The sequence below is a fragment of the Myotis yumanensis genome, unplaced genomic scaffold (assembly GCF_028538775.1).
Source record: "Myotis yumanensis isolate MYYU_CA2020_CCGP unplaced genomic scaffold, mMyoYum1.0.hap1 SCAF_9, whole genome shotgun sequence".
Classification (NCBI taxonomy): Eukaryota; Metazoa; Chordata; class Mammalia; order Chiroptera; family Vespertilionidae; genus Myotis; species Myotis yumanensis.
In genome coordinates this window covers 8742311-8886489 of record NW_027223760.1, presented here as the reverse complement: position 1 = coordinate 8886489, position 144179 = coordinate 8742311, and the positions used below count along the sequence as shown (strand labels likewise).

The window sequence follows — 144179 nt, the reverse complement described above, 5'->3', positions numbered from 1 at the left end:
ATAATAGATACAAGGATGCTAAAACATCCTAATGAGAATTACATGCTACTCAATGAGAATTATAAGGGTATGAATGAGAAATATACCAACACGAATAAGAATCAAGAGAAAAATAAAGAATAACATTGATGCAATAAAAAACATAATGAAAGGTTTCAACAGTAGACTAGAAGCTAACAACCAAATCAGTGAGTTAGAAGACAATGCAGAAAAAAACACCCAATAAGAGCAGCAAATGGAAAATAAACTTAAAAGTAAGAGGAGAGTCTAAGGGAGTTTTGGTAAAACATGAAATGTAACAACATTCACATCACAGGGGTACCAGAATGAGAAGAATCCAAGCAAGGAATGGAGAACATATTAGGAGAAATAATTGCAGAAAATTACCCTAATCTGGTGAAGGAAAAAGTCACTCAAGTTCACTCTTCCAAAAAAGTAAATAAGAGGAAATACTTCTTGACACATTCACAAAGCCAATATATTCCTGATACCCAAGCCTGGCAAAGATAACACAAAAAAAGAAAACTACAAACCAATATGCCTGATGAATACAGATGCAAAAATCCTAAACAAAATACTAGCAAATCGAAAAAACAGTACATCCAAAAAAATAATACATCACGATCAAGTGGGATTCATTCCAGGGGCACAAGGATGGTTCAACATTTGCAAATCAATCAACATAATTCACAATATTAACAAAAGAAAGAGTAAAACAAAGTTGTTGGTTAATTTGCATATTCAGGCACAGAGCGAAGACTGAAGACTGAAGACTGAAGGCTGAAGAGGCTTGGCTTCTCCGCTGAATGGGTCTCGGGTGCTGGAGGAAAACCGGTGCCGACAGCCAGCGGAAGGAAGGCCTATTGTGGGAATCTTCGTGCAACAGGCTTCTAGTATATGATAAACCAATAGCTAATATACTCAATGGTAAAAAACTGAAATTTTTTCCTCTAAGATCAGGAACTAGACAAAATGTCCACTCTCACCACTCTTATTCAACATGGTGTTGGAAGTTCTAGCCAGAACAATAAGGCAAGAGAAAGAAATAAAAGGCATACATCCAGGGAAAGAAAAAAGTCAAACTGTCACTTTTTGTGGATGACATGACTCTGTTTGTAGGAAACCCTAACTACTCTACCAAAAAATCTATCCATAATAATAAAAGAATAATATGCTAATTAGACTGGATGTTCTGGATGAAGCTGGGTCTGCAAGGGAAGCCCAGATGCCTGGTGCCTGTCAGCAGCCAGAGGGAAGCCTGGATCCTGGGTGCCAGAGGGAAGCCGGTGCCAGCAGCCGGGGGAAAGAAGGCCTACTCATGCATGAATTTCATGCATCAGGCTTCTAGTTAAAAACAATAAACAAGTCAAATTGCAAGATACAAAATCAATGTGCAAAAATCCATTGCCTTCCAGTATACTAACAATAAAACTTCAGAAAAAAGAAATGTAAAAAATAATTCCTTTTATAATTGCAACCAAAAGAACCCAATACCTAGGAATAAACTTAACAAAGAATGTGAAAGACCTATATACAAAGCATTATTAAATTATACTGAAAAAATATACAACAAAATGGAAAAATATCCTGTGTTCATGGATTGGAATAATCAACAGAATTAAAATGGTCATATTTCTCAAAGCAATACACAGATTTAATGCAATCCCTATCAAAATCCCACTGGCATTTTTTAAAGAAATAGAATGATAAATCATAAGATTTTTAAAGAATCACAAAAGACCCCAAATAACAACAGCAATCCTGAGGAAAAGGAATGAAGCTGGAAGTATCATACTACCTGACTTCAAATTATACTAAAAGCCATACAATAATCAAAAGAGCATGGTATTGGCAAAGAAACAGACATGCAGACCAAGGGAACAGAATAGAGAGCCCAGCTATAAAACCACATGTATACGGACAGATAATTTTTGACAATAGAGCCAGAACACACACATTGGAGTAAAGATAAGTTTATTCAAAAAATGGTGCTGGGAAAACTGAAAAGCCACATTGAAAAACAGGATACTTCATTATAGTTTATCCCCATGTACACAAATTAATTCAAAATGGATTAAAGACCTAATCATAAGATCTGAAACAATATATATATATATATCCTTTCTAATAAAAGAGAAACATGCAAATTGACCATACCCCCGAACGCTTCCCATTGGCTAATCAGCAGGATATGCAAATTAACTGCCAACCAAGATGGCGGCCGGCATCAGGCAGCTGAAGCGAACAGGAGGCTTGCTTGCTCCAGTGATGGAGAAAGCCAAGGTTCCCTGCCTGCCGCTGCCGGCCTCTGAGCTTGCACTCTAAGCAACTATGTTGCAATTATAGAATCTAAACAAAACCCAGAAACTGCTTTCAGCCGGCAGAGCTGGAGCGAGCAGGACCGAAACAGTGTTGCAATTATAGAACCTAAACAAACCCTAGATTCCTGATTTCAGCAGTCGAGACCTCAAGCTGGAGCTGGCCTCAGAGCTAAAGCTGGCTCTCAGCTCCAGTGACAGCCATAGAAGGTAAATAAATCCCAGAATAAAAGAAAAAAAGAAAAAAAGGAGAGGTTGGGAGCTTCAGTCGCCTGCCAGCCTGAAAATGGCCCTCAGCCCCTCACCCAGACTGGCCAGGCACCCCAGTGGGGACCCCCACCCTGAAGAAACAAGATAGCTGCTAATTTTCATACTGAAAGCGGGCGGCAGCGGGCAAGGCTGTCCACGGTCCGGGACCTGAATCTGTGACCCTGCTGGGCGGAGGGGCAGTGCTTAAGGCTGTCCGCTGTCCCGGGACCCGGATCTGTGACCCTGTCGGGCGGGGCAGTGCTTGAGGCTGTCCACGGTCTGGGACCGGATCCGTGACCTGGCAGATGGGAGCCAGCATGGGAGGCTGTCCGCTGGCCTGTGACCTGGACCTGTGACCCTGCTGGGCGGGGGGCAGCGCTTGAGGCTGTCTGCGGTCTGGGACCCGGATCCGTGACCTGGCGGGTGGGGGCTCTACAGAAGGCTGTCTGCGGTCCCAGGACCCAGATCCATGACCCTGTCAGGCGGGGGGCAGTGCTTGAGGCTGTCTGCGGTCTGGGACCCGGATCCGTGACCTGGAGGGGTGGGGGCTCTGCAGGAGGCTGTCCGCTGTCCCGGGACCCGGATCTATAACTCTGCTGGGCGGGGGGCAGAGCTTGAGACTGTTCGTGGTCCCGGGACCCGGATCCATGACCCTTCACGGCGGGGAGGTAGCTCGCACAGGAGCGGATCGGCCTGCGTTGGGCAGGGCAGGACGCCTGGCTTCTGCCCAGCCCCAGTCACTCTGGGCAGGTGAGCAGAGCAGAGAGCCTCTGGACAGGGGAGGCAGGCCGCCGGAGGGCGGCCTGTACTCTCACATGGCGGTGGTGACAGCTGTGAGCGCTCCAAGCAGAGCCTGCAAGCTGAGCTGAAGTAGACCCTGCAGGCCATTAGCACCCAGGAGTGGCTGTGCAAGATCCACCTCCTGGCCCAGAAGGTGCAGGATCGCAGGGACAGCCACCGTGGGTGCCTGTGAGATGACAGTGAGAGGGCGGAGTGGTGATGCCCTGTTCCCACAGAGGCCAGTGCAGCTACGAGATCACCTCTCAGGGGTTAATGCAGGTGCTGAGGCGGGAGCAGGTGCAGATAGACACACCTGGTGGGCACGGGCTGCCCTCTCTCAGGTGCCTTCAGTCAGCGTTCAAGATCAAGAACCCAGAGGCGAAGAGGAATTCCGTCCTCTCAGTGAAATAGTGGGATAGTCGGGGTGACTGTAGAGGAGGAATGTGCACTTTGGGTGCCAGCACCCATGAGCGAAGGCTGCCCTGACTGAGCCTTGCTTGCTTGGGGCCTAGCGCACTCCTGCCGGGCAGCAGGTGACAGGTCGTGCTTTTCCAAATTAATGAGAGAAAACGTTGATTCTCCTGCTGCCCACGAAGGTGAAAAGTGAAGTGGGGAGACATGTGGGGAGTGAGCAAGGTTCCCTGTCTGGGGGTTCCAAATCTGCTGTTGGTTTCTTTCACCGCTGACTAGAGATATACAGGGTGTCCCCCCAAAATGTATACACACTTTGAATACCTACTAATTTCAATGGTTTTAAGCATAAGAAAGAAACAACAATGGAGCTGTTATCTGTTAAAAGTGTGGGCACAAACAGGTAGTTGGACATTCCCTGAGGGGTCTCAGATTGGAGAGGGTGAAGGCCAGACTGAGGGGCCCCTTTCGCCCCCCCTACCCCAGTGCACAAATTTCGTGCACCGGGCTACTAGTATATATATAAAAGCCCAGCGACCGAATGGCAGAATGACCAGTTGACCAGTCGCTATGACGTGCACTGACTCTCAGGGGCAGACCCTCAATGCGGGAGCTGCGCCATGGTGGTCAGTGTGCTCCCATAGTGGGGCGCTGCTCAGCTGACTGGGATGAGCAGCACTCCCACAGTGGGCTAATCCCCACAGGCCACCCCCAACCAGTGCACAAATCCGTGCACTAGGTCTCTAGTAGATTACATAAAATAAAATATGGGTACCAAAATTATGGACCTTGGTCATAGAGAACATTTTATGAACGTGATCCCAAAGGCAAGGTAAGCAAAGGCAATAATAAATGAATGTGACAATATCAAACTAAAAATCTTCTGCACAATGAAAGAAACTGACAATAAAACAAAGAGGCAGCCAACCAGATGGGAGGTGATATTTGAAAACAATAACTCTGGCAAAGGTTTAATTTCCAAAATATATAAAGAACTTGTAAAAGTCAACACTAAACAAACAATCCAATGAAAAAGTGGGCAGAGGACCTAAAAATACGTATCTCCCAAGAATACAGGTGTACAGCCAATAGATATATGAAAAGATGTTCAACCTCACTGGCAATCAGGGAAATGCAAATCAAAACTACAATGAGATACCACCACACACTATTAAAGTAGCCATTATCAACAAGACAAGCAATGACAAGTGTTGGAGAGGTTGTGGAAAAAAAGGGACCCTCATTCACTGATGGTGAGAATTTAGACTGTTACAACCACTATGGAAAGCAGTCTGGCAATTCCTCAAAAAATTTACAATAGAGTTACCATATGACCCAGCAATCCCACTCCTGGGTATATACCTGAAAAAATGTATTCAAAAAGATATATGCATCCTATGTTCTTTGCAGCATTATTCATAGTAGCCAAAGTGAATAAACCAAAGTCCCCTGTGGTAGGGGATTGGATAAAGAAGATGTGGTACATATACGCAATGGAATACTACTCAGCCATAAGAAAGGATGAAATACTGCCATTTGCAACAACATGGATGGACCTTGAGAACATTTTGCTAAGTGAAATAAGTCAGTCAGAAAAAGCTAAGAACTATATGATTTTACTCATATGTGGGCTTATAACTGAAACTTATTAACACAGCAGTGTGGTGGTTGCCAGCTGGAAGGGGGTGGGGGAAGAAGAATGCCCTAATATAAGGTGGCAGAAGATTTGACTTTGGGTGGGCACAGGGTGCATTATACAGATCTTGTAACATTGAAACCCACGCAGGAAAGTTTTATGTTCATGTTGACCAATGTCACTGCAATCAATTTAATAAATAAAAAATGGATCTATATACCAATTTCTAATATCCCTGCCCCCCCCCCAAAAAAAAACTGTGATTATTGAATAGACATTGGATGAATGTTATATATTCACTTGGGTTGCGGGAAACGAGTTAAGTCGGCTCGCGTGAATTGCGCGTACTCGGCGGGAGCCGTCTTAACTCGGTTCATATAGATTTGCGGTGGAGTGCGGGAAACGTGTAAATTCGGGCCGATTGTAACTGCGTATTACCAAATATTTGTTTCAAAGATACCTACCTGCGTATGCGAACCGTTTCATACCCATTTCAATCGAACCCATACTTCAAAAGACATAGGAATTTTAAACTAACTCTGATTTTGCGCGGGAAACCTAAATAATTGCCTGCGCCAGCTTATATTGTGGCGGGAAATTCACCCGACACCAGAGTGTTAAAAGCACTGTTCAAACTATTTTCATATTAGATAGTTTGAATTGACTTCAGAATTTCTAAATGTCTGTCATTCAAGCTGCCTAAAATAGTACCAAAAGATATGTAGGCTTAAACTATACAAATTACTCATAGCCCTACACAACTTATAGTATGAGACCAAGGGTTGGTTTCTTCTGAGGCTTCTCTCCTTGGCTTGTAGATGGCCACCTTCTTGTTGAATTCTTACATGGACACCCCTTGGTCTGAGTATTTGTCCAAATTTCTTCTTCTTGCAAGGACACCAGTCACATTGGATTAGGGCATCCATAGGACTTCATTTTATATTAATCACTCCTTTCTATTTTTTTTCTTTGAAAAAAAAACAAACATTTATTTTTCTGTACAGTTTCTCAGGCTATTTTCTGCATTGAATGATCTTATTTTCCTGTCTCTTTCATGTCGTTAGTTTCTTATTGTTATTTTGGGGGGAATTTTGTTTGTTTTTATCAAGAAAGCATGTTATTCTTGCTTAGATATTTTTAATTAAATTTATTAGCGTGATATTAGTTAAAATTATATAGGTTTCAAATGTATAACTCTATAATACGTCATCTGTATATTGTATTGTGTGCCCACCACCCAAAGTTGAATCCCCTTTTCTCATCATATGTTTGATCCCCATTACCCTTTACTACCCCCACATCCCTTTTCTCTTTGGTAACCACCACAGAGTTGTCTGTATCTGTGAGTTTTTGTTTGCTTGTCATGTTTGTTCTTTGGTGCTTTCAGTTTTATATCCATACAAGAGGCCTGGTGCACAAATTCATGCACAGGTGGAGTCCCTCAGCCTGGCCAGCGAGTGGGGCCTATTTGGGCCGGCCGGGGAGGGACCACGGGATGTTGGCCAGCTGTGGGAGGTTGGCTGTGGGAGTGCACTGACCACCGGGGGGCAGCTCCTGCATTGGACATCTGCCCCCTAGTGGTCAGTGCATATCATAGCTACCGGCCAGTCGGCCAGTTGTCTGGTCATAATGGTCGCTTAGGCTTTTATATATATAGATATGAGTGAAATCATATGATTCCTCACTTTTCCCATCTGACTTTTTTTTCACTTCACAATATTCCCAAGATCTATCCATGCTGTCACAAATAGCAGTATTTCAACTTTCCTTATGGTTGAGTAGTATTCTATTATATATCTCACATCTCCTTTAGCCAATCATCCATTGAAGGATACTTTTGTGATCTCCATGTCTTGGCCACTGTGAATAATGCTGCAATAAGCATGTCTTTACAAATAAATGTGTGTGTGTTTTTTAATTTGGGAGTTAGATACCCAAAAGAGGGATTGCTGGGTCACATGGTAATTCTAGTCTAAATTGTTTAAGGAACTTCTATACTTTTTCCATAGTGGCTGAACCAGTTTATATTCCCACCACCAATTTATCAGGGTTCGTCCACTTCACTTCTCCAACATTTGTTATTACTTGTCTTGTTGATAATAGCCATTCAAACAGGTGTGAGTTGGTATCTCATTGTAGCTTTGAATTGCATTTTCCTATATAGCTAGTGAAGTTGAGTATCTTTTTATAGATCTGTTGGCCATTTGTATGTCTTCTTGGAAGAAGCATCTCTGTTTAGATCATCTGCCCACTTTTTAATTGGATTGTTTTTTTCTCATTGAGATTTATGAGTTCTTCACACATTTTGTATATTGATCCCTTATCAGAGAGTTGTTTGCAAATATCTTCTCCCATTTGGTTGGCTGGCTTTGTGTATTTTTAATCATCTTTTTTACTGTTCAGAAGATTTTTAGTTGGATATATAGTCCCATTCATTTATCCCTTGCCTTTGGAGTGAAACTCATAAATTCCTCTGCAAGACCAACATCCATAAGTATTTTACTTATGTTTTCTTCTATGTAATTTATTATTTCGGGTCTTATATTTAGGTGTTTGATCCATTTTGAGTTAATTTTAGTGTGTGGTAACAAATAGCAGTTTAGTTTTATACTTTTGTTTATGTCTTTCCAATTTTCCCAGCACCATTTACTGAAGTGGCTTTCTTTTATCCAATGGTTTTTTTTTGTTTTTTTTTTTGCTCCTTTGTTGAAAAATTTTAGCACATATACATGTAGGTTTATTTCTGGGCTCTCAATTTTGTTTCATTATTCTCTGTGTCTGTTATTCTGCCAATACCATGCTGTTTCAATTATTGTCACTTTGTAGTATAATTTGAAGTCAGGAAGTCTGATACTTCTGGCTTTGTTCTTCTTTCTCAAGATTGCTTTGGCTATTTGAAGTCTTTTATATTTCCATACAATCTGATTATTGATTTCTTTATTTAAAAATGCCATTGGGATTTTGATGGAGATTGAAATCTTTATATTGCTTTGGGTAATACAGCCATCTTAACTATGTTGCTTCTTTCAAACCATGAACACAGAGTATCTTTCCATTTCTTTGTTTCTTATTCAATTTATTTTAACAATGACTTGTAGTTTTCAATGTACAGTTCCTTCACATCTTTGTTAAGTTTATTTCTATATATTTCATTCTTTTTGTTCCCATTGTAAAATCATTTTTTATTTCTATTTCTGATATTTAATTGTGAGGATATAGAAATGCAATGGATTTTTGTTTATTGCTTTTGTATCCTGCAAGTTTACTGTATTCCTTTATTATTTCTAATAATTTTTGGTGGAGTTTTTCAGGTTTTCTATATAAAGAATTATGTCATCTGCAAAAAGTTACAATTTTACTTCTTCATTCCCAAACTGGATGCCTTTTATTTCTTTCTCTTGCCTTATTGCTCTGGCTAGGATTTCCAGCACTATGTTGAATAAAAGGGATTAGAGTAGGCATCCTTGTCTTATTCCTGATCTTAGACGAAAAGCTTTTAGTTTTTCACCATTGAGTATGATATTAGCTGAGGTTTTGCCACATATGGCCTTTATAAAGTTGAGGTACTTTCCTTCAATCCCATTTTTTTGAGTATTTTAGTCATAAACATCTTATTTCCTATCAAATTTTTTTCTGCATCTATCAATATGATCATATGATATTTATTCTTTATCTTGTTGATGTGGTGTATCACAATGATCAAATTGCATATATTGAGCTATCCCGTTATCTCTGGAATAACATTTTTAAAGACAATTCTCTAACATTAAGTTTCAGGATCTCTTTATTGTCTTAAGAATTATTGAAAACTCCAAAGATTTTTATTTATGTTGATTATAGCTGTCAATAGTTTCTATGTTAGACATTAAAACCAAGAATTTTTAAAATATTTTTTTATTTATTCATTCAATAAAGCTACCATAAACCCATAATAATAAACGCATAATATGCTAATTAGACCGGACAGCTGACGACCTTCTGGACCTCATTCCGGACATCCTCTGGACAAAGCTGCAGCAGCAGGGGCTGAGGCAGAGGCAGTTAGGGGTGAATAGGCAGGCAGGCGAGCAGTTAGGGGTGATCAGGCAGGCATGTGAGTGGTTAGGGGCATCAGGCAGGCAGGCAAAGTGGTTAGTGATGATCAGACAAGCAGACAAGTAGTTAGGGGCGATCAGGCAGGCAGGCGAGTAGTTAGGGGCAATTAGGCAGGCAGGCGAACTGTTAGGAGCCAGCAGTCCCGGATTGCGAGAGGGATGTCTAACTGCCAGTTTAGGCCCAATCTCGCAGGGATTCCTGTGGGATTGGGCCTAAACTGGCAGTCAGACATCCCCTGAGGGGTCCGGGATTGCGAAAGGATGCAGATCGAGCTGAGGGACACACACCCCGCCCCCCCCCCCCCCCCCCGTCCACGAATTTCGTGCACTGGGCCTCTAGTAATATATTAAAATAAGAAGCATGTTTTTGTGAAAAATAACATTTTTTAAGACAAAAGTATTCAGGAAGAAAAGTTTCATTATTTTACATTTTTGCAAATCTCTTGTATGTCTGGCTTAATAGAAAGTAACTAGAATCTAATTTCTGATTTTGTACTCAATCGGTTACAATGTGATGTTTTGGTTGATATATGGGAAGAAAATCCAGCTTCACATAGATATCTCAATGAGAGAAAAAGAGTATTATAATAGAACTAGAGGCCCGGAGCACAAAATTAGTGAACTCAGGAGGATGTTCAACTGATGGCTTATGCCTCTCCCCTCGGGGAGCCGGCCTAAGTCGTCAGCTGGACATCCTTAGAGCTGCCGCAGAGGCATGAGAGGCTCCTGCCACAGCCGCTGCTCTTGCTAGCCATAAGCACGGCTTCTGGCTGAGCGGTGCTCCCCCTATGGGAGCACACTGACCACCAGGGGGCAGCTCCTGCATTGAGCGCCTGACCACTGGTGGTCAGTGCATGCCATAGCGACCGGTCGTTCTGCCTTTCAGCCGATTTGTACATTAGCCTCTTATTATATAGGATTTTCAAATAATTATGGATTATTTTTTGATGATTCAACTACACAGATACGCACCAAATACCAGTAGTAGTTTCTTAAAGGTTAGTTGAAATGAGAAATCAGAAGCCATGTCAGTAAATTCTGTGCCCTGTTGCATCAAAACCCATATTGATCCCTCTGGCACGTATCACAGTCTTTTACTCAGACATGATTTTTTAACATTACTCATTAGCTTTTGAAAAACGTGGTTTCCTAAGTTTCACAGATCTTCCAAATGTTGACACATTTTATTATAAAATATTTTTTAAATCACATTCATTGCTATATTGGCCAATTTCATTTTAAAAACAAACAGATTTTGAGTATCGAATACAAGCTTTTAAAAACTTTAAAATCTACTTACAAGCTCAAATGTTATTATTGGCAACAAATACCAACAGCTGTGTTACTTGAAGTGATAGACTTACTTCATTCATTTTCAATATAATGCCTGCCAGATACTCAAATCTGAATAGTCATAGTTTGTCTATTAGTAATTCCTTCAAGTAACAAACGGTGCACCATGAAAAAAAGTGGCTTTTACAGCTCATAGCTCAATCGCACAGTGTTTTTCCTCAAAATAATCCTTTTATTGCGCCAGGTAGTATTCTAATTTTGTCAGTTTGTTTTATAATACCTGTACCTAAGGGTTGAGATTTAATACTATCAATAATTATTACTGCTTCATCAAAGAAATTCTCAAGTGAAAATGGTGCCACCTTGTCATTTACATGGGGTTCATTCCAGGCAACCACACTGTAGGCAGCATCACTCTCTGTTTATAGCATCAGCCTTCCAACTGTCTCCTTGCTTCTACTCATTTCTCACAATAGCAATAGTCATCAGAATGATCCTTTTAAAATGTAAATAAAACTTCCAAAGCATTGGCTACGCGAAGGCAAAATAGGAACGTTAAGTGGGAGAATGTGGCAGACACTACCATATCATCACCAATGAGGTCACATGTGAATATCATACATGCTCTGATATGACATGACAGGATGGCCACTTCACTTTTATGATATTACTTGCCAAAAATTGTATCTTCAGTCTAATCAAAAGCAAAACATCAGACGAACCTAGAATGGCTAACATTGTACAGGATAACCAGGCCACTACTTCTCAAGATTGTCAAGATTATGAAAGTAAGGAAGACAGAGAAACTGGGTAGAGAAGAGACTGGGTAGCTATGCCAACTCGAAGTGATGTGGGTCCTTGGACTAGGTCATTGAACACACTATTAAAAAAGAGTGTTAATGGAAAAACTGATGAAATCCAAATAAGTCTGGAATGTGCTTAATAGTAATGAAGCAGTGTTGGTTATTTACTTTTGACAAAGATACCATGTAAAAAGATATTTATAATGGGAAAAACTGAGTGAGGCCTATATGGGAACGCTCACTGCTATATCTAAAACATTTCAGTAAATTTAAAATTATTTCAAAGTAAGTGCTTATTGGGGAGGGCCGGGAGGGAGAGTAAGGTTGATCATTTTACTCTTTTGCTCAAAATTCTCCACTTTGCTACTCCTCTCACTTAAACATAAAGCCAAAGTGTTTAACAAATCCCCCATAATCTGGTAACCTATGAACTTTCTATCTTTTTGTACATAATCTCTCCCTAGCTCACTTTGATTCAGAAATTCAAGACTCTGTGCTATTTTTCTCACCCTTCTACATAAAATAATAACCATGTGTCCCACTCTGACATTATTCCATTTACTCCGCCTTATTTTTTATATGCTATAGCATCAACAGCTGATATATTTACTTATCCACTTGTTTATTATTCCCTCTCCCTGGAAGGCAATCTTTTTTATTGATTAATTGATTGATTTCAGAGAGGAAGGAGGAGGGAGAGAGAAATAAAAACATCAATGATGAGAGAGAATCATCGATCGGCTGCCTCCCATATGCCCTTCACTGGGGATAGAGCTCACAACCCAGACATGTGCCCCCAACCGGAATCAAACCAGGAACACCTTCAGTCCACATGCCAACACTCTATCCACTGAGCCAAACTGGCTAGGGCCCCTGGAAGGTAACTTTTATGGAAGTAGGACCTTGGTTTTGTTCACTGCTGTTCCTCAGCATCTAGAACAGAACCTAGCACACAGTTACTTGTTAGTCAAAATAAATAAATAGACATATTTAAGATACATTTTGAATAACAAGTCAGCAATGATGTGTTCATAGATTTACTTCCAAATAAAAAAATGCAAGTAAGATAGATAGATAGATAGATAGATAGATAGATAGATAGAAAGATATTTGTTTTGCCATAAAGCTGGCAATCATTATTTCCTGGGAAAACCTGTAACTTATTCTGACACTGTATCTTTGATTAATTTTGTACTAGTATGTTAAAATTTTTTATGATATTAACTAGTAGTTTTTTTTTAATGTGTTTTCTTAGCAAAACAAAATGGTCTAGAATCTTATGTTTGTTTTCAAAGCTGTTCCTGGAAATTTCACTGGTCTAAGAAATCCAAAAAAATTGATTTTAACTTCTACATAGTACAAGGTTCTAGAGAGGTTCAGGAAAAAATTTACTGCTAAATGTCAGTCTGGGACTACATTTCAATAGATATAAACATTAATTTAAATATTGCTGATGTGAAATAGCAAGTTGTATATATTGTAATTCTGGTAGCTCCTCTCAAGAATCAGGTTAAAAAAAAAACACCTTTCAATGAATCTCATCTTCTTCAAGGACATATTATTTTTATCTATCCATAAAATAGGAAATACAATCTAGATTTTTTTCCTAATACAATAATTTAGTTGAAATACGTATTTGTTATGTTTACCTAATTTTTCCCTATATGAATATGTAGGTCTGCTGTTTTAAATATATATATTTCTTATTTTAATTCACATTATCGCTAGATAAATGATAATATAAGTAAAAACTTCACAATATTAGAGAAAAAAGGTCCTTCAAGGTCTGATTGCATTGTCCTTTACTAATTGTGTCTAACAATTTATTCAAATATTGAATGTTTTTTTAAAAAAAAACTAAGCTTTACAACATTTATAAATAACAATAGAAAATGAAAAGCTATGTTATTGCATTTTGAATTACCATATTTCTTTTGTTTTTCATGCCTCCAAGCTTTTTTGTTTTCAATTACAGTTTACATTTAATATTATTTTGTACTAGTTTCAGGTGTAGAATATAGTGATTTGACAATCATATACTTTACAAAGTCTCCCCCTGATATTTCCAGGACCCACCTGGGACCATTCAGATTTATTACAATATTATTGACTACATCTCCTATGCTTTACTTTACATTCCCATGACTATTTTGTAACGACCATTCTATACTCTCATTCCCATCATCTTTTTCACCCAGTCCCCCAACCTCCCTCCCCTCTGTTTGTTCTCTGTATCTATGAGTCTATTTCTGTTTTGTTTGATCTTTTACATTGTTCTTTAGATTCAATGAGTAAAACCATATGGAATTTGTCTTTCTCTGATGTACTTTACTTAGCATAATATTCTCTAGGCACATCCGTGCTGTCACAAGTTGTAAGATTGTATTATTTCTTTATGACCGGGTAATAATCTATTGCAAATAAGGACCACCACTTTCTTTTATTAATCCTCACCCAAGAATATTGTTTTTATTGCTGTTAAGAGAGAGAAGAAGGGAGACAGAGTGTGAGAGAAAAACATTGATCGGTTGCCTCCCATATGTGACATGAACAGGGTTTGAACACACATACTAGGCATATGCCCTGAGCAGGAATCCAACCCACAACCTTTTGGTGTATGGGGAGATGTTCCAACCAATTGAGCCACCCAGCCAGAGCAGAACCACCATGTTCTTCTCCATTCCTCTACTGATGGGAACCTGGGGTGCTTCTATATCTCGGCTATAATAAATAATGCTGCAATGAACATGGGAATGCATATATTCTACAAACTAATGTTTTGTATTTCTTCAGATGTATACCCAGATGTGGAATGACTGGATCATACGCAGTTCCATTCTAAATTTTTTTGAGGACCTCCATGCTGTTTCAATAGTGGCTACATGAAACTGCATTCCCACCAGCAGTGCACGAGGGCTCCTATTTCTCCACATCCTTGCTGATACTTGTTGTTTGCTGGTTTATGCATGATAGCCATGCTGACAGGTGGGAGGTGATATCTCGCTGTGTTTTTGTCTAATCCTTCTTGTTGAAAGCATTACAGATGTCCCCTGTGTGTGTGTGTGTGTGTGTGTGTGTGTGTGTGTTTTCCCCATTGACCCCCTCCACCACATCCCCACTCCTCCCAGGCCTTCACCGCTCTGTTGTTTGTGTCCATGGGCTATGCATGTATGCCTATCAGTTTCCCTATTAATCACTACCCTCCCACTCTTCACCCCCACCTTCCCTCTGTGATTTGTCAGTCTGTTCCATGCTTCTATGTCTCTGGCTCTATTTTATTCATCAGTTTATTTTGTTCATTAAATTCCACATATGAGTGAGATCATGTGATACTTATCTTTCTCTGAATGGTTTATTTTGCTTAGCATAATACTCTCCAGGTCCATCCATGCTGTTGCAAATGCTAAGAGTTCTTTCTTTTTTTTACAGTGGCATGGTAGTCCATTGTGGAAATGCACCCAGCTTTTTATTCACTCATCTGCTGATGGGCACTCGGGCTGTTTCCAAATCTTAGCTATGGTGAATTGCGCTACTATGAACATAGGGGTGCATATATTCTTTCTGATTGGTGTTTCAGCTTTCTTAGGATATATTCCTAGAATAGGATCATAGAGTCAAATGGGAGTTCTATTTATAATTTTTTAAGGAAACTCCATATTGTTTCCCACAGTGGCTGCACCAGTCTGCATTCTCTTTTTTCCACATCCTCGCCAACACTTGTCTTTCGTTGATTTGTTGATGATAACCATTCTGATGGGTGTGAGGTGATACCTCATTGTTGTTTTAATTTGTATTTTTTTATGATTAGTGATTTTGAGCACTTTTTTATATGTCTCTTGGCCTTCTGTGTGTTCACTTTGGAGAAATGTTATTTAGGTCCTTTGCCCATTTTTAAATTGGATTGTTTATCTTCCTTTTTTTAAGTTGTATAAGTTCCATATATATTTTGGAAATTAACCCCTTTTCAGATGTATCACTGGCAAATACCTTCTCCCATGCAGTGGGCTCCCTTTTCATTTTGTTGATGGTTTCTTTTGCTGTGCAGAAGCTTTTATTTTGATGTAGTCCCATTTCTTTATTTTCTCCTTATTTCCTTTGTCCTAGGAGATGTATCGGTAAACACATTGCTACAAGAGATGTCTGAGATTTTGCTGCCTATGGTTTCTTCTAGGATTTTTATGGTTTCATGATTTACATTTAAGTCTTTTATCCATTTTGAGTTTATTCTTGTATATGGTGGGCATCAGCAGCAGGCGGCAGAACACAGAACATGGCAGGCATCAGCTGCAGTGGGATGGTGGAGCAAGTAAATGGGGGCACCAGACCAAGGCAGGGCGCAGGTTGCTGTCATCAGGATAAGCCTCTGGTGGTTACTGAAAATTATTTTCTCCTGCATGCCATGGTTTCACCTGGCATTCTCACCTGCTGGTGGCACTGGCCCCACTCGCACCCGCTGCCAGCACCAGAGCCGCCACTCACACTTGCTGCTGGCGCCTGGCGGTGGCCCCGATCACTCGATGTCATTAGTGGATGCGAACAGCAGCTGCTGGCCCCTATTGCCCCTCAGGGTTTCTCCACCTCCCCCTTCCCCTGAGGGGTAATCAGGGCCAGCAGCTGCCTCTCACACCCGTTGCTGGTGACAGCCCTACTCCTTCCCTCTGCCAGCTCTGGATCTGCTACTCATACCCACTGCTGGTGCCAGAGCAGCCCACAATTCCTTTGAAGGTGCACAAATTTGTGCACTGGGCACCTAGTAAATGACAAAAAGCCTTCACTGGATGCTGAGCTTTATTCAAATGTTATTTTTTGTTTTTAATTGTTTTATTTATAATCCACAGGTAGTTATGATTGAGCTAAAAGAATATAGTGTTCATCTTTATAGAACCCATACACTTAAAAACAAAGCATATTGATTTCCTATCATTCCTGTTTCCACTATCCCCACTTCTCAGAAAGTTGGATCTAGACCAGGGGTGGGCAAACTTTTTGACTCGAGGTCCACAATGGATTCTTAAACTGGACCAGAGGGCCGGAACAAAAGCATGGATGGAGTGTTTGTGTGAACTAATATAAATTCAAAGTAAACATCTACACTAATAAAAGAGAAACATGGTAATTAGCGTACGACCGCTACCCTTCCCATTGGCTAATCAGCATATCCTTATGCAAATTAACTGTAAGCCAAGATGGCGGCCAGCAGCCAGGCAGCTGGAAGCGAACATGAGGCTTGCTTGCTCCAGTGACTGCAGACTCCAACGTTCCCCGCCTGACTTGCAGGCCTCTGAGCTGGCAGTTTGAAACATTCTAACAAGTATAGGCCAGAGTCTCAGAGCTGGAGTTATACATTGTTTCGATTATAGAACCGAAACAAACCAGATACCTGCTCTCAGAGCTAGAGCCAGAGCTAAAGCTGGCCCAGAATAAAATTTAAAAAAGGAGCGGTTGGGAGCTTTAGTCAACAACCACCAGCCTGAAAGCAGCCCTCAGCCCCTCACCCAGACTGGCCAGGCACCCCAGTGGGGACCCTCACCCTGAAGGGTGTGTGACTAGCTGCAAACAGCCATCATTCCCTCATCCAGGCTGGCCAGGCACCCCAGTGGGAACCCCCACCCTGATCCAGGACACCCTTCAGGGCAAACCAGCCAGCCCCCAGGCCTCTATCCTATATAGTAAAAGGGTAATATGCCTCCCAGCACCGGGATCAGCAGAGCCGCAAGGCCTCCTGGCACCGGATCAGCGTGACAGGGGGCAGCGCCGAAACCCCCTGATCGCCCTGTGGCTCTGTGTGTGACAGGGTGCGGCGCCCCAGCGCCCCCCCCCCCCCTCCCCGCACACAGGCCCTGCTCTGTGTGTGACAGGGTAGAGCCATAACCTCCCCATCGGCCCTGCCCTGAGTGTGACAGTGGCGGCGCCCCAACCCCCTGATCGGCCCTGCTCTGTGGGTGATAGAGGGCGGTGCCCTAACTCCCCTATCGGCCCTACTCTATGCGTGACAGGGGGAGCTCCCCAACCCCCTGATGGGCCCTGCTCTGTGCATGACAGGGGGCAGCGCCCAACCCCCTGATTGGCCCTGCTCTGTGCATGACAGAGGGTGGCGCCGAAACCCCCCTGATGGGCCCTGCTCTGTGCGTGACAGGGTATGGAGCCCCAACCCCCCTGATGGTCCCTACTCTGTGCGTGACAGGGGGCAGCACCCCAACCCCCTGATTGGCCCTGCTCTGTGCGTGACAGGGGGTGGCGCCGCAACCTCCCCATCGACCCTGCCTTGAGTGTGACAGAGGGCGGTGCCCCAACCCCCCAATCGGTCCTACCCTGAGCGTGACTGAGGGTGGCATCGCAACCTCCCGATCTGCCCTGCTCTATGCATGACAGGGCGGCACCCCAACTCCCCAATCGGCCCTGCTCTGAGCCTGACCAGGGGCTGCACCTAGGGATTGGGCCTGCTGCCACCCGGGAGCAGGCCTAAGCCAGCAGGTCGTTATCTCCCGAGGGGTCCCAGACAGCGAGAGGGCACAGGCCGGGCTGGGGCACCACCCCCCCCCCCCCCCCGCACAAATTTTTGTGCACCGGGCTTCTAGTCATTACATAAAAGGGTACGGTCTTTTTTTTTTTTTTTTTTTTTTAGTTTTATTCATTTCAAACGGGCCAGATCTGGCCAGCGGGCCATAGTTTGCCCAGGGCTGATCTAGACTCTGAGTAATTGTGACTTGGTTGACCTGACAGTACTATTTTATATATGGAATGCATATGTGTTTTAAGGAAATCAAATTATTAGGGCATTGAAGAAAGTTCTGAGGTTGAAAAAACAATCAATAAATGCTCTCCTATAGAATAACTCCATTGATACAACTTAGCTCAAAACGAATCCTTAACTTTACATGTCAATGGATAAGCTTGTGAAAGAATTACATCATATCAATTTTATATGAATTTCCACAATTCTCTGTAAATTAACTTTTTTTTAAGTGGAAGTTTGCATCTTTTGACCACTTTCATCTCTTTTTGCCCAACCTCCTACCTCAGACCAATCTGTTCTCTGTATGTATGAGTTCAAGAGATATATATATATATATATATATATATATATATATATATATATTAAGACAGGATTTGTCTTTATCGCTCTGGCTTTTATGATTTAGCTTTTTGACCTCATGTCCATCCATATTGTCACAAATAGCAGGATTTCCTTCTTTGTAATGGCTGAATATCTCTCTCATGTGTGTGTGTATGTGTGTGTTCATTAATTTATCAATAAACACTTGGGTTGCTTCTATGTCTTGGTTATTATAAAAGGCCTGCAATCAACATTGGGGTGCAGATACTTTAGTGTTAGTGTTTTTATTTCCTAAGGTAGATACTCAAAAGTGGAATTGCTGGATCATATGGCAGTTTTATTATAATTATTATTTTGAGGAACTTTCATATTGTTTTTTACAGTGGCCACACTTATTTTTATTCTCACCAACAGTGCACTGGACTTGCTTGTTCTCCACTTATTTCCTGGTGTGTGTGTGTGTGTGTGTGTGTGTGTGTGTGTGTGTGTTTTATAATTGCTATTTTAACAGGTGTGAGATAACATCTCATTGTGGTTATGATTTGCAGTTCCCTGATGATGAGTGATGTTGAGCATCTTTTAAAGTACCTTTTGGCCACTTGTGTGTCTTCTTTGGAAAAATATCTATTCAGATCCTCTGCCTATTTTTCAATCAGTTTGGGGGTTTTGTATTTTTTTGTTTTGCTAATGACTTGTAAAAATTAACTTTTATACTGTTGTATTTGCCTCCAATCAATGTAGCATCTTAAATTTAACATTTTAGGTCTTCTTTTGCTCAAGACAAGCTAAGTGACTCTGCAGAATAGACCAGAACATAGAATGGTTATACAAAGTTGTATGTGAATCTGGGGCTGTGTGTTCATTTGGTTCCAGCTTTAGATCAAGATTGCGGGAAGTTCATTTACTGGGATGTAATTCATATTATATCATCCTCAGTTCTTAAAACAAAGGTCTGAGGTATTGTTTTCTATCCCCTGTCCCATGTCCCCACTGTTGTTTGAGAATAGAATAAAAATAGCTGATTTGAATCACTAAGGATTGTAGTTTAAATCATGACACATGACTTCAGAGCCATAAAGGAGGGAACTCAGATTTGAAGCCAAGCCAGAACCCAACCTAGATATATGCTCAGTGAATCAATCTGAAATATCTCCAATCAGGAGCAGCTATATATCAATATAAGACCTAATTATGAGAAGGTGGCTTTAGGAGACCAGGTGGAACAATTCAACAATTTCTAAACATTAGAAAGTGAGAATTGGAGTTGAGAGAGAAAAACAAATAGGCACTCAAGAGAGAGAGATAGAATAAGAATTAATAACACATGATAAAGACTGCTATTAAAAAAGATAGCCAATAAAATAAAAATGCAGAAAATGAGTTCCCATCAAAGAAAATAAAAATAATTAAACAAATTGACAATGACTTTAAATGTTTGGTTTACTCAATCATTACCCTGGGAAAATATTTAATTATTTGAGAAAAAAAATTTGTTCTACTTTAACTATTAAAGACCATTAATAGGAGATTGGTTAAATAATGTCCAAACCATGAAATTATTTAAAAGTGTTTGTTGGAAGACAATCCTCCATGGTATCGCTTATGTTTCTGCATGTCTTGCAGGAATGTTTGTGTAATGAATATCCTGGGAAGATAGAGGCAATATCTCCCTCTGGTGCATAGGCCATGTTTCCTTAGTCTTGGGTATATTAAACATGAAATATTCCTGAGCAAAAAAAAAACAACACAAAAAAAACAGGTGTGCTTACTAGTAAGTAAAAATGATTTGGGTTCTCTAAGCTTGGGACACTCAGCCTTCTGCATATGCAGCCATTTGCCTATTCTTTGTGTTACATATGGGGACAGAAACACAGGGAGTTGATATAAATGCTAATAGTATGGATATTGCTATTGCTGTTAGTTAGAAAATTATTTGTCTCTAACCCAGGAGTTACATATGTTCTACCAGCATCCATGACTTTGTGGTAGGCTAGCTTTTAACTTGCAAATAGAATAAAATCTCAATCCCTTCATAGTTGTGGACATTGTTAAAAAGTTAAAGTAAGTTTCTATGATATGAAATGGGAAGATCCCCAAGACATACTTCTAAGGAAAAATATGTATATATGAATACACACATGTATCTTACACAGTATAAACCCATATTTGAAAGAAAATTCTGGAAGGGCATACATCAAATAATGAAAAGTGAATATTTATCTATTGGAAGGGAAATATCATTGGGCATTGGAGTTAGAGGTGGGTGGAACAATGCGTAGGGTACTAAGGAGAAGAGTTCAAGCAGTTGGCTCATGATCTATTCAGTCTCCTTGGGGGTGAGTGAAAGAAATTACAGAAAAGTGAATTGATCTAATCTCCTTGTCACTGGACTTACATGTATAATAATATTGCTAGGAGAAAGAAAACTTATCCACAGAATTGTCTTGGCAGAATGTTTCTGAGAAAAAGGATTACTATAGTAAATAAATCCAGAATGTATAGATTTATAAGACATAAATCCTTGGGTAATGTGCCATAAATTATAGAACTCTCCTGGGTATAAAATTGATATGTTTCATAATTTAAATGCTACTGACTAGTCAGGTAACTCTTCAAAACCTTATTTGGAGGCCTCATACGTTATTTTGGGCCAGAGAGAGCATGTCAATGTGGAAGGAAGGGCCTAGGAAGCCATGTGGAAACCCCAGCCTTCTCTATTCAATCTGTGCTTTAAAGTTACTTGTAAAGCTCAATACTGGATGAGATATCTGATTTGTATGAGTCCATTTTGTTAATCAATACTTTACTCCTCAGTCTACTACTCTCCTCACCTCCTCTACCCAACCATTGTACTTTGATTATTTTGGCAAAAGTCACCAAAAATCCAATGAATTCTTTCCAGTGACCTCTCATATAATTGCCTAGTGAAAACTATCGCTTGCTTCTTTTCAAAGTTACTCCTTGGATTCAATTCGTTGGAATTATTCTACTTTTCTGATAACTCATCATTTTATAAGCATTGACTTTATCCAAGACACTTTGCATATATTTTCTATTTAATACTCATAACACCCATGTAATCTAAGTGTTGTCTACTTTATTATCTGTTTTGCAGAGCAGCAAAGTGAGGGTGAAAGAATGCAATAATCTGCTCAAATTCAAAGAGAGCCTAGATTGAACTCCAGTCTTTATGGTTACGATACTTGGGCATCTAACACTTCTTTCCCACCTTCTCCTCTCTGACCTTTAAATGTAGTTTTTTGAGTGGTTAGGGTCGATTTCTGGGTTCTCTATTCTATTTCATTGGTCTTTATGTTTGTTCTTGTGTCAGTACCAGGCAGCTTTGAGAACAGTGGCTTTGTAATACAGCTTGATATCTGGTATTGAGATTCCTCCTACTTTGTTCTTCTTTCTCAGGATTGCTGCAGCTATTCGGGGTCTTTTTCCACTATGCTCAATTAATATTTGACAAAGGAGGCAAGAACATACAATGGAGCCAAGACAGTCTCCTCAATAAATAGTTTTGGGAAAATTGGGCAGATACACGCAAAAAAAAAAAATGAAACTAGACCACCAACTTACACCATACACAAAAATAAACTCAAAATGGATAAAGGACTTAAACATAAGACAGGAAACCATAAAAATATAAGAAAAATCCACAGGCAGTAAAATCTCAGACATACTAGTATGCCAAAGCAATGTCTTCACTGATACAGCTCCCTAGGGCAATGGAAACTAAAGAGAAAATAAACAAATGGGACTACATCAAAATAAAAAAGCTTATGTAAAGCAAAAGAAACCATCAACAAAACAACAAGAAAGCCCACTACATGGGAGAACATATATGCCAATGTTATCACCAATAAAGGTTTAATCTCCAACATATACAGGGAACTCATACAACTTAACAAAAGGAAGATAAACAACCAAATCAAAAAATGGGCAATGGACCTAAATAGATACTTTTTGAAAGAGGACAAAAGGAAGGCCAAGAGACATATGAAAACATGCTCAAAGTCACTAATCATCCAAGAGATGCAAATCAAAATTACAATGCGGTACCACCTCACACCTGTCAGAATGGCTATCATCAACAAATCAACAAACGACAAGTGCTGGCTAGGATACGGAGAAAAAGGAACACTCGTGCACTGTTGGTGGGAGTGCAGACTGGTTCAGCCACTGCGGAGAACAGTATGAGTTTCCTCCAAAAACTAAAAATGGAACTCCCATTTGACCCTGTGATCCCACTTCTAGGAATATATCCCAAGAAACCAGAGACACCAATCAGAAAGGATATATGCACCCTATGTTCATAGCAGCACAATTCACCATAGCTAAGATCTGGAAACAGCCTAAGTGCCCATCAGCAGATGAGTGGATTAAAAAACTGTGGTACATCTACACAATGTAATACTACGCTGCAGTAAAAAAGAAGGGATTCTTATCATTTGCAACAGCATGGATGGAACTGGAGAGCATTATGCTAAACGAAATAAGCCAGTCAGAGAAAGATAAATATCACATGATCTCACTCATTTGTAAAATATAATGAACATCATAAACTGATGAAAAAAAACAGATCTAGAGACAGAGAAGCATTGATCAGACCGTCAAACCTCAGAGGGAAGGTAGAGGAGGGTGGGGGTAAGGGGAAGAGATCAAACAAAGAACTTATATGCATGCATATGCATATAAGCCTAACCAATGGACACAGACACCGGGGGGGGGGGGGGGGGTGAGGGTATGAGTGGGGGGTGAGGGGCAATGGGGGGGATAAGGACACATATGTAATACCTTAGTGAATAGAGAGAAAAAAATAAATGTAGCTTTTCTAAAATGTATTTTCTTGCACTTCTATTATTGCTCCATGTTTGTGTTTCTTAAATGTTTCTGGATCAAGAAGCATTTTGAGAGTTTGCTGAAAACTTTGGACTTATTTCTTAGAAAGGTGCATATAGAAATAAGTACATATTTCACACTTTCTATGGGTGTATGCTAAAATCTGGCCATGTGAAGAGGTGCATGTCTACATATTCACTCTGGTGATCTCATCGAGTTGAGTAGCTTCCCCTCAGACCTATTTGTGGTGACCTTTTTCAGCGAGCACATCCAGTGCCCTGACTTATGTCCTCTAAGTTCCACCTCTGTCATCAGCAGTGAATGGGGTAGATAATTCCATGTGGGCTCCTACCTATCTCATGCTGACCAAATCCAACATCAAGGAATCCCTCACTAGCTTTCTGCACCAGGGTTTTGAGCAAGTGCAGCTTGGAAGTGTAGGCTGTTGACACCCTCGAGGGCAACGTCAGCCAATGGAGTAAGAGTTCATAGATTAACGTTCCTGCCCATTCTCCTTCAGATGCACATTTCTGAGAAGCATCCTGTGCCGTTTTTCTGCTGGTATTGGCATAATCGAGTCCCACTGCCAACAGTGACAACCTCAACAGCACTCTCAAATTGGCTTTTCTTCCTTGCCCATCTCCCTCTCCCTGATCCCTCAGTCCTGCTCTCTGTATCATCTCCTAAATAAACTAAATATTAATTCTTGCTTCAGACCCTACATTCAGGCAACCCTATCCAAATTAAAACGATGCTCAAATTTACTTCTTTTAGTACTGACCTCTCGTTTGAGAATCTATCTCTCATGTCAATCTGCCTGGACATTTCCATGTCCATGGGTATCTAGTGTTCTTTATTTTAGTGACATTATCATAAAGCAGTTCTTCAAAATAAAAACTTTGGTGTAATCTTTGACTCGCCTCTTCCTCATTCTCATATCCTATTACCAAGTTCCACCTGTTTGATCATGACTATGTCTCCTGAATTGTTCATTCCCATTATTTTTAACCCCACTGTCAGAGACTTGTGGTCTTAGCTATTAGACAACCCTTCACGACTAAAACAATAGCGTTATATCAGCCCTCACTTTCTCCCTGCCCTCTCTCATTTCCAACATATGATTTTCCCAAATGACTTCTCTCAAACATAACTCTAAAATTGACCTTTTTTTCTCTAAATTATTGTGCAGAGAATAAAATCTAAATTACTTGGCATGGCACACACACAAAAAAACAACCCAGAATTTTGCCACAGTTTATCTTCACACTTTCTACCCTGTTTCTATTATATAAATTGTTTTTCAGACACATTGTATGCTCCTCACAGCTTCATATATTTGTAGATGCTATTCCTTCATCTTAAACTACCTTTTCTTCTCTCCCTTGTCTTCCAGGGAGACTTGAAATCATCCTTCAGGAACTGGCTCAAATATTTTCATCACAATTCTTTTCCCTGCTAAACCTCAGTCATTTATAATCCCATACCATTTTCACATTTCCCCAAGGCTGCTCACAATGCATTTTCATAATTGGTTCATATATTTATTTCCCTCAGTCTACTGTGTGCTCTAGCAATGCAACAGTCAACTCTGATTTACTTGGTCATCCCATTGCCTAGAAGAAAGTTGCCACTTAGAAGTGTGTACCAAACTTAACTGAAAGGTACTGAGAACGTCAAGAGGGAATTAGACGTTGAAGAAAAGCACAGGGCAAAGAGAATGAACTTAGGAGAGGATATTCATAAACAGGCAGTTTGAGAGACGTGACGAGTGATGAATGAAAATAGAGCTCAATGAAAGGAAAGCCAGAGACATAAGAGGAAAAATGTCCTCAGATAGAATTCAAAGAGAGGAAAGATACAGATGATGCAGACAGATGTTCAGGTCCAGGGATGTTGCTATAGTTAAAAGAATATGTAGCCCACAGGTTAATAGTGTTAAATTTTCTAAGTACTGTTGCTGTTTATACAAACTTCTGTATTATTGGGATTAATTTAACATTTCAAATTATTCTTTAAAAATTATTGTGTATGTGAAGGCAACATGTATACAATAATGTCAAGTGATTTAAATGATAATTTCTACTTTGAAAATGTTTCACAACTGGAATTTTCCTTTTGAGGATCTTGATTCTCCAGCCTTGTATCTAAGAAAAGCTGTTGAGCATTAGTTTCTGAATAACTCATGTTTTACGTGATCTAAGAGCCAGAAATGGAGCTCTACTAGTATGAGCAGGTATCTGGCTGCCAAAAAGTCCCTGAAACTTTCACAATTAAAAAATCTCAACATGCTTCATCATACAAGTAACTTCAGAGGAAATAAATTTGATTTATAGAATTAATTTCCTTTTCTAGACCATAGCAGGCAAGTAGAAAAGATTTGAAACTTAAAAATTTTAATAAAGAAGATATGTAGGAGAGATAACAGGTCTCTTATGATATTCAAACTTCCTGAATTCATATGAAAAAGGACTTCCCAGGGTTCTAATGAAAAGAACCTTTTCCCTATGAGTGCAGTGTTCTTTTTCACCGCCCTGAAGTGATATGTTAGTCTATGTGTCACAATTTGAAGTCCTATGAATCTTTTTTTTTATATGCTGCCAATATTTTCTTGTATGGTATAATTATACTCATCTGTTCTCTACCTAACCATGTCTTCTGTCTACCTGGGCTATTTTGCTATGGGTTTCTCATCTTAGAAGAAGACAACTAAGATTCTCAGACCTACGTAATAGCGATATTTTGCTAGAGAAGTGTCAGCAAACCTCCTTTATTCTGGATATTCTTCAAGGATATAGAGAGTTAAAACCAACAGGATTTTCCTTGTTTTTATCAAAATACCATAACAATTTATTGTTTTCTGGGATCTTTTTGTACTAGATCTTACCTTTGTATGTGTAGCTTAAATGAATATGATAGAAATTTATGCTTCTAGCTGAATTGGAAGCAACCGGAATATATAAAAGGGAAATTGGAAAATGATATCAACACAGCCTTTAGGCTAAGTAGATGCTGTTGATGTGCTGCAGATATAAACTTAGAAAGATATTGTATGATTTTTATTATTCTCCCTTGATGAAGTTCAATGTAGGTTATTAATATTTCTCCTGTCAGAACTTTTTTATATAAATACCAGTTTTTTTCCTATTACCTTGTAAGAGTTCCTAGACCATAAACTACCCCAGTGAATCGATTCCACACTTTCTCAAATATGACATTTCATAAGCCAACTCCTTTAAAAATACAACACTCCATATATTTCTCAGACTACATGTCAAATCAGTATCATGCAAACATAATACTTTCACTACTTTCATGGTGTTGAGAGGAAAAAATTTAATATATCTGTGCTACATCTACATTGATGCAATGGCGCATATTGGAACTGCTTTTATCTGCCACATTTCTCAAATGAAAGCAGCAGCTGAATTTTATGGTAGTTAAACTATGAACCTTGCACACAATCTTGCCTATGTGGATGTGGCCCTTTGGTATTATTATGGCAGAAGTCTTTATTCTGCACCTTAGACTTGAAAACTTGCCATGGATATAGCAAGCCTATCATGTGGTCATGTGCATTCCATAAAGTCTCTCCAAAGTGTGCAGCACATTTTTGATAGAATTCATAGGGTCTTCCAAGAAATTAGAGTAACATTTCCCCTGGCATTTTCAAAGCAGGCTGTAGAGGAGACTGTGGACTACCAAAGGTAATGGACATGAACTTGTCAATGGTACTTATGTGGTTTTGGAACAATCTCCCAATTGTTCGCATCTCCTGCTGTAAACTTAGACATCACACCCTAGGAAAGTGTAAGTTGTACTACCTATTTTAGGGTAAATATGACCTCTATTAGTTAGATTTCAGGTAAATATTCAGAGAGGTTTATCATTAAGAAAAAAAAAATGGGCCGCAGATAAACAACTTTCCATCCAAAATGTGTGGATGGAAAGGAAGTATGTGGCTTAGAAAGGAATTATGTTTGAAATATCCTTATATTTTTATATTTTATGCTAGAATCCTTGCTGTGATGATTATAAACTCCTTGTATCACCCACAGTCAAAGCATCTTTTCTTTAGCTGTTCTGATGAACTGAGTGACATTCCTATTGGCAAATCCCCCATGGAGTAACCTGAGCTCACGTGTGCCTAACCACAATACCAGTAATGACATGATTCTGAGGGGATTTGAAACTCTACCTCAACAAATTTATTTCTGTTTTTCAACATATATTCAAAGCTATACTTTGGCATTGTAATGTGATTTTTGACAGGGCTAAGGTAAATTCATCATGCTAAACTGAAATGTTTCTGGCAGATGTCTGCTCTGTAGCAGTCAAATTGTGTGTACTGTATTGTATGACAACCACAGTGCTACTTCTAGTTGTAAAACTTATTACTGTAATACTTTATTAATGTGAACTCGGAATGTAATTATGCAATGTATTATCCTACTGTATTTTTTCATGTAGAAAAACTTTTTGAAGACAATCTCTAAATTCCAAATAATGAGAATTTTTAGTGAATATAGAAAGAATATAACTTTTTCATCACAAAGCTATGCAGACATTTTGATACCTTTTGAAATCATAGATTTTTTAAATTTAAGAAGGCATAAATTTAAAATGTTTTTGCTTATTCAAAATTAACTTTACTACCCATGGAGATAGTCATTTGTCTTAGACAGATACATTTTTTTAAAAAAATTTAAGTATAATTAACAATATACTATTATATTAGTTTCAGGTGTACAACATAGTAATTCAACCTTTCTGTGCATTAGAAAATGACTACCATAATGTCTACTTTCTATCTGTCACCATACAAGTTGATACAATACTACTGTCTGTATTCCCTGTGCTGTATGTTACATCTCCATGACTTGTTCATCTTATAACTGGAAGTTTGTGCCTCTGGTACCCTTCACTTATTTTGTCCATCTTCAAACTCCTTCTTCCCGGGTAACTATCAGTTTGTTCTATTTGTCTATCAGTCTGGTTTGGTTTTGTTTGCTCAGGGTTTATTGTCTGTTTTTACATTCCACATATTAGAGAAATCATATGGTACTTCTCTTTAACGTTCTTTAAAGAAGAAATGATCAAAATACCAACACTGCACATTGAAATGTTTTAAAACAGGTAGGTTCGGGGATAATCTCTAATTATCTGTACCATCTATATACCTCACCACGATTGCCATCATTTAGGTCAAAGAAACTAAAAAAGTGTTTTAAAAGAAAATGTAATCCAGATGAATGGCAACCTTTTGATTTCATAATATAGGAAAACCTCAGCACGTGACTTCTTTATTCTAAGACATGTTCGTTCACTAAAAACAAAATGCTCAAGGAATCAGAACAGACAACATTTTAAAAATCTGGCCAATTTAAGTTTTCATATTATGCTTTGAATTTCCATTGCCTTGTCCTCCATACTTTCAACAATTAAGAAATAGTTTCATGAGCAGATAAAAGCTCTCAGCTCATATTTTATGATTCAGTTGCCAGATGCAAATCAGAGTTCTGTCTGGGCAGTTGCATTGCACCAGCCTCTACCAGGAGGAACAAAAAGAACCCATGTGGCTTCCTTTTGCCCTGGTGGCTCCCCTTCTCCCTTATTATTCTTGCTGTGAACAGATATTTTAAAGACCTCTTTAAAATTTTATTAGTACTTGCAATGTGAATTTAAATATTTATATTTTAACATAAATATTTTTTAAGAAAATAGAATTTCATTCTATAATCCTTTTGCTTTTAAAAAAAAATAAAATAAAATTGTTAAAGTAGGATTGGGTCATTTTATTAGAACCAAAGAAACATGATGTGTGATGCACAGAATTTAAGACAAATTAGGCAACCTCTTGGGACCAGTAAACACCCTCCCAGAATAACGCACAACTGGGAACATGCCCAATTGAAAATTTGAATCAGGTGGAGCAAAAAGACAAAGGCTGACAAAATATAACTTTTTAACATTTACTCAGTATTTTAGAGCTGCTGGAGGCCAACCAAAGAGATTTAGGTCATACATTACCTAAGAATTATGACTGGACTCAACTTGCTTATTAAGCCAATTAGAGAATAACTCAGTAATCAGTAACTGGCTAGTGATCTCTCCATTTTCTTCAAAATGATCAAACCATTGTGATTATAGTGCAGTGGAGATGGCTCTTCTCTTTTAGTTATTATGCTAATTGTTAACTAATGTGTTGTAGTAATACTTATCTAATTTTACATATTAAGTTTTTCATTATATGTATGCAAATATGTATATATTCATTCATTTTTACATTCATGTATTAATTCAACAAATATACAAATGAACATCTTTTATATGCCAGATACTCTGGAAATCCTTTGTCTATGTCTGTTTCTCCTGTTTTCCCTTGGTTCTTCCCCCCACCCCCTGACTTACATATATTAGCATACTTCCCTAGCTTCGTAGAGAACTAGGAGATTTTACTCTGCATGCATCTTACTAGTTTTCCCACCTGAACGCCACGTATACTATTACTCCCACCACGTAAGTCCTAAATAGAACTCTGATGAGGTTTCCTAATATTGGTGAAACTGTTTACACGCTCTTTCAAATTCATTGTCTCGCTTAATAAAACCATGACATTTGTAGCCTGAAACATGAATGTACTCAAAAATTTCTCTAAACTTTACTTGTATTTAACATACATACAGTTTGTTTTGTGTGCAAACACTAGGCACATTTAACATGCCCATTCTCCTAGGTCATTTGTCTGTTTTCTTCCAGAAATGGGTTTAATTTACTGCTCCCTCCTCCGTCTGCCCTTATGGTCAGTGCCTTAGTTTAGGTCCTCACAATTTTTTTAATTTAACTTATCAATTTATATGTTTATTTTTCTCCACTTCTTTTTTTATTGCATTTAGCTGTGTGGCATTGTTTAATGAATGTATATAGGTTTTAGTCGTACAATTCTATCAAACATCTGCATATCGTATCCTGTGTTCACCACCCCAAATACATGGTAAGAAACACACGGTCATCTCCTTCCATCACCATCTTTTGTGTCAATGAATGCACAATCTTTCTACTGCCTGCCCAAGTTTATCCTGAATCCCCACTAGTCTGTCATTCATACCACTGCCCCATCAAGATGTAAATTTGATCTCACCACTTCCTTGATAATAATACTCAGAAGGCTTCGCATTGCCTACAGGTGAGAGCTCAGAAGCTGTCAGCAAGGCACTCATGGTGCCGCCTTGTTATACTCAGTTCCGCTTCTTTCCATCACCCTCTACTCTCTGTGCTTCCCCAGATACTGCAACTTCAGAATGTAGAAATAAATATTATTATTTTCCCAAACCCAGCTTGACTGTATAGTTCTTCTGGGAAACCTTCCTGCTGCTCATAGGAAGCCTGTTTACTCTCACCTCTTTGTTCTCATAACAAGTATTCCTGTCTGTATTACAACTCTTTAATTCTTAATTCTATCAAACCAGTGTGCATTCTCTCTCTCTCTCTCTCTCTCTCTCTCTCTCTCTCTCTCCTTTCCCTGTAAAATGAGAACTCATCAATGGACATCTTGATGTCACTAGTCCCAGCATATAGTATGACACAAAGAGGTGACTAGTAAATGCTCATTGATTAACTGATTGAATATTTGAGGTGTCAATTAAAATAGTGTCAGTTTATTAACTTAGAGTTGAACTGGATGTCTGAGGTTGATACTGGACTTACTTAAGCCTAGAACTATTTAACTCTAAAGGCATATAGATGTCATAATACATTGTTTTATTTCTACTGGTTATATTCATACAGGGTCACCAAATAGACATTTCCAGAAGGATTAATATCTAGACTCAATTTTCTACTATGGGACTGCTTATGGGGATTACGATGGTTGAATCATTTCAGGTTGTAGAGAGCAAAGAAAAACATCATCTCTAGGGATCCCAAAGCTTTGTAAACTCAGTCATAAACTTTGGACACCCTCTTTCCTTCCCTCTCCCAACCCCAGCTTGTTATAGTGTTAAATCTTAGCATAGAAATGTGTGAGCATCAAAACTAATGGCTAAGCAAATTTCTGGAGTGTCTAGTGTAGTTCTTGTGATAACTAAATTTGACTAACTGTTCATGTTATAGAGACAAACATCTAGGAGACCACCAGGATTTCCATTATTTTAATAAATCTTAGAAATACAGGGTAAGAAGATTGGATTCGTACATTTACATTTGTGTACACACAAACTCAGTCTTCCTTACTACCTCGTCATCAATCAGAGTAATGGCAGGAAACAAAGGGCTTGATTGAAGAGCATTTAATGAAAAGGACTGCTTACAGAGGAACAAGCAACCATAAGGTAGCCAAAAGGGGATATGGAGTGCCGGGAACCAGCCACAGTGGGAAACTTCTCTGTGCCTGAGGGGCCAGAGCAGGAGCTGTGGCTGTGGGAGAGGGACCACTGGGCAGGGGCACCTCATATTCAGGAACGGAGCTGTGGAAAGTCACGGCCTGGCAGGGAGTGGGGTAGGAAGCATTACTTTGACTTCGCTCTATCCTCCCACCTCTGATTTCCTGTCAGGACTTGCCATCAGCCAAAGCCACCTGGAACTCAGAACGCACAGGAGTCTGACAGAAAGCAGGCAGAGACAGAGGACTGGCCTGGAGGGAGAAGTGGAGAATGATCAGCAAACAGTCCTGGGAAGAATCTCTAACTCCACATCCAGCTTGAAAACAAAACAGCAGCAGCAACAAACAAACAAGTCATTGATAAATACTCATAAGGCAGAGAGAAACTGTGGGTTAGCTGACTTTTGAATCAGTGCAGTGCATGCAATGAGATAAGTAGCACAGTAGCTATGATTTTAGTCTCCCGAAGAGCCCACAGCAGGGTACCCACGCAAGGTAAGAAAGATGGGAGGTGAGACCTTAGATCCACCTGCCCCCACCCCAGCTTCAAGGTGAGCAGATGTGATTAAATCTATGTGTTATATTAAGTTATATGTGAGATAACTTAAGAAGTATACTATTCCAATGGAAAGATGTGGGAATAAAAATCAGGTTTCTCGGGCCTATCGGGAACTGTGTTACCTTAGGAAATGGACTTACACAATCTCTCCCAGTTTTTTCATCTGTAAAATGGAAGTAAAAAAAAAATATATATATATATATATATATATATATATATATATATATCTTAGATGAATCATAGGGTTGTGAAGATCAAATAAGAAAATGGATATAGTTTCCTTTTGAAAAGTTAAACAAGCTCTACAAACGTCAAACACTATCACTTTTGGATGCTATCTTACAAAGCCCGTCTCAGAGTATATGTTTGCCAATCACCACATCCTCTCTTTTTGGCTATCTTTCCTCTACACATGGAGCACTTCACTTAACTCCAGCTTACACACCACATACAAAGAGGAGATAAGCAGTAAGAAAATCCCAATGTGTTGCAATATCGCTGCATATTAAAAAGAAAGAACTAGATTCTACTGAACTCTGTTTGCGTGGTGCATATTCCCCTTTCCATAGGTCTTATTAACTTCAAAGGGACCTTCGTGCATGTAAATGATTATATTTATTGGATGTGCCAACTCCTTTTTATCCTCTGGGCACAATTAGAAATATCATAGAAAATTGAATGTTAGAGACTTGGACCCATATTTGATATTCTATAAGAAATGTCCCATAGTTACAGATATTGAAAATCCTGCCCAATGGTACAGTTGTGAATTTCTAGTATTTCTTCTTCTATAACCCTTCAAATTATTTTTTCTTGGATTTTAGAAGATTCCTTTTTATGTTGAAGGAAAATATCTTTAGGTCCAGTTAAACTAGTGATAAAGTATATATACTTGTCATACAACTTGGTATAGTCATAACAATTTAGACTGCATAGCTCTCTCTTTCACGAAATCATTCATGCTTCTCTGAGATTATATCTATAGTACTTACGGCAATTTTGTCCCTACTTCAAGTTAACTCTAGGAAGTGCTGGTAGAGTTTGTTTCTAGGAACTAAATAACTGGTGGCCCAGTTTAATATCCACTAAACCACACTGTAATTTCAGGGTTCATTGTACATTCAGGCCATTATCAATATTCTTGTTAGGGTAACTATAGACTGAGATTTTCTCCAGTTGAAATAACCATAATCAATGGAAACAGATAATAGGTGTATGGAGAGCTACACTTTCACACTGATTTGTTGCCTGTTCTCTTTATTTTTAAAAATGTATTTTTCAGCCAGACCAGTGTGGCTCAGCAGTTGAGCATTGACCTATGAACCAAGAGGTCACTGGTTTGATTCCAGTCAGGGCACATGCCCAGGTTGCAAGCTTGATCCCCAGTAGGGGGCGAGCAGGAGGCAGCTGATGAATGATGTTTCTACTAGTATCTCTCTCTTCCTCTCCCTTTCTCTCTCTCTAAAAATCAATAAAAACATATTTTTTAAAATTTTTTATTTTTTAGTTACAGTTGACATCTGATATTAGTTTCAGGCGTATAACATAGTGATTAGACATTTATATATCCTACTAGAGGCCTGGTGCACAAAAATTTGTGCACTTGGGGGCGAGGGGTTCCTCAGCCCGGCCTGTGCTCTCCCACAGTCTGGGACCCATCGGGGGATGACCACCTGCTGGCTTAGGCCCGCTCTCCAGGGGATTGGGCCTAAGCTGGCAGTCAGACATCCCTCTGGCAGCCCGGGAGCCCTCGGGTGATGTCCACTTGCCAGCAGGGAGCAGGCCTAAGCTGCAGTAGGACATCCTTAGTGCTGCTGAGGAGGCAGGAGAGGCTCCCACCACCACCACTGTACTGGCAGCCATCAGCCTGGCTTGTGGCTGAGAAGAGCTCCCCCTGTGGGAGCGCACTGACCACCAGGGGGCAGCTCCTGCATTGAGCGTCTGCCCCCTGGTGGTCAGTGTGTGTCATAGTGACCAGTCATTCCGTCGTTCTGCTGTTAGGGTCAATTTGCATATTATCCTTTTTATTATATAGGATAGAGGCCTGGTGCATGGGTGGGGGCTGGCTGGTTTGCCCTGAGGGGTGTCCCAGATCAGGGTGGGGGTCCCACTGGGGTGCCTGGCCAGCCTGGGTGAGGGGCTGAGGGCCATTTTCAGGCTAGCCACACCCCCTTCAGGGAGGGGTGTCCTGCTGGGGTGCCTGGCCAGCCTGGGTGAGGGGCTGATGGCTGTTTGCAGGCCAGCCAAGCCCCCCAGAGGGGACCCTTACCCCCTTAGGGTGTGGCCATCCTGGGTGAGGGGCTGATGGCTGTTTGCAGGCTGGTCACGGTCCCCAGCCACCCAAGCTCCCAGTGGAGGCTGGCTGGAAGCAGGTATCTGGGATTTATTTATCTTCTATAATTAAAACTTTGTTGCCTTGAGCGGAGGCCACAGCCGGCCAGGGCAGGTGGGAAGCTTTGCTTCCTCCATTGCTGGGGCAACCAAGCCTCCTGCTTGCTCCAGCTCCATGGCTGCCAGCTGCCATCTTGGTTGGGTTAATTTGAATATAACCGCACTGATTCGCTGGTGGGCATGGCTTGGGGTGTAGCAGAGGTGCTGTCAATTTGCATGTTTCTTTTTTATTAGATTAGATGAAGTGATCACCCCAATAAGTCTAGTTGTGTGTGCTTTTTAAATTCAGTTGTATCAAGGCTTTTGGTGGAAGTGTCTTTAGAACTAATTCTGATGATCAGCTTAATTTCATTATCCCTTCTTATCAGTGCATATAAAGACCTTGCAAGTGTTATAGACATGGCTCCTTAGCAATATTATATATACCTCCAAGAGAACAGCTTGGCTCTTTGTTTTTTAAAGGGACAGAAATGAAAAGGGAAAAATGAGAGAAGCCTCTTGAATGAAGTATTTAGAAATATTATGAAAGAAAATGTATTCTGTTAAATGATGAAAACCTTTACAGGAAATGTACCTGTGTGCAATGGGTGGTGTGAACAATAAAAAGATTTTTATAATATTTTGATAGTATGACTTATAAAAGATTCATTTCAACTAGCCTCATAGACAAACAAATAAAACTATTTCAAATTAATTTGGATCCACTTTACAGTATTTGTAAAAAGTAAGGAAGGAGTCTAATTTCAGTAAATATTTACAGAGCAAAACAATACAAAGTGTATATATATATATATATATATATATATATATATATATAAATTCCTAGTGAAAATGTGTGTAAGTAGGTTTATTTTGAAAGGAAAAGTTTTACTCCCAGTGTCATAACCAATTAAATTCTCCAGGTAATGATCCCATTTGCATAGTGAGCGAAACCCACAAGTGGGAATTTTAATGGGCATACCACCTGAGTACAGTAATTGAGAGTGACACAACTTGAACTAGTTTTGTGCTTACCCCACTGAAAATTCTACTCATATTATTTTTAATGTCAACCTACAAGTCAAATTTCAATATGATGGATTTGTTCTTTTTTTAAGCACTGAGTTTGAATAAAAGAAAAGCTTTAATTCTGTTATGCATTGCATATCTTTGCTTTAACTAATCTGTAGTTCTGATTCTCATCATTGCTTCATTTTCTTAATTGTATTCATTAATGCCTGAATAGTTAGGTTAAAAAGTCCTTAGCAGCCAAATGGTTTCGGGGTTGTAATTTAACATCCTTCTACCAGAATATGTATTACAGTTAAGTTGGTATATTCATTTACTGGAGTGTAATTGTGTAAATATGCTCAATTATTCTTTTTGAGGATCTAACAAAATCTAGTACAACATGTATTCATGGGTATTTCCCTCCTTCGCTTCAAGAGCAGTGAAACACAGTTCCTGCAGAGCTGATCACAGACGCCTTGTCATCTGCAGTTGTTACTTTTGAAAGGTTTTCTCCTGATCTCTCACTCACTATTCACATCCTTGAAAGAACTGCGCATTCTGATTGAGGGATCCACATTAAATTATGTAATAAAGGTGATCTCAGGACTCTAAGAGTCAGAAACACAGAGTGCACTGTGCTTTCGAGGCTTTGAGATGACATTTTAAAACTTTTGTCTCACTCCAGAGTTGCTTGCGAGCCTAACTATTTGTAGGTGTTTGACACCACTCAGCCACGTCTGTAATTGGCATAGCAACCAGCAGACAGGCTCTGTACATCTTTACACAGCAGCCTACCAGGTTAAGAAATGTATTGGTTCAATATGAAACAGCAGGCTGTTTTTAGACATAGTTACTAGTGCACAAGCTTTAATATGGCTTTGCTTCATCCTATAATGAGATCTTTTGGTTCCCTGCTCAACAGGCTTTTATTCCTTCGCAAAAAGCTATGAACTATGTCAAGTGAATCAGCTGCCTTTGTACACTCTCTTTCTTGGCTTTGGAACGCAATTCCTTTGCTTCCTATCCCTTTATGCATCAGACAGAACTTAAGAACCTTTTCAATTTCCAAGCTAAACTTAGGATTTGTTTGAGTTTGCTTTTCACCATTTTCCTAAAAATTACATTCTCAACCGAAACTCACACAAAGATCTTCCTGGAAGTGAACACTTGATTGCAGAGCTATACTTGTTCTTTAACACATGTATCAAGACTCATTAGTAATGTGCCAAAGGATGGTTATCTAAAACTATTTCTTCATGGTCACCTCACAACCAAATCAGGAATCCTAGAGTGAGCACCAAGGTAAGGAAGGGATAGAGGGCGTAACAGCCAAACAGACAATGGGACTAGAACTAGTAGCCAAAGTCAGTCGGAAGCTACTCATGTGGACATCTGACAGCTGAGGCTGTAGCCCCTGTGGAAAATGCCATACTATTGTCCCAGTTCAATAGAGAACGGACCGGCACAGATTTCTGCTTGCCTGAAGATCCTGCTTGCTAGGTGGGGCTGGGCTGTAGCTTTTCTTACATTCCTTTCACCTCCAGATTAACTACTGCCTTCATTAAAATTTGGTCATTTATACAATACTTTCATTCCCAGTCCTTTAAAGTAGAGCAGTGGCTCTCAACCTCCCTAATGCTGCGACCCTTTAATACAGTTCCTCATGTTGTGGTGACCCCCAACCATTAAATTATTTTCGTTGCTACTTCATAACTATTATTTTGCTGCTGTTATGAATCATAATGTAAATATCTGATATGCAGGATGTATTTTCATTGTTACAAATTGAACATAATTAAAGCATAGTGATTAATCACAAAAACAATATGTGATTATATATGTGTTTTCTGATGGTCCTAGGCGACCCTTGTGAAAGGGTCGTTTGATCCCCAAAGGCATCGGGACCCATAGGTTGAGAACCCCTAAAGTAGAGAGAGCAGCCATTGTTCATTTGGGGGTTTTCTGACGTGAAGATACATGGAAGATTTAGTCATCAGTGATAGTTTTTGGAGAGAAAAAAACAAAACCCTCCACATTAGGGCTGATCAAAATGTTATCCCTTCTCCACAACCCCTTCCATTTTAACCAAAATCTCTACACGTAATTTTAAATAAGCAAGTAAATATTAGTAGCGTCACTGTTGAAACTAAGAATTTTCTCATGGGATGTGCCGAACTTCTTCCGAGGTGTGACACCTCCTGAGGGAGATAGGACTCTCCTGAGATGCCTGGAGAAAAGTCGCTAAAAAGTTCCTGCTTATAGTGGGACATAGAAATGGTTAAAAAAAAACAACCTCCTTGTAGTAACTAATCTTTGGTTTAACAATATAAATACAGTGTGGAATAAACCTATCAATATATTTGTTGCCTTTGAAAACAAAAACGGTATGCTTAATTACATTAGTGCAAAGGAAGAGAAAAATTGCTATTTTAGTATTTGATGAAATTTTATCACGCCTGACAGGTTAGATGTAACAAAGCTACAGACCTACAAATCACAAGTAATTGTATAGGGCATAAAGTTCTTGAATAATTTGAAAATTAATATTATTAATAAATAAACTTATTCGTCAGGTGGTTGGGTACATCTAAGCATTTCAACTGAAATTCAAGAGAGTAAGCCACAAATCCTCTGGACTTGAGTCTTATTTGTTTTAGGCAGTGACTCTGACGTTTATAGCATTAGAATCTAGAGCACTGGTAGGGTTTGTACGGATGAAAAATGGGCTGCTATTTCATAAGGTTTCCTTGGTTACTCCTTAAACTGTTCAGAGAAACCACTTCTTCAGGTAAAGAAAATGACTATAGTTGCTATACTGTAAGGACACACAAATAAAGTTATTATATTTCTAAATGAAAAGCCTTCTCCTAAGTAATTTTAGAGAAGTTAAATACTACCTGTAAAAAAATTCCTATTTAAAAATTGTGACAACTGAAACCCCTAAATGAGAATATTTCTGATGATTTTCTTTTGGGTAAAATTCATTAAATCTAATACCTAACTTCATAGAGCTTTCATGTTTAATCTAAGCAATGTAAAAAAATTACCACACCCTAGCTGGTTTAGTTTAGTAGATAGAGCGTCAGCCTGAGGACTGAAGGGTCCTGGGTTTGATTCTGGCCAAGGGTATGTACCTCAGTTGCAGGCTCCTCAGGGCTCATGCAGGAGGCAACCAATTGATGTGTTTCTCTCACATCAATATTTCTCTCTGTCTTTCCCTCTCTCTTCCACTCTCTCTTAACAATCAATGGAAAAATATCCTTGGGTGAGGATTAAAAAACAAAAACAAAAAACAACACCTTAATTTTTATAAATTGAGAGATAATTCCAAAATAAATATATAAAAACAAGTTACTGAAAAAGGTACAAAACTTGCATTTTGACCTATTATGGAATACTATGTTTTGAAATCAATATGTCAACTGTGATTTGCAGTATAAGCTGAACTGATACTTTTCATAGTTCATTATGGGTGTGATTTACATAAGGAGACTAGAAAATCTTCAAAAAGGGAATGAACATGATAAAAGCCTCAGGTTTTAAAATTACAGTTGAATTTTTTCAAATAGCAATTAACATATCAATTACATAGAACAGAACATATCTACAAAATATTCTAAAGCACAAGAGAGAGGTCATATTTTTATTTCAAGATAATGTATTCGGGATAATACAGGTCAAGTTTAAAAATGAGATTGTTTCTACATTTAAAAGGAGACTGAGTCTATAACTGTAAACTATATCACTTAGTCACAAAGGCCATATAATTCAACAAAACATTTTGCATACAGAAATTCTAAAATATATTGAAATTATTTTCACAATTGCCTACTTTGATTTGTTTCCCATTTATTTTTTAAAAAGTAATACAAGTGATACCATTATAATTATTTAATAGGAAAGGAGTTAAGGGAAGACTAGATAATATAGGCATGCAGTCTATACAGCTTTGCTAGAGAGCTGTCATTTAACTCTCTCCAAGCCTGTTCCCCAATGACCAATGGGGGAGGGACTGAACAAAGGCAGTTTGGATGCATGCCCAGTGAGGTCTGGGAGGTCTGGGTGACATGGGAAGGTGCTTAACTGTCAGTCACACCTGGAAGCGAGTCAGTGGCCGCAACAGGCATGGCCACAGCAAAGGCGTGAGACCTGAATAGCTAAACTCCTAGACAAGGGGAGTTTCCTCGCGTGGCTCCCTTGCCTGCTGTTTGTGCCTGACCCCTGTGCAGGGGGTCATGTACCTGCACTCGCCCACCTGGTCCACAGCCACGTGGGCTCCCCATGGACTAACGACTCTAACCAGCCTGATGCTCTGCCGGAACCAGCTGCAACAGGGTCGTTCTGGACGCTGGCTTTGCTTCTGGCTCTATTGGGACCCCAGCGGCACCTTTCTCAGGACTGGCTTAAGGACATGGGAACTGTGGAGCCCAAGGAAGGTAACTCCCTGCAAATAGAGCCTTTTTCCGCATCTCGTTCTTCTGTGGGGGCTCCTGACAATGCTTATTGCAGAAGTACCCCAAGAACCCCACTCCCACGCGTGACAGGGCAATCTGGCCCACTAATTTCCCTGGTAACACCAGGTACTTTATGGAATGACTGCAAAGTACACAAGAGAGGAAAAGGGCTATGGGTACAAATATGAAAAAAAATTCTATTAGTGTTCCCTGTTACAGAGAAACATTATTTTAAAAGTGCTCATATTTTTACTGCAATTGTAGCAGAATATATTTAAGTATTAGAAGAACCACTTAATTGAAAAATTTTGCAGGATAAAAAGTGAAATATTTTAATAATTTTAGATCATTAGAATGCTCTATAGGCCAATACACAGATGACATACATCCTAATATATATGCCTAAGGTAACTCTGGGTACATGTAAATATTCAGATTCTGGTTACTAAGAAGTTCTTATATTTGATATAACAACTAAAATACAAGGAAGACAAAGATAAGGAAGAGAAAGACAGATTTTTACTAGAATTCTATTTAAACCAGACATTTTAAAGTTGTGAGTGTGTGTATGTGTGTAAACGGGGGCGTCAACTATTTTTTAAGTACTTTAGGTAAAGATGTAAGTAGAAACTAGGTTTCATCTCAAAGAAAAAAAACAACACATAGGTAGCATTGCTGTGCTTTCATTTAAAATTTCTCTTAAAAGGCTAGGTTTGCTAAAAAGCTTCCTAAAAATATGCACTTGTTTTTACTCTTAATTTGATATTCAACCAGAAAAATTAAAAAACTATTAATCCAAAGTATATTTTCAAAATTTCTACAAGAAATTACATTACATCAAACCAAACTACAACTTCAGGAAGATCAAATTTAGGAGAACACGTAGTGTGAAAATGTCCTCTTCCTCTTATCTGCCCAACACAGTCTCTATCTCAATAGCAATATACTCAGTCTTATAATTGACTTATTTCACTTAAGGTTTCATAACCTGCCATGTTAGTTCAATTTTACATAAAATCGCAATACTGACATTGGTCACAGTAGTGGATGTTGAGACTCCCACTGTACTGGAAGAATGGCTTGCTGTTTATAAAATATAACAATGCTTAAGAAATAAACCAAAAAAAACCCCATGAACCCCCTTAGAAAACAACACAATTCTCAAGTGAAAAAAAGAGAAGAAAGAAAGAAAAAGAAAGAAAGAAAGAAAGAAAGAAAGAAAGAAAGAAAGAAAGAAAGAAAGCTTATGAATAAATCAAATCAAAAATACTGGGAGTTTAATATTAAAAAATCTCCTAATTTAAATGCAATTTGTCAAAAGTATTTCACATTCTTTAGAAAATATGGTTTTTAAATAAGGCCTTCTGTTTTTATCCAAAACTTTACCATACCTTTTAAATTATGTGTAAAAAAAAATGTATATTTTTTAATTTTATAGTGTTTTTTTAAAAGCTATAGGTTTTACAACTAAAGAGAATACATACTTAAGGTCTTTTTTCTTTAACTGCTTAAAAACACACACAGTTCAGGCTATTCACCTAAATCTGCCCTAAATCCAAATAATTCATTCCAGCAGCAGGTGAATCACTCATTCTAAGAGGTTTCCTCAAATGTCACATTCTCCTTGAACCTTCCTGGACATTCCAGCAGATATTAGTTGTTCTTTTCTGTGTATTGCATTCCTATATCCTTTTGAGTTTCTCTCTCTCATAATCCCCACAGTATGCCTCGTGGTTCATTTTTTACAGGTCTCGTTCCTCCGCTAAACTCTATTCTCTCGTGGATGGAAATTGAATGACAGCCATCTCTGCATCTCAGCAGATGACACACAGTAGGCACTCAATGTCTGCTGAACAAATGGAGAAAGGGGAGAACAGAGCATAAAGATAAACTCGAGGCGCCCAACTGCTATTTGGATTTGTTTCCCAAAGTTTACTTTAAAGTAAAAATGTTTACTGTTAACCATTAATAGATACACATGAAAATTAGTCTGCTTTTAATACCCACAGAGAAATAATACATTTGGAGCAAAAGCCTTCTGAAAATGATTAAAAGAAATAGAAATATGTATGAAAAGGAGGAAATATTTAGTTTTGTTTTGTTTTTGTTGTTGTTTCTTTGGGGGGGAGGGGGGTTTGGTCAAAATGTCCCTTAGTCACTGAATCCTATTAAAGAGCTTAAAAGCAGTTAAAATTTCACATATTAAACCAAGCAGATTTGGTTAGAGGGGAAAAAAGGCTTTCAGAGATTACTAAAATGAGTTAACAGTGCAAATACTAGGTTGCTTGTTTCATGAAATCTTACCATGTGCTTTTTTTTCTTCCTTAAAAGGAACATTTAAAACACTCTCCAGTTTTAACGCAAACAAAAGATAAATATTTATGAAGGAAAACAGATTCCACAGCATTCCATACAGATTTCCAAACAGTCTGATGATTCACAACAGGCGTCCATGATGCCACAGTCCATGTCACAGGGGCAGGTGCAGTCATCCCCCATTTCATCTCCGCAGCAACAGCAGCAGGCCTCTGAGGTACAGATGCCACAGGAAGCTTGTCCCAGGACGATGTTGCAGAGGGTCAGGAATTCACAGAACAAGCAGGCGAGGATGCAGTGGACACAGCAATCTTCATTTTCAATCGGGAAGAGACCGCAGAGTGGGGAAAAAAGGAGGAACACAAAATACAGAAATCATCAAGAGGCTGAATAATAAGTTGGTCAAAATAAGTAATCCAGAACCTAATGATATGCTTTCCTAGAAGTCTTTCGTAGGCTGAAAGCTCAAAAATAAACCTAAGTTAAATTCTAAATGAACAAACTTTAGAACTAAGACTCCATATGAGAAAAAAAAAGGTTGTGGCTGTGTATGCACGAGTGGATGTGGGTGAGATTATTACGGTCACACACTATGCAACAGCCCTTAGTACTAGGTTCCCCCTCTGTATATCCATCTTCCCTGTACCCTACTGCTCTCTATAACACTGACTAAAATGATTCCATGACATTGAAGTCTTTCAGAAATAAAAAATTCCTTCAACTGCTCCACTGACCTGCTCCAAAAATTGAGAGAAAAAAAGACATATTCAGTATATTATTGAATAATGGAATCAATAGTTAAATTGGAATCTATTAAACTGGGATCAGCATGCTTTACTTGCCAATAAAACTGACTCAATTTCATGGTATCAAATATTTTTAGTTTCACAAGAATTAAAGAAAAACTGAGACTTCTGTTTAGGTCCAACCATTGTTCCTGGAATCCAATTCTTCTGCCCATTTCTAACAAAGGATTTGTCCCTTAACAAATGTGAATGACAACACAGGAACACCGCTTCCCACTGCCAGTGTGGCAAAGTCTTTGCATTTCTATTATTTCCTGAGACATCTCTAATGATCCCTCTTTAAAACAATCTTTAGCAAACTTCACCAACTGATACAAAAAGGCCAGAAATCAAAGAGATCATAATCTAGAGATTTAGTACCCCATATTCTAAATTTCTTTCCTTTAGAATAGTGATTTTCAAGCTTTTTCATGTCATAGCTTACATAAACTAATTACTAAAATTCTGCCGCACACCAACAAATATATTCTTTTACTGATCTGATAAAAAAAAATAGGTATGATTTTGATTTATTTACAGTGGACAGCTATTGTTGTGTTGGTTGCTGTCATTTTTTTTTTTTTTTTTTTTTTTACAACCTAAGGGAAGAAAGGTCAGTGCCTCTGACTAGTCAGGTATTGCATGTTTTAAAAATCCCTGCAGCGCACTGGTTGAAAATCACTGCTTTAGAATTTTGTGGCAAGTGAGAGGAGCAGTTGAAGAAATTTCTATTTCTGGGGGACTTTAACATGCGTCATCAAATTATTTAAGACCAATGTTATAGGACCTTTTTCCAATTTCAGAAATACTTGTGCATTTTTACCAGGACTATTTCTGGGTTTGTGTGTTGTCGGTTGGTATTTTGTTTCGCTTTTTCTGTATTTTATACAATGAGAGCTTGAGGAGGGGATTCTGCTTCCAGCAGCAGCAGCAATGTGGAGTCGCCCCACCCCATCCCAGTCACACCCATTGTGTTTCAGTACTGGCTTGAAAACTGAGCGCTTCTGAAGGAGTTTCAGGAAATTGCGTGACCATCCCATAATAAGCTCCCCAACTCCTTGAATATGCCCGTTCCTCTATAGTCTCTCACTTCATAGAGTCTCTAACTTTGTAAAAGTGGGGAATGTGCAAACACAGGTCATATTCTAAATGCCAGGTGGCAAAGTAGGGAGGGTCCGAAAAGAATTCAAAAGAGAAACTCCAGAGCTGTTTGTAGAATTTAAGGCTTCAAAGAACGCCACAACCGTCCCTTTGATTCCTGGGCCCACTCTGACATACAATGGTCTGTAGAACAACTGGAAAAAAGATCAGGAATTGTGAGGGGTGCAAGTTTCTCTCCATCTTCCCTAATGTTTTAGTAGTAGCCGATCCTATCAGGAGAACGTGGAGAGCACCCACATGAATCCACATTCATAACCTTGGAAAGTACTGGGTTTCTACAGCCTGTCTGTGGTTTATCTCTTGATAAACTTTTATCCTAATATCTAAAGTTATATTTCTTTGTACATTTGAGCTTTTATAGGAATCATATTATCATCATTTGTAAAATATTCGAAATGTTACAAAGAGCTAGCTTTATTATCATTATTATGAAAATAGTGTTGAACTGGCAGTAAGCCACACTTGTGATCTTAACTTTCTTTTCCTCTACTGGATGCTGTATTTCAAGACTGAAAGAAAGAAGCTACAAAAACTCACTTGAGCCCTAACTGGTTTGGCTCAGTGGATAGAGCGTCAGCCTGCGGACTCAAGGGTCCCAGGTTCGATTCCGGTCAAGGGCATGTACCTTAGTTGCGGGCACATCCCCAGTAGGAAATGTGCAGGAGGCAGCCGATTGATGTTTCTCTCTCATTGATGGTTCTAACTCTCTATCCCTTTCCCTTCCTCTCTGTAAAAAAATCAATAAAATATATTTTTAAAAAAACCTCACTTGACACTGAAAAACCTTTAATTGAGTAATTTTAAAACAACGCCATAGAATTCCTGTGAATAGCATTTTTGTTCAAAAGTATGTGTTTCAGATTTACCCTTGTTGATTAATGTAGCTACAGTCCACCTATTTCCCAGGTGTATAGTATTCCACTGTTCTAATGTACCATCATTTATTTATCCATCATACTATTTATCCATCATACTATTTATGAATATTTGATTATTGCCAGTGTTTTGGTATTCTAAACATGACTGTTTGAAACAATTCTGTGCAAGTCTCTTAGAGCACAAATGCTAAATAAGTAGCAGAATAATGGCTGGGTCACAGGGTGTGCATATGTTTAATCTTATTAGGTAATTTGAAATTTGTTTCCAAATGACTGCTCCAAAATGTATTCCCACCCATCAAGTATGAAAATGCTCATGGTTCCATCTCCTCGCCAATCTTTGACACGGGCATAATCTCACACATGCCAATTAGTTGAGTAGGAATGGGTGTCCCACTGTGGTTTTACTTATTTACTAAGTTTGGACACCTTTTCATGTTTCCGTGCCATTCGTGTTTCCTCTTCTTTGAAACGGCTGTTCAGCATGTTCATGCTTTCCACTCACTTTTCTATTGATTTGCCTCTTTTTTTTTCCGTATTGATTTGTAAAGTTTTTAATATTCAAGATATCAGGCCTTTGTCAAATATGATTGTCCTTTCTCAGTATGTGGCTTTCTCAGTTAGATGACAAGAAACAGATGAGTTCATTTTTAGACTGTGAGAAATTGAAGTTATCAATAGAAATCCAAATTGTTTTTTAATTAGCTGGAGATATGGGGCTGGATGGCTGAGGAAGTGAAGGGGCAAATGGACAAGTCTGACAAATTAGTGAGAAGAAGAGGAGGCATTACTAAGATTTGGGAGCATAAATAAATAAAAAGTTTCTGTGTCTGATTCAGAACAAGGGAGCCAGCCACGCCTATATACAGAAAGGGAGAAGACACCAGTAAGTAATCAGGAGGAACAAACTGAGTGTTATTGGTGTGAAATCAATAGTCTTGGATGAAGAGAGGTGGAATTGGCATTCCAAACTAAACAACTCATTCCATTCATAGGATATATTACTTTGAAAATTAAAGTATCTTCCAGATTGTAGACAATAATGACAGCTGTCATACAGAAATCAGAAGTCCTAAGCCAAGAATAAAACCTCTCCAAATTCCTACATTTAGCCAACAGATCTACAAGTTAATTTAGTCTGTTACTGTCTTTGTATTTTTAGTAAACAAAGAAATGTTTTAAAAGTTCTTAGCTCTAAATAGATCAAACACTCCTTTTCTAGCCTGTCTTCTATAACACATGATTTCTACAACTAATAGGTTTGAGTGGTGGTTTTACATACACGGGAAGCCTAGCATTAATGAAGAAAAACTATTTATTGGCTGTTGTCAGAATTAAAACAGGTGTTATCTTGGGACAGTGATGTTTTCATCACTCTTTCATTAAAAAAAACACAAAACTATTTAAGAAACTTAATTTATACTGAATTCTGTTTTAAGGTCTTTATAAATATTAATTCATTCAATTCCAATAATATTCCTAAGCAGCAGTTTATCCTCATTTTAGTAATACAGAGAAAGATTTATAGGAAATTTATGAAATTTATCCAAGTCATAGAGGCAATAAGTAGCAGCTGCCTCTTGTAGGGCTGGGTCACTCCTAATACTCACTTAATCTTCCTGGGGGGGACATCAGTTATAAATCCAAAACATTCTGCTGATTTGTCTTGTTGATTTGTTTTTGGCCTTGAGTCAAGTCCCTTTTCCTTTCTAAAGATGATTCTGAATTTCAGTTTTAATGAAGAGTTGATAGTAAATGTTAACCTTCACCAAGTAAGAGTAAAGTTGATGAATTGCTGCCAGTCACATTGTCAAAACAGACATAAGAAAGAGATGTCACAATCAAAAGAAAGAACGCTGTCTAATTAAAATATAAAAATTAAGGCCTATAGTTATATGAACAAGAACAATGTTGCAATTACATAGGAACTCTAGTGGCAAAACTAGAGTGGTAAAAATGACAGAGGTCGCAAAATAATAAGTTCTTTATGTAAATATTAAAACTTACAAAAAATAGACAACTTATCTGAACACACCTTCTATATAATTACTGGAAAAGCACTTTGGGCTACTGTGAAAAACCAAATCTATTAACAGGCCCCTAAAAAAAAAACCACAAACCAAAATGCATTTTAGAGATTAAAGTGATATGAAACAAAGTGAATTTACAGAGATAACTACCATAAACTTTTATTTCCTGTACTTTATAAGTAGAAAAACACCTAAATATAACAACTAAAAAGAAAAAATGAATCCCTAATATAAACAAATCAATTAATAATCTGACTTTTCATTCCTTGCCAGAAACATCTTTCTTTTCATCTGTGTTCTAGAAAGAGTTTATTTGTGACTTGGGGTAATAAAAGTTAAGTAAATTAAGAAAAAATAGTTGTTACAGTTTCTACCTACTTCATCCCCACCACCTCCAGCAGAATCAAAAATCATAAAAGGCATTAAGATGTTGGTTTTATTTGAAGCAAAGAGAGGATTATAAGGATTATCAAACTAAGACTTAAATAGAGAAACAAACTGTAAAAAAGATGATTCCTCCACCTCCATGAAGTTCACTGTTTGAAATAATTCTTTGCCCCATTACTGAGGTTTATAGTGTTTACGGTTTTATTCAGTCATATGTGCAATTATTGCCAAAAATGTTTAACCTCTGAGAAACCAGCTAGGTTTTAGGAAAAGGTCCCTGACCCAAATCAGGCCAACCAAGAACTGCACAATTTAGTGGATGACTGAGAGGGGAACACAGCACAGGACGGACAGCTACTGAAAATTTAGGCGGGGGCGGCGGGGAGGTAATTTATACCAGCAGCCAAGTAGCAAAAAAAAAAAAAAAAGTATGAAAGGAAATCTTCAGCACCATGTTTTATTTTTTTTAAAGTTATGAATCACTGCAGACACAAACCCAAACAAAATCTTTACATTTTATAAAAGGTCATCAGTATTAAAGCCAGGTAGCTGGTGTATCTGGAAATCAGCTACTAGCTTCCCAATACCAATGAAGATAACCACTGAGACCTAAACAGCATCTCAGATGACTGGGGAAAATATCTGTGACTAATCCAAGGGGCTTTGTTGTGTTTGAAAATGAGAGTGAAAATTCATTTCTTTAAGAGCATGTTCATTTAATAACGAAATGATCCCCAACTGATTTACCCAATCATATATGGCCAAAACTACTGGGAAAATATGAGGAAAGCAGTTGGTTATAGTAAAAGAAGCCCCGACTAAGAGCCACCAGAAAACTATCTGAACAGAAAACTATCAGCTCTAGTCTAAACAAGTCTCTAGCCCTAGCTAGTTTGGCTCAGTGGATAGAGTGTTGGCCTGTGGACTGAAAGGTCCCAGGTTCGAATTCGGTCAAGGGCACGTGCCTGGGTTGCCAGCTCTATCCCCAGTAGGGGTTGTGCAGGAGGCAGCCAATCAATGATTCTCTAATCATTGATGTTTCTATCTCTCTCTCTCCCTCTCCTTTCCCCTCTGAAATCAATAAAACCATATTTTAAACAAGTCTCTATTTCTTTAGTTTCCTTATTTCAAGATGTGGTATGACTTGCTCTTAAATTTCTTTGAACAAAGACACTAAACAATGGAATACAGGGAAGTCAAAGAGCAGTGAGTTCTGAGAATAACCTACAGCCCCTTTTTGAGCAAAAAGAAAAAAAAAATATGCAGATTTGCGTGTGTCTTATCTTGACTAATCTCAAGTAACATTTCCTAAGTCTTAGAATGCTTGAAAACACACTCTGAATCAGATCCCTGTCACGTAAACTATATATGGAGACAAAGGTTCATTCTCCTTTTGAAGAGGCCAACAGTATGCCAAAAAGCAACACAGAGTAGAACATGAAGTCATTAGAAAATGCATTATTAGTAATTTAGGAAATTGCACTGAGATAAAACCTGACTCTGGAGCTTCAAAACTACAGAGAACCCATGGGCGTTCCCATGGCTTTAGTTGCTCAGGCTCCCGTCTGCCTGGCAAGGGGGCAAGGGGACTCTGGTGCAGAGAAGCCCAACTGGGTGAGGCATTCTTCCTCCCCGATATTGCTGCATGGTGACTGTTATTGCTCAACACAAATAGAAAAGCAGGCGAGGAGTAGGTTTCGGTGGTCCTGAATCCCAGCCAGAATGGCTAAGTTGGTGTATGGCCTCTAGGAAGAGCCAGCTGTGAGGAATGAGACAGGCACCTCCAGGGAGTTCTGTTCGTGGAGACAGGAAATAGTTCCTAAGACAGCGCAGTAGCTCAGCTCCAAGTAGCTCCCTGTCTCTCAGCCAGAGGACTCGCAGCATCTGGCACCGGCCCTACCGTGACCCGCTGCCTGCGTAACTGGAAATGTGCCTCCCACACAGTACCCTCTGGCACACCGCTTGTCAGTCAGAAAGCCATCACCACGTACCTGCTGAAGAAAGGGAGTTAGGTCAGGAGGTAAAATAAAGAGAACTCCATTTTACACTGCAAAACAAAGAGGGCCACACTTGGCCCTCGACCGTTTGGCTCAGTGGATAGAGCACTGGCCCGAAAACTGAAGGGTGCAGGGATTGATTATGGTCAAAGAGCACATAGCTAGCTCAGTTGCAGGTTCCCCCGCCCTGGCCAGGGTGCATGAAGGAGGCAACCAATCAGTGTGTCTCTCTCACATCGCTGTTTCTGTCTGTCTCTTCCTCTCCCTTCCACTCTCTCTAAAAATCAATGGAAAAATATCCTCGGGTGAGGATTAATTAAAAAAAAAAAGAAAAGAATAGATGACCACACTTGGAAAACAACAATAATCTTTACTATTATCTTTCATCTCAACAAACTCAAAAGAACCTTGGGAAAAAACTGCACCATTCTCCAAGACCCCACAAAATGACTCCTCAGTAAATTTCCTATCACTTGTCCAAATTCTAGAATCCATCCTCCTCCTATGGGAGGTGCATTTGTATTTTAAATTACAGTAAGTAGACAGCACAGCTTCTTTGTTTCTCTTATTCGTTTATCCTGCTGCCTGACCTGCATTAAATATTCAAACTCCCAAAGAGTTTGGTCCAGTAATTGGGGCATGACCTAACTAGAGCACTGATTCAAGCAGTCTTTTCTGAAGCGATGCATTTTACAAAGTTTAGGAAAATAACATATATACCAAGATACCTTTTGTTTCCCAGGTGCTTTACACAGCAATCTGAACAGGAGCAAAAAAGCTCAGTTAGTAGAGGTGTTTATTTAAAACACGTTACAGCCCGGTCGTTGTGGCTCAGTGGCTGAGTGTCCACCTGTGAACCAGGAGAGCACAGTCTGATTCCAGGTCGAGGCACATGCCTCAGGTTTGGGGCTCAATCCCCAGCAGGGGGCACGCAGGGGGCAGCTGATCAATGCATCTCTCTTATCAAGGATGTTTCTCTCTCTCTCTCCCTTCCTCTCTGAAATCAATAATAATACATTAAAAATAAATAAAACACTTTACATGCTGAGAGGGGGTAGACAGGAGGGAAAAGAAAAGCTAAAAATATTGATGGTACAAATAATCCCTACATTTGTTGAACCTCTACAATACTTTATGATTACACATTTAATAGCTGGTAACAGAACTGTTCTCATAGTGTTACGGTGAGGATTAAAAAACACAACACATATAAAATTCTCAATAAAGGATTTATCATGTAAGTACTTACTAAATGTTATTACTGTGATAGCAACAAGAAACCTACCAATGTTTCTTCCATTCACTCTGATTACCACAACAAAATAGGGCATTTCTATCTTAACCTAAGGAGGGTTATAAAAGGCTTGAACCTAAAAGGAGAGAACCATGAGGCTACTCTAAGAGAATGTGCAGCTCAGTGGAGGAGAAATCTGCTCAGAAGGAACTAGTAAGTCTTGTGTCTGGCTACAGAATATTTAAAAATAATAATTTGTTTCCATATTTAAATTATTACCCAATTATTTTCTCAGGAAGCTAGAAAGCAAAATAGTAAGACCATACTTTACTTGAACTTATTCAATGCTGACAGTATTAAAGTTGGCCAGTTGAAGTATCTCTAATCCAAAAAGTTTTATTAGAACAAGGTTAAATATAATTTTGGATAAAAAAATACTTTAGATATTGAAAGCATTTTCCTAGAAAGAATAAATGTCTAACAGTCTACTAAAGTTGGTCAAAATACCATCTATGGCTAGGACAACATGTAATAAGTGAATCCTTCACTTTTTTAAAAATATATTTTATTGATTTTTTACAGAGAGGAAGGGAGAGGGATAGAGAGTTAGAAACACTGATGAGAGAGAAACATTGATCAGCTGCCTCCTGCACACTCCTCAATGGGGATGTGCCTGCTACCAAGGAACATGCCCTTGACCAGAATCGAAACTGGGACCCTTGAGTTCGCAGGCCGATGCTCTATCCACTGAGCCAAACCGGTTAGGGTGAATCCTTTACTTTTAGTGAAAAAAAAAAAAAAAAAAAAAAAAATATATATATATATATATATATATATATTATATATGATTTAACAATTATCTCCCAGAAGCTTAGTTTAATATTTTTCCTATTTTTATTTTTGCAACCATGTTTATTTCATAAATCACATTTTAGTTTCACCTCTTAATTGTTATTGTTTAAATACTGTGCAAGTGTACATTATAAAAATAAATCAGCTTTTAAAAAAGACATATAGTAAGCACTGGGGTAATCCTGCAAAAGGTGGTGATAATGATAATTACAAACTAACATCCCTGCCATATTGGACACTTTTTATTTATTTATTTTTACTGAGTTGTAACTAACCTATAACATTATATTAGTTTCAGGTATACAGAATCATGATTTGATATTTGTAAACACTGAAATGATTACCACAATGTCTAGTTAACATTCGTCATCATATATAGTTACAACTGTTTTTTTCCTGTGATGCAAACCTCTAAGAGCCACTCTCTTAAAAACTTTAAAATGTATAATATAGTACTATTAACTGTACTCACAATGCTGTAAGCTACATCCCCATTGCTTGTTTTATAATGGAAAGTTTGTATCTTTTGAAGTTTGCTCATTTTGCCCACCTCCAACCCCCACTTCTGGCCACTACCAATCAACTATTTAGATCTATGAGCTCATAGTTGTGTTTCCTTTTTTAAAAAGTCCTATGTATATGTAAGATCATACGGTGTATGTCTTACTCTTTCTGACTTATTTCACTAAGGATAATGACACCTCAAGGTCTATCTATGTTATTATAAATAGCAGAATTTCCTCGTTTTGTTTGTTTGTTTTAGGCTGAATCACTCTATTGTACATATGTACCACTTCTTTGTTCATTCATCCATTGATGAACATTTAGGTTGCTTCCCTATTTCAGTTATTGTAAATAATGCTGCAGTGAACACGGGGGTGCACATATCTATGAGAAATACAAAGAATTATAGGAAAATATTATGAACAATAATACGCCAAAAACTGAAGTCTGGAAAAAAATGGATACATTCCTAGAAATGTATAATCTTCAAAAACTTAATCAAGAAGAAACAGAAAATCTGAACACACTGATTACAACCAATAAAAGCAAAGAAGAATTTTACCAAACATTCTTGAAATATATCTGAAGAAACTCAAAACACTAATTTCAAAGAATACATGCACTCCTATATTCATTGCAGAACAATTTATAATACTAGCAGTTAAGCTATGGAAGCAACCCAAGTATTCGATATAGACGAGTGGATAAAAAAGCTGTGGTACATATACACCATGACATACTAGTTGGCCATAAAAAATAAAATAAAATGTTTCCTTTTGCAACAGTATGGATGGATCTAGATAGTAGTATGCTGAGTGAAATAAATGAGACAGAGATAATACCAATGTCTTATGATTTCAATGTCTTAAGTCCACCTGATAGTTTAAGGCAGATGTTTCCTAATTGGTTTTCTGTCTGGATGATCTATCCATAAACTAAAGTGAGATATTAAAGTTCGCTATTATTCTATTGCTGTCTATTTCTCCCTTTAAATCTGCTAATATTCTGCTTTATGTAAATAGGAACTCTTATGTTGGGTGCATAAATATTTACAAATGTTATATCCTCTTGTTGGTCTAACTCCTTTATCATTATGTAATGGTCTTCTTTGTCTCTTTTGTAGTCTTTGTTTTAAAGTCTGTTTTGCTTGATGTAAGTATTGCTATACCAGCTTTCTTTTGGTTCCCATTTGCATGGTATATCAGTCTGTGTGCTTCTTATAGCTGAAGTGGATCTGTTGTAGGCAGCTTATAGATGGGTCTTGTTTTTTGTTTCTTTGTGTGTGTGTTTTGTTGACCGCATTACAGATGACCCCCCTTTTTAATCTCTTTACCCACTCTGTCTTTCAATTGGAGGGTTCAGTCCATTTTCAATTAAAATATTTATTGCTCGGTATGCTTAGATTCCTCTCTATGTGTCTACTTCTACGGATCTACTACAAGTTTTTGCTTTGTGGTCAGCATAAGGCTTACATATAACAACATACATTTCTAACAGTCTATTTTAATTTGATAACAATTTAAGTTTTAACATATTCTTAAACCTCTACATTTTTACTCCCCCTAATTTTTAAGTTTTTAATGTCACATTTTAATTTTTTTTTTATTGTAGTTATTAGTGAACAAAATTAAGACCTTTTTTTTTTCCCCAACTCTTATCAGGTAAACCACCTATTTCTGTTTAATTAAGGACTATCTTTAGGTTTTGTCCTTTTGTTTCTTTTGGGACACATCCTTTGTTTCTTCATTTTCCTTGACTGTGTTGACTTCTATTCAGTGGATAAAATGGCCGCCTCTCCCAGGCTGAAGAAGTAGCCTCATGTACGAGTTGAACTTCCTTGTACAAACTTGCCCTAAGTCTTTCTGTCTCTCAACCCTTTTGTGATTGTCCAACCGATCTTAATTTTAGTGACTCCCACTAATTGAAGGTGTGCCGCTACCTGTCACTGTCTCAAAGGGGAGGATCTGTCAGCAACTAGATTCAGACTGATTGGAGCCAGAATGTCAGGTAGCAGCTTTTAAAGTTTGCAAATCTGTATGGTCCTGTGGAACCCCAAGCTGAAGTCCCACTGCCTCCCAGGACCAGACAATCTAGAGGTGTCTCCTGACCACCCTCTGAGTGTACAGTTTCCTTCCCAGGAGCTACCAATGGTCCGGAGTAAGGCAGAGGCGAGCTCAAAGAGCTCAAAGACGGCATCCACGGGGCTGTATCCCCAGAGCACGTATCATTAGGTCCCTAACTGAGAGCCAGATCTGAAGGCTGCCCAATGCTAAAGCTCAGGTCAAGCACATAGGCCTCTTTCACGAAATCCCTGCAAATATGTTTTAGTCTCTATCTGTGCAGTGCCCTACAGGTGACAGTTGTCCAAGAACTGTCTCTCTGGTGTTATAGTCCAAGGGGACCCCTGGATTCAAGCCCTTTGCCACCTGAGCTAGGTGATCAAGTGGTGTCCCTGGGCAGCAGCAGCAAAACCTAGGGCACAGGACACATGTACAAGCTTCTCTCAGGAAATACTAATAATATGAAAAGTGGCAGAAGATAAGAAGATAGTGCCTACCTTCTCAAGTCTCTGAGGCAAATGCAAGTTGATGATGTGGGGAGAGTGAGAGGGAACACAAAGATGATGCCTGCCAACCCCCATCCTCGGAGAGTACCGGACCAGGCACCTAGATGTGTGGTAAACTCCTGACTCTCAGGCCAACACGTTACGATAAGCAAATGAGACTCTTTCACATTAAGTCTTGGATGTCTTTCGGTTGGCTGGCTCTGTGTTGGGCCCTGGGGGTAGGTCCACGCCTGTGAGCCCCTTAAGAAACTTCTCAGTTCACTACAGCCTTGAGAATCTCAAGGATTCAAGACCCGATGGTTTTCAAAACTAGGCTTGTTTTGGGGGCTCATGTCTCAGGGGCAGGTCTTAAAAGTTGAGGTGTCCAATGTGTAGTTCGAACACTTCATTCCTTAGGGAGAAACTCCAGGTTTTGAGTTCCCTCCTGATTGTGGGTCATCACCCCAGAGTTTGGATTTATGGCACGATTATGTCTCAGCCCTTCTCCCAGCTATGATGTGTTTGTTTTTTTGTTTGTTTGTTTTTTCTCATTTGCTTAATGTATAGAATTCAACTGACTAGATTTTAGGTTTTTATTTTTCAGCAGAATTTGCTCTATAGGTGGCTGTAGATGCACAGATGTCTATGGGAGAAGGTGAGTTTAGGATTTTCCTACGTCACAATCTTGAACCAGAATCCCTCATACTGAATGCTTTAGTTATTAACATTAACCTACTACAGAGACCCACAGGGCTGGCCAGGTCCCCTGTGACACCAGGTCTTTATGGTGGCCTGGGAGAAAACAACCACACTGGGAGGAAACAGACAGTATTCACAGGGCTGGTTTAAGGCACAACAGCAAGAGTCCAAAGGGCGGAGGCCGAGCAGTGAGTGTTCTGCAGGCCCCCATGAAAGAAGGGGCAGCGTCCCCAGCAGGAGGACCAGGACTCTGAAGGCAGGAGAAGCTTCACCTTGAGAAGTCCCAGGAGGCCCTCCCTGGCCCTGGCCAAAGAGGCACAGGAGTCTAACGTACACTCTAGCCAAGATGAAGAAGAACAAACCACATGAATGTTACAGCAAAATGAGACACCAAAGCTCATTTCAAAGCAGCGCACCGGAGATAAATCCTGTTATTTATGGAATTAATTTATGAATCAATGATTGAATTGTTACTCTTACCACATCCCTCCCTCTCCAACCATGTTCTCTATTAACACTATTTGATTTCTTTAAGGCACCATCACAAGCCTCAGATAAACAGGACAGCGTGACACTGAAATTATAAGGTATGAATACCTCCACCTTAATTTACTGTACAAGCCATTTCAGAGCTAAGAAAATCTATGACCATGCTGTTTGCAAGTACTCTAAAACTGACAAAAGCAGATAAACAGCTTTCTCAGAGAATAAACATTTTTTGGCCTAACTATATTATTTTAAATAACAGAAAAGAAGATAAAAACAAAATCCCTCCCACTGAGCTATTTCCTAACCCTCTGCACTGCATCAGGGCCACCCCCCATTGAGGTTTTCCTGAGTCACAGCTCATCACTTATGGTGGCAATTCAGACAGGCCAATGCTAGGATACCCCGCTCCCCTCAACGCACAGAATCCCATAAGTGCCTGTGGTGGTGGTTGCTGTCCATATATTTGGTTTCGGTGAGGCTTCTAACAACAAAAAAAAAGCATTCTTGGGGGCACAAAAACAAAGATGTTTGAATTCATGTCACCCTGCCATCTTCATAAGTGGCAGGACAGCCAAGTATTATCTTACCTCTTAGGATCTAGAAAATTAAAACCTGTTTCTAGTCTTGACTGTGTCACGAACTGGCTAAGTGACCTTGAACAGGTTCCTTGACTCAGTGTCCATATGTATATAATGAAGGGGCAAATGATCTCCAAGTTCACTTCAAGCACTAAGTTTTTATGAGGATATAATCTAATTTCTATAAACAGATTTCAAGTCTGTGTAAGGGTCTTTTTTTTACCTTGAATAGAACCATTAGTTGTCTTAACACAACATTCAAAGCACAATTTAGAAGTTAATTAATGCTGTGCAAGCGGGTGTGGCTCAGTTGGTTGCACTGAAAGGTTGTAGGCTCAATCCCTGGTAGGGGGTGGACAGGAGGCAGCTGATCAATGTTTCTCTCTCTCTCCCTCTCCCTCTATCTCTCTCTCTCCTTCCCTATCTCTCCCTCTCTCCCTTACTCTCTCTCTAAAAATCAATAAAAAAATCTTTTTAGAAAATGGTTAATTAATGCTAGATACAAGATGACTTCAAGTTGGCTTAACCCTATGAGCAAATGATGAAATGGCAGGTGTCAGGTGAAGAGAAAGCAAAGGTGGTCCCAGGCATTGAGGTAGCTGTGCAAAGGCAAAAAGGAAGAATATGATTGTTTTTTGTTGAGGCAGGAAAATCCAGGTACAAAGCCTGAAATCTGACATTTCGGAAACGAGGGGGCAGGGACACATTAGTGATGATCCGGTGTCAGTGGGTCAGGCGGGATGACTCTAAGGAATATAAAGGAGGTAGTGTTACCGGGGGTTGATAAGACACTGGATGAGGCAGTGGAGGGAAGTAAAGTGTAATGCCCTGATTTCTGGAGCCACTTACCACAGAAGACATAGAGAAACAAAAAGAGTTTGGTTTAAATTTGTTTAACATAAGACATAGTAAGTCCGAGGGTACTCAAATGGAGAGTCCAAGATGTGGCTGGAGACAGCGGTCTGGCGCTCGGGAGATAGACTTTAACAAGGGCATTGGCGGTAGCTCAGACTCTTACAAGGGAATGAAACGATTAAGTTACCCAGGGAGAATGTACCAAGTGAAAAGAGAAGAGAATGCAAGGGGACGACACATTTAAGGGAAGGACTGAGGAAGAGAGGTAGGCCGGGGAAAAGGAGGTGCCATGGAAGTCAGAGAGAAAAACAGTTCAGGCAGATTATGGCAAACACTGTTTAGCCAGAGACATTTTAGTGATGTGATAGGGATGGAAATGCATAGCAGAGAGATGAAGAGTGATGGGAAAAGGGGGAAGTAGAGACTGCTAAGGCAGATATACTTTTAAGAAAGATGTGAAGAGAAAGCAAAGCCCAGAGGAAAACTACTAGGGATGCAGAATCAAGGTAGAATGCGCACAAACATTTACACACTCTCAGTACAGATACTGCTAGACAGGAAAGACTTGTGTATGTGTACTGTTCTCTGGAAGAGAGTTAAAACGGGAGATGAGAAGGGCTACTCAACAGAATGAGTGGACGATAAGACCTGCAGAAACAGGATGCTGCTACAACAAGAAAGCAGGCATCTCTTCCTTCGAAATGGGAGGTAAAAACAAGTTCAGATTTAGGTAAGTTTGTAGGAGGAGCCCGAGGTAGAGAGACCCTGAAACATGGCTAGATGGCCTCTTCTCTCTGTGGGGAGTGCAAGCTTTGGAGAGCTTCGTTTTTTTGTTTGTTGTTGTTTTTAAATATTGTGTTGCTCTTTAGAGAGAAAAGAAGGGAGAGGGGGAGAGAGAAATATCGATGTAAGAGTGAAACATCGACTGGCTGCCTCCTGCACACCCCCTACCGAGGATCCAGCCCACAACCCAGGCAAGTGCCCTGACCTGGAATCCAACAGGCAACCTTCCATGGGATGACGCCCAAACAAATGAGCCACACCGACCGGGAATCGGGGATCCTCATTTTAAACAGAGTAGCAACAAAATGCAATAGGCACTGTGGAAAATGGGAGGGTAGGTCTGCTTGTCTGCACAGTTCACAGATCAGCCCAGTGCCCCAAAGAGAACCTGCCACAGAGCAAGCTCAATAATGATTTGCTGAATGAATTAGGATATTATGTGGTAAGGGAGTCTGAGCATCTAGCTCAGACCTGAGACCTGAGAGCACATATCGTAAGTGATACTGATTTTCATGGACATCAAGGTTTCTTCAGTAGTGCTTAGCTGCTTGGTACAGACACAAGGTGAAAAGACAGACAATCTAGATTTTTGGTTCTGAAAGGTAGGTATGCCATAATGCAGGTCTTGGCACATTAGGAGATTCATCAATAAATCCAAATCTGAATAAGAAAGAAAATGTATGGGAGGACAAATACATATTAAACTGTATATATACTAGTGCGCCAGTGCACAGATTCGTGCATAATGAAAGGAAATTAATTAGAAGGTGGCCGGTGGGGTGGGACTGGGCAAGATGGGCCGGACATACCCTGGAGCCAACCTCCCACACTCCTTCCCCAGCAGGCCACACCTGGGGCAGCGCCACGGCTCAAAGGGTGTCTGTGGAGTGAGCAGGGTCCCTCTGGCAGGTGAGGTCCCTCAGCCTGGCCTGCGGGGATCGGGCCAAAACCGACTCTCCGACGACATCCCCCAAGGGGTCCTGGATTGAGAGAGGGCAGTTCTTGGGTGATGCACCCCAAAATGAGGCTCCCTCCTCTCTAGTTCCAAGTTGTGTCACCCAAGAACCGCCACTGCCAAGTCACTGCATCTAGGCAGCTCCTGCGTTGAGTGTCTGCCCCTTGGTGGTCAGTGCAAGTCATACCTACTGGCCTGTCAATGGTCAGACGCTCACTTAGCCTTTTATGTACAGTATATAGATATTCAATTGAGATTCAAGAGCCAGTATGTTCATATTTATTTCTGACTAAAAGTGTATTTTAAAAAATAACAAAAAATGGCTCAGCTGGTGTGGCTCAGTGGATTGAGCATTGTCCCATAGACCAAGAGGTTCTGGGTTCAATTCCTAGTCAGGGCACATGCCTGGGTTGCAGGCTTCATCCCCAGTAGAGGGTGTGCAGGAGGCAGCTGATCAATGTGTCTCTTTCATTAATGTTTCTATCTCTCTCCTCCTCTCCCTTTCTCTCTATCTAAAAACCAATAAAAACATATTTTTTTAGAAAATAAAAGGTAACAAAAATGAAATGAAATGGTATTGCTCTACAGAATCTAGTACACTGGTCTGGGCACATGGCAAACCCTTAATTAACACCTGCTGACTTGATGAAATTCATTTGTATGGCCTGCGGCAAAGATTACTTTTGGCTTTACTCTAATGTCTCCTGTCACTCCACAGGACACAGTTTCTAGGAGATATCGACCACAGATGTTGAAAAGTTCTTTCTAGAATAACTACACTTCTGTCATTCCAAAATGCAATTTCTGCATCTCTCACTGAGCATAATTATTATAAAAAAATAAATTTTGACTTCTAGTGTTAGCTTTAAATGACGTTGTGTTACCCAGGAGATCCAGTTCCTCCAGTTTGATGTCCCAATATAAGTTAGAGCAGAAATTTCAGCAGGTTTGATATGTCTTTGGAAAACTTTATATTAATCCATTTTGCTGTTTTCTTCACCTTCCCCTCCTCCCAAATCTTGGGTTTCTCAGTCCTCTAGGAGACAGTTATTGTTTATCTGTATGAATAATTTCCCATTCAAAATTGGGAATACGATTCATTTCCCTGAGCAAACTGTTTTATACTTATTCAATTTTGTTCTTCTAATTGCCTCTTATATCCACTGAGGGAATGTCTACCACTTTCTATTTTCCCTTTGATCAAGAATAAAGAAGTAGAAAAGCCAGGAAAAATTACCAGGTCCCTGGGCTGAGAAGGGGGACCTTAGGCCACAGTAGGTTGCTCACAACAATTAAAACCCCTTTGGAAGACTCGCCTGAGAGCTCTGAAACAATTTCTCACCAGGCAGCTGACTTCTGATACATTTCCTCAGTTTACTCCGGGACCTACTTATGGAGAGTTAGAAGATTACCCACATTGTGGCAGATAAAAGCCATGAAGGTAATTTTCTCCATGTCTCTGCATCTATGCTTTGGTAAAAGCACATCATTAAAATGTAAACATGAGAACAAGAGTTAGTAATTTGCTATTTAACATAGTTGTTTTTCTCCGTTAAGGTGCAAAATTGGATATGGCCTTTATTCTTATTTCAATTTCACATGAGAGAAAAGTTATTTAAAAAAACTGTGTTCTTTGCATTATGAAAACCGCACACAGACTCTAAGTTTATAAAACAAGTACATTACAAAAGATACTACTTACACTCTAAAGCAGGGCTAGAGCAGGTATTTTTGTTTTGTGTGTGTGTGTGTGTGTAGCACACACACACACACACAAATATTATTTGTAAATGCATAAAATAAAACAAAAATAATTTCAAGGGAAACTAAATTATGTTGAAATAGTTTTCATAATATTAAAAGCTGAGGTAGAATAAGTATGTGCTTTTTAAAAACACATTAACAACAAGATCTTGTGGTGATCTGATAACTACTATAATTTTAAAGTAGTGATTAGCATAAAGGGTATTTCATGTTTCCTTCAATAACTGTAACATGATATGAAAGTATCGGTGACAAAGTAACAGGTACTACTAATGCAACTGAAGTTTATTGCATACACTTATAATTGAGGAAAATGTTACATTTCATTTAAAGTGTTGAGGTTAATAAAATTAAGTTGTTTTTTTCTCATCAAAGTCACAAACCCCTCCCAAACCTAAAACCCGCTGACTAGAGGATCATATACGAATCTTTCATAGTATGTGCAAACCTCCTCTATAAAACATTTCATCTTGCAAGAGGGTTTCAGAAATATGGCTACTTTATACCAAAAGCTCCTCTATCCTAATTAATTCTATACTAGCTGAGATTTAAACAAATTAATTATAAAATATTTTCAATATTACAAGTATTAAAATTAGTAAAAACATTTCTCAGTGAAATTAATATTTCTCTTTCACTTCAATTATTTTTACAAGTCAGGCAGGTTCATTTTTTTTTTTTGTTAATCCTTATCAGAGGATATTTTCCTTTTTTTTTTTAAGAGATAAGGGTAGAAGGGATGGGAAGAGACAGAGAGAGAGAAACATCGATATGAGAGAGACACATCAATTGGTTGCCTCCCGCAAGTGCCCTGCCAGTGATAGTGCCTGCAAGAGAGTTATGTGCCCTTGACCGGAATCAAACCCTCAGCCATTCAGTCCATAAGCCAATGCTCTAACCTCTGAGCAAAACCCACTGGGACAAAAATAACTTTCAAAAACCAAGTAATGAAGAAAACATACGTATTCTGAAAGAAAAGAAATCAACTCTAGTACGATGACAATATAATTCAATCTAGAAAAAAATAATTATTTAAAAAGTCTTCCATCTTAGAGATTTTTGGAGCTATTTCTTTTAAGCTATGTCATACTCTCAAACACACAAACTCAGATAAATTTATCTGAAAACATTATTATTGAAAATGTCATGAATCACTACCATTTGGGTTCTCCTAAATTGTAATAAATTGTTCAATGAAATCAGGCAAAATATCTAACTGAAATGAATCAGGATGGAAAGAAAGTATGAAAAAGAGAGAAATGAGAGGAGGGAGAGAGACAGACAGATGGATAGACATACAGAAGGTATACCTGGAGTAACAACTAGGCTTGCAGGCTAGATCTTCAAAGATGAAAGCTTCTCCGAATAGAGAACAAAACATAGCCCTAGATGTGCAGGGCGCCCTTTTGTTCCTTCTCCTTCAGAATCTTTTTTAAGACTCTATGTTCAAAGTTAATTTTTCCTTAATTATCTATTCTTAAACATTTTTGTGCTATTTCGCCAGTTTGAATATATAGAGACAATGGAAGGTACACACACAAAAAGGAATTGAAATAATGTTGTAGTAAAACACTGGAGGTAAAGTAAAAAATGTATGAAGGCACTGATGACAATTATTTAAAAAGTATAAAATATAACATTACCAAAATAGTTTTAGTAAAAGACAAAGGAACATTAATATAATCCTGTTACGCTTATTTTGAATTTTCTCTTTCCTACACCGTCCATGGGCTGAACACATGGCATTTGGACAGGAATTACAGTATGGATGACACAACAGCATTTTTTCAGTTCATCAGCTGATGTCAGCATTTATATTCTTCTATCCTCAAAAATGAACTAATTCTTTCAAAGGTAAAACACTTTAGCTAAAGTGATAAAATGTAGATAAAGTAAAATACGAAACATAAAGAAGAGGTTCTGATTTATTGTGAGCATCTGAGATAAAGTTTTACTGTGACTGGTCACCTCAAATATTTGAAGACAAAAATTATACTCAGTGAACAATACTCTGATACTATTTTCCCTGTGTACACACTTGGTCAACTACCAGAGACTCTTGAGTCATCAGCCAGTTTATGTCAGAACATTCAAAACATCCTGAATATCCTGTATCTGGTCTTCAAAACTTCCTTCTTTGAGAATTATAGTATTAAGCAATGCCTAATGCCATTATTGTAACTATGAAGTAACTTTTTGAAAACCTTCTAAAATACAAAGAAACTTTCATATATTTAACATCATTTTAAATCAATAACTACAACAGAGAGCACTTTATAAGGCATCTCCCCCCCTCTCGCCTACTCAAGGACATCCTTCTCCTGTATCATCAATATCTTCCCTTCATGAGCTCATTACCAGCAACACTCAGCCAATAAAATGCTGTCCCTAAAAGCATCCCCCTTTAGCTCGCAGCCCTTTCACTATTCTTCAGGGAAACTTCTTGAACAGAGTAGCTTACATTTGTAATCTTCCACTGCTCTCTTTTCCTTCTCTCTGGAACCCACTTCAATCAGGCTTTTGTCCCCATCACAAAAACAAAAGTATGAAGGTCACCAATGCTCTTCATAGGACAATGTCAATGGTCACTTCTCATTTATCTTATTGGACTTCTCATTTGCATTTGATACATGATCATTCCCTCCATCTTGAAACACTTTTTTTTCTAAGCTGTCCCTCTTGTTGGTTCCTTCTCCATTGTGGTTTACTCATCCTCATTTTTTTCATGGTTGTTCCTTATTTTCTGACCTCTATGTATGGGAGTAGTTCCAGGCTCAGTTCTTGGAATACTTAACTTTACCTACTTCCTGGACAGTTCTTAAGTCTGAGTACATAGCAGAGTGAATCACGTGGGTAGCTTCTAAAGGAAGCTGATGCCTTGGCCCCATTCCATTGCATTCTGAGGACAAAACCCAGAAGTTCTTATTAAAATATGCAGGATGCCAGGGTTGAGAACCCCAGTGCCAGGTGACCCCATCCACTGGACATTCTGTACTCTGAGGATTCACAAAATGCGTTGCAGATTTTTCCTCTAAACCTCAGACTCCTCTATCCAACCACCAATTTCACACCATCACTTGAGCAGATAATGGGCAACTCAAATCCAACATGTTCCAAACCAAACTCCTGATCTTCCTCCCAACCCCTGTTCTTCCCACAGTCTCCCTATCTCTGTTAATGGCAACTCCATACTTTCAGCTGCTCAGGCCAAATAAGTTGGAGTCATCTTTAACCCCTGACTTTCTCTCACACTGCAATCTCATCCTTCAGTTGATCTTACTCTGCCTTCAAAGAACATTCATGTGCAACAACATCTAGCCACTGCCACCTGATCCCACCCTATCATCTCCCATCTGAATTCCTTCCTGCAAGTCATGGAGCAGGGCCTCCCTTCTTTTGCCCTTGCGCGCCTGTACAAAAAGCAGGTGATGCTCAAAAATGGTAAGTCAGATTAGGCAAGTTATCTTCTCAAAAGCTGCCTTTGCCTTCCTACTTCACTCAGATCAAAATCAAAACCTTGACTCATTAGCCCCCCTATTATTTGCTCCCTTTTCAGTGTTCAGTTCTTAGAGATATTTGACTTTAGAATAAGATATCAAAGGTAACCAATGTCTGTGGTTATTTCCAGAAACAACAGGAGAGGAGCAGTATTCTGTCACCATCTTTCTTAAAAACTCTTGTCAGATTCTCAAAGAAGCCCATGAACCAAAAATGATAAAATCACTGCGTAAGACACAACCACAATTAATCAAAATTCCAATTTATTATAGGTTAAGTCTTAACCCTTTCAAGCTTTTTAATGTGGCTTATTCTTCACTTCACAAGCAAACATAAATTTGCTTTAAATACATTTTTAAATTAAGCCATAGTTTTCTATTTCTCTAAATTATGCAGTTATGTACTAACTCTTCTTTCCTATACTTGTTTTTTCTAACTCTTAAAGTGCTTGTTTACTTGTTTATGTTTTACTTCCTTCCTAATACTACACTATGTGTAAAAGCTATTTTAAATTCAATTAGGGACCCTAACAATCTAAAGCATGAGACGCTATCAATTTCCATCAACTTGTGGTCCAAAACAAAGTCAGAAATTTGGAACTCAGAATCATAAACGCCTGCCCTGTCAATGCCTCCCATTCAAATGCAATTACTGCTCCTGGAATGAGGTGGGAGTAGGACTTGAGATAGGCTTTTAAATCATTTTAAAGGTTACATTTCCTCGTACAAAGTTATTCCACAGTTACTCAAAGGCTTCTAAGATTAATCAACCACTCAACCCACACAGAGTGGAGTCATCTAGGTTAACCATTCAGTAAAGGCTTCCCTGGTTGCTCAGTTCTCTTGCTTTGATAATAGCTGTGCATTCACATAATTCAGTATATTGAACTCTGTATCTAAACTCTAAAGAAATAAAATGCTGGCTTGTCAAGAAAATATATTATTACCTTCTTAAAAAATCTTCAAATGTTCAAATGTTCTCTCTTTCCTGAATTCCTTCTTAAACACACTCAAATCTTTCTTTCCCATGTTAAAACAAAATAATACAAAACAAACAAAACAACCTCCCTGACCTGGACTTTGGCCTTTCTGGAGCTATTGTGTTTCCACACGTTCCATCACCCATGTTATTCTGGATTCTCCATGAAAATAGCTCTTAACTAGGTAGTACAATGACATCCACACTGTTAAATTCAATAGAATTATTTCAGTACTCATCCTACTGAAACTGTCAATAATATCAGGTGCAGTATCTGGCACAGTCCTTTTTTTGAAATATATTTTTATTGATTTCAGAGAGGACAGGAGAGGGAGAGAAAGATAGAAACATCAATGATGAGAGAGAATCATTGATCCACTGCCTCACACTGGTGAACGAGCCCGCAACCAGGGCATGTGCCCATGACCGGAATCAAAACTGGGACCATTCAGTTCGCAGGCTGATGCTCTATCCACTGAGCCAAACCAGCTAGGGCCAGGCCTTCTTCTTAAAACACTTTTTCCCTGGCATCCATGACATCACTGACCTTTTCAATTTGTTTCTTCTCTCACCCGTTTTCTCTCAGCCTGATCATCTTCCTACTCTCTTTGCCCTTTGACCTCTCCCCTAGACTGTCTTATAAGTGACATGGCCTCACTCTGACTTACTCTGACATCACCTGTGGAGAAAAGTCTACTCAAGCTGAATGCACATTCCCACCCCACCAGACTGGCTGGCCTCCAGTGATCCCTGAGTCATGCCCTTTTCATCCATCTGACCTTTCCTCTTAAATCTCTACTCAGGAAAGCGCATTCAGATTACATTTTAACATCCCTTCTATGAAAACAAATATAAACTAGTATGCTTGCTTCTAACTCCCTTGTTCAAGCTCCAGTGTATATTTTTATTTTCAAATGGTCTTGGATTGTGTATCACACTTGAAATTGAACAGGTCTAAAATGCCAACTCATGGTCAGCCTCAAACTATATTCAGCTATTCCTCATAATTTCCTAATTTCTATATTTTCCCAACTAATTGAGCTTGAAAATTAATGACAGTCCTGCTTCGGATGCATGTCTGACTGCTGCTCCACTTCAATTCAGAGTTAGCCCTGGGCTCAGACCCTTCGCTCAATCCTGAAACCCTAAAGAAAACCTTCAGAATCTCCGTTACCCACACTTGGCACAGCTCTTTGTATTGAAAACAAACTTTCATTCTACAGAAGCGTGACTGCCCTAACTACCTATTACTATTTGACCTAATAACAACATCATCTCAACCTTTCATCACTGTACAAAGAAACAATTAAAATCTTAGCGTATTAGTAGGGTCATAAGATTTGTTCTATTCTTTCCATTTAGCCTATTATTCTGAAGCTGGGTTTCTAAATAGTCTCTTCACTCTGATGCCCCGCACCCCAAAGCTTCCTGGCCAATCTATCTGTATCTCCATTGTTCTATTTCCTCCCCACCCATCTCCTGAGTAAACGCTAAGCTAATATAAATACTTTTGGGTACTGGCCTAAAACAGCTTGTCTACAAAACCAAAAAATCCAAAGGTGGAGTCCCGACATAACTGATAGCATCTATCTCTTCAACATGGCCTGCAGAACTGTCAGCTATTATCAGAGAAGCACTCAGATTTGAGGCAGATTGGGAGGTGTTTCTGTGTTACAGATGTTAAATTGTATGTATTTCAGAACCTTATAAAATCCTTTCTTTGCTCCTCATCAAATGAACAGGTATAACAATAATTTACCGTCAGGAATAAATTATATAGTTAACCTATTTTCCTAAAGGATGTGCTTTTAAATATTTACTTTCAACCCTAAATTAACACTTACCACTTATATATACTTTGGATAGAAAATTGTTTATTTTTTAAGAACAGATGATTAAATGTTTCAAATAAATAAATATGATTTATAATTGCAGAATGAATTATAATCTGACATATTCAACTTTGACCATGCCTGCTCTCCCTATACATACACACACCCTACTCTTTGTATTACTTTGTTCCATGTAGTTTGTTGGCTGAGCAGTGAAATTTATTAAAATCCTAGTTTCCAATGAACTGGCAAATATTGCATCAGAAAGCAGAATTCTAAGGATATCCTAACATGGAATAGAAGACACTGTGCCTCAGAAAACAAAACAAAACAGAACATCATCCAAGCAAAATAAGTATTTTGAGGAATGCAGCAACATTATCGTGCAAAGTCCCAGAAAATTGGTTTCTGGGAGATCATATTATTACACAATGGTCATATGATAAAGTCTTATTTATCCTTCTACTAATATACTAATACTTGTACAGTTACAGGCAAAACTGAGAAGTTTGTTTATTTGTTTGTTTGATTGTTTGTTTATATTTTTATTGGAGGGAGAAGGAAAGAAACATCAATTGGCTGGCTGCTTCCTGCACGGCTCCTACCTGGGATCAAGCCTGCAACCCAGGCATGTGCCTTGACCTAGAATCTAGCCAGCAACCTCTCAGTGCATGAGATTACACTCAACCAACTGAGTCACAGGGGCCAGGGCAACACTGAGAAGTTTTTATGGGGAAAAATGAATAAGATTTTGTAATACTACTAAAACTAAGAATGGATCATTCAATTTCAATTTTCTAATTTTTTTTAGGATTTGGGAATGCATATTTGAAAAACATACAGAATAATGAGAACACTTAAAGGGGTGGTAGGCAGGAGTTCTGAGTTCTAATCCTGCCTCATTTGAGTTTCTTTCTCCCTTCCTTAAGCTCAAATATTAACACTCCCCTTTACCTCCCTTTGAGGATTTCAGCTCTTCTGAGGTTTCAAACATAATGTTAAAGAAGAAGTATAGATGCTGTCCAATTTATATTCCTTTGTTACTCCGGCATTTACTGAACACTCATTATAAACCGGGTACTAGGCTGTGTGCTGGAAATGAAGAGATGAATAAGACAAAGTCTTTGCCTTCAATGAGATTTTTAGTGCAGAAAGACCAAAAAAAAAAAACAGGTCAACTTTGGTATTATTTTGTATGTGGCACGTACTATAAGGACCCAAAAGAGGGACAATTGGCCCAAAATTGGGGCATCAGGATATGATGCCTGAGTTGAGGCCTGAAAAAAATGTGCACAGATCAAGAAGGCAAAGAAAGTTATGAGAACATTCCAGTCTAAAAAGAAGCAAAGGCACTCAGCTGTGTCACTTAACCATGTGTGCAGGGACCTCTACACCTTGCAGCAAAGGCACAATTTCAAGTTCAAGGAGTTAGGTCGGAGTTTGTAGATGATGCAGAAAGAAAAGGAAGCCGTTAGGTCAAAAATATATTTTTTTTTTACCATTTTATACCAGTGATTCTCAAGGAAGGAGGGGGCGGGACATGTGTGAACTACCTAGTGGGCTTTTCAAACTGTCCTGCTCCATTGTGGCCCTTCCCTTTGATGGCTGTGCACCCCATCTGGATTGTCTCCCATAGAGTCACGGCTGTACTCCTCCTTACTGAGGGTATGAGACCTGTCCCCATGGTATGTTGTGAAAAACAGCAACACTATGAACACAAGGGTAAATACGCTGAAAAGAAGGGAGAGAGAAGTCTAAAAAGGAGACAGAGAAAGATCACAGAGATTAGAAGCCAAGAGAATAGTTTAAAGAAAGGGAAGGAGAAAGAACCAGTAAAATCAAAGGACTGGGCTTAAGTCTCCCCATATGTCCAAAGACTTCCTAAAGAGCTTGTTAGCATCACAAAGTCAACACGTCTAAAATCAATTCATCGGCTTTATCTATGGTGATGATTCTTACATAATTTCTGCAGTATGGAGAGAATAGAAAGTATAGGCAGTGGTTCTCAACCTTCCTAATGCTGCGACCCTTTAATATAGTTCCTCATGTTGTGGTGACCCCCAACCATAAAATTATTTTCGTTGCTACTTCATAAATGTAATTTTGCTACTGTTATGAATCGTAATGTAAATATCTGATATGCAGGATGTATTTAGGCGACCCCTGTGAAAGGGTCGTTCGACCCCCAAAGGGGTCACGACCCACAGGTTGAGAACCGCTGGAATGTTTCAAAAAAATATACAGTATACTAGATATAAAATGATGGCCTTTGGAGAAGTCATATATATCTAGCTACATAGCTTCCAAATACAGGGCATCCCAGGTTGCCTGTCGACTATCTTTCTTACCTTTCCAGTCTCATTTCTCCTAATTTAGCTTCTTAGCAACAACAAATGGTTTATGGTTCTCTGAACAAAATACATGATGTCATAAACTCCTTCAGCCTTGAATGCCTCCCTCAAATCCCTAACCTAATCGTATCTTTCAGGTCTCTATGGAGGCATTGCCTTCTCAAGGAAGCGAACATTCCTGACCCCTCCCAGTGTGCTCCTTAATGATGATGATGAAAACAGAAGCTAACATTCCAAGTATTTCCTTGGGCCAGGCTGTGTTCTAACTCCACTAAATGCAATTATCAACTAAACTCCTCTTCACAGCAATCCTATGAAGTAGGTACTAACAATATCCCCAGTTTATAGATAAGACACTGACACATAAAGAGGTTAAGAAACCTACCCAAGGACATATCACCAGTCAGTTGTAAAGCCAATTTTTGCACCCAAGCAGGCTGGTTCCAGAGCCTGTACTCTAATCACTAGGGTATACCAGTGATTCCGTATTGCTATGTATACGATATTCCTGATTCTCTTGTTCAGCATCTGTGGGCAATGAGCTGCTGGGATTGGCTATGCATTTCTTTATAAATACTGAATCTGTCAACATGAAGGGTCTATTATCAAAGATTCCTGAAAAGCATAAAATCTCTTCTAAAAATATCTTTGTTGAAATTGAATTTTTATGAAACTATATAGCTATAGCTGGGACACACCTAAAATGTGTTAGGATTTGTCATTTCTATGATAAGTAGCTTAGAACCTAATGAAAACCCTTGGTCATTTCAATGTCATATACTATTAATTATTTCAAAGGTCAAGAATCTTAAAATATTTAATCTTAAAACTACACCTGGGTGATACAATCAGAAAAGTAAAGTATTTTGAAAATATTTAATTAAACAAAACAAGAAGAAATCTACTAATTAAAAAACATTTAAATAAAATGTGTATTTTCCCACATAGTACTTTTTTTCTACTGTATATGAAGTACTTTTTTAAAAGAACATTTTTTTAAATGAACATGTGCACACATTCTATTTTTCAGTGCTAGTTTCACAGAGGAGTAGGATAAAGTGATTTGGAATAAAAATTTTATCACTTACTAACTCCTGGGAAACTCTTTGAAGCTAATGTAATGGGCATCGCTGTAAATTAACCACAACAAAAAAAAACTCAGACACAGTCCAGTCTTTCAATAATTTAGTGTCTTATAGGGAAGAAAACCAAAACCAGGTATAGGTGTGAGAATTGTTTTAAAAATTTAGTAGGTAGTGCTTCAAAACAAATCTATATAGTAATAATAAGACCCCTGTCTCATGCACAGTTGTAATACCAATATCTGATGTGGTGGTGGAATGGCCAGTAAATTCGCTTTCTCTGAGGATTTTATAAGCAAAAATATCAGTAGTTAGTAGCGTAGGCTGTGGAGCCAGAATTGTCTAGGTTTACATCTCAATTCTATCACACATCAATTGGCTTTGGTGGCTTCACTTAACCTCTCTGTGCCTCAGTTTCCTTATTCACAATTTGATAATTACATATTGTTCACAGAATTACAGTGCTGTTGGGAGGATTAAATGGCTTCATGTGAGCAAAGCAGGTAGAACAATACCTGGTACACAGAATGAATCTAAGAACTAACTACATAAATCAAGACAACTTAAAAAGGAGTATCTGATGGAGCACATGTCAGTCTATGTGTACCCAAGCCTTAGTGTACCCACAGTGAAAGACAGATTAAAACATGTCACCAACCCACTATCTCAATCATGGGGCTGGGTCAATCCTACCCTTCGTATAAACAATGGACCGCCATATCTTAGCGGTCTTTTCCAAACTTGATCAGCAAAAAAGTCCTTAGTGCTCTTACTAAAACACTGTGAAATGATTAAATACGTAATTCCATCATCGGAACCACAAAATGCCCCTTTACTTGTCAATAGTATTTATGTGCAATACAAAGTCGCAACCAGGAACACCATTTATTCCGAAAAAAACAAAATACACATGGTCAAACTGGGCATGGTTAGCTAATTTTGAAGTTCCCAGTTAATATTATTTTACTATTCATTTGCTCATTTTACTGTAAGAAGAACAGACATAAGTGATGAAGACTAAAGTAAAACGTAAAAAAAGAAAAACATAGAACTGAGAAAAATTTAGCTATTAAATCTCCCCATTGTTATTGTATTTTTTTGTTGACAGTATTACAGGTGTGCCCCATTCCCCCACTCCACCCTGCTCCCACCCCACCCCACCTTAGACCTTCACCACATTAATGTCTATGTCCATGGGCTATACATATATGTTCTTTGTCTAATCTCTTCCCGACCCCCACCCCCAACACCCTCCTCTCTGAGACTGTAAGTCTGTTCCATGTATCCACACCTCTGGAGCCCGTTCAGGACTTGCTTTCCTGGAATCCAGATGCTATGCCTGTCCATCAAAACCCTTCCTGGTATTGCCCTATTCTATTCCAAGGTATGAGATTTCTTCTCAACCAAGGACCCCAAACATTCTATACAGCAAGAGACCTGTGTGTAGAGTTCATGAGGCAGCGTTGCTGAAAGAACTGAATCATAGAATCTTGGAACTAAAACTTACTTTGGAAATTCCTAATCCACACCTTTCACACCATTTTATAGAAAAAGCATCCCCCAGGAAACCCAAGTCCCCTTGCTGGCTGGCAGCAGAGCTGACGCTGTTTTCCTTTTAATTTGCCATCTACCAGTCTTATGCTTGTTTGTTTCACTACAGTGCACTGACAAGGAAACAGACTTAACTTTAAAACTGAAAATCAGAAAAAAACAACACCATTTCAGGTCACAACCTTAAATAGTAGCAACGAAAATGAAAACACCAAACTCTGAGTAAAGATGTACCAGGACAATGCCATTTTCATCTAGATTCAAGCAATCAAAATAAAATAAACCTACAACTGGCTAAATGCTATAGCTTAACAGCAAAGTTATGGGTAGGACACTGTACAATATATTTAGTCATCTTCATTTGTGCTTCATACTTCCATGCCCCCAAGCCCCGTCTGGGACAGAATTTGTGATAATGTCAGGATTACGAGGGACTCACCATCCATATATTTGTGGTGAGCCATAAGCGTGAGTCTGTATGTAAGAGGGAGAAACAAAGATGGAAAAAGGAAGAGGGTTTATAGAACTATATATCGTTTATATATATTGATTTTGCTCTTTCTTCATATGTTGCTTATGAAGCTGCATTCTTACATCAGAAATAGATTCACACATGATATTAAAAGTAAGCAAATAATAAAAACTTTTATTAAAATTCCATAAGCAATTTCAAGTGGGATTGATATGCAAATATTACTATTCTTTATAATAAGTAAATAGCAAATGGAAAATAAGAGGTTTGGGACATAATAAGCAAATTCAAATGCAAAAACAAAACAAGTGGATTTCAATTGCATCCAATTATTTCACCCAATCACCTAAAAATGAAGATCTTCTCAAGAAAATTGCATTGCCTTCCCAACTCCTTGGAGATCCAGTTTAGTTAACAGCCTAACTATGCTTCAGAGATGACCATGTAGCTAACATGTCAAACTAATTTTAAAGTGTCAATCATGTTCTCTTCAATCTAATTAGTTTGGAAAGTAGTGTCACTGACCTGGAACCACGCAGACCCTTTATTATCATATTATTTGATCAACCTAACACTTTACCTCAGTTGAATTTGAGACACCTGTAACCAAAATGTAATATCCTTTCTCCCCTACATTACTGGTAACTCTCTGTACAATTTTCTATTTACAACTCAATTTATCTCTATAAATAAGCACGGCCAATTTCACAGAGACATCCGCAGAATCTCCCTTATTTAAGATTTCCTGGCAATTAAAATAGAAATGAAAAGGGAATAACAAAAATATATACGTATCAGGTGGAATATTTGAGATTTTTTGAAGCTCAAGAACGGCTAAAAGTGGGAAAGAGGAAGAATGGAATAACAGATATGCCAGGAGAAATCTGGAACCTTCAACGTGGGAGACGACTAATCTTTTTTTAATATAATACAGCAAGCCATTTTTATTTTTAAAAAGTCTGTATGTTATAAACCCAATGTCATCACATGGGTTTATGTTATAATAAAGAAAAGGTTTCTCAGGTTCGTAATATTTAACCCGACTTTAATGTGACCAAGTGCAGGATGCGGCCCAGTTGAAGGAGGTAATAACTAGTTCCTGAGAGGAGCTAAAGGCCAGACCACAGTGAGCCTGGAATGGGGTGGGCGGCTGGAGGGTGCTAGTCAGTCAAGCAACAGAGATCACCTGGCCCTCTCCCTGGCAAGAAAATAAAATTACCAAATCTTTTTCCGGCTTTTTTTTGCATATTTAGGAACTGATTTGCAAGCAGGTGGTCTTACCTCTGAACCACAGAATAACATATTAAGCCAAGAACAGAAAAAATAATCACATACGTTTGTGTGCCACCACAACGTTGTGTTCATATTTTTAAATGTGGTATTAAAAAAAGTACAGAACAGTGGTTCCCAACCTTATTTTGGCCATGCCCCACCTAAGCATCTCTAAAATCCTGATGCCGCCCCACCCCCATACACACACACACTGTAACATATAATTCACGTGGAGGAAGCCTAGCAGGCCATTAACTTGGTCTAAACAAGCTTCCAAAGAACATGGCATCCATGAAAGAGAAAAATAAACGAACAAAAGGACAGTTGAAGTACTGAGGAAGAAATCACTATGCAATTGTTTTTAAAAAAATCATAATATGAAGTGATATGAAAAAATAGCAAATAAAGTTTCAAAACATATAATAGAGAACTTAAATACATAAATATGTCACAATATATATTTATATACTGTGTATGAGGCCCCTAGAACCATAAGAAATGCAAAAAAATCAGTTAATAACTCATTCTCGAATCGCCCCCCTTAAAAATCAAATTGCCCCCCTGTGGGGCATGGGCCACACGTTGGGAACCACTGGTCTAGAAGTTATATTTAAAGTGATGACCATTCCCTCTAGCAGACAATAAGCAGGATGTCAGCTGCCCAGGCTTCCTTTCACAGCCTGTGTTCTCCTTTGGGGATTGAAGTCAATAGCAAAATCCCCATTTGTCTTACAGATAAGCAAGATTCTTCTTGTATATTTGCTTGAAAAAATAATTATTAGTGAATATGGTTTCACACATAGTCAAGCAAAATATGTATGTATCTCAAACTTACCTTCAGGTGAGGAGCCAGGCTTTTGGGAAAAGACTGCATTCACTTTACTCTTCTTATTGATATCACTATTTACAGACAAGCTGGACTGAATTTTTCTATGCATTTTTTGGGAAACAGGTGCTGAAAGTCTTCGATTATCCACAGACACATGTTTGGCTCCATGGTGAATTCCATTTCCGTTGCTCAGACTTTTGTGGCAGTTCTTTGTCTTGTCTATGTCCTCCTCACTTGGTTCTTGTGCTAAAGTTTGAAGCTGAGGCAAGCGCTGAGGTTGGGCTAAGTTAAAAAGCAGGAAAAGTTTATCAGGTTAAAAAAGAAATTAATATTTTAAAATAATATAAATACACTCAGTAACAGACTGTTTTGAATTTTATCCATGATACTAAAAATGAAAGAAAAAGAAAGTAAAATACTTATACATATGGGTATAATGATTGGAAAATACCCTATCCTATATAATAAAAGGCTAATCTGCAAATCGACTGAATAGCGGAACAACTGGTCTCTATGACGTGCACTGACTACCAGGGGGCAGAAGTTCAATACAGGAGCTGCCCCCTGGTGGTCAGTGCACTCCCACAGGGGGAGCACCACTCAGCCAGAAGCCGGGCTCACGGCTGGTGAGCGCAGCGGCAGTGGCAGGAGCCTCTCCCGCCTTCGCGACAGCGCTAAGGATGTCCGACTGATGGCTTAGGCCCCGGGGGAGCGCAGGCTAGGCTGAGGGACATCCCTCACCCCCGAGTGCATGAATTTTGTGCACCAGGCCTCTAGTATAACAGAAATAATTAAGAATAAATGTAGAGAAAATATCCTTACTAAAGGGGAAAATGAGAAAGGGAGTCATCAAAAGTGACTTTATGAAAGGGGCATAAAAACAGAAGGGAAAAATGTTTTGTTTTTAAGAAAATTGAAGTTAGAAATCTGAAAAAACAATTTGACACTCATTCAGAAAAAGTGGATTCTTGTCTGGCTTATTTCACTTAGCATAATGCTCTCCAGTTCCATCCATGCTGTTGCAAATAGTAAGAACTCCTTCTTTTTAACCACAGTGTAGTATTCCATTGTATAGATGTACCACAGTTTTTTAATCCACTCATCTGCTGATGGGCACTTAGGCTGTTTCCAAATCTTAGCTATGGTGAATTGTGAAATAAGCCAGTCAGAGAAAGATAAATATCACATGATCTCACTCATTTATGGAATATAATGAACAACATAAACTGATGAACAAAAAATGGATCCAGAGACAGAGAAACATTGATCAGACCATCAAACCTTAGAAGGAAAGTAGGGGAGGGTGGGGGTAAGGGTGAGAGATCAACCAAAGGATGTGTATGCATGCATATAAGCCTAACCAGTGGACACAGACAACAGGAGGGTGAGTGGGGGGAATGGGGAGGTAATGGGAGGATAAGGACACATATGTAATACCTTAATCAATAAAGACATTTTTTAAAAAATTGAATTCTTTTCTATGTACCAGGTCTTCTTTCTGGTGCCAAAGACACAGAAGTATTATCTCGCTATCCCTGATAATAGTTAACTACTCTATTATCTTTTGAAATAAAAGGAAAAGAACAATGGATTCGGGTATGAAAGCTAGACAGTATAGAGAAATACTGTGGGGTGCAGCGTTTCTTGTTTGATGCCCACTTCCCAGCAGACCATGGGGCCAACAGTGCAGCAGTGAGGTTTTCATTAGAGAAGCCCCTCTGAACGTACAGGCATAGCCCTTAGCTGGGTAACTCTTGGGAGGGTCTCAGTGCTGACAATAGATTTTTCATTTAAATTAGCCAAAATGGATTCTGGGTATTGAAGCTTAGAGCTCTGATCTCCCAAAAAAAAGCTATCTGTTTACACTGGTTAAATAATGAGATTATTTACTAATATTCTTAAGCAATGCTATCATTGAAGCATTTCTTCAGTTAAAAACAACAGCAACAACAAAAACATTCATTGTCAAAATTTACTTTTATAATTTCCTGGAATTTCAGATTCTAAAACTGCTGTTATAATTAGTCTTTTTAACTTATGATTATGAACAGTTAAAAAATATAAATTAAGTCTGAATACTAAGAACTCTTCAACTTAGAAAACATAATGTATGAAAGCCACAACAGTTATACTGGTACACGTCATTGATCATGTCTAAAAGGGACTGATTATCTGGGATCTAGGGACTAGTTAAGACTTGGTATTTATTTTTGACAAAGAGGACAGTTTGCATTTGAGTAGGGTTTTAGCACACATTGTTTACTTCTTTCCTTGTTCAATATCAAAATATTCTATTTATGAATGTACAGATTTCAAGAAAAAGACAAATTTCTTTTACTTAATAAGCATGGTTTCACATCAAGTCTATTAACATTAATACCTGATTTATAAAGCTAATATATGAATCCCTCTTAGCATTTTTCAGTTATTTAGTAAAGAACAAAGGAGAATAATTGTCAAAAATTAAATATTTGTGAATATCACAAATTAATAGTTGTAAAATATATCAAAATATTTTTTTTTCTCCTAACGTCTGATGAAAAGAGGAAGAGGTTACTTCTCTATGTAAAAGCTCTACACACCCTTCTTCTAACTAAAATTGGCAGTCCAGGCATCTGCAAAAGGAGAGCTATTTCTTATGGGTGAGTAACCATTTGATCTAGAGATTAATTTGCTGCTCCTGTAACTCCTTGTATCAAGGAGAATGACATCCTAATGACTGCTATTGAACATAAAGCTAGTTATACATATTTATTTAAAGGGTTGCCAAAGAAGACAGTTAAAGAGAGTTAAAACTAATTTGGTGTTCTTTTTAGAGCACTTTCCAGTAATCTCGCCAATAAATGGAATGTGTTGGGCCACTTTTTCTCTGAAAATAACTCAAGCAATCTGAGAGCTCAGTTAAGTTGAAATGTCATTGACCAATGCTGGGGAGACTTCTTATCAATCAAAAATGTACTGTCATATTCCATAATCCAACATAAATTTAAAATCACTATGTACTGCTAACAGTTAAACGTTCTCAATAATTAAAAATAAAGATGGTAAAAGAGAACTATATCTTGCCACCAAATTCTAAAATTGACAGATCCTGTCTTTTTCTATGAAAACTGACTATATGCAAATTACTAGATATGGCTGGAGTGATATTCTAACACATCCTTAATGATTTGCCTACTTTTCAGTTTTCAATATGATACCTATTTTGGTTGGCAGATAAAGAACAGTACTTTAATTTTTGTTTCATTGTCACCTAATTAATTTTACTATAGTCTGTATAATGATCTAGTAACAAATATTATCTCTTCATTTTAATTTTTTCACATTAAAACTTTCTTAGTTTTATGATTCTGTCAGATGCATGCACTATTTAAGTCAGATTAAAACTGGATAAATGCTAGATATAGTAGATATCTCAACAGACATTTATTTTCACTTCCATTGATAATTTTTCACGGATGTCATTTGAATCTTACAGTAAAATTCACCTGAAAGTCAGAAACATGATTTTATTCTTGGATAAAGAACAAAAATATCTGATTAAAAAAAAACCATAACTACTTGGCTTTAGACAGATTTCTTTTTCTTATTGTGTAAAAGTTGTGTATGGCTTTAAAAAAAAAAGCAACATGCTAATATGGGAACGACAACACAATGCCTCTTAAAACACTAGTGATGCCTAGGGACCCTCGCTCTCCCTTTAACGATCCACTGCTCTCATTCAGCTGTCTTTCTTTTTTCAAATCTTTACATATGTGACAGCTCTCAAAAGTAGACCATAGACCATCTGGCATTGTCAGAGGTGTAACTTGTGCAAATTCAGCTCTATTGGGAGCGCACTGCTATCTTCTGCCTGCGTTATAAAGGGACAATAGAATGTAGAACTTAAGATTTGTTTTGAATTATTCATTTTTAGCCTGTATATTCAAGAAATTTTACAAACTCTGCATTTTGTACTACATAATCGCATGCGTTAAAGGTACAAAGAAACTTTTTGACACCTTTTTTCTACAGAAAGCTGGCATTTTGTTTGATATGTGAACATTCGGGCATCTGTTATATCATTCTAAACAGGCTGGAGGCTTCTACAAAAGACCCCATTTTAAACTTACTCTATATGGGCAAAAAAATGTATTCTTGATATTCAGTAACAAATGCAAAACACATCAAAAATTTAAATACCAGTTATATGAACATTCAGCATCTTCAAACCTTGATAGCATTGGTAACCCGATTATCATATGTATTGTAAAGAATTTTTTTAAATCATTGCTCATACAATGCAGCATGATTGTAAGTTTAAGATCCATAATGAATAGTTACAAATGTCTTAAGAAACCCTGTGCTTTCTAGGTTCAAATGTTTTCAATCAGGAAGGAAGCCAATAGAATTAGATCTACTGATTTTCAATAATAATAATAAATATGGGAGTAATGAGTCAATAGCATGAAATTCTTTTGATAATTTTTTTTGAATGTGTGATATTGTAGCTTAGTAATAACTATACTTGGAACTGTGCCTATTGGAGAAGCAACAAAAGCAACATTTTTCCATGGCATATAATCTATTACCATGTGCAAATCACCTGCAGTTGCTGGTCTCTTTACATAAAATTTAATAAAACTACAAAGAATTATGCCATTTATTTCAAAAGGTCATAGTACAAAAAAATTCAAAATTAAAACCTTAGAATTTAAAATCATCAGGAACAAAATGATCTAAATAGAATATTTGGGGGAAGGGGAGTAAAAATGACTTGATGCAAATTGAAATTATTTTTCCCAAAGATGGTTTTAAGCTTTTACTGGGTACCCAGTAACTCTGCTACTCTGAAGTCACTATGAGACTGAGACAAACACAAACACACACATAAACACACACACAATGGTAGAGATTTTATTTATATACACACATATATAAAACAAAACTTTTATTATGTATATATATATAATATACATGTATGTACAATAACAATATGCACAAATATAATAAAACTATATTATTGTATTTATTATTGTAATGTAAATTTAGGCTAAAATAAATGTGTTAATGGACAACTCTGTTCATCAGCTTGTTGCAAACCTTTCTCAGTGGGCAGACCCTGAGTGGCCCCTGCATCCTAACACCTACACAGTCCGGAAGCTCCTGGCATTTTTCTACCTCCGTCTCCTTAGTTCCACTCCAAGGGCTTCCAGAAATTTGTATTCACTTCTTGAACTTCCAAACTCTTTCATCAGATACTGTATCCCATATTCATTTTATTTACTGTATATATTAACATATGAAAAATATTTCAGAATTGTGACTTTTTGGGAACATTAACCAATTTGAGAATACCAGTCCAATTCTGTGACTGTATGACAGGGAATGCGCAGGATGGAGGGGATTTTCTTATGATGATATCATACACCTAATAGTATTTCAACAGTAATTCAGTTTTCACTATTGCAGACTAAATCACTGTGGCAGGGGTTGGAGATACTTCTTCCCAAAACAAGACAATAAAACTTAAGAACTTGTTTGGAAAATCAATCATTTTTCTGCATTTGAAAAAAAAATAGAAAGTACTTAAGCATGTTTAAGTCAAACCTGGAAGGGGGAGACTACTAGCTTTCCCACAAATCCATTCTCCCCATTGTTCTGGGCTCTCGGCTAACCCATGTCCCAGCTTTCCTTGCATTTGTTTCAGTCATGTATCCGTGTGAGCTCTAAGTAATGAAAGCAGAAATTACTTCTGCCACTTCTAGTTCTTGGCCTTCCTACTTAAGTGTGCTCTGTCTATGCATTCTTTCTTGCCCTTGGCAGCAGCCCAGCTGTGACCACGCCTGAGGGCACTATCTTAAGGGATGCTGGAGAAACCAGACAGCGGGCGTCTGCCCGTCAGCGGGAAGAAGAGCCTCTCATCGACGAGGAATGGTCACCTCATACTATTACATAAGAAATAAACCCTTCTTTAGCCATGAGATGAATGCTGGGATTCACTGTTAGAACACTTTGATAGCTTCCACCCAGGCCTTCTAACAACTATGTACGGTCTCTATACATACACTTAAACTAACCCTAGCCCAAGTGACCCGGAAAACACCACAATCACTAGAAAAAAAGAAACAACACAATATATGAGTAGCAGAATAAAGGCCACCACCAAATCCAGACTGTGGTAGAACTCAGCAAGCAGCAGCTCAGCTGTACAGTGTAAGAGCTGATTACCACTGAGGGAGGCTAAAGCGTCATGGAGTTTGGAGGGAAGGTACTCAGCCCTCCTCTGCCATTTGAAGACAACTTTCTAACTCCCTCAAATTCCTCTCCTCGCCATGGCTGGGAGGAAGCCAGGCAGGTGGCCCACCATCCCGTTTGCTTAGGACAAAGGGAGGCGCTGGGACACAGAACTTTCGGTTTTAAAGCGAGGACAGTCCCAACCAAAATGGACGAGTTGGTCACTGATATCAGGAGCAAATGTGCACAACTGCTCTCCACAAACAGACGGTGGGACACGCATAGACTTTGAACGGGTCTTATTACGGTTTGAATTCCAGGGCCAGTGATTCCTGGTTCTGTGAACTTGAGAAACTTACTTCATCACGCTGGTCATTTGGATCATCACTGGCAAATGAGAGCAAATGACAGAGCCTTGTGTGAATGGGTTAGTTTAACTTCCCAGTTTCATACCATTTTTTTGCCCTTTCCTACTTTTCTGCCATTTATTTCTGATTTACTATTTGGCTTTGATTTTTTATTCTATGTTATCAGGGTTTTTTTTAATGTTTTTTCTAAACAGCAACCCAAACCTTCTTGTAAATGAACAAGTGTCAAATAAATACACAAACATTACCTTCATTTTTTTTCAGAAAAAAATCATGACTTGATAGAAAAATAAAATCAAAAGATTAAGAAATTCAGTCAGACTTTTTCTTTTAAGATTTGCATGTATTACTGAAAAGTCCCTATACAGTAAGCCAATGATAACAAAAACCTTTATTTTATCTTCTCCGAGTGTAACTTTACTCTAATGCTTGTTTTTATTTATTTATCTTTATTGTTGAAAGTATTACAGATGCCCCCTTTTGTTCCCCATCGACCCCTTCTAGCCTAGCCTGCACTTTCCCGTCCCCCCCGACCCCAGCCTGTACCATGCTATTTTCTGTGTCCATAGGTTATGCATATGTGTATTTAAGTTCTTTGATTAATCTCTTCCCACCCACCCAACCCTGCCTTCCCTCTGAGACTCATCAGATTGTTACATGTTTCTACGTCTCTGGATCTATTTTGTTCATCAGTTTATTTTGTTCCTTAGATTTCACATATGAGTGAGATCATGTGATACTTGTCTTTCTCTAACTGGCTTATTTCACTTAGCATAATGCTCTCCAGGTCCCTCCATGCTGTTGCAAATGGTAAGAGATCCTTCTTGGAGGTAAATGTACTGGAGCATTTTATCCACTCATCTACTGATAGGCACTTGGGCTGTATCCAGATCTTAGTTATTATAAATTGTGCTGCTATGAACACAGCAGTGCATACACTCTTTCTGATTGGTGTTTTAGGTTTCTTAGGATATATTCCTAGAAGTGGGACCTAATGCTTGTTTTTATCCTCAAATGAATGACAAGTTTGGTCTTATTTAATGTCAGCTATTGTATATTATAGTTTCTAGTTAATTTATCAGGATTACATGAGTCATATATTTGAGAATAGAATATTGTCAGTTTACGTTAGCAGATTTTATTATGGATTGCTGTCTGCAAGTTTTATTTATATATTAAAAGATCATACCAGGATTTGTATTTGCTACAATATCCTTTGTTCTTTGACTTAACTGTCAAAGTTGCCCTCTGCTTAGATTTATAACTCTATAATAATTATATCTAAATGAATGTAGTATATATACCTATATTTTACAGAAAATAAATAGCCTAAAGAGTGTTTTTGTATGACAGAAAATGTATTAATTCAATAAAAAGAGAGCACAAAGAAATAATCTTCCAGCAACCTGTTGTACATACTGAAAATTTTATAACTTGGTAACTTTACAAGGGATAATATCTTAATCGTCTTTTGAAGAATCGCTCCTGAGTTTTCTCATAGGTAATAATGGGCATATTCAGGACATATATTTTTTTAAGATATAAAAGGCATTTCTTTTGCTTTTGAATGAATCCATTAGTGGGCAAGCAAAAGTGTGAAAAGTACTTAGTGAAAATAAGCTGCCATCAGTCCTTGGGCCACAGATCCTATGTATAATAAGGAAGACTGGAGCTTTAGGGTAACTCTGTAGAAAACTACTCACATGTCAGTATACTGGGCTTCGTATGGCTTTCAGTAGCTGCTACAATAACACAACAAACGCCATTCTAACTTGCCAAGGTAAAAGCCCACTGAAAAAAGTAGGCAACTTTTAGTAAAGAAAGCTGGTTTTATCTGCAAGCAACATAGCCTAACCAGCAACAGTCAAATAAGTAAATTGAAGAAGGTACTGCCCTCTGTGCTGACAAATTTCAAAAAGCGTTCCTTGCCTGAAAGCAGGCCTTGGTGAGCAGAGCAAGGGCTGAATTGCCTTTCTGCCATTCACAGATACACAAGCATAAGCAACAGCCCTGGCCAGTGACATGGAACCATGAAAGTTCATATCATTGTGTATGTTTGCTGAGTTTCAGCAGCCACATTTTTTCTCGCTGATTAGGTAAATGTGAAGTGCTGAAAAATGGAGTAGGGAATATTAGGGAGGTGCAGGACCTGTGGAAGCCTAAAGCTCCAGGCTCTCTCAAGTGCCTCACCCGCCCACTGCCCATCAGTGTTCATATAACTCATTCACAAGGGATGCAGGCTGGGGAAGGAGCCGCCATCCTTGGGTCAAGCCTGGTCACTCACAGAGGTAGATCTAGTGACAGGAAGCCATTAAATTGAGACTAAAGGAGGTACAGGGAGCTCAGAGCTCAAAAACCAATGTGGCAAGCATTGGACTACAGTCAAAGAGCATTATTTGACACAACTTTTGGTGGCAGTTACCAGAAAATTAAGTCCTCTACCACCATGTCAAAAAAAAAAAAAAAAAAAAAAAAAAGAAGGATATTGATGCTAATAAAGATGTTAAAGAAATTATAGTGCTAGAAAAATCCCTAGCTTTCCACCCTAAAGCAATCCCTGAATCTTAAGTACATATTGCCAACAAGAAAAGAACCATTAAGGTCCCTGCAGGAGAATCCTACTGAAGCCCTTCTCAGAGATGGCTGTGCAGACACCCAGCAAGAGAAATCTTAGCAGGTAATCCTGGCCAAGTTTAAGGAAGAAACTCAGTAAAGAGATGCTGATGGTAGTTCATGGCCACATCATCTTTCATACTGTCCTTACCCAGGGAATATGGATATTCCTTAGACCAGTACTACACTTGAGAAGTTACAGTGCGACTACCTACCCTATACTTCCTTCACCATTGTCAATCAGATATGCTTTAAGCCATAAGTTGCAGGATCATAAACAGCTACATCCAAAATTGATCAAGATCAGATTTTTCAATCATTTCAGGAGAAGAATACCATCACCCAGAGTCTGGAACAATGACTGCATAACACACGCTCTAGATGGGTCATCTGGATGTGGCTTTGATTTGTCTCTCATTAGGGAGAGGCAGAGTACACATATGTTTGTTGGAAGGATAACTGGGTCTCATCAGGCAGGAATATTTTAAAAGTATATGTACAGACACAAAAAGTGTCTATGCAAATACACACACAAAAATCAGTGCTGGTCAGCCAAGAACTGGACCATAATAAACACCTATTCTTCATCCATCCAACATCGTACCCTTTATTCTGGTAGCAGTATAAATTTAGTGACAACAACTCTTCAAAAAATAAAGTACTTTTAGTTACATACATTTTGTACAGAGAGCTTAACAACACTGGGGATTTGCTGACTTGCCTTTGTTATATAGCGAGCGCCTTAAGGACAAGATTCCGTCTTCTTAGAGTTCCATCAACCTTATCAGGCACATACCTGCTGACAAAGAGCCTTGTGCAATGTTCAGCACCCAGTGGACACCCAGTGAAAATTAACTGATGATGATGAATTATACCAGCTTTTAAGCTGTCACTTGATCCCACTATATAACAACCTTCCTGAATAAATCAAGCAACAGTTTGGTATTCAATACCATTATAAACTTCATCCTTCACCTTCATGAGTCTAGGGAATTGTTGTAGAAGCATAATATGTGGATAGTGGAGTTACAGAAAGGATTCAAAAAAATTCTTTCTGTTATAACAAGGGAATTAAAGATTAAGTTATAGATAGCACCGTATGTGTAGGGAAATTCACCAAAAATACTAGTTAAGTGACATTTTTGTAAATAGCAGGAAAAAAAGCCAGTACCATATTATATATCTAAAAGTCCCCCCCCCACCCCCGCCGAATAAAAGTAAATCCAACTTCATGCATAAGTAAAACTGGTATCTCCTTGAGGTTAGAGCAGGGGAAAAGCAGATGAAACCTCAGAAGATATGGAATCAGACAGAGGAAAGTATGAATTGCTACCTTAAGACTTAAAAAGTAAATTTATTTCCAGTAGCTTATTCAAGGTAAATCAGAAGAAAAGTAAATTCTGTTCTTATGAATTCCCCAGAGCTTTAGTATAGCTCACAACCTTCAAAGTTCATTGGTGAGTATTTGTTATTAGAATAGCTTTTCACTCTTCAATAAATTCCTTTAAGATATGGTCTGACACCAAGAAACCTTTGTGCTTTAGTCCTAATAGCAATTCTCATTATAGATGAAGTTTTTCTGACATAATTTGAAAATTTACGATTCCAAGCAAAGCTTTAAGAATTGACTCTAAGACAGGGATGGTCTTAATTATCATGTCCAACCTTGATAGGTGATCCTGACACGTTTCCAGCATAAGGAAGTAATGAATAAGCTGCTTATCTGATATAATAGCAGTATCCAGAAAACTGGAGCAATAAAGTTTTCCAAACCTGCAGAGATATAGTCACATATATAAATATTAAATTATTTTTATTATAAATTGCAGCTTAAAGATAATGGAAAGCTTTCAATATATAAGTAAGTAATAATAACACTATTTGCTCATTATTCTCATCTTGTCTTTTCCTGAGATGAAATCTCTCCCTCCTGCCTCATTACAGGGCTGCTTTAAAATCTGAGGAATGTGAATTTTAGATTGTCTTCATCAATGTATCATGGCTATTTTAACCTCTGTGGGAATAAAATGTTACCCAAACTTCAACACCAGGAAGTGGCTAAACACTTAGGAACAAACTCATTAACCATATTTAAATATTAATAAGAGTGAGACTATTTGTACAAACATTTCTTCTTCTAATTTCACATTAAAACCCACTAAATCTGTGGAGGTAAGTTTGTCTGCTAACTAAAGTTATTACAAAATACTAGCGGCCTGGTGCACATATTCGTGCATGGATGGGGTCCAGACAGCCCGCCCGATGGGGGCCCATCAGGCCAGGCCGGTGGAGGGAGGGGCCACAGGCAGTTGGCCAGCAGGCCCTGCCCCCAATCAGGGTGTTGGGGGCCTACTGGGAGCGGGGCTGGCCAGGGGGAGGGGCCGATCGGGGCCCAGATCAGGCTGGTTGGCTGCCGCAGTGCGTGTCATAGCCACCGGTTGTTCCAGTTGCTGGGCTTTTATATAGACAGATTTGTTGAGTATATGCTATAGTGCTGGCCACTATTCCTCGCATAAAGGATATTACAGTGAACAGTATTTACAAACACCTTGCTCTCACAGATATTTATTATCTCACATAACAAGAAATCCAAAGACAGGCCATCTCTAGTATGATTAATTTTGCAGGTTCAATGTCTTCACTGTCATCCTTGGCATGTCAACTCTCCCATCTGACTACTCTCTCATAGTTATAAGACTCTCTGACACAACTCCAGATATCACATCTAGAGATGATTAGAGCCTTGATAAATGAAGATACTCTTTCTAACCATCTCTGTAAGAATACAAAAATTCCTTTTCCAGAAAGCCTCTAGGAGACATCCCATGGGTCAGCACTGGGTCACATGCTGACCTCAAAGCTCCTTCTTCTCTGCCCCTAGAACAAAAATTGTTTCAAGATCTTCACTCTCTGCAGGACTATATGCTCCTCTGTAGCAGGAAGCATGTCATTTGTATCGTCACTCAATGAGCATTCAAGTGTTATATCCAAGTGCCCAGCACTTTCGAATATCTGCTCCAGCACCTAGAACAGTGATCACTTAGAAAAATCAGTAAAGTAACAATAGGAGGAAACAATACTATTCAACAGTTCACCATTTCAATAGTTTAAATACATCTTAATAAGTACATACTACTACCTAGAAAAGTAAACAAGGGAAACACACACACAATTGCCTTTTCCCACACCTCCCCGGTAATGGCTTCTGTTTAGCCTAGATGATTTTTAGAAGCTCTAGACAAGTATCTTCATCCTCCAAACCCCAACAACTCTCCCACACACACTGTGCAATTAAAAAGCCAGTTATTATTTGAAATTCAACTGAATTGGAAAAATGATAATGTCATATTTATTCATCACCACAGATCTTGTTTATTTCATCAACATTTAGAAGATTATTACTCTATTTGCAACAGTAGACAAAAAGTTAGAAATAACCTGAACTATTAAAAGACCAACAACCAAAACTATAAGAGATCTTAGCACTTGAAGAAAAAGAGTGGGTAGAAAGGTTCATTATAAATGAAATACGTTTGTATGTGTTACTCATTCTTTTATCAAATATTTATTGAACATCTACTATGTATCAGACATAGTGCTAAGACTAGTTAAATAGAATAAAAACATATTAGATATGTAACTAAACAAACAGTAAACAGGATATACAGTCTGAAATTATGGTAATGCTATAAAAGTGCAACTATCACAAAGAACAGCAAGGCCAACTATGTCGGTCTGGACAGCCAGGAATGGCATTTCAACAGAGACCTGAGGGGAAGAGGCCTTCAAAGAGAATGAGTAACAGGTTTCAGGCCAGACTAACAACACCAGCCATGCCCTGAAGCAGACCAGGTCAGCATAGTTATTGAACCTGTTGTAAAGCCAGTGTGGCTACAGAATACTTACATGACCATACATTTACTGCCCAATTAAAATGATAAATATTAACAAACATATTAGAAAAGCATGAAACGTGCTTCTGTAATCCCTTCTTGTCAATATTCTTCCAAATACTGTGCTTCTTTACCATATAAACTACTACTATAATAACTTATTTACTTACAAGACCACTCTCGGTATAACTGACCAGAAATCAGCTTAAATAAATACAGTCAATCAAGAAACTCCCAATAAAAGAGTTCTTAGGAAGTTACATAAAAGGGCCATCAATTGCATACAAATGTAAACTATAATCACAATTTGCAATATTAAGAAACATTTATAGAAATCTTATCCTTTAATTACTTTCAAAAAGAGAAACACATCCATTTCTCTGCAATGTACAAATCTATTGATATTGAAATTGGGTAAAAATTGTTCTGAAGCTAGAGAAAATAGCATGAATTATGTGATGTTCTTTACAGTAAAATGAATGGTTGTGAGGGAATCCTGCTATTCTTATGCATCTGCTCCGATTTTAGAAGTGAGACTATCACTCTGTTTCATATTTATCTTCACATTTTTTAATTCCAATGTCCTAAATCAGATTCCTTTATTAATTTAAAACACAATTCTCTACCAGTAGCTCTCAACCTTGTTCCAACTCCACAGGATTTATTTGAATAACACACACCCTTTAGTGATACCTTGTGTAGTTTCAAAAACTATACTCCTTCTCCGGGGATTACCTTATCTCTTGCCTTGTGCACTACCCTGGAGAATCATAATTCTAATACTGGAACTGCAGATGGACAGAATTCTGACCAAGAGCAATTTTTATCATAAAGGCAAATACTTAGGGGAGAACAAAATGAGCAATTAGACAGTGAATTGAATAAGTCTGTCTACCTGGGGCTTTAAAAATTCCTATTAATTTCTAGTAACTATTTTCTATTAATATAGCCTTTCCATTGCCACACAAACCACGTTGTGATTCACAAATTGCAAGTGATAACTACATGTTCTCATTGATAATCAAAGACCATTTTCAAAAACATAGCCCTGCTTCTGCCACTAACTACCTGGATATCTTCGGACAAACTGTTTACCTGTTTCTGCTTCAATTTGTCAACTAAAAGAACATAGAGGTTGCCCTGACTGGTTTGGCTCAGTGGATAGAGCGTCGGCCTGCGGACGGAAGGGTCCCAGGTTCGATTCCGGTCAAGGGCATGTACCTTGGTTGCGGGCACATCCCCAGTAGGGAGTGTGCAGGAAGCAGCTGATCGATGTTTCTCTCTCATCGATGTTTCTAACTATCCCTCTCCTTCTCCCTTCCTCTCTGTAAAAAATCAATAAAATATATTTTTTTAAAAACAAAAACAAAAAAGACACAGAGGTTGAACACACTGATCTCTAAGGCAGCTTCCCCAACTTTAATATTGCAAGAGGATAGGTCCATGATTCACTGTCAACATGTGGAAAATAATCTGCAAGGAATCGACATAAGCACCCACTTGGTTGGGGTCTTGTAAATTAGAATCTAAGCCATCTAGATAATATCTATTGACATAATTATCAAAATTTTCTTCTTCTAGAGAAAGAAGTATAAGAGGGTGGAAGGTGTGACACTTTAGGAACATTCATTGGGAAAAAAAAGATTAACCAGACGGCATGATGATAGTGATTGAGCACGTTTCTGTCCACCCACAGACAACATTTACTAATTTAACAAGGTTCATGGCCCCTGTGCTCTTAGCCAGGTGTCAGGGGCTGAGGGCTGCTACTAGTGACAATGGCAACCTGTAGGGAGTAAGATTAAATAGCTTCCATTTTTTTTTCAAAACGGGAATATTGGTGAACAAAAGAGGATATGAAAATAAACATTGTTCTCTATTGGTTGGTGATGTCTGGATCACGACCATCAATGCTTACGGGGAAAAGAGGACGGGACTGTGTATGTGTCTCATCATTCAGGCAGTCGACTTCACTGAGCACCTGTGGTCAGTGTGCCTCTCGCTCCCATGCTCTGCTGTGCCAGGTGCCCAGGGCCTGAGCATCTCTGGTTTAAATTCTCCAGAGCATCACTTTCTTGTGCCTTGGGAGGGTCGGCGTAAGAGTAACATGGCTGCTCAGACTGGGGGCAGGAGGTGAACCAACGTTCTAAGTCTTCTTGTGCCCAGACTTTCAAATGACATACTTCTCTAATCTTACATTCATCCCAGTTTCCACATGCCTTATGCCTCTAGATGTGAGCCTTTTGGCACAGCACCATAGTGTGTCACATTAACAGTTAGGTTCTGACTTCTGCTACAAAGTCAGTTATTATTTCTCCATCTACTTTCCATCTTTCAGAAAATACTTAACATTTATGATTCGCCATTGCTTCATTTTCTATTCTCTCTCTCCTTAAATTTAAGTATTTTAAAAATTATTATTAACCTACTATCATTTAAGTGTGATTTCTGAAAAGAATGGAATATATTCAATCTTCCATGGTGAAGAAAAATGTTTCTTTCTTCAAAAACAAACAAGAAAACTCAAGAAAATTTGGCAAGATGTTACTTATTAAATGAGTGGTTGATACACTGATGTTTGTAATATTCTTTTTAATATTTTAATATCTAACATTTTATTATATTAGAATTGGAAATTAATTTTCAATTAAAGAAAGGTCACCCTAACCAGTGTCCTCAGTGGTTAGAGTGTCAGCCTCTTCACCTAAGGGTCAAGGGCACAGATCTTGGTGCAGGCTCCCCACCACCAGGGCATGTGCAGGAGGCAACCAATTGATGTGACTCTCTCACATCAATGTCTCGCTCTCTCTCTCTCTCTCCCCTCCTCCACCCCTTGCACTCTCTCTAAAATCAATGGAAAAAAATATCCTTGGGTGAGGATTACAAGTATAACAATAAAAAAATAAAGAGGGTCTAATGAGTGCAGTGTCTCATTTGTTTCCTCACGTTTTTGTGGGAAACTCTGTTGATGTGTTTTGTGGTTTTTGTTTTTAGGATCATGTAACTACTCAACTCCTTCCCCTAACTCCTGGATCACCAAGGAGAGAATCCGAAAGGCCACGCTCTGCTTTCCTCTGCTAGGTTCTCTCGTGTAGTTATCCCTGGACCAGCCTGACAATGCAATGAGAGAAGAGTCTCACTCTTGCCAAGGAATAACTAAGGGCGATACTGTACTTCTCCCTTTAACTTAGACAGCAGTTATTCTCATCACTGTGTATCATTCATATCCACCTAGATACTTAGTCTTAACATTTCCATTTAGGTTTTCATGGTTGGCCCTCTACCAACCTCATGAAGTAGTGAGGGCAGGGAGTACCTCCGTCTATATTCTGAAGATGCAGAAGTTGAAGCTATAAGAAAAACGTGGCCCGATGCCCCATGGCAAGTAACTTTTAGGCAGGATTAGAATATAAATGATAGCATTTCACACCTCACTACAGACACACAGCCTTTATCTAAGCACAGGTGTGGTGTGCTGCCCTCTGACTATGTCTGACCAGGAGCTGGCTAACAAGTAAGACAAGCTTGTGGCCATTATTTCATTTTCCATTTTCTTCCATATGCCTCTTTATTATTATTTAGACTATGGTGGTGAAGCTAATTGGCTTGGCACATGTGTTACCTTCCTGTACTAAAAAAAGAGCACCATGCTATGCTTGTACCTGTCGTCCGTGACACCTCCAGTTCTTCCGGTCTTCAGACACAGTCATTAACAGTAGGTGAGATTTTAAGTATTTTAAAATTGTAGGGCATACTAGGAGGAATTGCATCAGGCCTGACTGGAAACACTTTCAGTTGAAGCAGCCCTTATGAAGACTTATAAAAATTAAGTTACCTGAATAACAATAATTTTCCAAGGGACTGAGTTTTCATATTTGGCCCAAAAAATACCATAGGGATTCATTGTCGCTGAGATACATGTAATAATAAGCCTTTCTTAGAAATAGACCATCCGCAAATATTTCCACATTTATATTAATATGAAAGGAAGTGAAAACAACACTATGGAAGCAAATAAAAGAAAAAAGAATAAAACCATCCCCAAATGTTCAAGATCATACTTGCTCCCCAAGAAATGCTATTCTAAGACTATAAACTACCCACATTTTCAATTCGTTGCAATTCAGTGTTTGATGCACTAAGATGAATACTCAATTATGTCATTATTACTGACATATGATAGATGCTATAATCGCATCTACTCAGCCTACCAGAGCTGTAGGTAATGACGCTGTGAGAATCCTATTTTGTGTTTTAGGTCCAAGAAGTGATAGTGGGCTTTTGTGAGTTTTTAGTAAAAAACAAAATTAAATGCGGAAATGAGCCCTCCCACACGTGTGTGCTCTTTGCACATTAAATAGGCACTCTTCGAACTGTTCCATTTATATATTTTTACTTTAACACTGTAGATGTCATCAGAAAAATAAACTAAATTAAAGACTTCTTTCCAGTGAGTGTTACAACAAACCCCTGGTTTAATTTAGGCGTAAGGGGGACAAGGAACTGATCATGTACCCAATGTTTATCCAAATAAACAAACCTGAAAAAGATTCTCAGCCAGGAGTGATGGAGCCCTTGGCTAAGTAATGGTGGTGTTGGTCCCTCTTTCTCAGGAAGAAAACTTCTGAACATATTTGAGATAGCAATGATAAACTGCACCAATTTCAGAGTGCAAAACATGAGAAGGTACAGTATTCTGTTTATGTATCTCAAAACCCCAGGAGTAGGTGGTAAACTGCTTTCATCACATTTTATACTACATATACTGTGTATATAGACTATTTTCCACGATAGAACTGGAAGCTTTGATGGAACTCCCTCAAGGTGAGAATGATTAGATATTCTACAGTGCAAGAACAATTTCGTCTGGAATATTTATTCCTGATAGCAAAGTAATTCCTTCTATAGAGGCAGTTTTTTCAATTTTACTTAATAAAATCAATTTATTCCAAACTCTGTTCCTCCCTCATAATATATTTATTCCACAACTCTAAGTCTTCTTACTCTGTGAGTGCTGATTTTTCTGGAGAAGATCCATTATTCAGTGTTTTGTAAAGAATAATTCTTAATAATTAAATGGCCAAAGCCTTTTAAATGCTTCAATATTGTGATACTGATTATTATTACACAAGAAATTTATTATTATTGTTTTATTGGGTGCAAACAATGGTGCCCACAATGATATAGAACTAATGTTTTCCCAGCAGGCCTATAAATATGTGTTATTCTTCTTCTTTTAGTAGCTACTCCTAAGTGAGCAACCTATAAACTTTTATACAGTAAGAATGGTTTAAAATTGCCCCTAATAAATCTTCTCAGTGTTATGCTATACTTCCATACCATTGAAAGAAATCGCTGATATTGCACAAAGTTTTGAAATACACTGTTCTCCAAAGTATATGCTTCATCCGCAATTTATTTTAACATCCACATCTCCCTCTCAAAGGGAATTCAAACTAATTATGTATTGTCCCAAATGCCTAGATACCACTGATACCATATGAATTCATATATTATTCAAAAAGCTGATCTTTTTTTTACTTATTAATATGACTCATAGGTAAACTGTATCTCTATTATAAGAGACTTTACTCCAAGAACAAACTCTAGCCATAATAGTTAAGGAAATATTCTTTCCAATATATCTGCAAAAACTTGATTAGAAAGCTACTTATTCCAGAGATTTTTAACTGAAAGAGACAGCTTACTACAATTCTAGATAGAATGTCAAAAGAAGATGAAAGAAGCAGACATTTATAATTTTCTGGCAAAAGGACTTTTATTCTTAAAAAGTAGACTCATATACAACATACTAGTAAACCTTGATTTTGGTTTAATATATCAATGTTCCTAATATAATAAGTCCTTATAGCACATCAAGTTTAATTGTGCCACCCACCTCGTGCCATTTAACGAGGCTCCAAGTACAAATTATAATAGTTATTTTCCCAATATTATGAAACAGATGACATTTGTACCTTCAGACCACAAAAAGAACAGCAGATGCTAAGATCCTCTGTCTTGGAATGAAACCAAGTTTTCATGGAGGCAATGAGTCAATAGTTCTGAAAACTAAAAAGCCCTTTTTCTAAGATATCAAGTACATATTAAATATATTTAAAGCAGGAATTGCCTTGAATTACTCACAACAAAGATGAAATTCTGAAGGAGTATGGTATACATTGCAATTTTCCCAATTTTTTTCTGACCCAACACAAAGGCAGGATACAGTCACATCATTAATAGTGGTGGAATGGCAATAATTTCCAATTAGGGAAATATACTATAGAATTTGGGGCTTTAAATTAGGTAATACTTAGGGAAAACTGTCAACTCCCCTGCAATTTCAATGCAATCTCTAGGAGACCACAAAGTCTCTACTCTTCCCTCTATTCCCTTGATTTGAGAATCAGGATATTAGCCATGCAGCAGCAGAACCGCTACTTGACTGTGATCTCAGTGTCATCTATAGATAATACTTATCCCATCTGCCTGAAAAAGTTGCTGATAGGCCCAGTTAGATCATCAATTTGAAAATTTTCATTAACTATAAAACAGCTCTAAGTAATAATATTGTCGATATTACTAATAAAAAGCATCCTTTGGTATGAATGAACTGGAGACTGAGAAAATTAGCTCCTTAAGAGAAACAAAGATAGTCACTCCACATTTTAAGGCAATTTACTACAGCTTAAACAATTCAAAGCTGTCAGTCTCCTACAGAGAAGCTAAACGTTGTCAAAAGGTACAGATTTTCATTTATTCAACAATTAACATGTAAGTATTAGGAACAAACTCTGTGCATGGCCCTGGGCTACGCACTGTGCAGGCTACAGAGCAGAATGAGATGCCAATCCTGCCTCTATGGGGCCTTCCGCTCAGTGACAGGAAGAGGCCCATCACAATGCGCACTGTAATTTTGAAATTAACGAGTCCTTTAGGAGAGATGAAGATAAGCACCGTGAGTCCAGACGAGGGGAAATCACAGAAGGCCTGCCCGTATGTCAGGAAATGTGAGGAGACAAGTAACGTGAGTGAAGCTTGGGAGAAGGAAAATGCTGGACGCACAGTGGGAAGAGCCAGGGATGCATTTCCGCGATGGCAAAAGTTGCTAAAGGGAAGGAGTGGAGGAAAAAGAGCACAATTTATTTGATTCCCACAGCCAATCATCCAAAATAGTCTACTGGAAGTTTACTGTGGTCCTGGGATGATGCTAGTTGCTGGGAATACAACTTAAAGCCGGCAGACATTAGTCATGGAATAGCAAAAATAAATTTAAATTGTGACAATGGCTAGGAAGGAAAGGGTTCTATGGGGAATAAAGAAACTCATTTTAGGTTGAGAGGTCTGGGAAGGCCTCTTTTTGGAAGTGACAATTAAGTCTAGAGGGAGACCTGGTCTGTAAAAGCCCAGAAACAGAAAGAAACGCCGGGCATCGGCGGCACTGAGAGGAAGCCAGTGCGGCTAGAGAAGCAGAAAGAGGGAGGAGAGTGGCAGAAGAGGGGTGAAAATTCAAGCAAAAAACACATCCTGTCAAATGCTACAGAAAGAGTGAGGACTGAGAGAGGTCGATTGGGAAAAGTGATGCATCAAGCTCAAAGACTATCTTAGCTGTGTTTAACCCTTGCAGGGCAGAGATGAAGATGGGCTAATATATCAGCCACGTGCCCCAGAACTGGTGTGAAAATACCCAGATACCCAGCAGCTGGCAGCAATATAACTTTAAATGTCTCAGCGATGAAGGAATTAGAATATAATCTGAGTCTTTATAAAACAACGTCATAACAGCAAAAAGGCAACGATAGACCAAAAGGAGAAATTAACCAGAAATGAAAATACAGGTGAGCAGTAGAGATGACTTGGTTAAGATTAGAGAGCATACATTTATACTAGAGCTAATCCTCTGTTATGTAACACTAGAGGCCTGGTGCATGAGAGTCATGCACTGGGGGGGCGGGGGTGGTGTTGGTCCCTCTCACAGTGGGGAGTGGGCCTAAGCCATCAGTCGTGACATCCTTAGTACTGCTGCGGAGCCAGGAGAGGCTCCCGCCACTGCTGCTGAGTTTGCCAGCCGTGATCCCCACTTTTGGCTGAGCAGTGTTCCCCCTGTGGGAACGCACTGACCACTAGGGGGTAGCTCCTGCATTGAGCATCTGCTCCCTAGTGGTCAGTGCATGTCATAGCGACCGGTCATTCTGCCATTCGGTCCATTTGCATATCAGAATTTTATTATATAGGATTTTTTTCTCTGTGTTCCACAGCCCTTGGAAACTCAACTGATGGTGGGGTCTGTTACCTTCGTTTCAGCATAAGCTTGGCAGATGTGGTATAAGGTCATAGAATTTAGGAGATAATGAAAGATCATTTGATGTCCTCCTAGATCAGTGGTTCTCAATCTTCTGGCCCTTTAAATACAGTTCCTCATGTTGTGACCCAACCATAAAATTATTTTCTTTGCTACTTCATAACTGTAATGTTGCTACTGTTATGAATCGTAATGTAAATATCTGATATGCAGGATGGTCTTAGGCGACCCCTGTGAAAGGGTCGTTTGACCGCCAAAGGGGTCGCGACTCACAGGTTGAGAACCGCTGTCCTAGATGGTCATGAAAAAAAACAAGGCAGATGAAGTTAAGAAGGAGATAAATTAATAAAGGGAAAAGAACAAAGAAGATTAAGCATAATTATTAAAGTGTAGAAGAAATGAGACAGTAAATTGCTGATTTCAAAATCTTAGAATGGAGCACAACTCTGTGGTAACAAGGTCCAAGGTGTGTCCATACTTATAAGATGGCTAAAGTGAAATGGATGTAAGGTCTTTAGAGTTAAAGAAGGCAAGAATCAATGTGATTTCAAATCAATTTTTAAAAATCTACATCAAACACTGGGAAGTGTTGACTTAGAGGACAATTAAGATACTACTTAGGCATCAAATAAGTTATGCTAGAAGGTGGAGGAGGCATGAATAAGGAGTCACAACATCACAATCAACACCACTTCACACAATGGCTCATTTCAGCTTCTGCCATCTGATTTTCAGTTTCCATGGGAAATAATGGACTACCAGCATCCCTTTACATCAACTTTTTAGGTACTAGATTGGCAACTAGCTCAAATTTAATGTTGAAATAATCAGATCTTGTAGCCTGAAAATGTATACCCAGCCTCGAATTACTCCAAGCAAATTTGGACTTTATGGCAAAAGTCAGTATTGTTTAAACCTCTATAAAATGTTTTTATTAAATATATATTTCATTGGGAAATAATATTTGAAATTTAATATAAAAATAATTCCTTTTGTTTAAAAATTAAAAGGCAAGTTTATAAATATTTAAATAAAAAATACCGAATGGCTTTTCTTCTGTTTCTTTCAAAATGTAAAATCAGACCAAAAATCAACCATCTTAAACTAGCTAAAGTAAAAAAAATACTGAAAACTTAAATCTGTAGGAATATGGATTTAATTTTACATTTCTAATAGTAAATATTCATATGCAGATCTATGAGATTTTTGAAAATTTACTGAATATGAGAGAAGTGCAATAAGAAGGACTGAACTCAAAGAAATTGTAGGAAAATTATAATTACACATGATCACAGTGTTCCATGGGTGTGTTATTGTCACGGCTGCTGCCTACATTATTAATCACCTTTGTGATTATGACAGCACCTTCGTAGGCTGAAAGAATATGGAGAATATAACCTGCAAAGCTAGGCCTTTACATAGATGATACATTAATATATTTTTCATAAAGACAGGAATGATGGGCAGCATCCATAGATGAGATGTGTGGTCTTTTAACAATGACATCGGCATGAATCAATTATATGTTACAATTTGAGATGGAGGAAATCTTTTTTTTTCCCCCTTAAATTTCCCAGTCCAAGTTCTCAAGAACCATGGAAAATGTATTTAATTAAATAATGTTCCACAGCAGAACCAATTTCTCCACCCACTCTCTCCTCTGGTTCACTGAATGCAATTTAACCCTCTAATATCAGCACTAAGGGTTTTAAAAGAGATTTCTCTGACTTTTGTGTGTCTTGCGGTAGAACTCAGGGATCTGGGAAGAATCCAGCTTCTAGTGGAGCCTGGATTTATCACCAAGTCCTGAGGGACTCCTTGAAAGAAACTCTGGACAAGTAGTAGTATTGACTCCCAGCTGCACTATGGCAAAGGGATAATGGAGCTTCTGAGAGGAGAGCAGAGGGACTCCCACCAATGCTCCTCATTCGGATGCACCCCCCTCACGCTCCCGACTGAGCCTGTGGAGCTAGCACAGTCTCACCCCTCTGTGGCTGCAGAAAAATAGAAACCACTTCCTTCAAGAATCTGCCACCTCGCAGGTGCTCCATAGAGCTACACAAACTACTCACGCTTGTGACTACAAACCAACTGATTTGCCGAGCCCAGAAAGAACTCCTTCATTCCTGAACTTCAGGAACTTAGAGAAAACAATTATAAAATGTGTGCAAGGTATTCTGAATCCTCAACTCCCTCACTGTCTCCAGCCAGCATTAGCTTCATGGGCACAAGCCCTGTGCTTGTGCTGAGAAAGGCCTTGCACTCCATTTAATGTTCTGCTCTTGCCATCCTAAAATTTATAATTTTTAACAAGAGGCCCTGCATTCTCATTTTGCACTGTTCTCCACCTCCAAAATTATGCAGCTGTCCTATCTTCTGCAGAACCTGAAGGAAACGAAATCTCCTGGCTTATCTGTGACCTGAAACATTTCCTACAAGTGACTGGGTTCAGATGAGGCTTTGAGAAGCTGGGCCTCATTCTAGTAATTTGTGCTATCTAGGAGAATTTTCTTTTTAAAATATTATTGCTTTTAATATAAAAATATAATTCACCTCGTGGGTAAAAAATAGACAACAAAACAGAAGAAAGTGCACAGAATAATAATTGAACGTCTTCTTCACCAATAAGTCCCCAATTTTACATAACTCCCTAAAAATAACTATTGTGAAGAGACATACATCATCCATTAAGGAAAGCACAAAGACACACACACACACACACACACACACACACACTGATATATATCTTTTCTAAAAATCCCAATCTTGTATGGCTACTGAACTAAGTGGTGAAAACCCTTTAGAATCTTATAATAAAGAAAACCAAGGGCTTCAAAAAATATGTATTATCATTCATTCTTTTCAGGGTCCTCAGCTCTAGAGAATATCAAATTACTATTCCATTCATCTACAACAGGTGACTAATCTTAGGGCAAAGCAATAAAGAACTGGTTAGCTTCTATACCATTGTGGTTTAAGGAGGAACCATTTTCTCTCTCTCTCTCTCTCTCTCTCTCTCTCCCTCTCCCTCTCTCTCTCTCTCTCTCACACACACACACACACACACACACACCATAGATAAAGCCCCAGATTTACCTGTTTCGGGTCATGTTGATTAGGCGAAAGATCTAGATTTTTATTTCCCTACCTGATAAATACGGTAATTTTTATGAAGCCTCCAAAACCTCTTCCAAATCTAGCACTCTGGATGTAGGAGAGGTTATTTCAGTTGCCCAACCTCATGACCATACCTTGGCCTAGTCCTCACCTGGGCTTGTTCCACCTCAGAAATCTTAAATTCATATTTGTAATTATCATAATCCATTTTCTTTTTCCACTTACCCCATTCCCTTACTGTAGCTAGACCCTTTTTGTTTCTTAAAGCACAGAAATCTTTAGGGACGGTCACCCCCTCTGGTTTTCTTCTTATTTGTAATACCCTTCTTGTGTTTACTTCCTTCCTTACCCATCCTCTCTACCACCTCTCACTGCAAACTCCCTTTGAACAATACTTAGCCCCACTGTCCTTTTATCACAACTACCACTTGTCCAAACTAAAAATCTTGGCCTCCTATTCAGCAACTGCTATTCCCATAACCCGTTATGTCCTACTGAATTGTACCCCTACTTCTTGCAATCCTACCTGCCATTACCTCAGTCCGAGACAGCTTCCTTTCTCAACTGGATTCATGTAAGTCTCCCAGCTGGCAGACCTGCTTTCAGTTCTTCCCATTCTTGTTTTCTAACAATTGCAAGAGTAATCACCCTAAATATAGCCAAACTACAATATTAGTTTGATTAAGTTGCTAATCCCTTCAACACTTTCCATCTTCCTTTAACCCATTCTTTCCCTCCCATATCTCTCCATACCTCATCTAACATTTTATTTCCCAGCTTACACAAAACTTCACCAATTCTCCTAAAACTGGCCAGTTTATCTCTTATCTCTAAACTATAGGTGTGCTGTCCTTTTCATTTAACACACTCTACCCCAGCCGTGGGCAAACTACGGCCCTCGGGCCGGATCCGGCCCGTTTGAAATGAATAAAACTAAAACTAAAAAAAAAAAAAAAAAAAAAAAAGACCGTACCCTTTTATGTAATGATGTTTACTTTGAATTTATATTAGTTCACACAAACACTCCATCCATGCTTTTGTTCCGGCCCTCCGGTCCAGTTTAAGAACCCATTGTGGCCCTCGAGTCAAAAAGTTTGCCCACCCCTGCTCTACCCCCACCCCCGCCCCCATGCTATGCTTGGGTTGGCTAACTCCTTTAGGTATCATCATAGACATCACTTCATCCAGAAAGCCCTCTCTGACCCCTCCTTCATACAAGGATATGTGCTTCTCACATGTGAATATACAGTAAGTAGCCTACACTTCCCATCCTAGCACTCATTACCACTTCGAGGTGAACAGGCTGTCTCTTCCACCAGACTGTGAATTCTGAATGCAGAGACCACACCTGTAATGTTCATCACTGTGTCCCCACCATAACACTGTGTCAGCACACTGTAAGTACTCCCTCTTAAGGTAACTAATTTTTTATTCAGTTTTCAAAGTTACATTTGACTGCTAATCCTGAAAGTTCAATATCTACTTATATAAAAACCCTGGGTGGTGTTACATCATGATGGGTCTGGCGACCAAGTGGAAGGAAGTCAGTCCTGCAGGGGTTGTCTTGGAAACGGCTGCACCCTCCCCCAAGCTGTTTCCTGGAGCTGGTTCTGGTGAGGGCGGGGGTTTGAAGCAGGAACCCACCCTCAGTGCATGGAGGCATATCTTTATAAAGTGTGCCACGCCAGCACGGCCAAGGGTGAACCTGAGTGGGGGCAGCTGAAAGGCTTAGAAAAGACAGACAAGAGAATGAAAGCCGGGTCTCGGTGAGACACTGCTTCTCTGAGAGACAGCGGCCACGCCCACAGCCATGTCTTTATTTTATAGCAGATGCCACAAGGCAAAGTAAGGGCCTGACCAAGATATTTACAACATTCTCCTGGGTTTCAATCCTACTCAATTACATGCACCTGAACTCTATCAAGCCTACATCACTCAGGCACATGGGGCCACCTGTTCAGACCATAGATTCAAGCTTACAACTATAGCTGTTGGCTATAATTGTGCCGGGAGGGCCTTGCCCTCCAAGCTGGGACTTGCACATGGCAATGAAAGGGCTGTGCCCTCTCATCAGTCCAAGGCTTGAACCTGTCCAAAACACTGTAGCGGCTCCCCACAATAAAGTTTTAATCTACTTATATAAAAACCCTGGGTGTAACATCAAGGACAGAAGCGCGTCCAACCAGCAGGAAGTCAGTCCTGCAGTGGCCATCTTGGAAACGGCTGCGCCCTCCCCCAGCTGTTTCCTGGAGGGCGAGGTTCAGGCAGGAACCTGCCCTCAGAGCAGAGCATGGAAGTGAAATGATTTGTAATGGATCTATTATTAAAGCTAACTTTGGAAATACTATATCTATAGATCAGTGGTTCTCAACCTTGGCTACACATTAGAATCATCTGGGAATCTTTTTAAAATCCTGATTTCTGGGCCTCATCCTCCAGAAATTCTGTTTCTTTGTTACTAATGTGTGGCCCCACCCATAAAAAAGAAACAATTTCCGAAGGATGAGGCCCAAAAATCAGGATTTTGAAAAGATTCTCAGGTGATTCTAATGTGCAGCCAAGGTTGAGAACCACTGCTATAGATAATATTAAAAATATATCTAAATGTGCAATTCTTTGTCCAAAAAATGAGCATGTTCAAAAATTTAATGAAGAAAATTTGGATATACTCAATGGAGATTTTCACACATATTTGAGTGATGATTCCATTGATTCCACAGATGATGCTAAAAAGGAAAATTTTCCCATCGAATTTCTTAATAGTATTACTCCTTTGGGAATGCCGTGCCATAAATTAAAATTGAAAATGGGTGCAATCATCATGTTATTGAGAAATCTCAATAGTAAATGGGGTCTTTGTAATGGTACCAGATTTATTATCAAAAGATTATGACCTAACATTATCAAAGCTGAAGTATTAACAGGATCTGCAGAGGACGAGGTTGTTCTGATTCCAAGAATTAATTTGTCCCCATCTGACAATGGCCTTCCATTTAAATTGAATCGACGACGGTTTCCCATGATGCCAGCATTTGTGATGACTATTGATAAATCACAAGGACAAACTCTACACAAAGTAGGCATATTCCTACCTGAACCTGTTTTTGCACATGGTCAGTTATATGTTGTTTTCTCTTGAGTTTGAAGAGTATGTGATGTTACAGTTAAAGTTCTAAGTACTTCATCACAAGGGATGAAGCACTCTGAAAATGTTTTCACTCTTAATGTGGTGTACAAGGAGATATTAGAATAAGTTTAATCACTTTATCAGTCATTGTTTGCATCACTGTTGTTTTTATATCATGTTTTTGTTGTTTTCATATCATGTTTTTGTCCTTTTTATATCATGACTCTGTTGTTGTTATATCCTTTTGTTACTGTTTATTTATTAATAAATTTATATATTATTTTCATATACATTTTACTAATTTCCTTTCATCTCTCACACTTCTATTATAGAGAAAGGGCAAACAGCAATATTAAAATATCTCTGCTAATTAATTCCCTTTTTTAAAAAAATATATTTTATTGATTTTTTACAGAGAGGAAGGGAGAGGGATAGAGAGAAACATTGATGAGAGAGAAACATCGATCAGCTGCCTCCTGCACACTCCCCACTGGGGATGTGCCCACAACCAAGGTACATGCCCTTGACCAGAATCAAACCTGGGACCCATGAGTCTGCATGCCAATGCTCTATCCACTGAGCCAAACCGGTTAGGGCAATTAATTCCCTTTTAATGTGCACGAATTTTGTGCACCAGGCTACTAGTAACAACATATTCTCCAAAAGATAATTTATGTGCAAATTCACAGTGTTCAGATCCAGGAAGTTTGAGGTTTGAGAACTAAAATTATCTAGACCGCAGTATTTATGGTCTTGATCGCTGAATATAATTTATTTATTCTGTGGTTAGCAGATTCAGAGTGATCTCAAAACTAATTCCCAGGCCTCAGCTATTCCCTGAGGCTCGAAGAACTCCCAAATGGGAAAACTACAAATCTGGTTTCCTCACAGAGCTTTCATCCACTTGTACTTCAATACCATCTCTTCTCCCCCAGTAAAGATCGAACAATTTTCGGAGTATCAGGAAGATTCTGAAAATATTTGACAAAGTGTAGAAAAATACAGATTGGACATTTAATGAGCCATGGTTCATGACAAGAGTGAAGGGCAAAGTAATAAATTAGAATAATAACATTAAAAGTAATAATAAGAACAAAGGTAACAATATACATTGTACTTTATAGTATACAAAGCATTTAGAAAGGCAGAGAAAGATATGAAAAGGAAGAAGGGAGAGAAGTAAGGAGGGTGGGATGATAGGATGGTAGGGGGTAAGCAGAGAATGAAGAAGAGATGGAACTAAAGTAGTCTCAAACATTTTTCTTACATATAGGAAAAAAAGCAAAGATTAAGAGTGCAAAAAAGGGCCTCGATAAAATGTCATTCCTACCCACTTCTGTAGACAATGAATGTTACCCAGCACACTGCTAACAGTTGCCTGAGAACTCTTCAGAATAGCTCACCAGTGAATAGTAGTCAAACTAAGGGCTTGATTGCTTTAGTGTCATTAAGTCACTTATAAATACTGAAATGACAGGAATACACCATATGTGACTTGGGAGTACAAAGAGGGGTAGAAGGAATAAGAAGAAAAATGTAGTGATTTAGAATCTTTGTTATAGGACCTTAAAGTCTGAAATAACGGAAGCTACATGTATAAAACATCTCTTCCCTCCCCTCATTAATTCAATACACTTCAGTCATCATTTATTAAACATAAATCATGTAGTAGCCACTGTGCTATTTGTTGTGGACATAAATATCTATCGAAGGTCTCAGAAAGGCCTGGTCTATGTACCTAGCATGTCTAGATATTTGTGTGTATACACACACACACACACATACACACACACAGCCTTAAAACTAATATTTGAGTTCAAGAACAATAATAACAAAAATGGATAAATTCATGAATATTTGCTCACTTAGCTCTGTACTAATAAAGTGCACAATATTCATTTTCTTGCATAATCCTCAAAAATCACAATGGGGCATAAAGTATTGGTACGCTTCACCTTAAAATGAGGAAGTAGAGTTCAAAGACATTAGACAACTTGCCCAATACGTATACTCATAAGACATCCAGGTTCTGAGTCCTGGCAATTAGTTTCCATTGGTCTCCAGGACCCTGAATTTAAGATGTTAAAAAAAAAAAGATGGTCAATAGTTCTCTCCAGCTTCTTGGGCAGAACCCAGATGGGCATGGAAAATGTACTCTGAGAAAGAAGAATGTCAGGAAACCTGAGCTCCATTCTAGAACACAGCCTAATGGTTGTCTTTGACCAACAAGATAAATACAGGAAGCCATCAAAAATGGTTTATGATTAACCATGAGTTGGATTTATGAATAATTGATGGTTAAAAATTGCTCTTGCTAGACGGGTGTGCTCAATGGCTAAGCATCAACCTATGAACCAGGAGGTCAGGGTTTAATTCCTTGTCAGGTCACATGCCCGGGTTGCAGGTTCAATCCTCAGTAGGGGGTATGCAGGAGAGAGCCAATCAATGATTCTCTTTTATCACTGATGTTCCTATCTCTCTCTCCCTCTCTGAAATCAATAAAAATATTGTTTTTAAAAGAATCATCTTTAACAGCAACATCAAATAATCTGCAGCACAGCCACACAACTGTTTGGTCAGAATACTGAAAAACAATTTTTTTTCTGAGAGACAAAAGAAGGGAAATACACTGAGGTGAAAGTAACACGACTTATTCCCAAGATGGGCTCCTAAAATGAATGAGCATGAAGTATTAGACAAAGAATCTTAGATAACCTAGGAGATGTCACACAAAAACTACATATCCCAGTCTTACTGGGTGTTACTTATCTGGTAGGGCTTGTTTAAGGTCTCTTGTATATAAATTTAATTCTAAAGAAAACTGAATAATACTTAACCTAGTGTTCATTCAATCAGGAGAACCACTGAAAAATTTAATCCCAACATTTTGGTGTTCTTTCCTTACCTTCAAAGTAAGAAATGCCCTAACTATATACACTGAGTGGCCAGATTATTATGACCACCCCATCAGTACAATGAAGTGAATTAGTTATGCAAATAATAATAATAATAAAACCTTGAGAGTATTTCCTTAGAAAGTTTTCAATATTCAGTATTTTTGGAAGTGTCAATGAAGTACTGATGGGGTGGTCATAATAATCTGGCCGGTCATAATAATCTGGCCACTCAGTGTAGATTGTACACCTGAGGATTTGCCTTTCTTTCAATATTTGACATAGAGGAGGTATTCCCCAAAGTGATGGAACAGTATTCATTAAGAAGTGCTCAGTGGCAAGTTGGCAAAGGCTAGGAAGAGAAATAATAGTATTTCTAACAACGGAGTCTGTTGATGTTGAGAGGATGCCAAGAAAAAGGTTTCAAGCAGTAGGAGGAGTGAAAAAGCAAGATGCATAAGAAGGAGGCGAGTGTGAATTAGAGAAAGAGGGCTTGCATTCTACTACCAATTAAGTGCTTACTATTATGAGAGCTAAAAACTCTTCAAAATGAATAAATGGGTTAAATAGAATGGGGATTACCATTTAAATAGAACGTTCTAACTTTGCTTCAGATCTTGGGAATTCTACAAAACCACAAAGGAGAAAATTAGGTGAGCAAAATAGTTAATTTGAATTTATTTCAGAAGAGAAGCTGAGGAAAATTTCTGCAGTTAAGTAATGACATTTTGAAATAGGAGACGTTTATATGAAAGCAATGTCCAAGGATAAAGTTAAATAGTAAGAAATTTCAAAAAGACCTAGAAAAATCCGAGCTAGAGACCTGAGGCACTTTAGAAAGAGGAACAAAGAAAATGCAAGCTCTCTCTATATATAGGAAATAATTAGAAAAGTAGAATTTGACCTATATTAAAGGAAAATATTACCCATGCAATGAGTAAAGCATAGGAAGACACACACAAACACACACATTCCTTCCTACCTTAGAAACCCCCCTAAAATCTTAATCATAATGCTACTTTTGTTCCTTTTCTAGTCTAAATAAAACATGAATTGTTGCCTATTGCCTGTTATCAGTTTATCCACACTGTGGGTTAAATAGAAAAATTAATATTAATTGAGGGTGCCATTTTTCTGCAACGTTTATTTAACTAAGTCAGAGGCACAGTGATTATTAAAACAAGGCATAGTTCCAAATTATGTACCGTGTCATATATGCTAATATGACAAGAAAAGCCAAAGTCTTAACTAGTGTTCCCATTGAAAGATGCCCTTATAAACCCCAAAATGTAATCCCCATTCCAGAAGTTAAATTATACAGCAAAATATTTTCTCAGAATATGAAAGCCTTGTATACTATAAAAAGAATAAAAGTTCACAATGAAAAATCTTTCTAATTATAATTTCCAATTATCAAGCCTTCTCACAAAACTTCAATTTAGTTTTTATTTGTTTACCGATCTGATTTAAGTGTTTTGTGTGCTTGCTTTTTTTTAACAAACTTGAGTGGTTAGGATTATCTTTTTAATTTAAATTTCATAAGAAAGAGAATCATAATGCACATTCCCTGACCAGATTGTATGCGTGGCCTATTTATTCGAAATGTTTGATTCCACAAGGATTTCCTCTCTTTTATTTATAGGTTCCAGAAAGAATTCTAATAAATTAGCAGCTCAAGGGCAACCAATTAGGGCTCCAGGCCCTGAGAGCACAGTACCTCCGGCCTGCCACCTGCAATGGCCTCTAGGACCAGGGAAGGCAGACAAAGCCTGAACTTCTGAGTGGATCAGGAACCAAGTATGAGCCACAAGTGGGTGGTCCAGTGAGGTCAGGGTTAAAGTTCACAGAATAATTTGGAAATTATTCTCAGCTTGGATCTCCTTTATGAGGCCTGAGAATACACCCTTTAATTAGAATACAATTTCCAAAGCAGCCACTCCCTTGACTTTCCAGAGCTCAGTTATTCTCAGAAAAGTAAAAACAGCCTCATCATACTGACAGCTAACAGTCCCCTATAAATTATGCCTTAAATGTCCAACAAAGCAGGCAGCAGGCATCCGGGACAAGGAGATGTTAGCTGTCAGCCCTCACTAACCACGCTCAAGAATAGGTAGAGAAAGAGAAGTGATAGTAAACAGAGCCATTCTCCTTCACCTCTTGCTTATGCAGCCGAGCTGTCCCATGGAAGCTTGGAAAAAAAGAGTGGGTTGTACATTTGAAAATCTTCCCACACCCCAGCTGGCCTCACTTTTCTGCTGATCCCTCCATCCAGTGAACCTCACACTGCAGTGGGAACACTGAAATCAATTCCATGAGAGCAGCTGTCTGCCTCTTCCATGGTGCTCGGGGCTCCACACAGGACTCCTGGAACGGGAGCCAGTCTGATCCTGACTCACCACAGATGTTCCCCTCCTCCCCCACGTAGCTCTGAGCCAGAGCCTTCTTTCCAGGGCCTATTGTTATTACGAAAGATTCAGTGGGCCCGCAGAATGTGCCAGATGTTGAACCAAGAGGAAAACACACATCTCCCTAACTGCAGGGTGAAGAGCGACAAACATTAAATTACATGGAGATGGCCAAACACTCTATGGGAAAGGCTAAAGAAGGACATTCGGGCAGCTTTGTCGCACTTCATATTAAAGAGCTGGAATAGCAGAAGCTATCACAATATCAAACTTTCAAATACTCTCATACTTGAGTCTGGGTTAAAGATGACATAAATGTTCCATTTTGGCAAATCCAGATATCCAGATATCAAATCCTTCCTGCAGACCCAATAAAATCGCCTCTCTCAGGAAAAGTGTGACCAGGAAAATAACAAAAAGGTAGTTTTTTAAATTTGTTGACAGAATTCAGAATCCAATGTCACCCACAAATACATTTAGAAATTATTGCCGGTTTATGTTTCAGGAAGAAGCGGTATTACTGTCATTGGCCATTATCTTTTGAAGATCCATTCATCTGTCTGTTTTCCCAGCAGCACTCTCAGATGGGGCAATACATCTCAATTTATCTCTCTCTCTCTCTCTCTCTCTCTCTAACAGAGTACTTCATTTTAAATCCATTCCATTTATGGTATGAATTTCTGTGACTATAATAAGTTTTATCAAATAGCACAAAAAATTTTAACACATTAAATATGACTCTCCAAATCCTTATGCAATAGTGGTTGTATTTCGGTTTTTGTCTTAAGAGTTCTTATTCACGTTTTCTTTATGTGGGTCTTGGGAAGGGAGAGTAGGGAATTAAATCAATTAAATGAAACACACACACTTAAAATTCTGTAACTATGAAATAAAATGAGAAAACAATCATGCTCCCCAAGGCGGAGATAAAATTGTTTCTGAGACCTCCTCTAGCCCTCACTAACTCTCTGGTTGTTAGGAAATCATAGATAAAATATGATCTTGTCAATATCTTAAAAAACTATGTTTCATAATAGCAGAGTCAACATTTAAATGGAAGACAATCAATATAAATGTTTTGGGAATAAATGTTCAGTTGAAATAATGTTTATTTGATTCTTTGGGAAAAGCTATATAAATTTTGCTGGTCACTAATTTTTTGCTGTTTTTGTTTTTCATCCTCACCAGGGGATATTTTTTCCATTGATTTTTTGAAAGAGTGGAAGGAGGGGGAGAGACAGAGAGAGAGAGAAACATCAATGTGAGAGAGAGACATATCAGCTGGTTTCCTCCTGCATGCGCCTCAGTCTGCGGACCAACACTATCCATGAGCAAAACCGGCTAGGGCACGCCTCACTAATTTCTGAGCCTAATTTCCTTTCCATTCCATTCTCTAAGACAAAAATTTGAAAAAAGATAATGTCTTAAAATTAAATTAAAACACATTCACTTTTAGAGTTTTTGTTTGAAATCTTTATATTTCCTTCAATAGTGTTTTTATTACTACTTTATGTTTCCTACTAAGTTGGTTTTTTCCTGTTTCTGCTTTCTTCAGTTAAGGACAGATAATGGGCATTCTAGAGAGGAAAAGAAACATTCAAAGATTCAAAGTAAATCTAATATGTAACACAAGAAAGGGTCTATAGAATGAGGTTGTCTGACCTGAAGAATTAAACTAAAAATAATGCTTGATTTCCAGAAAAGAATTATTTTCCTCTGTCCGTGCTGGGACTAGAATAAGACATGGCAATGTGGTTACAATGAAGGAGAATTCCAAAATATATATATTCCTATACTCTTCCAGGTGAGGCATAGCAGTGATCTTTATACTTATTCTTTTACTACAGAGAACAATTCATTACATGATCAATTCATCTCAAACCCACCTGAGGGAACTTCGTGACCAGAACCTAAGCCCCAGAGGAGAACCTGACAGGAAATCAGCATTCTGAATAGCACCCAAAAGATACTGTTATTTCCAGACATTCCCAGAGTAAAATGAAAATATGCCATAGCTTTTGTATACATTTTACACAGCGATCTTAGGGAGAGGAAAACAATTTTTAAAAAAGAAAAAAGGAGAAGGAGAAGGAGTGATAAACATTTTAATTATAAAAAAAAAAGTTTGGAATCATTTGACTTACAAGAACAGGGACTAAAATGGCATTACCAAAGTATTAATTATCGTCCTTCAGCTCTGTCTTTATCTTTTTAGTTTCACAGTCACTTAGAATTGTCTGACTTTCACTTAGTCACTGCTCAAATAGGAATTAAGTTTTGTCTACATCTCTCTAAGAACTGAGTCCAAAATTTATAGCTCAATAAATTCATTTCTAAAGAAATGATGAAAACTGAGAGTATTATTTATATCTTAGTTATAGCCCTATTATTGTAAAATTCTAATGAAAACACTTTCAGATAAATTCTGAAAATTCTGATTTATAGATTTTCAACAAAATAATATGGAATAATTAACTCAGAGCATAGTATCACAGTCATATCCCCAAATTACTGCAATTTGCTCTAAAAGTACTTACTTCTGATGAGTTCATCCTCTGAACAATTTCCCCAAATGAACTGGTCTTGCATCTCTCCATGTGTGAAGCAGCTATTGGTGGCATGAGTTATATCTCTCTCAGTATTTTCTTTTTCACATTTATCTGAATAAAAAAATAGACATATATTTATCATCATTAAATGTTGCATATCTTTCTCTACTTTTTTCATTTTATAGATTTTTTTAAATTCTTCTAAGTCTGCTAAAATTTAAGAAAATGAGAGCAGTAACACTACTGACTGTTGCATACATATTGACTCAATAACATTTTTATCGAGCACCTACTACATGCCTAGCATTGAAGAAACAGAGATGTCTACAGGAAAAAATAATCTGTCAAGATTACTGTAAACAAATTGTCAGAACATGGTAAGTGATCAGCCATGACAGAGAAACGTGAAAAGGTTATATCAAGGATGAAAATGAGTAAGTCCACAAGGAGCAGTCGGGAAAGCACCAAAGGAAAGGAGAGTCCAATGAGGGGTAGAGATGAAAGTCAGATGGCAGCTGAAGGAGAAGTGAGGAGGTACAGAATTCTCTTCATAGAAACCTGGGAAAGAGTCAAGGATTGTGCTATAAGTTCTCAGAGAGGAAAGGTGTTTAGGATGAGAAATCTACATGTGGGTTTATGGGTTCTGGGGGGAAAGCCAATAAGTAAGGAAAAGGAAGAGCTTATTGGAAACACAGCAATGGTCTTTAAAAGATTAGTGGGAATTCTAAAAGTAAAGATGGGAGAAAAGTCATTCCAGGTGGGAAAAGAGTGTGGGCAAACTCCAATAGCAGACTTGGGCAAAGGTTCCAACTCTGGACTCAAGTACTCTAAGAGGGGCATTAGGAGATAAGTTAGGAAAGGTCTGAATAGAGACATAGAATGGATCTTTTTTAGGTGAGAATCTAGATCTAATTTAAAAGCAAGAAAGGTGAGTAAAAGTAACCACTGAAGCTTTATGAATCGCCTAATCAGTCATACTTTAGGAAGATTAGTAAATTCCTATACACTAGTGGTTCTCAATCCTGACTGCACTTTAACTCACTTGGGCCGCTTTTTAAAAAACAGATTTCTCGGCCCCATCACCAAAGATTCTATTTCAGTTTAGGGGAGGGGCGCTTAGGTTATCCCACTGCACTTACATCCTTGAAAATCACTGTAGCCTGGGAGTAACGGGGAGAACAGAGCAAGGAGGACAAAGGAGACGTGGCATAGTCCAAGTCGAAGGTGATGAGAGTTTAACCAAATGGATAACAAGATGGGAAAGGGGTAGATGTGAAACACTGACCAGAGGCTTGCGCAGATCACTGGGAAGATGGGATTAGTGTGGATTTGACAGAACACCTGGAGACCAGGAAAATAATGTATGAAGTTAAAGCATTAGATACACAAAGTAGATGATCAGGCAGTGTGCTCGGCAATGGAGAGACAATGAATTAGGAGATGCAACCCCGGCCTTCATGCAGTTTACAGTCTAGTGCAGTGGTTCTCAACCTTCTGGCCCTTTAAACATAGTTCCTCATGTTGTGACCCAACCATAAAATTATTTTCGTTGCTACTTCATACCTGTAATGTTGCCACTGTTATGAATCGTAATGTAAATATCTGATATGCAGGATGGTCTTAGGCGACCTCTGTGAAAGGGTCGTTCGACCGCCAAAGGGGTCGCGACCCACAGGTTGAGAACCGCTGGTCTAGTGGATGAGTGTAGTGCTGGATATTGGAATTTGCAAATCACAAATGAAGTTGTAGCTAGAAACAGTCATTTTCCTAAACTTGGTTGCTGAAGCCGACCAAAGGACCAGGCTCACCCAAAGAGGGGAACACATGGAAAGAAGTGCCTCGAGTGGGGTCTGCCCCATGAGAAAGGATCAAAGGAGGAAGAGAAGCTACATGATGTCAAGCCCTGGAAGCAAGGAAAGAGATTCAAACAGAAGTTGTTAGTCAACTGTATTAACATTCCCACTGAAAGGGGAAAAAAATTCTGCACATGTACCATGGGGATTTCACAACTATTAAAAAACTCTGATACAAAACACATTTCAGCACATGGAAACAGAGGAACACCGACTTAGGACCAAATCCAGAGGCTAAGAACCAAAAAACTAAAATCAGGTCTTCAATGCTTAGTATTTGTAGTAAGCAAAACCACATTCAGATGGCAGTAAAATATAAATTAGGAGCATGCTAAACCAATATGTTCTAGATTTATGTAACACTTACTCAGCATTATCACAGAGAAAATGTAATCTTCCCGAGATCTGTTATTTTCAATTAAAATCTTTACTTTTTTAAACAACTCCAGATATCTTTCCACGGCTGCAGTCAACGCAAGGCCTTTCTGAGATGAGCAACAGAAAAGGCTTTTATATAAACGCACTTGTACACGTGAACTCTCTCATCAGCAGAGGCCAGCATAATTTGCTATTACTGTTATGTAGCTGACGGCCGCCAGGTGTCGTGCTAGTAGGCTTATTCAATTAGTAACTTTAATTGAAGCTGAATTAAATTAATTATATAATTTTGAGTTGTTCAAATATAATTCCATTAAAATTAATTCATGAAACCAGGGCATTATGAAGCATTGCTGACTAAAAGGTATGAATAGGTATGAGTAAAGCCTCTAGACACACTTGACTTAAATTTGAATCGTGTCCAATATTCAAGTGCTAAACAGAGAACCTCTCAATTCTCCACTGAGTAAATGCAATTGTCACACAGATTTAATACTGACCCTCTCCTAAGAGGAAAATAAAGTTCTTAATGCTCTAAATATTTATTAAGAAACAGTTGATCGCATGTGTTATTGTTTTTTTGTGTGTGTTTTTTTCAGTTTCCTTATTTGTGAAACTCTAGAATTAGGTGATCCCAGAATCCTTCTCAAATTAAAAAAACAAAAAACTATCATTCTCATTCTCTAGCTTATTATGTTCATGAAATAATAAATGATATGTAATTACTACTAAATCACAATCATCAGTCTATCCAACTTTGCCTCCTTTAAAAACTAAATGTCTTGCCTCAAAATGTCAGGCTTTTGCTATAATCCATAGCACCCAGCCCAAAGCAAGGCTCAGAAAGGATTCCGTGTATAAAATTTAAATTGGCCACTGCCAATTCTCCACTCTATAAATGAATCTTCTGTGAGCACTTGACTAGCCTATGACTTTCTAATGTATGTACATTATTTTATGAACATCCCTTTAATATTTAAGAAATACCTATATGGCAGCCTCATAAATGGTGCACGGTTACATCCAACATTGATTGAAGAAATGCAGGGAGAAAGAACGAGATCTGATAGATAAACACTAGTAAGATGGGCACCATGATGTCCAGCCACAGAAACAACTTTCCTACAACCTTCAGTAGGTCAGGTCAGCCACTACTCATCACAATGACAAAAGAGCAGTTTCTGAAAGCAAATCTCTGTGATCGCTGTATGTTTGCTGTGTCACATCTGTATTACAGAAGCAGAGGCCATGGTCGTCAGGTTTAATCAGTTCCTTTCCGGATTTGTGGACGTTTATAGATGCAATTCAATTACCCCAGGGGCCTGAAAGACAAGTCCTACAGGCAAGCAAGTGATTTCAATGATGCATGAAATCAGTCTATACCTTTCTACAAGACTTCTATATATACCTCCAACAAGCATTCCTACACAACTTCGCAATTTTCTCTTAAAAGGAAGACTTCATCATCTCAATTAGGCTAATCTAAGTCAATAGTTCTCTTTGCCTTTTTTTTCCCTTTCTTGTAGCACTCCTTAAACATAAAAAATGCACAGAGGTCTCAATTTGGGTGGTGTGGGGTACGGGGATGTCATTATCATATATGGCCAGATTATAGGTAGGTTATTGGTTCTAGGTAAGTTCTTCTGCACTAAACAATTAGAGAAAACTTAGAAAAGCCTGTCAAATATTACTTGGATAGTAATATGTGTAAATTACAAGCAAATATACCTTGTTTCTTGTCACAGTATTCCAAGTAATCAGAATATATAATTTCATCTACTCACTAATTAATAGAGATATAAATCAATTATAGTAATAGATGAATACATAATATGTTTTAGATATATTAAAATGAAAAGCAAAGACACTTTTAAAGTAGCACTAGACCAAAATATACTTTTATATCACTGGCATTTGCTTCTGAAAGGCTAGCTCCCAGGCATTCTAGTTTGCCTACTCTAAACACAGAAGTGCAGAAGAATCTTTGGATAAAGAAAAAAGTGTTGTCCCTGCTACAAATCTTCTAGCTGGGAAAACTAAACATACCTATAAAACAATCAAGCAACTACAAAACAAAAGGTAATGAAAACTGACCTGGGTCATAATTCTGGCTCAAAGACTGACCAGCTGTGTGACTGGGCCTGGGCCTCATTCCCTTAAAGGGGAAATGAGGGCATTGAGCTGGATGCTTACAGAGCCTTTCTTGGCTCTAAAATTCTGTAAATCTGACTCGGCACAAGACCTAAACAATAGAGCCAAACTTCATATCTACACTGAAAGGCGTTTAGAATGGAGTAGAGGGAATCACTGAAAAGCCTTTGTAAGGCATTGAATTTGAGTTAAAAGTGACAAGCATGAATTAAGCAAAAGAATCAAAGAAAAAGAGTTCTAAATGATGAATTTAAATTCAATATTTCCTATTCAGAAATGACTGTCTTACGGGATCAATACTCTTTATTTTTTGCTATTTTTCTTAAGAAGGGCATGAATGGTAAGAAGCAATCTCTTTCCAATCTTGCTTATTCTTGCAGAAGGAGCATGAGAGAGATTCAGGTAAGTAGAATTTCCATTTAGTTGAAAATTCTATAATATATTACCTGGTTGGCATTACCCAAACTTAAAACTTTGAAGATTTCACTTATCTCAGACAGTTGGGGAATAAAATAACTGAAAGGGGATTAACAAGAGAAAAATCTAACAGCATTAAAAATAAGTAACTTGGATAGTAATATGTGTAAAATACTATATGTGTCATATAATAGCCACTCAGCTGGTATGCAGTTGTTAAATAAATACAAATAAAAAATGCAATACCTCCTTTTGTTGAAAGAATACACTAATGATTTTTTGCAATTACAGTATTAGCAATTTTCAAAGAACTTTTACATATAATATTTATTTGATCTTCAGAACTATGAATGATATAAAGAAGAAAATGTTAGCTTAATTTTACTGGTGAGTATACAAAAGTGAGTCTCAGAGATAGATATTCAGTTGGAAGCTGTTAAAATCCAGAATTGGAAAGGACCTTTCAAGTTCAGCTAATTTAATATCCTACCTAGTACAGAAAGTCCCACTGCAATGCTCAGCCCTTCCCCCAAATTATAAGGAAAGGGAACACATTCTGTTCTTAAGTGAGTTGGTTCATTAGCAACTTATTCTTCATTTGGAACATGCATCTGTTGTCAGGTGATTTGCAACTAGTTGCAGTTGTGCCCACAATAGGTAGAAACAGTAAACTAAACTTTTCTGTAAGACAACCAATCCAATATATTACCTCACTAGCTAAATGTTTTTTTAATTAACAGTGAAGATGAAATTAGCTTGTCAAAGTTACTAATGAACTTCCAAATACAGTATAAAATTCTGTGTAGTCCAAGGTTTTCCAAAAAAATAAGGACAATATTGTCGTTTAAAAGTCCAGTTATCTGAATCCTTCCTGATAATAACAAGACTCTCATTAGGTTCTCTGGGACAGAAATACTATCCCTAAAGTGTAGTTTGCACTGGAGAAGTGGTTAAGAGCACAGGATCTGAAATGATGGTGTAGTCCACCATTAGCGATATGGATCCTGGGAAAGTTCATCTTTGTCAGGTTCTTCGTCTGTACAATGGGAATAACAAGAATTACCTACATCATAAGGTGGGTGTGGAAATAAATGGAATCATGCCTGGAAAGCAGTGTCTGGTATGTAATAAAGGCTTGGCTCACACTTGCTATTACTAAGTGTTATTGCAATAAGCACCTTTTTAAATCCTACTATAAATTCGTCAAGAAGAAGCGGTTGAGGGCAATGTCTATTCCATAATCCTTAAGTGAAAAACCATAGAAGAAATCTGTTTCCAGACTGAATATAAGGAAAACACCGGCTTCCTCCAAGAAGCTGTATATTATTTTTTTCCTTATGGACAATGAAAACCATATTAAAGAAAACACTTCATTTTGACTCAAATTTACAGACAAAATTGAATAAGTGGTTTTGACCCTATAGTCTAAGTTTGTACATTTTGATTTTCCCTCAGTTTCAATCTCCTAGGCTACCTATATTTTCATTTTCCTGTTTTAACCTGTTTTTAAATGTAGTCTTATAAGCCACCTCAAATATTTTACTAAGCTAGGCAAAGGAATGTGTAAATGCAAAAACTAGTCATCAAGTACATTTTCTATTGTTATCCTTACTTTATATGCTTACTTCCTGAAAGACTAATATAAATGACAGCACTTAGCAGATAGCCTTATAAAATCTTATAAAACCTCATAAAATATAATCAGTGTAGGAAGAACCAAGATGGCGGCGTAGTGAGCGGACCTGTGTGTGCTGCTCTCTCACAGCATCATTGAAACTATCAACTATGAAGTAAACAACCGCCACTCAGAACCATGGGGAAGTTGGCCCAGTGGGAGATCTACAACTGGAAGAAAAGAAAGAAGCGCAGTGAGACTGAGTGGGAGCTACGGAGGCACCAAAACCAGAGGTACGCAGTCACACGCCACGCGGGCTGCAAATGGATTCTCGGTTTTTTACGAACCCTCGAATCCTCTGGGCTTGCTCGGGGCGGGTCTCTGAGGCCCCAGATCCCACAGGGAGAGGCGGTCACGGCCTTGCAGTGGTCGGAGAGCGAGGGAAGCTCTGACACGCGGCTGCTCGCCGGCACCGAGGGACAAGAAGTCCTGGTGTCCCGGGGAGGCGAGGGGCGCGGAGACGCCGCCATCGCTATTTCCTCCACGTTGGCGACTCCCTGAGACCCCGCCCTACCCTCAGGGCTGTGCCAGAGGCATAAGAGGGAATGACTGTGCTTTTACAAACTCTCAAATCCACTGAGCTGGTTCGGGCGGGTCTCTGAGGCCCCAGGCCCCAAGGCGAGAGACGGCACGGCCTTCCAGCGGTCCGAAAGCGAGGGAGGCTCTGGCGCTCGGCTGCTCGCCGGCACTGGGGGACACAAAGTCCTGGAGTCCTGGATAAGCAAGGGGCCGCTGAGTCTCCGCCCCGGCGACTCCCTGTGACCCCGCCCTACGCAATTTACATTCCCATCTGGGCTGTGCCAGACTCACAAGTAGAAACACCTTTGCGTCTGCAAACTTTCAAATCCACTGAGCTGGTTCAGGCGGGATCATGAGGCACCAGACCCTACGGGGAGAGGCAGCACGGCCTTGCAGCCATCAGAAAGCGAGGGAGACTCTGTTGCACAGCTGCTCGCCGGCACTGGGGGACATAAAGCCCTGGCAGAGATTCAAGGGGCCGCGGACACTCAGCCAGTGCTATTTGCTCCGCCATGGCGACTCCCTGAGTCTCAGCCCTAATCAATTTACATCCCCATCCAAGCTGTGCCAGGTGCACAAAAAGACCCACCTGCGCTTTTGCAGCCTATCCCAACAAATTGCAGACTTCAACTGCTCGCAGCCATGGGAGACACACTCAAGAAGCAGACCCAGGAGAACCAGGATGGCAGCATAAGGAAGAGACCTGTGCGTGCTACCTCACACAACAACATCGAAACTACCAAATATCAGACAAACACCTATCATACAGAACCATGGGAAAGTTGGCCCAGTGGAAGCTCTACAACTGGAAGGAGAGAAAGAACATTGAGACTGAGTAGGATGTGACACCAAGTACAGAGCCCAACCCAACAAACTGCAGATTTCAACTCCTCGCATAGAAAGAAGCGCATTGAGACTGAGTAGGATGTGCAGAGGCACCAAGTACAGAGCCCATCCCAGCAGGCTGCAGATTTCAGCTCCTTGCATCTGGGAAGGACGCAATCGGGGGGCAGAGTCGGGTCCGGGGCCGGCCAGGGCTGGGCCTGACTCGGCCGGCACTGTGGAACTGCTGTACCAGCAAGCGCACAAACATGCCCACTGGTCCCAGTCTCTTGTGGGGCGCTGGGGGACAGCAGACAGGCAGTCTGTGCAGTTGGTGGAGGGCAGGAGTGCTGGATGTTCAACCACCAGGAACGCCTGGAGATTTTGTCTGGTGGGGAGCCGCCGGCAGGGGACAGAGGGCCAAACTTCCTGTTTCCCCGGTAAGGCTGGGATGGCCCCGGTGAGGTCGGGATGGCCCCGGTGAGGTTGAAACAATCCCGGTGTGGTAGGGACGACCCCGGTCAGGTCGAAACGGCCCCGGTGTGGTAGGGACAACCCTGGTGAGGTTGAAACAGCCCCCGTGAGGTAGGGACGACACCGGTGAGGTCGAAACGGCCCCGGTGTGGTACGGACAACCCCGGTCAGGTTGAAACAGCCCCAGTGTGGTAGGGACAACCCCGGTGAGGTTGAAACGGCCCCCGTGAGGTAGGGACGACCCTGGTCAGGTCGAAACGGCCCCGGTGTGGTAGGGACGACCCCGGTGAGGTTGAAACAGCCCCCGTGAGGTAGGGACGACCCCAGTCAGGTCGAAACGGCCCCGGTGTGGTAGGGACAACCCCGGTGAGGTTGAAACGGCCCCCGTGAGGTAGGGACGGCCCCGGTGAGGTTGAAACGGCCCTGGTGAGGCTCAGACGGCCCTGGTGAGGTTGAGACTACTCCAGTGAGGTTGGGACAAATAAAGGGGACCAGTATGGACTGATGAACAGGGGTAGATACAGAAGCAGAGCAACATTGAACAGAATGTTAAACTACAGTGGGAAGCCTGGGGAGGGTTGGTGGGGGGGATTAAGTGACCAACTGAAGGACTTATATGCATGGACACAAGACACGGGGCGGGGGGGGGGGCGGGGGGTAGGGGCCGGGGGAATGTCAAGGGGGGGAAAAAAGGAGACATATGTAATACTCTTTGTAATACTTTAAGAAATAAAAATTATTTAAATATTAAAAAAATATATATATAATCAGTGTAAAATACCTTTATTTCTTATAGAAAGGACTATACACAGCTTTCTCTTTGCTTACATTTTGGGCCTTTTGCATGTTAGATCTCATCTACTTCAGTTAAATAGTTGATGATAACTTAGGACAGATTAATTTGCTATCTATATAATATGAATAATCTTGTTATGCAATATATATTCATATCTCTTTTATCTGTAAACAAAGTTGGTTTAAAGCAACTTTAACAGGGGTCGCCTAAGACCATCGGAAAACACATATATAATTACATGTTGTTTTTGTGATTAATCACTATGCTTTAATTATGTTCAATTTGTAACAATGAAAATACATCCTGCATATCAGATATTTACATTACGATTCATAACAGTAACAACATTACAGTTATGAAGTAGCAACGAAAATAATTTTATGGTTGGGGGTCACCACAACATGAGGAACTGTATTAAAAGGTCGCGGCATTAGGAAGGTTGAGAACCACTTCTTTAAACAATTTCATTTTTACTCTTCCATTCAAATGACAACATTATTTCAGATGATCTGTGTGTATTCTGGTTTATGAAATCTCAGGCAATCTGAGACCAAAATATCTGGGAAAAGTTTTGTAAAAACTCTGGGTCTGTATTTCCCAGAGGCTCAGAACAATGTGGACATCTACAAATGCTTCCCAAATGTAACCTTTAAAAAACCAAAGATAAGGCAGCATTCAGGAAGACCTGAGGCTCTGGAATTTTACTTTTTCACTGACCAAAAAATAAATAAAAAGTCCCTCAAGACAAATGACCTTTAAGAAAACCTACCTGCTTTGTCTAATGTTCTAAAAAAGATTAAAATCTCATTGTCCAAAAGACATGTTGATATAATCAAAACAGTTTTAACCGCTGAATGAGCCTACGCATAAAATGTCATAATTTTATAAATGTAAGAAAGTTATTCTATCACAGACATACTATAAATGTTTTTAAATGAATTAAATGTTTAGATCAATGTAATTTCATCAATGAATTGTTATTGCCAATATTTTGAAAAATAAGACAGCAGAATCTAAAATGCATTCCTTCAAAGGGCTTCTTATGCTTTTAAAAGCTGACAGAGCCCTGGCCAGTGTGGTTCAGTTGGCTGGAGCATTGTCCCGTACACATACACCAAAAGGTTACAGGTTTGATTCCTGGTCAGGAAATCCAGGTTCAATCAACCCCATGTCCAATATGTACTGGAGGCAACCGATCAATATTTCTCTTTCACATCTATGTCTCTCTCTTCCTCCCTCCCTCTAAAATCAATAAAAAAAAAACAAAAACATATCTTCAGGTAAGAATTTTAAAAAATAAACAAATAAATAAAAGATTATGGTGTGTTTCGATCCAAAAGAATTAAAAAAAATGACTTGGACTCAACTAGTTTACAAGTTGGGAGAGGTTAAAGAGGAGTGGGTTATATATACAGCAAAGTAAAAAACAATTACAAAATTACATGCATATGCAATTGAAAATGAATATATGCCCTAACCGGTTTGGCTCAGTGGACAGAGCGTCAGCCTGCGGACTCAAGGGTCCCAGGTTCGATTCCGGTCAAGGGCATGTACCTTGGTTGCGGGCACATCCCTAGTGGGGAGTGTGCAGGAGGCTGCTGATCGATGTTTCTAACTTTCTATCCCTCTCCCTTCCTCTCTGTAAAAAATCAATAAAAGATATTTTTTTAAAAAAAGAAAATGAATATGACAGGTACAAAATGCAGTATTTGTTTAAGTAATATCTCAATAAACAAGGGCTCTAAATAAATGAGGGGAGGGAGGAATTAGGCACTTTCCACTTCAAAAAAGTAGTGGGAAGGCTAAGTGACAGCAGGCTGACACTGGGGACCAGGACACATTACGTCAGTCATCTTAATCCCCTGCACCTTTTACATCTAAATCTAAAGTTCTTATCTTCAAAGTATCTTCTCAGGGTGACTGACCCTGAAGCATATTAAACCCCTGCCTTCTCAATAACAGGTTCAGTTGTGCTCTTTCTACCAAGTACACTCATGCTAAAACCAAACACAGACTCGTGGAATTTGGAGTTTCATGGGCTCATAAAGTTCTCTGATAACACAAATTCAGATAAAAACATTCAACATCCAACATCCCCCAGAATAAGCCAAGGAGAGTAATGATAAATACTTCCAGGGACAGGAAAACAGCCTCAGAGACAGTTTGTTCCAGTTGGGAATACTTAATTTTTTAAAGACTTTCTTCACAATCATGTAAAATCTACTTCCCTATAATTTTCACTGATTCACCATATTTTGCTTTTGCAATTCAAAGTGAAGTCTAATCTTCCCTCTGTGTGACAGTCTCATATGAGAAAAGATCTCCTGGTTTTGTCTTTATCTTCTCTTTGTTAAATACCCTCAATTAGATCAATGGTTTCTCAGAGCCTTCACATTCTATTCACTCTTACGGGCATGACAGTCTTATCGCCCTTGTCTAGAAAGCTATCATGAGAGTCTCCTTAATGCTTGCTGAAATCCAGCTGCCATATCTATGGCAGTTCCCTGACTTTGCAGCCACTGAACTCTATTACAGAAAGAAACTGAGGACTCGGCCATCTTCCCCTTTTTAAAATGACACCACACATTCTTCTGTAGATCACTGCTTTAAGTGCCGCAATTTTTAAAGTATTGTTACCTCCCTGCTATACCAAGTGATTTTACCAAGAACACTTTCTTTCCCTCTGGTTAATAAGAATGAAGGACAAAGGAAATCAAAAGTGAACCAAAGGGGGTTCATCTATAAAGGCATTTCAAAGGTGCAATTTGAATCTTATCACACATAAGGTAACAATAAGAGAATTAGAGGTATATTGAAATGTATTTCTTAGACTTCAGAATTATGAATACGGATTAGAAGTCAGGGGATGTGCCTTTCCCGGTAATTTTTCTAAGGTCCAAACCTGGAAGCCACTCATTAACTTGCTAACCCAGCCTCTTGCCTTCTGGATCATCCCTCTGAGACGCTGTCTTCTCCGGTTCAGTAATCTGGTTCCACTACCTCCAAGAGAATAACTTGTAGATCCATGACCCTAGCCCTGATTCCTGTCCCGACCTAAAGATTTAACGTTCTAACTCTACATGAATGTATCTTTAGGAAATCAAAATCAACATTTCCTAAAATTCATCTCCACTTCTCTTCAGTCTCTGCCAGTTTCTCTAACTGTGGTCTGTCTCTTGGTCTATCTTGGTCAATGGTATTCACCGAATCATTTTTAACTCTATTTCCCCCTTATTTCCCCTGCCCTAACATAATCAAGTATGACATCCTGCTAGTTACAACTTCTTGATTTTTCTCAAATCTGTACTTCCTTTTCCATACCCACTAAAAATGTTTCACTCCTGTTCTCTTCCAACTACAAACACTCTCCTACACAAAGATTGAGCTCAAGTATTTTGCATATTTTTGAAAAACCAATATAGTTTATTTTGACATTCTACATATGTTAATGTGGCAACTCCTATACCTTTCTCATACTCTATCAATTCATCTTATAGTTCAGTAAGAGATAAATAGTACAAACCCTCAGAAAACCCTACTAAAAACCTACAAGTTTCTTGGGTGATGGAAGAAGTAAGAACAGCAAAGGAAGGTCTGTGTTCATGGAGACCCAAAAGATCAAGGGCTGACCCACAATGAAAAAAACAGAAGGGCTACGTCTTGGAATAGAAAAGGTGATTAGAGGAAGCTGGTTCCTTGGCACTCTGCCACCTACCCACAGAGGGCCTGTCACCTGCTCAACCAAAAGCTGCCTGCCTTCATTTTAGTGCTCAACTCTGCATCATCCCAACCAAAAACACTTACAAACTGCGTCCTCTTCAGCCGGGAACACTGGAAGCCCAACCCAGGCAAAAACCAACTTCTCGTTGCCATCCTGGGTCTCTCTCAAGCTCTAAGTTTATACCCTCCATGGTGTACCAGTCAGCTGGCAACTGGCCATGAACTAATCTCTCATATGGTTCTTGTGGTAATAGTGAATTGATACTTAGAGAAGGGACTGCAATTTAATTTGGTTCATATTTATACCTCATCCGCTCTCTCATCTAGTTTATAAATTCCTTGTGGGCAAAACTATGTATTAAACATTTTTAATCTTCAAAAGACTTTGTACATTGTAGGCACACACAAAAATAGTTGTTGACAGGGTTTCTCCTTCAAATGAGTGTGTTGATAATAAATTATATGTGCTAGCATGAAAAATTATCTCAGACTCTATTTCTGAAACAACTAAAAAATCAGACACAAAAAAAAAGCACATGCATATGAATCATCTTACTTCAGAACACGTGGGTGTGAATCTGAAAACAGAAGTATACTGCAAGCAGAAACCACAAAGGAAATTAATGTTAAAATAACTCCTCATAGCTTCTACTTAGCGAACCCTAAGTAATTAGATTTATAATCTAGAAAATATGACTCAACTTCAAAACGTAAGGCTGAAAGCTTACCTCAGGGTATGTACACTGTTAAAAAATATATAGGAAAAGTTTAAGTAACTTCAGTAAAGTGTTAATGCAAAGGGGTCAGAGAGGGAACAAAGAGAGAGACAGGGAGCAAAAGGAGAGAGAGAGAGAGAGAGAGAGAGAGAGAGAGAGAGAGAGAAGCATCCAAAACACTGGTGCATAAGCATCAACTGATCAAGACACAGGACAAGGTGCAGCATCTTTAATCCTGATTAAACAAGTCACCCAAGTTAAACTGTCCACATTTAGAATTTAGTCAGTGCTGAATCTGTGCTCCTTTAATACAGACTGAACACAGACTTTTGGAAATAAAAACATAAAAATCATGTCCCCTGCCTTTACAAAGTAGAATAATTACAGTCAACTCAGAAAGACAACTTGGTTGTTTTTTCTCTTTTTTTGTTGTTGTTCTAGTAATTTTCCATTTGCAAATGGCATAATTTTAGATTGTGTCAATTTATGTTTCCATAATTTTCTCTAATCCCTTATTATCATAAAAATACCATGCTGCTGCTCTGGCTGGAATGGTTCAGTTGGTTGAGCATCATCCCATGTACCTAAAAGTCACAGGCTCCATTCCCAGCCAGGGCACATACCCAGGTTGAGGGTTTGATCCCTAGTGGGGGTATGTGCAGGAGGCAATCAGTTGATGTTTCTCGCTCACATAGATATTTCTCTCTCTCCCTCCCCCCTTCCTCTCTCTCTAAAATCAATACAATGTATTTTTTAAAAAATTACAAAGCTACTAAAATAATTGCACACTGTTATTAGACCTTTCCATGAAATCACTTCAACAAAATCCAGGAAATAAGGTTGAAAGAAACAGGCAAGTCCCTTACACACCCCAAAATTCCACAGCTTCCCCAGGAGCCCTGTAAAGGTCACTCAATTACATATATTAAATCCTTGAATGTGAACTAACCAGACAAGGCCAGCAAGGTATGATTGTTGCTGGCCAGAAACCTTAACCCACAGCACTTGTGGTTTCTTTGGCTTCCCAAGCAGCCTGAACACAAGGTCAGTTAAGCACATGCGCACTCTTCCCACACATACGTGATCCTCCTCCCCACTGCTGCCACCTTGCCAACCTCCAACCCTGCACAAACTTTAAAACTCCATTCTATTGCCCTAGCCGACTTGGCTCAGTGGATAGAGCGTCAGCCTGCAGACTAAGGGGTCCCAGGTTCAATTCCGGCCAAGGGCACATGCGTGGGTTACCGGCGCGATCCCCAGTAGGGGGCGTGCAGGAGGCAGCCAATCAATGATTCTCTCTCATCAATGATGTTTCCATCTCTCTCTCCTTCTCCCTTCCTCTCTGAAATCAATAAAGAAATATATTTTTAAAAAATAAAAATAAAACTCCATTCTATTTTCTTCCATTCCTAAGCTCCTGTGTGCTCCTTGCTGAGAGGCAATCAACTGTACTGATCATGTACACTAAAAATTCATGCCACTCATTCTTAGCTAAGCCCTCAGTGTAACTGAGCAGCCTTGTTTGCCCAGATTGAATCCCTCCTGAATTCTTCATTCTTCTAGATCTTTTCTACACATCTCAAGTTCCTTGACTCACCCTAACCCCCTTAAATATTCTTTTTCATATCTAATTTTCTCTAGATTATCACTCAGACTTTTCTCTCATCCCCATTTCAAAGAAGAACATTGCCAACTTTCCTAAGAATGGTCTCTTCATCCCATTCCTTCCCAGAATTCTACTCTCACTTAAAAAACATCTACCAAGCCACTGCTCCACTCCATGCACTTTCACCTTTAATCTCTCTCTATCCCTGGCTTTCTTTCTATTAATGTGTGATGAGCATGCTCAAAATCCATGCATGCAAAAGAAGCCCTCTATACACTTTGTTTCTTCTTTAAAACACCACAACTCTCTCATCTTCCATGACCACTAAACATCCAGTGCTTCTGTGACCAATCCTAACAGACTCTTCTTCTGTATTCTTTTCCTTCTCCTCCCTAAGGTATAGTCATTCCCCCAAATATGGACCTCAGTCCTCTCTTTCACTCCTGTGGGAATCCATCAGCTACCTGGCGATGAACTCTTTTGATCTTGACCCTCACCACTCTCTTAGTTACAAATTCCCTTTTTCAATGGCCTCCTCTTATCATGGCTAGGATAAGTTCTGTGGAACCAAAATGATCAAAGAAGACTCAACAGCTATTCCTACATTTCCACTCAAGCTGAAAAGTAAACCTACAGATGACCTTAAATTTCTGCCTTTTCACCATCTCCCATATTAAATAATTTGCCCAACCATATCAACTCAATTCAATATGATTTGGAGACTGTGATCAGTTTAAGGAAATTGAAAGATGGATAAGTAAGGATCAATACCCTCTCAGGCTCTCACAGCTAGGTAAAGCTCCTACTTTTGCTACTGTTCTTAAATCTGGTTTCTCAATTCCAGTCCCACTGGGAGAACTGTTCAGGGCATTATAACATCCCCCTGAATAATCACTGCCTTCACTCTTGCATCTCCCTCCAAAATCATCCTTTGAATTGCTATCCGATTTATTTTCTTAAAAGCCCCATGTTGGTTCTGTCCTTCCCATTTTCAAGAACTTTTAAGGGCTTACTGACCACCGCCTAGGGAAAGAATATACAAACTCCTCAGCGGGGAAATCAGGACTATCCTCAAAATGACTTTAACCTATCTTTACAGCTTTACCTCATTCTCTGTTCCTTCACACAGTCCATACAACTTCTTAGTGAAGTATTTAGCATTCTGTAATAATCCCCTCCAAGCCTTGCTTTTAATTACCCCTCTCCACAGAGCTGAGTCCTATGGCCATGCTTCTTGGTCAAACTCAAACTAACATTTCCTTGAGGTTTTTCCAAATGCCCCAGCTAGAGATGCTTTCTCTCCCATGTTCTGCCATCACACTTTCTTTGTGCCTCTATTATAGCACCATCAGTCTATTCGTATTATAGGTATGTGTGAATATATGTGTTTCTCCCATCATCCTGCAAGTGCCAGATTTCATTGTCAATCTGAGTCTCTGGGTACGTGTCATATATCAGGGTTCATTCATTCTCTCTCCCCCTTCCTTTTCCCTCTCTCTCTAGAAAAATGATAGATGATGACAGATGATTGATAGATAGATAGATAGATAGATAGATCCTGAACATTTATAGATCATCTCAATAGGGTAGAAATCACCAATGTAAAGTGAAACAAAAAGGATATGATAGAGATGCAAATCAATATTAAATTAAACCTCTTTACAAGTGCCCTGAGTTACAAACACACATATAAATACTTTTCCTGTTCCCATCCTTCACCCTGGCCCCAAAACTGTTCCTTTTCATTGCCTTTTGCTGCCCTGACTCACACTTGTTCTGGACAGCAATCAAACCCTCTATTTACCCAATCATTTATTCAACAAATATGTATTAGGACCTGTTTCAAGGTTAGTAGTACTACCTACCTAACTCAAGATTTTACCCAATCATCTCTTTCCTTAACATGCTAGCCACCAGATCAGATCAGATCATGCTATCCCCTAGAACTTTTTTCCATGGTTCTCAGCTCAAACAGTTTAACCTTTCCAAACACTGTCTTAAATTTAAAGGCATCTTCTTTAATCACTTCCTTCCTCCCTCCCACGTTCCCCTCTTAGGTTTGGTTTTGTTTTTGTTTTTGTGTGTTTTTTTCCCAGCTACATCCTCTTCTTACCCATGTGATTCTTTTTCTTAGCAAAAGGAAAGTACATATGCCTAGCTGATAAGCCTTACAGTTCTGTAACTATACTTATAAAATACACGTTAGTTCCTCTAGACATAAAAAGGAATTGGGAGTATAAATTCTAAGGTGCTTGAAAATGCCCCTAAATTATCTTCCAAATCTAGACAAGTTTCTGTAGTTTTCTAATTAAGCCTGTCCTTGCTCAAGCTCCTATATTCAAAAGTGTTTCAAAACAGTTTCTATTCAACTTAGTTTTATTTTTGGTTATTTATATTTGTTTGCCAGTATAATTGTCTCTATGATTTGTCATTATAAACATATAAAACTAAATAAAATTTAATTCCAACAATCTTTTGAGATTTATAATGGAACTGAATATAATTTATCACTATGTTTCTATGAGAAAAGATAGTCCGGGTTCCAAAATTCCAACTCACAAATGACAACAACTCATGTGCAAATTAGGGATTTATTTCCTTATTATTCCATAAAACTGGAATCATCAAAGAGAAGTATCGGGTGGCAGTACAAGAATATCTGCTGAGGTGGTAGAAGAAAGTAGTAACAAATCTATTTACCTACTTATTTTTATCTCATCCTTTTAAATTTTTATTTATGTCTTTTTTGCTAATGTTCAAAATATGTTTGTATTCAGTACATATAATTTTGAAAATAAAATATTTTGAGGATGAATTCCCAGAACTATTTTTTAATTAGAGTATGTGATGAAAGTGCTGGAACACAAATAGGAAATATATATGTACATGGAGTAATATGATTTAAAGTCTGGAACTTGAAAAGGGAACTTTTTAAGAGTTTTTTGAAGTTTTTCCATTAAAAGAATATTTTTTAAAAATCTATCTATTTCTACAAATAAAAGCCTCTAAAACAATAATTATCAACCAGAAATAAAGAGCACCTGCAACTTGTAAAAAAATGCAGACAACTGAGTCTTCCACCAGGAAATTCGGAGACAATAATGCCAGTGGCCTTGAGATTAGGATAGTATCTCAACACTATTGACATTCTGGGCCAGATCATTCTTTGCTGTGAGGGGCTGTCCTGTCTGTGCATTGTGAGATGTTTAGCATCATCCCTGTCCTCTGCCCACTAGATGCCAGGATCACCCACCCCATTCCCGGTTGTGACCACAAAACCTGTCTCCAGTCTTTGACAATTGTCTCCTAGAGGGCATAATCTTCCCCATTTGAGAACCAGAGATAGAAGTTACCCAAACATGACACACTTTGAGAAATACCACCCTTCATCGAAAGGATAAAATAATATGACAAAAAGTAGAAGAATACACTGGATACAGTGATATAAACAGGCTTCTCATAAAGCAAATCTGATTAGCCACTATAAACTCCTGGCAACTCAGCTATGCTCCTAAGTCAAATCTCTTCTCATGTAATTTCAACTTGAAGATTTTCTCCCTAGCTTCTATTTTAAATTATTTTTAATTAACTTCACTGGCATTTTGCATCCTGCTATGAAAAGTCCGCCTAATAATCTCAGAGGACTCTCCCAGGAGAGAAGAGTGCATTAAATCACACATTATCACATTAAAGTATATCCCAGCACTCCAGCCCAACAGTCTTAAGTCTTGACAAATGCAATGAGGTGGGGGTGGGGTGTGCCGGGATGGGAACAGGCTCAAGTGATTCACAGTATCCAAACCCCATTATCTTTAATTCATCCATCTGTAGGGAAAAGTTGTATTGATTCTCTGCTTCAACCACATTTATCACCATGACATATAATATACTTTACAATTTGTGCTTCCACCCTGGTTTCTAATGACTGTATGAGACCTTGGGCAAGTCACTTAAATTCTCCGGGCATCCTTTCCAAAAAGTGAGCCAGTTAAACTAAATTACTTCTAAAGAACCTTCTAGTTACAAGCTGCAAATTTATGAATGAAGCACTTAATTACTAGTAAAAGGCTCTTTTCAACTACTGGGATTCTAGTAACTATAGCACCAATAAAACAACTACTTATATTGTCAATGTTGATAGCAAAATGAATTTTAAGATGCTTAATCCAAAACAATAAAAATGACAATTGGATGAACCATGTTTACAAGATCCATTCTCTCTTAAAACACAAATAAATTTGACCCAGATTGTCCTTCACCTATCAAGATACTTAAGACAGGGATTTTGCATAAGATGGCAAATCAAATCAATCTTTCAGAAGTTAGTCACAAATAGGGAAATGGTTTGAAATTGTACCTTTACTTTTTATTCTCTACTAGAGGCCCGGTGCACGAAATTTGTGCACAGGTAGGGTCCCTAGGCCTGCCTGGTGATCAGGGCCAATCAGGGCCTTCAGGCTGCTGGCCGGGGCCTCCCTTCCCTGCCTGCCAGCTGCTGGCCGGGGCCTTCCTTCATCCTGCACCACCCCCTGGTGGTCAGCACTCATCATAGCACCTGATTGAACTCCCGGTTTCCAGTCAAACTCCCGTGAGGACAATTTGCATGTTAGGCTTTTATATAGAGAGATAACAGAGATCACAAATCGGCTGCTTAGAAGCCATTTCCAGCCTGCAGGTGTGGTTGTTTTGCTTGGCTTAGACAATAATTGTATTTAATTAGTTGCCAACTCTTAAAAAGGGAGATATGATACATAAAAATCCATATTTCTGGTATCTTGTGGAACATTGAAAATTATTTTTTTTATCTTTATCATTGAAAGTGTTACAGATGTCCCCCCCCCCCCCCACTGACCTCTTCTAGCCCTCACCACCCCCTGCCCCAAGTCGTCTCTGCCCCACTGACTGTGTCCATGAGTTATGCATATATGCAAATAGGTTACTTGGTTAATCTCTTCCCACCCACCTTCCCTCTGAGATTCCACAGTCTGTTCCTTGCTTCTGTTTCTGAATCTATTTTGTTCATCAGTTTATTTTGTGCTTTAGATTCCACATAGGATGAGATCATGTGATACTTGTCTTCCTCTGACTGGCTTATTGCGGGGAAATATTAACCCAAATGACTAAGATGAGCTGGAGGTGAAAGGTATCTCCTCCTGGCCCCTGCGCTCTTCAGGGGCCCACAATCCCCACTGCTCCCTATCTTCTGATACCCATCCTGGTTCCCTCTTACAGACTGGAGTATATGAGCTTATGTCCTTGCTCTGTAACAATTTTCAAAATTCATAGAAAATATTTTTAATGTTTTCAAAGCAATAGAATTTTGCTCGCAGAATCACAGCGAAAGGGTAGATATTTTAAAGAGACAGAGCTATGCTCGCAATAAGGAAAACCTTCATATAATGCTACTGTTGAAGATATTACTGATGTCCCCTTTTTTTCCATGTAGAATGCACTACACTCTAGGTTTCTAACTAACCACCTAAAAGAGTGTAAAAAGGAATTCTAGAGTTGAGGGGGAGTTCAGAGTAGAGAACCCCCTAAAATTACCTTCAACTTTACCGTTCTATATCTTTGGTCAGTAGTATAGAGTTCATATGCATAGGTCATAATATCATGTCTTCATACATGTATTTAACTTTGCAAAAGACATTGTGTTTTCTAAAACGTTCAATTTTTCTCACTGATTTTAATATATCATTTTAAAATTAATTTCAACTAACTAAGCAGTCACATCCTACCAGAGAATTACTAAGCTATTCTTCAGAAATGATAAAAAATTCAAGGACATAAGGAAAAGAATTCAAGGAAGGGCTAAAGAGTTGAGTTGCCTGCTAGTAAGCCTTCTTCCCCAGTGTGCTTACCAGTAAAATCAACCTAGCCAGGAAAGCCTACATCTTGCAGCTTTGTCCCTACCCACTCTCTTCAACAAATTTTTTCTTTCAGTACACCTTATGAAATCTGCCTGAGACCCAGTGTTTTAACAAGATCCTGATCATTTTATTTAAAAAAAAATCAACTTTACCTTCTATTTACAATTAAATTGATACCTATTTAAAAGGATGCTGTGATTCAAAGTAAAACTAATTTAAAAAGCAATTTTGTTGCTTAAGTTAAGCCAATTTTCAGTTAAAATCTAACCCAAGAGTTTCCACACTGATAACTGTGTGTGTTGTATGAAGCCAACATTATTCTTCAGACCATTCTAGATGCCTGCTTCTTAACGTCAGATCATGTGATACCTTACCGCATTATGTCTGCACAATTACATCAAGTATCACTGGCAGGTCTTTTAGGTGATTTTTTAAATGCCTACTATTAAAGTTGGACATGGTAAACATCAAAAAAAAAAAATCCCAAATCAATCGTTTTTCTAGTGTTTGATCCTGATTTTTGACATAAGTAAGCATTATTTAACAATAGTGATTAACAGCTGAACTGTGAACATAAAAAGCCCATCAATGAGTCTCTGACTACAGGGGACCTGCCTAAGGGCAGGAAAATGATTGTGTTGGCAATACAACGCCTAAAACAGGGGCTGCTTCTGGAAAACCGGTGTTCCATTCTAGTTCTCTCATCTTCTCATAATTTATCTGTTTAGAAAAAAATGACTTCCTGTTTAGAAGCAAAAAAAAAAAAAAAAAAAAATGATAAACATAATTCAATATAACACCCTGAATGCCAGAACATTTTGACTCAGCCATGGATGTTTTCTGCTCTTACCTATTGAAGGTTCAACATTCACTTCTTTACCAATTTTTGCTGCCTTTAAAATAATATGCCAAAGACCCCGCTCCATTACTGTTGGGGGGAGGGAGGTATCAGATAGTCTTAAAGTCAAGAGTATAAAGTAGGTTTATGAGCTCTGGAAAGTTATTGAGGTCATGTCAATATCAAAAATCTTTACATAAGAACCACCCTAAGATGAAAAGACATCGGGAGGAGTAAGGTCCTTGCTCTTTCGTGGTCGCCTATGAAAACCTGTTGTTACCTTGAAGAACAGAAAGACAACCTGGCCTGTTTACAAGCTTGTTGTGGAGGCTTCTCAGAAACAAGCGAGTTTTTTTCTCAGATCGTCAGTACGTGTTAACACTTCGTAAGAACACAGAGGACCTATTTCATTCCTGGAAAGTGTGTCTTTAAAGAATATTTATTTTCAAACAAAAGTTATTGAAAACGTATGCATGAGCCATTCCCAAGTGACTGGTCACAGAAACCTGGAGTATAAACCCAGGTGCAGAGGGGCCCCAAGAAGCAGCAAGATGAGGGGAAGGCATGCGTGTGCAGAGCGCGCAGGAGGCCTGGAGCTGATGAGGACAGGAGAACTGGAGAGACGCGGGGAGAACTGCTTCAGATCTCACACCTTCGAGGCCCCTCAACGCAGAAGCTTAAGAAAGAAGCAACCTGGCCATCCCGCGGCTTCGCAGCCAAAGAAGGGGGAGTGGAGGGACCAGGGATCCCGCCCTCTCATCCGGAGCTGGTCTGGGGCAGGAATCCCGGAGAACTTGCTCTGCGCACCTAACACCGTGCAAAAGTGCACAACTGCCAGCGGGCACATGCCCTCCCCGCGCCCCGTCCACACACACACACACACACACACACACACACACCCCACACCCCACTCCATACAGGCGCGAACACACTGTAAAAAGCAACAACAACAAGGAGGCTTGCAACTTGCGAGCGCGCACTCACCCCGGGCCGGGGCGCCCAGGCGGCCCTCGCCAGCTTCGGCCCCCGCTCGGGGCCCCGGACCCAGGGCTTCGCCGGCGTCGGACATGGGCCGCTCCGCCGACGGCTGCCTAGCTGGCCGCCCCGCCGGGCGCAGGGACCGGGCTGCTTCTGGAGGGAAAGGAGCCGCTGCAGAAACGCGCGCCGCCCCGCACACACCCCGCTCCCCTCCCCGGTCCCCTCCCCCGGACCCCACCCGGGAAGTTTTGATTTGAAACCAGGAGAAGAGCGGATCGCCGGCCAGCTGACCGCAGCGCCGTCTCAGGAAGTTGCTGGGGGGCTGGGAGGGGGAAAGGGGGACCCCGGGGGAGAGGGGAGTGGACTTAGGAGAAACTCCAGGGGAAGGACCAAGCCCTCCCCTCCGGGCCGGGAGACCACCACCACCTACCTCGGCATCCTCCCACCCACAACTCGGTCCCAGCCCGTTTCTCCTCCTCTTCCGCCCGGAAAAGTTGGCGAGGCTCCGGCCGAGCTCGCAGCTCGCCCCGGGGGCCTGGCGGTGGGGGCGGAGCGGCCACGGGCCGGGGCTGCCCCGGGCTCCGGCCCCGCCTCCCCGCGGCTCCCGGTCCCTCGGCGCCCGCCTTTTCCCCGTCCTCCACGCCTGCCTCCCCAGCGCTTCCTCGTCGGCCTCCTTTCATCACATCCGGACGGAGGGAGGCCCGGGGCTCTTGGCCCGCGGCCCCGACCCGGCCGGCTGCGCGCTCCTTGCGCCCCAGTCCGTCTGGGTCAGGAGGCCGACGCCGGGGCAGAGCGGGGTTCCTCCGCAGGTTAGGGAAAGGGCTGGATCCGCGGGCTCTGGCTGCCCTTGAGTAGTTCCCCCCACTCCTTTACACCCCACACCCCACACCCCACCCCTTTACACCCCACACCCCACCCCAGCCATCCCACCCCCAGTCTCCCAACTACTCTTCCCAGCACAGCCCCAGGACAGCTGAAGTTCTGGGAATGCCTTGAAGGACGTAGAAACTGGGAACTGGGGGAGGGGAATGAAACTTGGGTGGAATAAAGTATGGTTGTTGTGTCACCTTGACCCCTAGCTGTATAATCAGAGTCACAGAGTCTCATTGTACAATCTCTTGATCTGTAACTCTGAAACTCCCTTTATTCTGTTCTTTGTTTATTTGGGTCAAACTCGTTTCTGGATCTGGTAAAACCAGTTGCAGTTGCATGAATGCACTGGAGGCATCCAGGCCGGAGGCGAGGTTGAGGACGCCAGGCCCATCGCAGGCCCAATGCCTGGACTGCTCACTTCTGTGTGGCCAGAGAGGCTTGTGATTGGAAGTAAATAGCAGATCAAGGCTCCACTTATAAAGGAGACTTTCTGATTGTAGCTTCATCTGATGAGACAAGGAGAGAATAAAGTAATATGCAGATATAAAGTGTTTAGATAATACATTCAGATAACTTTTGCTCTTTATTGAATTGCGTAAAATGTGCAATTCATTTGTTTAAAGCTAGAACTAAGTCATTTTTTTGAATTTCTAGGACAAGAGAGGAATCACAGTAATGTTATCAAAATTGAAGAAAATGTACATTGGATGCATCTTTCTAGGTGTTTCATTAAATAGCCCAGCGATATCATTTCCTTAAAAAAAAGAAATTGTAATTAATTCCAGTTCGTTGAGAAGAACCATTTTTTTTTTTTAACTTTTAAAGAGTCGGTGCAACCAAACTTTCAGTTAAATCTGAAAAACACGGCCTTTGAAGTTTCTGAGGATAGTTACTCGGACAATACTCCTATAAGACAATGACATTTTGCCTAATGACCTATGACAAACAAATGCTTTTCATTATTTGTTATTTAGAGATTTCAGAAGTGGTGTGTATAAAAGTGCCTTCACTCTACTGAAAACTTGTCTAGGAGCCTGGACTATTTGAAACCTGCTTGATGGAAGCAGAACAATTCACAGGGTGAATGCACTGCCATTAGATGATTAGAGAATAAACATGTAGGACGCATCACTGTCTACTGCAGCATAATCTGCAACTAAAAGAGTGGGCTAGAAAGCAGAGGGGCTCAGTTGTGTGTGTTTTTTATCCCCTCACTCAGATGTTGTAGGGTGGAAATATTAATTAATTTCTTCTTCCTTTTTAAGTTCTTCTGGCTGAGCTAATAGTAAAATTAATATGGGACAGGTTGATAAAATGAACAAATTTATTACATATTACATATGACATATGGGGATTCCATACAAATATGAGACCCAAGAACTCATTGGACACTAGAGGACTATATGCCATTTTGGATGTAAAGACAAGTTTGGGACTTCAAAGGGCAGGAAGGCGATGCATGTGAAGATGGGAAAACAAGTGTTTGGTAAATACCTGTTTGCTGGACCATCTTTAACTTTTTGGACACAGTAGCAATGTCAATCAAATGGGCCTTGCTAGGTTTCTCCCTATCACAAGTAGTTCATATTAAACTACAGTTAACTACGATGACCATGACCTTCCTAGAGCAGGTCCTCTATCTAAATTATTTTAGGCATTTAGGGGGAAGGTGGATGCCAGGAGCCGGTCCACCCTTGCTGCTTGACACAGTCGCTGCAGGGAAGAAACATCTGCACAGCTTATGTTTCAAGGGACCTGACGTATTTGACATATGTTTGCTCCCCCTCTTAAGCGCTATGTGTTTTAACCAGGACCACCTCCCCGAGAAAGGTTGTTTCCCCAGGTTAGGGGTTAACAGGACTAAGGAAGAGAATAAATCAGTAAATTCCCCTAGTGTTACAGAAATACCATGTACTACTTATGAAGAACTTGGACTAAGACTGTTGGCAATAAATTGGGACTTGTTGGGCCCGCATCCCCAGGAGTCTGCCCACCAGGGAAAGCACCAAAGCCTATACCCCTGGAGACCCACTGACACAGGGCAGTCCCAGGGAAGGCAAGCAGTGAGGCTGGGAGGACATAACCTTTACTGGGTAGGATAATCTCCTTCAGTCACTTCCTTGTAGCCTATCAGTAGAGCAGTGACCTTGGAATAGCCCTTGTAATGGAACACAGAAATTAACCTAGACAAGATTAAAACAGGATTTTTGGCTAAGGTCAGATAAGAAACAAGAAACTGTAGAACATTACCCAAAACATACCATGATGTAATTATAGAGGCATGCTTATAGAATCAAATAGTATAAATATAGATGTAACAGGACAATAAAGAGAGAATCTCGCCATGATGATCACCTGAACACTGCCCCCGTGTCATTCCTTCTTTGCCAACTCCGTCCACACCTTGGGGAACCCCTGGACCTGCTGGGGCTGGCCCCCAACAGGTGGAAAATTCTTTCTGAGTCTTTTGTTTAGTAAAACAACCAGCTTAACATAATCAACATACATATTTTGGGGTGGCAACTCTGCTTCCCCCAATGTTAAAGTCCATGGATAGCAATAAGGTACAGTGCTCTTTAAGAAAATCACAGTTAGTAATAAATAATTGTTCATTTAAATTCACATGGAGTCGTAACTGGTTTGGCTCAGTGGATAGAGCGTCGGCCTGCGGACTGAAAGATTCCAGGTTCGATTCCGGTCAAGGGCATGTACCTTGGTTGCGGGCACATCCCCAGTAGGGGGTGTGCAGGAGGCAGCTGATCGATGTTTCTCTCTCATCGATGTTTCTAACTCTCTATCCCTCTCCCTTCCTCTCTGTAAAAAAAAAAAAAAAAAAAAAAAAAAAAAAAAAAAAAATTAATAAAATATATTTTAAAAAATAAATAAATAAATAAATTCACATGGAAATTAAGGTGACACAAATGGTAGCTAATTCAATAAATATTCTTTGAATTAAATTTAAACATCTTAACCTTTAATGGGGAAGAAGTAAATTCAAATAAAAACATTAAGAACAAATGAGGATTGTGTGGTAGAATTACCAAGATAGTCAAATGCTGTCCCTTGCTCCGTGGTGTGGATTTGGTCAGGTTAACCAACCTCTCTATGCCTTGGTTGCCTCATTAAGTGAAAATGATAAAAGCAACTTTTCATCTGATCCCATTAGAACTGAATAAAATAATTATGTCATCTGGAAGAATATCAGATTTGAGGAAAGGTGCTGAAAAATATTGACTTATTATTATATGGCAGAAGCATTTTGATGGGTAATGTAGAACATGGCATAATGACCATATCACAAGGACCACATCAAAATACCAGATAACCATTCATTTTGTACAAATTATCGCAATGAAATATTCCATCAGCCCTATCAGTAACTTACCAGGATTGTACCTCTAGAATTTAGAGTTCAAGTCTATCTGCCTGCAAGGCTATCCTACTCCATTGGGTAAACTCAGGTCTCCCCTCTGGGAGGACCTAAGCTTGGTATCTGATACATGAGGAATTAAGTATGGACACCTCTGCTTAAATTTCCCATTTACCCCATCCCTTGCTGTATTTGTTTAGTCTTTCTGACTAATCACTTAGCTTGGCTCCCAATGAGCACTACAATGCCCTCATCCTCTCATTCTTTTATTCAACAAACATGTATGGAACTTGATGGCCTGTCAGGGGTGCTAGGGATGCAGCAGTGAAGATGATAATGTGTCCATTGCCCTCATGGACCTCACAGTCTAGAAGGAAATAGGGGTGCAATCACTTACAGCAGTCACTGCGTGGGATGCCAAGGGAAGTGGTGGGATGCTATGATAACACCTAGCGGAGAGATGTAGTTTCATCTAGGAACCAGGGAAACATCTCCACTGACACTGAAGCAGAAGTAAAGAGGAGAAAAAATGCTTCAGGCAGAGTGGCAGTGTGGGTAGAAGCCCAGAGTTTTGAAGGCAGCCTAGCATCTTTGAAGAACTGAAAGATAATAACCATAAGAGGATAATCAAATGCAAGGAGGAGAGTATGAGGGCTGAAGTTGAAGAGAAGAGGATAGTAGGGAGGAGTATCATCTTATTTGAACAAGGAGGATGTATTATCCAAATTTCTATTTATAAAAGCTACTTTGTTATAATCTGTATATATAAAAGCCTAATATAAAAAGTGTCTCCTCAGGAGTTTGACCAGGAGACCAGGAGTTCGATCGCTTGCTATGATGTGCGCTGACCACCAGAGGTGGTGCAGAAGGAGGGCCACAGCCAGCAGCCAGAAGGCCCCAATCGACCCTGATTACCAGTCAGGCCTAGGGACTCTACCCGTGCACAAATTTCATGCATCGGGTCTCTAGTGTGTAAAATAATTTGGAGGAACAAGATTGGAGCTCGGGAGTTCAATTAGGAGGCAAGGGGTGATATTGACAGAGGAAATAGAGTCAACTAGACTGAGTGAAAGATGAGGGAGCTAGAGGATCAAGGATGACTTCTAGGTTTCTGTGTCTAGGTGGATGGTGGTAATACCACCGACAGAGATGGAAACATTCAGGAGAATCAGGTTTGGGGGAAAGCTGCTGAGTTCATAATGTAGATGGTGTAGTGTCTGAGGTACCTGCATGACAGCTAATTGGAACCATCTAGTAGGCTCCTGGGCCAGTGTTGGAATATGAGCACATAGATGGTACTGTACTAGCTAGAAGGTTATGGGTGCCCAAGGTGAGTGTGCAGTGTAAGAGCAGAAGGCCTGACACACACCGCTTCCCTGAATCTCAACCCAAATGTGTCCTTACTGGCCCTTCTCCCTTTCTCCAAACTCTCCCCAGCGTCATAATAATTTTATCTGCCTGTCTTTGAGAATTACTGTTATTTAATTACTACTATCGCCAGTGTCCTACCCATCATTCCAGATGCCCCTGGGTATCCCATGATGGTCTTTATTAAGCCAGATTTTGCCATGGCTCATACTATAGCAATCTGGATGGGTAAAAACCTGGCATGGGAACCAGTCTTCCACTGAAGGCACTATCCCTGACTCAAAGCCTTCTGTCATTAAATGTGCCTTACAACCATTTCTGCTTAATGATGTACACACTAATGATGATATAGTAATATGTGAACCATTGTAAAAGGGATCTGACATGAGCTATGCAAATGAACTAATTAGAGTGTTTAGAAAGTATCCTTATGGACTACTTAACCTTCATCATTCACTCATTTAATGTTCACCAAACATCTATTGTATACCTCTACATGCTAGGCCACATGGTATGTTCTAGAGCAAAAAACAAATAATTTGATGTCTTAAGAGGAAGCAAAATTAATTTTTCACTAGGGCAGAGACTTATCTGCCTAAGGAAAGTCAAGGTTACTATCATTACATAGTGATCTGAACCAGAGATCTACAAGCGAGGTGTGTAATTGTGCACGTATCCCAGGAGGCACACAAAACAGTTATCTGGAATGTGAGGAGAAAATATTAGACTGAGCATTTATATTTGATTTCTTACTTGTATCTTTTATGTTCAAGTATGTTTTATGATGTATATAACATATTAGTACCAGAGTTCTTGTGTATAATTTGTAAATAAACATTTATTAGGTGTTTTGCTCAAAAATATTTTATTATTTGCTCTGCAAAAAAAAAAATGGTTTAAGTGCTTTAAATCACTTAAGGTACATTCATTCAGTTATTCCCAGATTTTACCAATGTTAATTATTAACACACACACACACACACACACACACACACACATACACACTGACCTCATTTATGTAGGAGCATGACTTTAAGAAATTCCCAAACCCAAAACCACAGAAAACAGAAAATAACCCTAGGCCTCTAAATACCTAAAATAACCTTAATGACCTTCATATAGTACCAACATAATAGCCACCGACTTTCTCCAATACTATTTGGCAGGAGGGGGAGGAATAGAGGGGGGATATACACTTCTAAACAAACTTTATTTTCTATTGTTTCAGCTCACAGAAAATTTAGGGCTCAGGGGCTTTGAGAAAAAGAGTTTAGCTAAGGGAGCTATTAGGTCAGAAGAAATGACAGCAGAAGAAATGACAGTTGACAGACATGGAAGATACAGGAAAATAAACACGTCATAAGAATGCCTTTGTGAATTCCGCTCAGGGAAACAGTGCCGTGACTGTCCCTAATGAGGGCCTGAGTCATTAAGGGAAGATTCAGTTGCCTTAGCACTGCATTCAGTTTAGGGAAGCAGGTCAGTATTTTTACATTTTAGGAAAAATTCCACCAAAAAAAAATGTTCACACAGAAAAAAAAGTTGCTACTTGAAAGAATAATTTTTACAGAATTACATTTTTATAGCTGCAAGGAAAATGAGCAATTTCGATTCTAGGGCAATATGTTTAACTGTATTTTCCACCGCCTAGTGCTGTTTGAAGAGAAGGGGTCAGCTGGACAGGTTTCTAAAAGCCCATTCTTCAAATAGAGCCCTTCCTTTGTTTTCTACCTCATGTAGAGGTCCTTCCCCTAACTTTTTAACTGAGAAAACTGGTTCTTCCACTTTTTAAAGATTTGAAAACTATTCATCTTGCCCAAATGCCCCATATACATAGAGAGAAATATAAAGACATAAAGTTTATTCATTAAGTTCGATAAATATATATTGAATGTTTATGCCAAACCATATGCTGAGCACTAGGATTTCAACAATAGAGGAACTGCTGGGAGCTCCTGTGTAAGGCTAGAGGTAAGGGAAGAGAGCAGAGTGGGAGAGGGACAGTCATATAAATAATGACTGTACTGGGGGTGGGGGTGGAGGGTGGCAGAGAAAGCAGCACAGAACTGTCCAGGCGTAGGTGGGGACAGTCGGCGTTATTTCAAGGGGGAAGGTGACACCGAGCTGACTATTGCTGATGAGTAAAAAGTTTGTTTGTCAAAGAGCTGAGGGAATTCCAGATAGAAGAGGTGATGCCTACAAAGGCACAGGATGCTAAAGCCCCAGAGTAGTTAAATGACTTGGCGAAAGTCCTGTTGTGCGTTCATTACTGCGCCAGCGCTGAGAGTCTGCATTTCTTTATAACCAGTTTTCTTGCACCAGTCATCTGGATGAGTCACGTAAAGGACCCCTTTATTTTTAAGTGATGGTGAAGCGAGGGCATACCTGATCTTATACTCAGGGGTTTCAAAGATTTCCTGTCATAAATGCATACTCAAAGAACTGGACACAAACTCTCCTGTTGCTGAATTAGCTTTCCTTGTCCTTCCCCTCCAAGCTCTCAGTTGGCTGACTCCTATGGCCTGGGGCACTGGCCTTCAGGGTATTTCCTTGCTGTCACTGTCCTTCACTGCTTGTGTTTTGAATGAAGGGAGGGAGATGTTAAGGCATCCAGTGGCACATGTCAGAAAAGAACATTATGAGTGAAGACAGAAATGAAAACCGGCATATCATATGCAATAGACCATATGAAGGCATTTTCTTGGTACATAGAAAGTGAACCTAGGTATACCAGGTATTGTGATCAACTACAAGATGCCAGGTACTCTGCTACACACTGGGATAAAATGGAAAGCAAAGCAGATGTGTCTTGGATTTCATAAAGTTTTAGAGTCTTGAGGCAGGTAGACATTAGTCAAGTAATCACATGCAAATAGGTAAGTACAAACAGTGGTTAGTGAAGAAAAATGATGGAGTATTGTGAGAGAGTGTAAGAGGGACATAGAAATGAAGGCCCTGCTCGAAAAGAACTTAACAGCAGAGGAGGTAAAAGTATCAGGTAAAGCCTAGCCCGTGTGGCTCAGTGGTTGTGCATCAACCTATGAACCAGGAGGTCATGGTTCAATTCCCAGTCAGGGCACATGCCTGGGTTGTGGGCTCCATCCCCAGTGTGAAGAATTCAGGAGACAGCTTATCAATGATTCTCTCTTATCATTGATGTTGCTATATCTCTCTCCCTCTCCATTCCTCTCTGAAATCAACCATATATATATATTTATATATATAAAATTTTTTTTAAAGTATCAAGTAAATCAAGTTTAAAATATAATGTGACTCGTACTATTAAATAGGACATAAGAGGCAGCATCAAACCCAATCTGGAGAGAGAGGAATCTGATGAATCAAATGTGTCTGAGGAAAACCCTGGGTGAGGACTTCACCACAGGAGCAGGGAAAAGAAGGAGGAAGGGCAAGTGCAAAGGTACAGGGGAAGGTGGAGTGGGCACATTCAGAGAACTCCAAACCTTATGTATCTCTCTCAACATGTAAGCCTACATCAAAATAGCACCACACATACACATTGCTGAAGCTGTTAATTCATCTCGGAATTATATTAGAGGAGTTTATGACTAATTTTTTTACCCCCTTACAATGAGCCTTTTCATTCAGTTCCCCCCAGGGATCAAACAAAAACTCATTTGAAGTATTCCGAAGATACTATTGGCTATATAATGCTGGCAAAAATACAGCTGATGGCAGGGAGAGAGAGAAAGAGAGAGAGAGAGAGAGAGAGAGAGAGAGAGAGAGAGATAATATGTTTAGAAGGCTCACTTCTATTTACACCATAATCTGCAACACCACCAACAGGAGAAAAATGTTGCCCGTAGTACTGTTGTCATCACTTGGTGTCATCTGTCTCTTTTAATCTACAGCCTTTATTTTTTAGACTCTGAAGAGCAGAAAAATCTCTTCTGAGACTTTCTATAACAAAGAAGGTGGCATTGGGAAAACCCTCTAATATGTAAAAGATAAAAATTTTTAAATAAAAGAGGGAATGCTCCTTATAAAGGTATGATTATAAAATAATTTCAAAATAAAAGAAAATTAATTATATAAAACAGTCATTCATGACAAAGATAGTAAGAAAGATAAGGTTGAAACAAAGAATTGCCAAATAATACCCCAGTGCTTACAACTACTAGGCTAGGGCATCGGGTCTGTGCTGAGACCCGGAGCGCCCTTTCCTTAGATGCTAGCTGACAAACACTGTCTGCGGTCATTTAGTGTTGTTGTCGCTAAACCTCTTTCATACAAGGATGTGAATACCTTCACAACCAGAAGGATGCAACTTTTTAAGACCACCAAGGTTTTCATTTTCTGATAAATCAGTCCTTGGAGAAAGTCTGGGATTTTCTTAGCATCTCTTTTTAAAAGCCATTTTAAAAATTGAGTGTAGGAGAGAATCGAAGATGGCGGCATAGGTAAAACACCAGAGACTGCCGCCGTGGACAACCACTTCAAAAATACAACTAAAAGTCGGAGCGGACATCAACCAGAACCACGGGAAGGCTGGCTGAGGAGAGTCTCTTCAACTAGAAGCAAGAACAACAGCATTCCGACGCTCAGCGGAGGCGCAGTGTGGAAAATTTAAAGGTACGGCGGTGCGGTGGTGAGGGTGCGCACGCAAAGCGGGCTGGCGGCTGAGGGCGCGATTGTCGTTTTCAATTAGGAGCGAATCTCAGACTCTGGGCTACAGATCCGGGCGAGTCTCTAGGGACCCAGACTCAAACGGGAGAAGCGGGACTGTCTGGCTACGGCCCCTCCGAGGTTTGCAGCGATTGCTGGGACAGAGAGGCAGAGCCCCTGGGGACGGACTGAGAGCGGCCATCGCTGCTCCCTCCCCCCCCCCCCTCGCCCTGTTGAGCCCGCCCCGCCCAAACCCTGCGCACAACCATTTGCCGACCGCCTCAGGCAAGGGCTGGACTAGCACCTCCCCTGAGGACTGAAGTTTTCCCACAGCTGATTTCCACCGCCAGTCGGCCTGATGGTCAAATCCCTCTAGTGTTAACTACAACAATTAAGGCTTCGCTAGAACAAGACTGCGCACAGAGACCACAAGGGGGTGCACCAAGAAAGCATAAAAGATGCGGAGACAAAAGAACATGACAGAAATGGAGGATATGGAGCTAAGAATCGCAATTTTGAGGGCTTGCCATAAATTTGTGCAGAGCCTCACGAAAACTAATGAGACCCTCGATGCTACGATAAAGAAATTAGAAAGTAAGCATACACGGACTGAAATAAAGAATATTATACCCAATAGCAGACCAGAGGAGTGCAAGAATCAAACCAAAGATTCGACAAAAAATACCCAATTGGAAAAGCATAATGAAA

The 144179-nt window shown here is 39.2% G+C and overlaps 1 protein-coding gene across 3 annotated transcripts; it reads right to left on the bottom strand.

Moving 5' to 3' along the window:
• Positions 1-40563: 40563 nt before the first annotated feature.
• MDFIC (MyoD family inhibitor domain containing) lies at positions 40564-133953 on the bottom strand. 3 transcript variants are annotated; one of them, XM_070423756.1, is made up of 5 exons: positions 133665-133948; positions 133241-133384; positions 110410-110532; positions 74941-75216; positions 40564-42884 (listed from the first exon to the last, which is right to left on the bottom strand). In XM_070423756.1, the coding sequence occupies exons 1-5, from the start codon at positions 133912-133914 to the stop codon at positions 42637-42639; spliced, it is 1041 nt and encodes a 346-aa protein (XP_070279857.1). In that variant the 5' UTR covers positions 133915-133948; the 3' UTR covers positions 40564-42636. The 3 variants fall into 3 exon arrangements, with proteins under 3 accessions (XP_070279857.1, XP_070279856.1, XP_070279858.1); XM_070423755.1 differs by having other exon boundaries at positions 133241-133387; positions 133665-133947; XM_070423757.1 differs by lacking the exon at positions 40564-42884 and adding an exon at positions 46950-47192 and having other exon boundaries at positions 133241-133387; positions 133665-133953.
• Positions 133954-144179: the final 10226 nt, after the last annotated feature.

What these genes read in the sequence shown, in the direction of transcription:
- MDFIC (XM_070423755.1), bottom strand. Translation starts at nt 133,914, where the DNA reads ATGAAAGGAGGCCGACGAGGAAGCGCTGGGGAGGCAGGCGTGGAGGAC. An exon ending in GTGGGTGGGAGGATGCCGAG is followed by an intron (nt 133,388 to 133,664) that starts GTAGGTGGTGGT and finishes CTTTCCCTCCAG; the next exon opens with AAGCAGCCCGGTCCCTGCGC. An exon ending in CCTGGGCGCCCCGGCCCGGG is followed by an intron (nt 110,533 to 133,240) that starts GTGAGTGCGCGC and finishes TTTTTTATTCAG; the next exon opens with ATAAATGTGAAAAAGAAAAT.